Source organism: Lepidochelys olivacea (assembly GCF_965140295.1).
Source record: "Lepidochelys olivacea isolate rLepOli2 genome assembly, chromosome: 5".
NCBI lineage: Eukaryota > Metazoa > Chordata > Testudines > Cheloniidae > Lepidochelys > Lepidochelys olivacea.
In genome coordinates this window covers 99,444,439-99,588,617 of record NC_140415.1, presented here as the reverse complement: position 1 = coordinate 99,588,617, position 144,179 = coordinate 99,444,439, and positions in this window count along the sequence as shown.

Genomic DNA, 144,179 nt, shown 5'->3' with positions numbered 1-144,179 from the left:
TATTCAATGTCTGATTTAGATTGTGCACTTTTGTATCTTTTTTTTTTGTAAAGTGCTGTGTGACATTCTATAGCTACAAATAATTTCACACACAAATCTATGTCAAACACACACAAAAATGGTTACTCACCTTTTTTGTAACTGTTGTTCTTCGAGATATGTTGCTCATATCTATTCCAGTTAGGTGTGTGCGTGCACCGCGTGCACGGATGTCGGAAACTTTTCCCTAGCAGCTACCCGTCGCTCTCTATACGACCCTGCCGGCCCGACCCCGCTTCGGTTCCTTCTTGCTGGCAACTCCAACAGAGGGGAAGGTGGGGGGTGGGGAATGGAATAGATATGAGCAACACATCTCGAAGAACAACAGTTACAAAAAAGGTGAGTAACTGTTTTTTCTTCTTCGAGTGCTTGCTCATATCAATTCCAGTTAGGTAACTCCCAAGCCTTACCTTGGAGGTGGGGAAAGAGTCAAGGTATTGCAGACTGAAGAATCGCCCTGCCGAAGGCTGCATCATCGCGAGATTGATGGACGATGGCGTAGTGCAGGGGTTGGCAACCTATGGCACGCGTGCCAAAGACGGCACGCAAGCCAATTTTTTATGGCACACTGCTGTCTGCCGGGGAGCCCGGCAGACAGCAGCGTGCCATTAAAAATCCTGCCCGGCCCGGCCCGCTCTTCTCCGCCCACCGCTCTCTCCTTGCAGGGCTGGCAAGCTTCCCCCTCCCCACACCTCTTCCCCCCGTGTGCAGGGTTCCTGCCCCTCCTCCTCTCCCTCCCTGCGGCCGATCAGCTGACGGCCATTGCTACGGAGCGGTAGAGGGAAAAGCGGAACCGCAGCGCGCTCTCTGCTCCGGGGACCTTGGGGAAGGAATCGGCATATCCCCTCCAGCGCCCTGCCATGAGCCGCTCAGGGCAGAGGGCTGGGAGCACCCCCACAACCCCAGCCCACACCTCCAGCCCTCTGCCCTGACCCCTGAACCCCGCATACCCTCCAGCCCTCTGCCCTCACCCCTGCACCTCCCCCCACACACCCCAGCCCCATGCCCTGACCCCTGCATCCCCCCACAACCCCAGCCCTGACTCCGGCACGCCCCACACCCCATGTCCTGACTCTTGCACCCCCCACATCCCCACCCCCACCCTGAGCAGCAAACGGGAGCTCCTGCACACCCCCTGTCACATTCCCACCTGCACCCCTCGCACCAAATGGGAGCTGCCCAGGTAAGTGCTCCACACCCAAACCTCCTGCCCCAACCTTGAGCCCCCTCCCTCATTCTAGCTCCTAGCCAGACCCTGCACCCCAACCCCCAGCCTGCTCCTTCACCCCAGCCCTGTTCTCAGCGCACTCCCACCCTCATTTCAGTGCAGAGAGAGGAAGAGAATGGCTAGAACCAGGGAGAAGGTAGGTAGCTACTCTATGTGGACAGGGCTGGGACCCCAGACAGGCAGCGGGCTGAGCGGGGCCAGCAGCCGGGACTCTGGCTGGCAGGAGCCGGCGGATGGAACCCCAGACTGGCAGCAGGCTGAGCTGCTTAGCCCACTGCTGGTCTGGGGTCCCGGCCACCGGCCCCGCTCAGCCCACTGCCAGTCTGGAGTTCTGGCTGTCGGCCGCAGGCTCCACTCAGCCCATTGCTGGCCTAGGTGAACGGAATCCCAGGCCGGCAGCGGTCTGAATGGGCCGGTGGTGTAAGATCAGCATTTTAATTTAATTTAATTTTAAATGAAGCTTCTTAAACATTTTGAAAACCTTGTTTACATATGACAATAGTTTAGTTATATAATATATAGACTAATAGAGAAAGACCTTCTTAAAAAACGTTAAAATTTATTATTGGCATGCAAAACCTTAAATTAAAGTGAATAAATGAAGACTCGGCACACCACTTCTAAAAGGTCACCGACCCCTGGTGTAGTGCAACGTTAAGGTGTGCACCGAAGGCCAAGTGGCAGCCCTGCAGATTTCCTGAAGAGATACGTGCGCCAGGAAGGCTGCAGAGGATGCTTGAGCTCTTGTGGAATGAGCCATAACAACAGGCGGAGGGAGGTTTGCCAGGTTATAATAGGTGCAAATACACGTGGTGATCCATGAAGATATCCGCTGGGAAGAAACAGGAGAACCTTTCATTTGTTCCGCTATAGCAATGAACAACTGGGTCGTCTTGTGAAAGGTCTTTGTCCAATCTACGTAGAAGGCAAGCACCCTCCTGACATCTAGTGAATGCAGCTGCTGCTCTCAAAGATTGGCATGCAGCTTTGGATAGAAAACTGGCAGGAAAATATCCTGGCTGACATGGAAACAGGATACAACTTTCAGCAGGAAAGCTGGATGAAGCATAAGCTGAACTTTGTCTTTATGGAAGATAGTATACAGTGGCTCACACGTGAGGGCCCGTAGCTCAGAAACACATCATGCTGAGGTGATGGCCACTAGGAAGGCAACCTTCCAGGAGAGGTAAAGGAGTGAACAGGAAGCTAGCGGCTTGAAAGGGGGACCCGTGAGGCAGGATAGGACTAAGTTAAGGTCCCAGGCCGGCACAGGGGGCTTCATCGGAGGATGGATCTTTTCCAGCCCTTTTAGGAAACGTCCCACGATGGGGTGTGCAAACAGGGAATGCCCAGCAGCTCCTGGGTGGAATGCTGAGATAGCCATGAGGTGGACCTTAAGAGAACTGAAGGCCAGATTTGGTCTTTCAAGTGCACTAGGTAATCTAGGATGCATGGAATTCAGGCCTGAAGTGGAAGCACCTGCCATTGGGCACACCAAATGGAAAACCTTTTGTACTTTGCTTTGTACATCATCCTGGTAGAAGGCTTTTGGCTCTCCAGGAGCACCTGTCTCACCAAGTCTGAACAGGTGAGCTCAGCCTGGTTCAACCACGGATCCTCCAGGCAATGAGGTGGAGAGACGGTAGGTCCGGATGGAGGAAACAACCGTGATTCTGTGAGATGAGGTCGGGAGTGAGAGGTAGACGCAGCGGGGCCCGGATCAACAGATCCAAGAGAGTGGGGTGCCAGCACTGGTGAGGCCAAGCTGGGGCCACCAGTATGATGTCCGCCTTGTCCCTGCGGACCTTGAGAAGGACCTTGTGGACCAGGGGGAATGGCGGGAAGGCGTATAGTAACTGGCCGGACCAAGGGATCAGAAAGGCATCTGCGATCAATCCCGGACTTTGACCCCAAAAGGAGCAGAAAGTTGGGCACTATCTGTTGACCTGTGTGGTGAACAGATCAATTTGGGGAAACCCCCAGCTGCAGAAGACAGAGTAGATAACATCTGGGCAGATCGACCACTCATGAGTAAGGAAGCGTCTGCTCAAGCTGTCTGCCAGTATGTTCTGAACGCCCAGCAGGTATGAAGCCTGGAGAAAGATGGAATGGGCTAGACAGAATTCCCATAGTAGGAGGCTTCCTGACATAGAGGAGGTGACCGGGCTCCACCTTGTTTGTTTAAATAAAACATGGCCGTGGTGTTGTCAGTCAGCATCACTACACAATGGCCCCACAAGCGGGACAGAAACGCTTGGCATGCGAGACGGATAGCTCTGAGTTCTTTGATATTGATACGTGGGGCCAGTTCCTTTACTTGCCATAGACCTTGAGTTGTCAGGCTTCCGAGATGTGCTCTCCAGCCCAGCATGGATGCACCCGTTACCAGGGTCAGAGTGGGCTGGGGAGGGCGAAATGGGACCCCGGCGCCCACCATGAGGGGGTCCAGCCACCAATGCAGGGAATTGAGGATGTGTCCTGGGACGGTGAGCACCCGTCACGACCCGGGAGATATATGGACGCCAGCCACGCCTGTAGGGGTCTGAGCCACAATCTGACATGCTGCATCATGTAAGTGCAGGACGCCATGTGGCCCAACAACCTGAGGCACTGCCTCGCTGTGGTAGTGGGGAAGTTGCGAAGACTGGCGATTATATGTGCAATGGCTAGGCATCTAGCCTCTGGGAGAAAAGCTCTCGCTTGATTTGCATCCAGAACCACTCCGAGAAATTCTGTTGTTTGGGTCGGGGCGAGAACTGACTTGTTGACATTGAGAATGATGCCCAAGCAGTCGAAAGTGTCCCTGACCAATTGCACCTGTGATTCCACATGCTGGTGGCACCGGCCTCGTATGAGCCAGTCGTCTAGGTACGGGTAGATGTGCATGTGGTGGTGGCGAAGGAAGGCTGCAACAACCACTATGCATTTGGTGAAGACGCGGGGAGCCGTGCACAGGCCGATCAGGAGGGCTGTGAACTGATAATGCATCTTGTTCACCACGAAATGTGATGTGAAAATAAGCGTCCTTCATATCGAGGGCAGTATACCATTCTCCCAGATCCAGTGAGGGAATTATCATGCTCAAGGAGACCGTGTGGAACTTCCAGTTGAGCTCCCTGAGGTCCAAAATGGGCCGTAGACCTCCTTTTGTCTTGGGAACAAGGAAGTAACGTGAGTAAAAACCCTTGCCCCTGAGCTCCTGAGGCACCTCCTCCACAGCCCCTAGGGCAAGGAGGGATTATACCTCCTGGATAAGGAGGTGCTCGTGAGAGGGGTCCCTGAAGAGGGACCGGCAAGGGGGGTGGGAAGGTGGGAATGAGCAGAAGAGGATAGAATAGCCCACCTCTACCATGTGGAGGACCCACTGGTCCGATGTAATAAAGAACCATGCATGGTAGAAGCGGGATAGATGGTTCAGGAAGGGAGGATAACTGGCCGAGATATGGACTGGTAGTCCGTTCTCGTGCTCATCTTTAAAATGGGCACTTAGAGCCTGGGGTGGGCTTGGACTGCCCCTGGCCCTGTCCAGATGGAGGGCATGATGGTCTGTGCCTGGTGTATCTACTTCTCCTGCGGGAGAAGTCCTGCCTGGGTCTAGCGGGAAAGACCGCTGCTGGGTGGGCTGGGGCTTAAATGGCTTTCTTTGAGTCGCCGGGGTATGCATGCCTAGAGACTTAATTGTGTTCCTTGAATCTTTCAGGCTATGCAACCTAGAGTTGGTCTGTTCAGCGAAGAGCCCCTGACCATCAAACGGAAGGTCTTGGATGGTTTGCTGTACTTCTGGCGGGAGACCCGAGGGCTGAAGTCAGGCGTTACGCCGCATGGCGACACCAGATGCCAGTGTACGTGCTGCCACATCAGCAGCATACAGGGAGCCCTGAAGAGCAGTTCGGGCCACTAGTCTGCCCTCCTCAGCAATGACACCCAGCTCCTGCCAAGACTCAGATGGGAGGAGCTCCTTGAACTTTTGAATAGCAGACCAGGAGTTGTAGCTGTATCTGCTAAGGATTACGAGCTGATTAGCGATCTGCAGGGAGAGGCCACTGGTAGAATTAAACCCTTCCTCCCAAAGAGGTCCAGGCGTTTTGCATCTTTTGACTCTGGGGCGGGCCCCTACTGACCCTGTCTTTCTTTTTCATTTAACACATCCACCACCAGGGACCATGGGGGGGATGGTAAACAGGCATTCGTACCCCTTAGTGGGGACAAAGTACTTTCTTTCGGCCCCTTTGGCTGTGGAGGGAATGGAGGCCGGAGTTTCCCAGATTGTTTTGGCATTAGACTGAATAGTCTTCATAAGGGGCAGTGCCACCCTAGAGGGCCCTTTTGGTGTCAGAATGTCCACCATGGAGTCTTCTTCCTCTATGACCTCCTCCACCTGGAGATTCATGTTTACGGCCACTCTCCATAGAAGTTCCTGTAGGGCCCGATAGTCCATGGGTGTTCGGCCAGATGTGGAGGTGCCCGCCACCGCTGCATCAGGTGAAGACGAGGAGGCGGCAACCGGCAGGATTGGGTCCGAGACAGCTCCTTGGTCCATTGATTCCAGTTCTTCCTGGGCACCGGGTGTAGCCTCCACCGGGGATGGGGCTGGATCCAGGGTTTTTGCGGGGTCCGGAGGATGGTGACTGATGGTTGCCTTGGGAACATGCAACCCAGAATGTGATGCCAGATGGACACCTGTAGGGGCACCCTGGGCTTGGTGGTACACCCAGGGAGTACAGAACTGCCACTGGGTTTGCCAGTGGGGTGCTGAAACGTCCCATCCGAGACTTCCTGGACCTGATTGGGGTGCCGCTGATGCTCCCGATGCCCTGCCCAACCTGGGACAGGGTGACTGGGAGCAGGATGGCCAAGGAGGAGTGGTACGCTGCGCAAGGGGGCGGGTTCTGCATCCCCTGACGGGCAGGATGGGTACCCTGCAGAGTTTAGGGACCCAGACAGTGATCGACGGTGCCATTGTGGGGAGTGGTACCGAGAGGTCGACTGGTGCAGAGATGTTGAACTTCTCCATGGGGAGTGACCACGGGAGTGTGACCGCGACCGATGCCGTGCCGGGGAACAGTGCCATGCCGGAGAGCGGTGCAACGATGGAGAATGGTGCTATGATGGAGCGCGGTGCTGTGCCGGGGACCGGTGCCGCGATGGAGAGTGGTGGCGCAGAAAAGTGCGGTACCGCAATGGGGAGCGGTGCCACTGCGCGGAACGTGTCTCTATGAGCGGTGCCACGAGGCCTCAGACCTTGACTTAGACCTCGAGTGGGACCACAACCTGTCAGCTGATGACCACCTCGAGCTGGAGCAGGTCCGAGGATGGGGCTGCGAGACCAGAGCCGCAAGTCAGACTGGCGCAGAGTATGGCGGTGCTGGGACTCAGAGCGGCACAGTGGAGCTGGTCTGGGGGCAGGCGGCCCAAAGATTGCCGGTTTGCCCCTTGACGGTGCCAGGGCTCGAGATAATGTGGGCCTCGAGACCAGAGACTTAGGCGCCGCCATATCAATGAGGCCTCTGGTGGCCTCAGTGGTGTCGGGTGTGGAAGGCAGCGTGACCTCCTCAACCTGCAGCTGCAGGGAGTCTGGCAGTACAGGGCTTCCCAGGGAGGCAGGGGTCCATGGAGGACGAGGCCTACTGGGAGGGCTGTATGCCTTATTCCTCTGGTCCACACCATGTTCTGACGGGAGTGCGATTACAGCCTTGGGCCTTTGCGCTAACTTCTCTGTGGCCTACTTCTTGCGAGTGGCCAAGGAGTGAGAACTATGCGGTGGGGAGAAGGGGCGCTTTTGGGACCCAGGGGACCGCTGGGCCCTAGAGAGGCATGCCGAGTCCTTCTTTGGCAGTGAAGACAGCACCGCTGGAGGTGCGCTCCGCACCGAGGCACTTGGGGTCGAGCATTGAGGCAGATGGAGAGCAGACTCCATGAGGAGTTGTCTAAGTCTAATGTCCCTCTCCTTTCTAGTGCGAGGTTTAAAGGCTTTGCAAATCTTGCACTTATCCGCCTGATGGGATTCTCCCAGACACCGGAGGCAGGAGTCGTGGGGATCACCCGTGGGCATGGACTTGCAGCAGGAGCCACAAAGTTTGAAGCCCTGGGACGGCATGCCCCGGGGCTCTGAAGGGCACTCATTGAGGGGAAACCCCTCAAGTGTTAATGACAACACTTAACACTAAAGATAACAGATAACAGACATTTGACTAGCAATAAAGGTAAGTAGAGTAGCTAGGGAGTAGTGAAGCACTTGTGAACAAGAGACCACTGTTCCAACAACCATGACTGGTGGTAAGAAGGAACTGAAGGGGGGTTGGGCCGGCAGGGTCGTATATAAAGCGCCATATCGGCACCACTCCAGGGGGCTCCACAGCCAGCCCGACAGGTAGCTGCGAGGGAAAAGTGTCCAACATCCATGCACGCAGTGCCGCACACACCTAACTGGAATTGATATGAGCAAGCACTCGAATAAGAATCTATTAAAGGTACATTAAGGTTGCAAAGTCAAGCACTGAAAAGCTAGGAAATTGCAGAATCAGCATTGCTTGTGCAACCTTAATTTGTCCCTCTTGTATGTATCCATTATGATGCAAGTACATGATTACATTTTTCCCCACAGAAACCTGGCCTCATTCATCTAGCTATAATCAAAATCCAGGGTTTTGTAGGCATCATGACAAAAGTGAATCTTAGTATTTTTTTCCTTATAAAATCATTTTGTACAAAATAAATCAAATATTTTCCTCTACCGGGAGAATACATCTCATATTATATGATAAAAATAAGTATGGGCCCTACACAAACGTTTGTGTTTGCTTAACTTTATGCGTGAGAATAGTCCAAATGATGACAACTCTCAGGTGAAGGTCTCCACAGGATCAGGGCCTATCTTAAAAGAAATTTCAGTTTGCACAATTAAGCACTAAAAATTCAGGAAATGCCAGCATTACAGATATAGCAATGTATGCACTATTTGTGTTGTGTTGAATAGTTTATGTAACACTGTGGCTAGGGATTGTATACAACTCCAAGGATGGAGGCTCTGCCAACCATTAAAAAACAGTTGAGGGTGATTAAATCGAACCTCTTAGGTTATATACATCTCCAAATAGGCTTGGAAAGGCTTGCATATATTGCTTCAAACTGTTCTCCCCACCCTATAAATCATCAATCAAAGAAAGGGCTTTTGACGTAAGAAAGTTGGCTTTGAATGGACTTTGGGGCCTTCTTTTTGATCCAGCAAACAGATAGGACCTTCCCTCCAAGCAAGGCCTTAATCCTTGAGGGTTAGAAAGACTTTGGCCTGCTACAGCCCCGTAAGTAGGGCCCTACCAAATTCATGGTCCATTTTGGTTAATTACATGGTCATAGGATATTTAAAATCTCAAATTTCATGATTTCAGATATTTAAATCTGAAATTCAATGGTAGGGGTAACTGTAGGGGTCCTGACCCAAAAGGAGGTAAAGGGGGGGGGGTCTCAAGGTTATTGTAGAAGGGTTGTGGTATTCCACCCTTATTTCTGCGCTGCTGCTGCTGGCGGCAGCGCTGCCTTCAGAGCTGGGCGGCCTGACAGTGGCAGCTGCTGGAGGCAGCGCCACTGACAGCTGCAGCACAGAACTAAGGATGGCCTGGCATTGTACTGCTACCCTTACTTCTGTCCTGCTGCCTTCAGAGCTGGGCCCTCAGACAGAAGCCACCACTCTCCAGCCGACCATTGCACCATTACTTCTATGCTGCCGCTGGCAGTGCTACCTTCCTAGCTGGGCGTTTAGCCAGCAGCCACTGCTTTCCAGCCGGCTCTGAAGGCAGCGCAGGAGTAAGGGTGGCAATACCATGTCCCATCTACAATAACCTTGCAACCCCCTGTTTGAGAAATGCTGGTCTCCCCTGTGAAAACTGTACAGTCTAGGGTTAAAGTACACAAAAGACTAGATTTCACGGTGGAGACCAGATTTCATGGTCTGTGACGAGTTTTTCACGGCTGTGAATTTGGGAGGGTCCTGCCCATAAGACTGATGGGTGAATCCTGATATATTTCATGTGTATTTTAATATATTTATTGTTTTTTTTAAATGTTTTCTCTATAATGCTTTTACTTTAAGAATAAACGTGCTTACTTAGAAAGCACTGTGTGGTAACTTGTAACTTCTGGCAATACGCTGTTCAAAAGCCTCAAAGAGAAAGCAAAGCACAGGCACTGGGCTTTAGACAAACTAGTTTACTGCAGATATTCTAGTATAAGGCAGGGAGCTGTGCAGCCTTAAAACCCTCAGTCAGAAGGGAGTGGGACTGGGTCCATACCAAGAGACAGGTCACAGCACGAGACCTGACCTGGGTACTTCTGGAGTGCATTCCTGAGGGTGAAATACAATTGCAGTTACCCTGAAACTGTGACAGCCAGCATTATGGTTCTATACACACACTTAACTTTGCCTTATTTTGCATATGCATTTGATAGTCTAATTACATAATCACAAACTGTTTCTCTACTAAAACAATTCTATATTTTGGAAGGGATATAAACCCTCAAGTTTCAGGATAGAAGCCAACCAGCAGGTGATGGGGGATAGGAAAAAACTTCCTTTATGTCCAAGTTATTTTACAACTTGTCTTCTGCATGTTTCATGCACCTTCTTCTCAAGCATCTGGTGCTGATCACTGTCAAAGATAAGGTAACAGATTAGCTGGACCACTGATTTGATTTGTATGGCAATTCCAAAGTACTTTACAAACTACAGGTATCGTCACTTGTGCTGTCCTACTCAACTTTATTATTCAGTAGCAAGCAGCATGCTTTGATTCTGCCAGAGCTTGGGCAATTCAGTCATACCTCAGTGGCCATAATCTCTCTCTGGTGTATCACATGTAAGGTTCCAACCATATAGCAGTACCGATAGCTATGTAACAGAAGCAGATGTAATGGCCCTTGAAGAAGTTACGTGCTAAAAGCAGTCCCATGTTTATCTGACTAAACCCGCATATCTAGTTCCAAAGAAAACCCTGTTGAAATGAAATGTCTTGAAGCTGGAAATACACAAATAAGAACCACAATGAACACTATAGAAGAGCTAGGTATTATTTTCAACAGCTATTGTGTATGTATATCAGACTGATTTCAGATAGTTATTCCAGTAATATTGTTTGTACTGCAAACACTGTATGATTATTCCAGTAGGGATATACAGAAGAATCAGAAAGCATATAAAAAGGAGATCATAACACTAGAACAAATTAAATGAATGCATGTTAACATGTCCTACTGTATCCCTGTAGGGCCCGAACAAAGCAACTAGGCCAGGCGCTGGATAGATGCACAGAAAAAAGGGATGGAATCTTTCAGCCTTGGCAATTGAGCTGCTCTATGAAGGCCACTCCAGCCCAATGGCAGAATTAGACTTCCTAGTTCCCACCCACCTCTGCCTTCTGCAGCTGTGCAGAAAGTTTACGTGGGCCGAGGGTCTGAGCCATGCAAGGGGTATGTGCACTCCCCTTCATGAGTCCTTGGCTTCCTCCACTCCTTCTTGTTCTGCAAAGCTACCCTAATGGCCTGAACCTGCACCTCTGAATCAATGGGAGCTTTGTCATTGACTTGAATGGGTGCAGGATCAAGCCCCAGGTCTATTGTTTGGGAGTTGCTGAATTGTGGAGGATGGGGCTGGCGTTCCCTCTGCTTAAGAGTGAAAACATCTCACTTAGTGATTAGTACTAACTTAAAATGTGTAAGGTACTTTCTGATTAAATTACTAAACATGAAATACAGATCAAATTCTGCCACCAGATACTGAGACAGAGAGAGAGGGGTGAGAAGTGAACAGCTACCTACTGCTCAAGAAAAATGCTTACTTACTGCACCTATTCAAGACTTGTATCTCAGGAAAGGCCTGGCCTAACCCTAAAACTTAAGTTGAGCTGGCTACATCACTGAGGGCTATGAACAATTCTTCACCCCAGGCAACATAGTTAAGTTGACTTCACCACCACTGTAGATGCAGCTAAGTCAATGGAAGATACCACTGAACAAGCTACCAGATTACCTACATTGATAGAAAAACCCTTTCTGTCAGTGTAGGAAGCATTTTCACTACAGTGTCCCAGCTGCAGCATCATAGCTGTGCCGCTGTAGAGGTGTAGCACAGACACAAAATTAAATCTGACGTCAATGGGAATTCTGCCTGAGTTTGAAGGTTACATAGGGATATTGAAGGGCCTGATACATCTCCTGTTAAAATTAATACTAGTCTCTCATTGATTTCAATGGAAGTTGGATCAGGCCTCAAAGGAGGCTAGATATGAAGACTGGAGAACAAGAGCAGTCATTGAAGAGCACATGATAATTCTGGGGAACCAGTCAATACTAAACTAGCTGAATATTCTGCCATCTATCACACTGAACCTGTTGGGAGAACCTGTTCTAAATGGACAACAACTGTCTGGCTGAACTATGGGAATTCTAGATGATACAAAATCAAGCTATTTGGTGCCTGTGGTTGCCCTAATGCACAGCGTGATGAATAAAAAGCAGTGAGAGGGAGGAAAAAATGCCATTTAAAAATAATAAGAATAGCCTAGCAGGGTTCATTCATTCTCACAGATCTATACAATGTATAATGTCACTCACAATACATAATTTAGAATCTCTCTTTGGTTACCAGTTAAATTATCACAGTCCATAGGTAGAATACTATTGGAATGGTATTATTATCCAAATACAAGTGCTATTTATCTGAATGTATAAGCAGTTTAGCTCTCGGAGAAATGCATGTTCACAGTTGTGATGCAGTTATTTTTAGAACGTGAGCACATCATCAATGCCATGTTTTCTACCTGAATGTTTGACTCAGAATAATTTTCGTAAGTGTAGGCACTTCCCATAGGTTATATCTAGAACTGGGTGGGAAGTGGTTTTCCTGTCCAGCAAAATTTTGAGATTTCAAAATTTTTCCTGGTTTGTACAGGGATAAAACCAAGACCTTTGGAAGTTTTTCAGGGGGAAAAAAAAGACACACCCACCGCAGAATAGCCAATAGCCTGTTGTGACATGGTCCTGGGGTACACAGGGCTGTGAGACACCTTCCCTTTGTATGAGGATGCCTTGTCTATGTCTGCTGAGAGTCAACTCCCCAACTTCACCAGCCACAGGCAACGCAAGCACTCCCTTCCTGGACTACACAGACCTTGCTGTCTCTTCACAGATTAGCGATAAGCACACTGCAACCCCCGAGCCCTCCGAGTCTCCTTGGAGTGTCCAATCCCTGTTCCACTTGACACTCACCAAATTCACAGATTTTCTGCTCCCAAAGGGACAGTACCCCCCCCCAGCTCACCAGTTAAAGCTTAGATCACTGCTCCCTGTAACATACAGCACTTAGATATGTTTATAGTGAAAACAAGTATAAGTTTATTTAAGGATAACGTTTCTAATAAGAGCAAGCAGATGTATTGGAAATGAAAGGTTATATATAAAATAAAATCACAACACACATTCTAGAACCTATACTTATTTAACTAGATACTTTTATGTCTTATAGAGCAATGTTTACCCAAAGTTCTTACAGTGATTTACAGCCAGGTTGGCTGTGATCTGATCATGAGACAAGTCAAGCTGTCAACTTGCCTCCTCAGTAGGAGATGCTGCATGTTTATTTACAGTACCTGATATACCAGACTAATCCTTTGATCTTAGTCATAAATAGCACAACCCAAGTGAATGCTATAACTACTGGGCTATTGGTTATTCTACGGTCTCTCCCTCCCTCCAGAAATTCCATCCTAGACCTGAGAAACATTTCCCAATGACAGTTTCATTGAAAAGGGTACATTCCTGTAAAAAGTCTGGGTTTCAATGAATCAGCATTTTCTGACAAAAAAACCTTTTCATCAAAAGTTTTGTGACCAACTCTAGTTATACCCACACAAGCCAACAAAATATTACATTGAAGTAGCTATACTTATTTAAACAAAACCTAGATAAAGCCACTGCCATGCCGGTGAGCACTTCATTCCCAGATGAACTGGACTACAAATACTCAATTTATTAGAAAGACTGGACAATTTCATTCTGTTGCTTTCAACAGAACTAGAGCTGCAGGAACTGCTATATACTGAGAGCCTGGGGGAAAATGCACAAACAGAGCTAATTGACTGTCCCATTCATGGAACATGTAAAACACAAGATAAGTGTGATAGGGAATCAAGCAACCAGAAGGTACCATAGAGTTGCATCATATAACAAATGATCAAGTTCCTAACAATCCCAATACATTAGCCCACCTCTTTTTTCATTTTGCACTGCTGAAAAGCTTACCTAAATAAAACAAACAGAAGATGATAATGTACTACATGAGTTTCTGATGAATGCCACAATAAAATCAGTGTCCTACGTTAAGTGCCACAGTTCAGAAAGTGGATTCTTACCCCATAGAAGCTACAGTCAAGATCATTTCAACTTAACCCACAAGTAGTGAATCAGTGATATTAACTGTGAAGTTAAAATCCTAGTTATCTACTGCTCTGGGCTGTCTGTACATCCTGTCTATTCTACATGTCTTGTTAGAGTATAAACTTTTTGGGGAAAAGACTATGTTTTTAGGTCTTGTACAGCACTGAGTACATTGTCTCAGTATCTTGTACTTTTACACCGGTGTGAATCAAATATGAAACATTACCCTTGGAGAACTGAGCCCAATGTGGGAGACTTCCAACCTCACAAAGCTTATTTTCTTCCAGTCTGCACTATTGTATTAAACAGTCCACCAACTAACCCACGTAGGACTGTAATTTATGATTAAAAGTGACCTAAGATTTGTGATCACAAATTCCTTCAGCAGTAGCAATATGTGGTACAACAGTCAGGCTAAGCAGGACAGTCTGTTCACTGTTTGTTTAAAAATTAGGGGGTGGGGAGGGAAGTAAATTGTGAACTGAGCTCCCCCTTTCAATCAGGTTATTTTGGGCATTCGTCATGCATTGCTAAAGATGAGAGACTTTTTGAAACACAATTTGCAGGTCACCTTTTAAGAATTTTTTGTGAAGGGTAAGGAGAGAAGGGATGGATAAAGTGTTGTATGCAGAAGTTGCAGTACCCCAACCAATAATATTTTGCATTCTATTCTAGAATGGTTTCTACATGTATATTTCACAACCTACATTAATTATGAACTTTAATGAATTATGCCTTACAGCAATCTCTAAATGAACATATTATTCCCAAGATGACACAGAGTGGTTAAATCGTTTTCCCAAGAACACAGATGAAGTCTGAAAAGACCAGCAACAGAACCAAGAATTCATGACTTTCATTCATTTTCTGTAGCTACAAGTCCATCCATTCACCTGTCAACCTTAGCTAATGTAGATAAGGGAGGCAAAAATATTCATTTTGTCACTGCCATTTTACTTATATCCCAAGTCATTACCACAATCTATTCATTGCAATGTTTATGCTTGTTTTATTTTTATATTTAATTTAATTTATATTTATTTTTATAATTTTTGGGGGGAGAGGGATAGCTCAGTGGTTTGAGCATTGGCCTGCTAAACCCAGGGTTGTGAGTTCAATCCTTGAGGGGGCCTTTTAGGGATCTGGGGAAAAAATAAGGGACAGTACTTGGTCCTGCTGTGAAGGCAGGGGACTGGACTTGACTCAATGACCTTTCAATGTACCTTCCAGTCCTATGAGATAGGTATATCTCCATTTTGTTCTATGTTGCACTGAAATCTCATTTGTCCAGATCACTGCTAAAGGCTACTAGTCTGGTTGCAAGCTGAGTTGCAAATGTAATGAAAAAGAGGAAAAAAAAGGAGAAAGTTGGCCATAACAGCTATTATAAATTCTGTCTCTCAAGTTAGGAAAGTTCTATAACACCCACCAAAGCTGTATCAGAGGTCCAGGCTGTTTTTCCTGTTATTTCTACTTCTGTTCTTGCACTGCTACCAGCTTCACTCTAACGACCATTTGTCTCTTTATTAATGGCGTGATATGTGTCCCCGGGCCTGGAAAAATGATGAGGATCGTATGAAAAACACAAAAGAACTACCTCTTCCTTCCTTGTATTATGTGATAGAAATTGTTGCAAGACTAAAATCTAGTATTATAACTACAAGCTAAGGCACAGTATTATAATTAGTGTAATCCAGAAGGCCAAACACAACTGGAGTTGCAGCTAGCAAGGGGTGTGAAGGATAACAAGAAGGGTTTCTACAGGTATGTTAGCAACAAGAAAAAGGTCAGGGAAAGAGTGGGACCCTTACTGAATGGGGGAGGCAACTAGTGACAGATGATGTGGAAAAAGCTGAAGTACTCAATGCTTTTTTTGCCTCAGTCTTCACAGACAAGGTCAGCTCCCACACTGCTGTCCTGGGCAGCACAGCATGGGGAGGAGGTGAGCAGCTCTCAGTGGTGAAAGAACAGGTTAAGGACTATTTATAAAAGCTCGACATGCACAAGTCCATGGGTCCAGATCTAATGCACCCGAGGGTGCTGAGGAATTGGCTGATGTGATTGCAGAGCCATTGGCCATTATCTTTGAAAACTCTTGGTGATTGGGGGAGGTCCCGGACAATTGGAAAAAGGAAAATATAGTGCCCACCTTTAAAAAAGGGAAGGAGAACCCGGGGAACTACAGACTGGTCAGCCTCTCATCAGTCCCTGGAAAAACCATGGAGTAGATCCTCAGGGAAACCATTTTGAAGCACTTGGAGAAGAGGAAGTTGATCAGGAACAGTTAACATGGATTCACCAAGGGCAAGTCATGCCTGACTAACGTAATTGCCTTCTATGACAAGATAACTGGCTCTGTGGATGAGGGGAAAGCAGTGGACGTGTTATTCCTTGACTTTCGCAAAGCTTTTGATATGATCTCCCACAGTATTCCTGCCAGCAAGTTAAAGAAGTATGGGCTGGATGAATGGACTGTAACGTGGATAGAAAGCTGGCTAGATTGTCGGGCTCAATGGCATCAATGGCTTGAAGTCTAGTTAGCAGCCAGTATCAAGCGGAGTACCCCAGGGGTTGGTTCTGGGGCTGGTTTTGTTCAACATATTTATTAATGATCTGGATGATGGGATGGATTGCACCCTCGGCAAGTTCATAGATGACACTAAGCTGTGGGGAGAGGTAGATATGCTGGAGGGTAGAGTCCAGAGTGACCTAGACAAACTGGAGGATTGGGCCAAAAGAAATGTGATGAGGTTCAATAAGGACAAGTGCAGAGTCCTGCACTTAGGATGAAAGAATCCCATGCACCGCTACATGCTGGGGACTGACTGGCTAAGCAGCAGTTCTGTAGAAAAGGACCTGGGGATTACAGTGGATGAGAAGCTGGATATGAGTCAGCAGTGTGCCCTTGTTGCCAAGAAGGCTAATGGCATATTGGGCTGAATTAATAGGAGCTTTGCCAGCAGATTGAGGGAAGTGATTATTCCCCTCAATTCAGCACTGTTGAGGCCACGTCTGGAGTACTGCATCCAGTTTTGGGCCCCACACTACAGAAAGGATGTGGACAAATTGGAGAGAGTCCAGCAGAGGGCAACGAAAATGGTCAGGGAGTTGGGGCACATGACTTATTCAGAGAGGCTGAGGGAACTGGGCTTATTTAGTCTGCAGAAGGGGGGATTTGATAGCAGCCTTCAACTACCTGAAGGGGGGTTCCAAAGACGATGGAGCTAGGCTGTTCTCAATGGTGGCAGATGACAGAACAAGGAGTAATGGTCTCAAGTTGTAGTGGGGGCAGTATAGGTTGGATATTAGGAAACACTATTTCACTAGGAGAGTGGTGAAGCACTGGAATGGGTTACCTAGGGAGGTGGTGGAATCTCCATCCTTAGGGGTTTTTAAGGTTGGCTTGACAAAGCCCTGGCTGGGATGATTTAGTGGGGATTGGCCCTGCTTTGACCAGGGGGTTGGACTAGATGACCTCCTGAGGTCTCTCCAACCCTAATCTTCTATGATTCTATGATTATGAAGAGCAATGGGCCACTTCTGCACTCATATGTATTATGCAAATCCAAAGTATCTTTGTGGAAGTAAACGGAGTTATCTGTGATTGAAACAAATTTGATAGAGCACTATCTGGTCATCTTCGTATTATGTGACAGTGTCCATTTAATCATAGAAGACACTTTCTTACACCATTTCATGGGTAGGCCAATGGTACTATACATGTGAGCCAGCTAAGCTGCCATTACTGGACAGTTGTCCCTGGAAGTATTGCACAGATTGCTAGGTATTTATGTATCATTGGGAACCTACCAGTTTTAAATTACCAATACCGATTAATCAATCAGGAAGACTATGTTTTTACCAATCTCTACATGGAAGCAAAACAGCCTTTACAGATGCTGGCCCACAGAAGTGATGCAAGTTTCTTAGCTTAGGCAGCCATAGAGCCTGTTTCTGAGGGACTAGTAAAGGGGAGGCCAAACTTCCTGAGCCTCCGAGCCGTATATGACAATATTCAGAAGTTCAAGAGCTGAGACACATATCCTGGGGCTTGGGGCTTTAGCCCTGCAGGAGGAGCGTGCCCGGCTCGGGGCTTCAGCTGCTTTTGCTGCTACCTCTCCCTAAGGAGCTAAAGCAGAGGCCCCTCCCTGTAGCTCCCAGCTATTTCCACTGCCTCTCCATGCAGAACTAACACCTAGGAGCTGAAGGGAGGGGCCGCTGAGGGAAAGAGGGGGAGTGTGTCTGGGGATGTGTGACTCAAGCTCTTGGGAGAGCTGAACCTTTAAATTTTGCTCCCCCGCTCTTAGCAGGCAGCAGTCATCTCTAGCAGAAGTCCCTAGCCCCACCATCCTGTCACAGGGCAGAAGCCCTGCACTTCCCTGCCCCCCAGTCAGGTAGGCGGAAAATGGTGGGGTGTGCAGGGCACTGAGAGCCGCACTTTAATTGTAAAAGAGCTGCATGCAACTCACAAGCTGCAGTTTGGCCACCCCGGACTAGTAGATACTGCACAGAAACCAATGATTGTACAATTCCTAGGAGCACACTAAGAGACTTCAACCACCTGGGTTGCCATATATGACAATTCTACTCATGGGAATAATGATGAGGGCTGTATAAAGCAGGGCATATGGAGGAGGAGAGGAAGTGAAGGGGTTGGTTCTTTCTCAACCAAGTTATTGATAATCAGATAAAGAACATTTTTAAAGGTAAGGTTTACTTGTCAGATAATGTAGTAGCTGCAAGTGATCCATTGTGTTCAATAGTCACTTTGATCCCCTCTGCCCTCAAAGAAATTCCCATCTGTGGGGAGTCCAAACTTCTCTCAGCTGGAGGGGGATCAACCGCTATTATCATACTGGCAAAATGGGCAGAAATCCTCCCACACCAACCCCAACTCATCTGGTAGGGACCCCCGTTCCCTCCCTGCACATGCACTGCAGACTGATTAAAAGAAAATGAAAAGTCAATAAATAGCCTTAGGTTCTAGTAAATCTGTATCATCAACGCACAGAGGACTGTGCTGTTACCTCTGGGCTACATGATGCCAACGGTGGGTAGAGGAACAGGCCGAGAATACGGATTAGCTGAGCTGAGGAAATTGTGGAGCAGTATTGCATGAGTTCTCCTTCCCGGCAGAGAACTGCCACTCCCTGGAACAGCACATTCTTATGAGGGGAAGGAGTCTCCTGCAGGGGCTAGCCTCATACAGATATATTGAGAGCTACATAACTCCTTAACCACTAAATTATTTGATTATCCATGAAAAACTTGTCACTAAAAAGCTGTAGTCTTAAACAGTTACATTGTATTTACCAAGTAAACCCTATGGCCTTTGTATTCTATACACTAAGGGTTAGACTGGCTACCTTAGCACCACCACTGGGCTTTCTGAAGGGGCAGGAGCTGGCCAAGCACAAGTTCACGCCGGGCCCATTTAAACAGTGGCAGAGTGTTCCCAAGGAACCGCAGAAAAAATGCTAGCTGAATCCACTAGCCTACCACCGAGGGGTCCCATAACAGCAAAGTTCCTACCCCTTGCCCCCATACCAGACACACATTTAAGGATTGTTCCTTTAGGCAAAATTTCCTGCAGTAGCAGATGTAGCCTCCTGATTCAATGGGTGAACTATACTAAATTCTAGAGTAATCACAACATGAGACAAAACACAAAATACACTGGCCTCAGTGTAGTGTGAGAGAGAGACCCTGTCTGAGATGTTTCAGGGGAGGCAGCTCCAGTCATGAAGAGGCTCAGCTATGAGCCCTGTGTCCTGCCCCTGAAATCCTACTGCCTAGAGAATGGGACACATGGGGACATTGCTTCCCCCTGCCTCCTCCCCAGCACTCCATCTGGCAGATTTTGCCCTTCGGGCCTACACAGCAGTGCATGACTCTGACATCATCGCACAATGATGTGGCTGGGAACAGTGCCAGCATGATGTGGGGCCGAGCTGTGGTGCTGGGCATGGCTTCTTGTGCAAAGGAGCAAACATGGATCCCTGTCCCCTCTGCAGGGTGTGTTTTGCATCCTTTGTTTCATGATTTCAGCAGGTACAATCAAACCCAGGAACCCCTGCTAAAGCCACTCTTGATTTCCTGTTGGTTTTTGTTTTTAGTTCTTTTTCATCCTGTGGCAGGGTTAAGGAATGCTATCAAACCAATATCTGCTCCAACCCTAGAAGGCTGCAACCCAGGTAAAATCATTTAGGAGCCGAACACAGACTGAAATATTTGCAGCTAAATGGCAATATCTACAGCTTATATTTTGGTTTGGATAGTGAGATATTTTGATTCTGAACAATTTCTCAGATAAAATATCAGTTTCGCCCCATCCCCTGCTCCCGAGATAGGAAGCAAAACCAATTTTTGAAAGGACTATAACAGCAAAGCTGATTACAGTATTTGTATGAGTAACCTGGCTCTTCAATGTCATTGTACTCATTTCTGCTGTCAAAGAAACAAGGAATCCAATGAGACATACTATCTGCTATCTATCTGGGTCTTAAAAACTGTAGTGAAGACCAAATGAAGCAAAATTTTAAATATGTACACTGGCTTCATATGAATACACATGAGTATAAAACAAACCCATGCAGTCTCTGGTATTACTTGGTTAGCAGCAGTGGTGTATTCTTTATCTCATGCAATGATTTAAAGAAAAATAGACAATACTATATATTTGAATCCATCTGTCTAGAACAACATACTAGAATTAGAACTATAAAAATGTGATCCTGAAGTACTTAAGTTTTGTAGCCTTTTATAATGCTGTTCAGTTGCATATGTTTTGTCTTATTTTAAAAAAAACAACCTTTCAGTTATTACAAGGAAATGAAGCAAAGCAGTCTTTCCTTTCCACTTTATATTATCTGTTGCTAATTGCAATTGTTCTTGCCACTGCACGCATATTAAAAAAAGCTACAGGAGAAACCACTTCTAAAACCTTTTCAGCGCCAGTACCACTGTAGCCAATATGATGACATTAACAATCTCTGATGCGCTGTAGTGAAGTCTGTTTCCTTGAGCAGACGGGTAGAGATGTACAATGCTTACTCTGCCTATCCAGAGAGAATGAAGGCAATATAATATTGATAAGGTGAGATCTTGCAGTGAAGAAAATTCCCCTTTTATGAGGCAACCAAGTGTTACAAACTAATTCGTAGAGCTAGCTCTCCTCTGACCTGCCTCTTTAATGTAGCTTTCCCTGGCACAAAAAGTGACCGATTCAAGAGTTGTATCGCCAATAGAGCCTGTGATAATGTCCTCATGGTCTCCTTTTTATGGAGATAAACAACGACTATATGGGCAGAGGTTACTTGAGCAGTACAAGCGAACAACAATACTCATAAGATTCTACATTCACACATTACCTCTAAACAAAAAAACAACCCAATATATAGATATTAGTCCTGATTAACTCGATTGGCAGAAGCTCAGCGCTGGACCCCCAGCAGCAGAAACTCTGCTGGGGGCAGGGATGCAGCTGCACAAGGCCTCTCACAAGCCATACTTTGCTCTGCCAGGGGGCACGGAGCCAGACAGCATAGCTGCAAAAGCATTCAGACCCAGATGAGGACAGCCTAACTAGGGAATCCTCTCCTGAGCAGCCTCCACTGTGGGGCTCCTCTGGAGCTCCATGAAGAGTTAGAGCTGTTCTCCCCAGGAGGAAACTAGGGGAGTGCTGCCATAGTGACAACACAGCCCTACTTCAGGGCATGGGGTGATGGATGGGTGCTGAAATGTGCACACACCCCTTGTCCCCATGGCAGTAAATCAGCACTATTAACTAATCCTCACAATGCATCCTGTAAGACAAGCAAGGAAGAGGACATATCAGGAAACTGAGAGAGTGTCAGCACTTTGCAGGAAATTCACAAGTACCACAGAGGTTTAGACCCTTAGTGAATTGACCCCATAATCTCTGCTATAATGATCTCTGGGATGAGTTTAATCTGCAATAGGTATATTTGGTCCTGCCTCAGCAGAGAGGGCTGGACTAGATGATCTCTCATGGTCTCTTCCAACCCTACATTTGTTTGAGTCTATGACAGAAGCTAGGATTCAAAATAGCATTAAACAATTTTATGAATATGGAGAACATCTACGGTACATTAGACAGGATAAATATTTTAATATGGTATATACAGCCTCATGTTTCCATGTGTGAACTACTCCTATGGACAGATTATTCCATAAATGTCCAATACAGGGTTCTTTTAACCTTTCTCTGAAGCCTCTGGTGCTAGCCGCTGTCAAAGATTGATTATGAACTAGATGGACCACTGGTTTGATTCTATACAGCAATATCTATTGTATCTTGCTATCAAATTACATTGCTATCTTAATCTATCCAATTACATGTGCAAAACAAAGAGTGACAAATGCAGGTACTGTTATTTACATCTTCAATTCATGCTGAATTTTGGGTACAAATTTTACAGGTACAAGCTGCGACCATAAAAAAAGAAGTCATGCATTAGCTCTGCTGAAAATTTTAGACCTAACAGCACTAATGCAAGAGCTCTCAGAAGCTTGACACTGTACAAACCACTTCAGCTGAGGGCATAAATACTCTGCTATTCCTGCTACACTTCCACATCCATTTCTCCAATTGCCATGGTGTGCAGTTAACTAGATGGCACTCCCATTGGATAAAATTCTTGATGAACAGGAGTAAAAAGTCAAAACATGGAATATGTAAAACAATCCTCCTCAGAAGAAAAATTATTTGCACACTGAGGGGTCATCTTTCCCATTGATGCATTCAAGAATGTGTAATTTACCTCCTATTACCAACAATGGCAGTTACCTGTTTAAATTCCCTTCACAATACACAGAAAAGAGAGATTCCTTAAGAACTCAGTAGAAGATTTTTTTGGCCTGAGAATATTTGTTTATATGCCAATCTCCTATGTCATTGTGTTCACAGACAATTAATTATCAAGTACATTCCCCTGATTTCATTTGAGGCTGGCCCTTGTGGCTATGCAAGAGGGAGAAGACACAAACAGCCTCCTTGTCCCTTAGGATGCCTGTGCAGGGGCCAGCCACAATGTCGGTGTAGAACGTGGACCTTATATAAGGCTTGTATTGCATCTGGTGCTAGGCTCTCCAAAAGGGAAGGGTGAAAATGGGGTCAATGCCTTCCCCTCCTATGTAACTTCAAAGGAGTGATGGAGATCCTACTCCAGCATGTGCTTCCCTGGACTGACAGGAGGAGTTGTGCCTGGTTCAACCAGAAATCCTCTATGAGCTCCCTCTGCAGTATGAAATAATAGTTGTCTCACCAACAGCCCTCTTCTACATAAATACAGACACGCATTCACACACACACAATGAGCTGTGGCCACTAGTCTTTACATGTTGAGTGTTACCTCTATTTTATTGACTATTTTATTTGAAATATCAAGACTACACATTAAACAAAAGCTGCAACTGTTGCATGGCTCTCCGACTGTAGGTTGTTAGCAAGTAAGTGTGGGGAAAATTCTGTACACAAAGAGGGACACATGGCTCTGAATCCATTGCATTCACTCATACAGAAATAGAATTTGGCTGTTTGGAGTCCAAAATGATAAATGATACAAAGGGTCTTCCCCTTGTCTGGGGAAAAAAAGGGGAGGGGGGGATTTCTGGTTTTTGTTTTGCCAGAGTCCACAAAATCTTTGTGTAACAGCTTTCCAAGTGCTAGAAAAAACATGTAGATGCAGCATTTACACAAGACATTTGTTTCTTCAGCAAGAAAAGAACAATAATTGAGATCAGCAGAAATAAAGTAAATTGACTTGTGGACTTGTTTATGTAGTGTTGGTTCCTTCACCCTTTGCACGTTACAATGGATCATGGAAGACACACAGACCTACAAGGTGGTCACTTTTTGCATTATTCAGTTACTGGCAATGGATTCTTCCTTTCTAGATGGATTTTATTTTTACGTTTTTTCTGCATTTATTTTGCACTGATGGAACAAGCATGTTTAATGTACTGCCTATTTCCAAACATCTTTGAGACGCTTCACTTCTTGTGAAGGGGAACTCCTTTTGCCTGGATAAGGCTCCCAGCTGTGCTTCTCTCACTCTTTCAGCAGGCAGGCAGGCTGTTTCCCTCCTTCTCTCAGCGAAGGCTACTATTGATGCTTGCTTTCTCACTCTGTGTGCAAGAGGACTTCTGATCCCCTTCCCTACGGAGACCTGGTCCAGTGAGCTGCCATTCCTTTGGGGCAGACTACCAGAGCCTCCTGATTGGCTCTTCTCTTCTTTTCTTCCCTCCCATTCTCTACATGGGTTCTGCGTTCTCTTTTCACTAAGGGAGGGAGGGAGCTGATGGTTCTTTTGCTGTCCTTTGGCATTCTTTAACTGCAGTCCCATCATTCCTGGAGGCAAAGGACCTACAGCTGTCATGTTACTTGTAGTCTGTTCCTTGTCAGAGTGTCTTGGTGGGATAGGAACTCAGGGTGGGTACATAAGCAAAATATAAGAGCAGCTGTTTGCCAGTGTAATCAACAGATCGGGTGCAGACTGTTCCCTTTTTTCATTTTGGCACATTCTAGACTGTTCCACAAAGAACACTATGACTGCATAAAACCAAGAGACCAGGTACATGTTTCATTCTACCAGAGTATTGTGTGGTTTTTTTAATGTAACAATCCTATACTATTCCCCCAAAACGAGTAGTGACTGAGTGAAGTACAAAAACAAAGTGACAGCCATACCTTATTTTTTACTGTTTAGCTTTTAAGCACAAACTACTTTTAACTAGATGAAGTTTTCACATGTTCTGTATTCTCTAACCGGAAAAAAGCTTGAGAAAAATTTAAGCTGCACCAATTTTCTTGTTGTTGTTATGATGACGCGTTGTTATTTCTCAAAAAGCCACAAAAATGTGGGTGATATGCTACAGTTTCTGTACTGTCAGAAAGAAAGAAGAAAACAGGAAGATCCTAATGAAAATACTTAGTAGTATACATTATCTTGTCAAATGAGGACTGACACTGCAAATCCATTATACTGAACAAGCTAAAAATATGCCCTTATGTGGACATAAAATACAAAGTATTAAATACAACACCAGGCATTCATGTCCTCTGTCCTACTACATAGACTGTGCAGACACTTTATTTTCAATTTCTGAGAACTACCTTGGATTGTATGCAATTTAGGAGGTTACAAAGGATGCAATGAAAGATCCTGAAATGATAGCTCAAATTGGTGGCATAGCAGCTCAAATGGAAAAGTTTAACTTCCTCTTTTTCACTGAACAAGGTCAAAAAGTCATAAACAAGGTAAACACTCTGTCCAAAACTCTGCAAGGGTCAGATATTTTAGCAACAGAAGTCTATTCTTTTATGAAAATGGCACTTAATCCTCTTAATCTCATCCAGTCAGATGAAAAAAAACTTATTGTGGGAACAAATCCACTAGAAAAGTTTAAAGTTGGAAAATGTCTGTATGCCTAAGCTTCCAAGAAAAAGAAAAGTTGCCAAGAAAATGCAAATAGGGAAAGTGAATCCAGCTACCTAAATTCAGTAAAGGAATTTTATAAGGACATTTACTCTGAAGTAATTGATTTTACAATGTCCAATATTAAATCAAGATTTGCAGACAATACAAAATTATTCAAAAATCCTGAAACTCTCATAAGAATTTCAAACAGAAACACAAGTTGTGATGGTGATTGGTTCTGATTTCAACCATGCTCAGCTGATTAATGAGCTTCTTCTACTGCAAGCCAAATGTCAGTTTACAGTAAAATCACGGAAGTCAGTTCAGAAATCTCAGTTTGCTTAGCCAATTAAACATCAGCTGTTTTCCAAAGGGGGAAGGTTGATAAAAATTATGTTGGTGGGACTGGCAACCAGTGCCACAAGTGAGTGTAGTTTCAGTGTTCTATGTTGTATTAAACTATGGTTTTGATTCAGAATGAGACAGTCACAGTTGAGCTAGTGTATGATTTCACGTGTGTACAAGGACCAAACTGACAACTTAAAGCTTACAAATGTTGCACAATAACTCATTACAGGAAACCCAGGGTGAAGATCATGGGAACTTTTTCAGATTTGTTATCTTTTTTTTTAATCATGTTTTTAAAAGTAATGCTTCAATTAGTGGTTTTGTACTATGACTAAATTTGGACACTTAATAAAGTGTAATAAGCAATCTTTGGTTTCAAACTCAGTGTTTCCCTTATTTATTAATGCAATCTCTACAGCTCCCTCAAATCTCCAGTTGTCTAGAGCCATGTCTTGGCATTGCCAAATTTCTCCCTCTAACTTGATGTGTGTCTGCTGGATAATTAACTTGTATATTATTTGCACCGTTGAGGTTAATCTCATTGTTTCTTCCTGACCATATTTCTATTTGTTAGATCCTTTAGAAATAACAAATACAACATCATCTAGTGCTTTACAAAGGATTTTAAAAACTGTGGGTCAAATTTTGCTTCCAGTTATACCCATGCAATCTTATTCAATTCAATAAGTTTGTGCAGGTAATAAAGCAAGCACACAGTTAGGCTCATTAAGGGCCTTATCCTGAGTCCAATAGTACTGTTTCTATTGACTTAGTGGGTTTTGTATCAAGCTCTAACTAACATTAACTGATGTTCACAACATCTCCCAGTTCAGTAACATCTGTAAATTACTCTTTAGGGAAAAATATTCCTTATCTGAAGAATTGGTCTAACTAGTTCTGTGTCTTTGGGATCAAGAACCACCTCTGGCAGAAAGATATCAGTTTGGTATCAAAGTTCAGTGGTTTGATCATCAGCCCTGCAACTAACACAGTGTTTAATGAAAATCATAAATAATTAGGATTTTCTTTGAATTTTGATAAAAGGATTCAGGAAAACCTGGAAAAAAAGCATGGTATCTAAAAGTGATTTCCAACCTTTTGTTGATGTTGAAACCTCCTTATAATAAACAGGAAGATAGGGCCCTTCACTCCTCCTGTCCTTTCATGGAATTCCTTGGCACAGACTGCCACCTCTACCTTTTTCTGTACCCACACTATGCAGCGAGACATGCACACACAGTGTCACTCACTCGCCCCCCATTTTTTTCTTTCTTGTTTTTCCTTTTTTCTCTCTCTCTCAAATATTCTCTTCTATTTTTTCCCATTGTTTGATCACTTCCCCTTCTTCTGTTGGATCCCTTTCCTGATTTTATCTACTCACCAGGGGCCTAATTGTCTCCCAAGAAGCACAAGTAACTCCCACTGAAATTAGCAAGAGATGCTTGTGCCTGTGGGCTGCTGTGTGAGTCTACAGCCCTGTACAAGTGAGCTGCTACCATGGTTGGCTGCATCAGCAGATACTGTAGAAGCAAAGTGGAAGGTACTAGGCAGCATTCAAGGAGTTACTTACTCCTTAATCTTTACAAAAAGACATCACATTTGCACGACATTTATGAGGACAGATTGGATTGAGTGTCACTCCACCCACATTGGGCCTCACCTGTGCCCAAAATGCTTTCTTCCAGACTAGTCTGGCATTACCTCCCACCCTACATACACCAGTCCCAGCATAACCTCAGAAACACTGACTGATGGGAGACAAACTATTTACTGTACAATACAGGAAAGCTCTGCTCATTGTCGTCTACATCTATTTCCTGCACAAAGTTTTTGTTTCCATCAGTTGAGAAAAACTATATTCCTTTTTTTGACTTGTGTGCTGTAAGTCCACATGCATGCCATGCTGAATTACAGTCATCATTAATAACCACCATAATTCAACACTTGGTGTTATTCCACCTAATATATCAGGGAGGAAGGGTTTGCCATTTATTACAATGTATTGTAAAAATAATCACTGTTTTATCCACAATGTTTTATCCAAAGACCCTGCTGTATTCAATGACTGTTCTGCAGCATGCATGATGTGAACTCAATATGGGTGTGGTCCTGCAATATGGGTAGTGCTCCCTGCTATGAGTAGCATCACTAACTCCGCTGAGTCTAGGGGCTTAGCAGAACAAGGATCAGAGTACAACTGTTACAAACCTGAGTTGTTAAGCTTTCAGTTCCTGCTCAGTAACAGCACCTTTGGATCTTCTTATGTACATAAATTTAGAAATTTGGTCCCTGGTGTGTGAAGACATAGGCAAGGAGCAGCAAGGGTTTCTCTCTTTCACTTTAAAAGAATACCTTAGGTTGAACAGACTGAAAAGAACATCTTACAGAGCATAACTTCATCAGATTCAATTGACTACTCTACTCTCATACTTTAGAGCTGAAGCTTAGCTACTGTATGAAGCTGAACTCTAAATTCTATTATGTGACTCACATAATGAAACAAATATAAACAAAACCAGTTTATTGTATTCTGTAGGTAAGCTAATACAGAACTTATACATTCTTGAATAATGTAGCTTTTTGTGGTGCTGAGTTTTCACCGGCTAGCATATACAGAATCCAACAGAAAATAGTTAAGTAAGAAAAAAACACTTCAGAGAGTCGTGTTGGTGACTTAGTGTCGGATTCAAAGCACACTGCTGACAATGGGAGACGGTCCATTCACTTAAATGAGATTTGTATTACGCCCTTAGTAGGCAGCACTTCTTTTGTTCAAAATGAATCAATGCCCAGAGTGCTGCTGTGCTAGGGGACACTGTACTAGTGGAGATGCCATCTTGCAGAAAAGATGGAAAACCCAATGCGTTGACTATATTTGGTCATCAAAGACTCTGTAGCAGTTTCTGTAAGAATAGGGGTGTGAATCCTTGACTCCTGGCCGAAAATTCCAGTGTGGTAATTCCATTCCTCCTGCACTCTAAAATGAAAACAGTTCTTCTGTAGTACATTGTCTAAATAGTAATTAGTTCACCTTGAATCTATGACTTTTCATTTCCACAAAGAGGGAATTTGGTAGAGATGCATTTTTATAAACGGAGATCTTTCTTTCAAATCCACTTTGCTCCCTTTTTGTCAAAATAAGCCCATTGGTACTAGCAGCATACATCCCCCTCCCACTCCTGAACACTAAAATGTGCTTCCTGGTAGTTTCAGTATCAGAGTGTCACAAATACTGATATGCAGGCAATATGCCCTTTACTCACAGAAACACCCTTTGCACTCTGCTTTCATGCTAAAGAGTATGCAGAAGTATCATCTTAAAAACAACTATAAAATGTTAAGTAGCGATGGGAACCCTGTATTGCTCAAAATGAGTCTGAACAGCACAGATTACAGTAAAAAGAAAAGGAGGACTTGTGGCACCTTAGAGACTAACAAATTTATTTCAGCATAAGCTTTCGTGAGCTACAGCTAGCTCACGAAAGCTTATGCTGAAATAAATTTGTTAGTCTCTAAGGTGCCACAAGTCCTCCTTTTCTTTTTTGCGGACACAGAGTAACACAGCTGCTACTCTGAAACATAGACTACAGTATCATTCATTTGTGAAGTTGTAAGAGGATGGGTAACAAAATATCTCCTTGACTCCTAGATTAAAAGGTATCCCTGTATTTGCAGATACTGTGCCTGAAATCTTTGACATATCTGATCACAAGCACTGTCAAAGGATTAATGGGTCATCACTGATAATTGTGAAAGAAACATTGATGTGTTATTCAACAGTGCTGTATCAAAAATAGTATATTTTATTCATTCCATCAGTTTAAAGAAATAAGAGGAGATAGATATATGTACAAAATGAACCATTCTCAAAACCTTATGTCAGAAAAGCAAAACATATTTTGTACTGTATATGGATCAAGGAGGGATAGTTTCCATGGTGTTCCTTACAATGTTTTCGATCTACATCTAAGTCTCCAGAATTAGAGTCTCCAGAAGAATCTAACACCATCCTGTCTGTATTCCATATGCTAGACACAGATGTTGAACAATTAGGGCAAGATTTTGAGAAATTACTCCACTACTGAACCCAAGAAGGTTCCAGATCCTGCTTCCCCCTGGACGAACAGCAAGAGTCATTGGAGGACGAATTCACCTGGAAGCAAATGAAGAGCTGTCCCTGGAAAACCAGGATCTCTTCAGGACACAGGATTCTTATGCTGACTATGTAGGATCATGTAGGAACCAAGCTGTACTCCTGCTGTTCAGGAACCAAGCCAGTTTCCTAACCAGAAACCCAAACTAGGACTGAGGATGCATAGGCCATTGCGGGAACTTTGGCACATAAGTATCTATCTTTGCAATTTATTATTATGATATATTGCTGTGGTAGCTTCTGCTCTGGGTGCCCCAGGGCTACAGCCATTTTCATCAGATGTGAGCTAGGAGCCTTTTTGAGTCTCCAGCCTCTGCCTCCTTCTCCTTGGCCCACAGTGTCTGCTCAGCCCTGTGATACATGTTTTCAAAATGTCAGCTGCTCCAGCTGGGCAATCAGCTTCTGTCTCATGCTAAAACCCCCACTATCAACTGTTTTTAAACCCAAGCCATGGGTTTTTACTTTCTTCATCCTACATCTGTCCTGCCTGGTGAATGCCCCCAAAGCCAAAATGACAGCTGCAGCATGGTGCAACTACAACCATTGTGCCATATCCCCTCCCATGACATATTAAAATAATGAAAATATTGAATTATGCAAAATTCCACAGTTTATTGAGACAGTGGTTAGTATTCTCTATTTTCATGAGATAGACACAGGCATTGCATTCCTGTAAAGGTACAAAGACTACAGCTCCCCGCTGAGGAATAAATGCTCTAACACTCATTCTTACAGGAAAAGTGCTTTCCCTCAGGGATAGCAAAGCTCTTAATGTCTCTTCACAGGTTTACATTCAGAAAGGCTGGGAACTGTGAGTGCTTCAGACAATCAGTACAGAACCCTATCTATTTTTCTCTGCACTTTCACTATGTCTTCAGGGGAGATAAAGCAGAATCTAAAACTGAGAAATTGCTCAGTTTTTGTTTGGACATTGTGTGATAGCTGCACCGTTATTGCCTTGGTATAGCTTGCAACTCCCTTTCATTCCTGCAGCTCTTCTGGGGGCACCATCTTGGTGAAAAACATTACGATGTATCTCTGTGGTCTGTCCTTTGCCTTTTCAAATAAGGCCATTTTCTGTTTCTTAATCTTCCACCTCAATGTATTGGCACCGAGAATGAGGAAAACCTAATGGGGATGCAGAAGGGATACCTTCTAGCTCAGTCTCAGATGCCCCCGCTAACTCCTTTCAATACCATATAAGCACCTCCAAGGCGCAGCAAAACTGCAAAAGCCAAACCAGGAATGTAATTCCAATTCCCTCTTCGCATCCTGAGCCATCATATACTGCATAGTCAAAAATCCCAGTATAGCTCTCCTCATCCATACCACTTACCATCTCTGAGGTTCTGCCATGACTGGGAAGAATCTCAGGAGGGGAAATCAGAAATGCATACTTTTAAAAAATGCTATCACAGCTTCTCTGGACTATGAAGAATAACCATTTGTGGTTTTGTTTCCTTCTTCCACAGCCTCAAAACAGCAGCTGGATGCTCAAGTACAGGGGCTGGCTGAGTGTAGAGGAGGGACAAAAAATTGGGATGACATTCACAGCCCTCATTGGAATCTCTCCCCAAAACCCAAAAACAAAGGAGGGTTGGCAGTTGTACTTGTGGTTGGAGGGGGAAAAAGAAATGGGCTATCCGGAGACATCGTTGAAGTATCCACAGACAGCGTCACAGTGGCCAGAAACAGCGTTGCCATGGCAAAACACACTGAAGAAAGACAGGGAGCTGCAGGGGCAACTCCTGGAGGCAATGCAGAGCCACTTTTTAGATCTGAGGTGTCTCAGGATTTTAATTCTTTTGGAAGGTTGATTAAATCTCCTCACATTCCAGGAGTACACTAAGAAAATTCATGGCAAAATTTTAAAAGATATATTAAGAACTTAACCTTATTCTAAAGATACATATTTCCCTGTTGATATTGTAAAACCACATCTCTAGGATATGGTCTGTATTTATACATATTAGATACTGGTTAGTTCTGAAAGAATTTATGCCTTCAATAGAGGCTTTAAGGATGTCAGGTATACAAAAAGATGCATAGTTAAATGCTGTGCACCTTCAAAGTATACTTGTAACAGAAAACAAAACAAAACAAAACTAACAGATGTAAAAGCCAGCATGGGCATGATGAGATCCTTGAGGGTTTCAGTTCCATCCATTCCTCCCTGCCTGTACTATCGAATAATAGTCTAAAAAATCTCTAAATGCAAATATATTTTAAATCAGGTATTACCCTGTAAATACCATTGGGTATTACAGAATTTGTATAATATATTCCTACCTACAAAAGTCTTTATGTATACATACCCACACATATGTATATGCATATATACAGAGTATACATGTAAATTTACAAATGATTTGGTAAATCAAATATAAATTAGTACAAAATCTAAATATGAAAAATACAATATAAAAATTCATATTCACCCTGCACAAATTGAATAACTAGTACTATTTAAGGTTTATAGTCTACTCCACGTCAGGAGTATTGACTGTGCCAAGGGAATTGTGGGTACCATAACATGATCAGATGTGTACAGTGTTGTTGTAGCTCTGTCAGTCCCAGGATATTAGAGAGACAAGGCGAGTGAGGCAATATCTTTATTGGACCTACTTCTGTTGGTGAGAGAGACAAGCTTTCGAGGTACACAGAGCTGTTCTTCGTGTCTGGGAAACTTACTCAGGCTATGTCTACACTACCACTTAGGACCATATAACTTATGTCGCTCAGGGGTACGAATAAGCCACTCTCCCTAGCAACTTAAGTTACACCTACCTAAGCGCCGGTGTGGACAATGATACGTTGGTGGGAGAGCATCTCCCGCCAACATAGCTACCACCACTCATTGGGCATGGATTAATTAAATCGACAGGATAGTTCTCTCCCATTGGTTTAGAGTGGCTATGCTACATTCTCTAGTGTAGCCATAGCCTCAGAGTGTCACAGCTAAATACAAGATGGAACAGATTGTTTAGCACAGGGGTCTGAAACACGCAGCCAGCAGGCTGCATGCGGCCCGTGGGGTTCTTTCGTGAGGTCCACCAAGCTCCCCGTGCCCCTATGCCTACCCCATGGCACCGCGAGCCCCGTTCCCTGAAGCGGCTGGAACTATGTCCCTACAACCCTGGGCAGTGGGGGGGGCAGGGGAGGGGGAGTAGAGGGCTCTGTGCTCTCGCTTCTAGGCACCTCCCCCCCCCCGCAGCTCCCATTGGCCAGGAACGGGGAACTGCGGCCAATGGGAGCTTTGGGGGAGCAGCAAGAGCAGCACATGGCACCATTCCCCCCCCCCCCCCCCCGGGACTCCGGCTGCTTCCTGGAGTGGAGCGGAACAGAGCGGAGTGCTGCCACCCCGGAGATTCTCTAGATAAGCAGCGCTGGGCCGGAGCCCGCACCCCTCCTGCACCCCAACCCCTTGTCCAGAGCCCCCTGCCACATCCCGCACCCCTCCCGCATCCCAACTCCCTGCCCTGAGCCCCCTGCCACATCCTGCACCAAAACCCCCTGCTGCACCCCTCACCCCTCCTACACCCCACACCCCAACTCTCTGCCCTGAGCCCCCTGCCATACCCTGCACACCTCCTGCACTCCCTGCCCTGAGCCCCCTGCCGCACCCCTCAGCCCTCCTCCACCCCACACCACAATTCCCTGCCCTGAGCCACCTTCCGTACCCTGCACACCTCCTGCACCTCAACTCCCTTCTCTGAGCCCCTGCCACATCCTGCATCCCTCCTGCATCCCCTGGGAGCAGGGAGGGGCAGAGTTGGGGTGAGGACTTCAGGGAAGGGGTTGGAATGGGGGCAGGAAAGCGGCGGGAAGAGGCAGGGCAGGGGCAGCACCTCATGGAAGGGGTGGAGTGGGGGTGGGGCTGGGGGCAGCAAGGTGTGGATGTCAGTGATGCGGCCCTCAGGCCAATGCACTAGTTCTCATGCGGCCCTCATGGTCATTTGAGTTTGAGACCCCTGCTCTAGACCCTCAGCAATGCCCAAGGGGTGAAGGGTGTTTCTTTGAGATGTTTTCTAAGTCATCCTGTTTTTCTTCCAATTTGTCTAGTCTAAGCTTTAGGGAGGCAGTTTTTTCTTTAATTTCACTGGTTTCAATGGCACTCTTTTGTAGCTCATTTTCCAAGTGAGGCGTTTGAGATTTTACATCACATACACGTTTAGAGAGGTCATAAGTACCTTTTGAGGTTGAATCCAGTTGGTCTATGAGGAATTCTTTCAGTGCCACGATATCCTGTTGAATATGGGCTAGTTTCTCCTGTGGCCTTGTGCTCTCCCACTTCAGCTGCTTAGGTGATTCAGGCTTAAGTCTTTTGTTGCCTCTCATTTTCCCATTGGAATCCATATTCAACAGTTTGAAGTTATCCAGGGGATTAATTTGAACTTTTATGACAGAAACATATTGCCAATTTTCTAGGAAAGTAATTGTTGGAGAAGAATTGATATATGGGGAGTGAGGAAGTCCTAGGCAGCCATCGTCTTCATGAGTACCATATATCCTCCCTGCCATTTATAAATTCTAAGCCTTGATGGCGGTGAGGAAATAACTGGCACATGGGTCCCATCAGTTTGGGAACCCAAAGCATGCAAAGCCACCAATAATCTCTTGTGCATTACTGAGCTTTATGACCCAGTGCAACAGTACCTTATGCATTGCATCACATACCTGCATGACAATGACCCCAACACTCTCTTTATGCTGAATTGGGCGGCTACAGACCAGTCACATTCAGGGGTGGCCAGCTTCAAGATGGTAATGGTGACCAACTCTTCCCAAGTAAGGGGCACTGTATGTTGATGTTATGCCACTGAAGCTCCAGGGCTAGTTCAGCACATATTTAAAAAAAGGTTGCCTTCACCATCCTGAAATTCTCTCACCATTACTCGGTCACCCCAGGTCGACAGAACAATCCTTTCCTACCAATCCATGCTGGGTTCCCGACCCTAGAAATGGCTTTGCACCATGTGAAGCTGCTTCAGGAACAGCTTCTGTAGTAGCAGTTGCTCGGTGTTGCCCTCTTCTTCCTCATCCTGCTTCCTCCACCACTGCTGAAGCAGCTACTGCTACAACCACATCATTCACTCAGTGGTGCAGTGGGAGAAGTCCAAAACTGAAGCCACCTGGCTTCAAGAGCGGAAATACAGCCCAAGTAGCCTCTTCCACCACAGGGGCATGAAGCATTGTTGGGTCTTTGGTGCCTGTCAGCAATCTGAAAATGGCACTAGCCCACCCAAAAAGGAAGCCTGGAATAGAGAGGGAGGAATCATGGGATTTTTAAAATTTGAACGTGCCTGGTTCAAATACACAGTGAGAAAAATCCCAGAATGCACAATGCTCAGCAGAGAAGCAAAAAACCCTGGGATACACCCTTTGAGAATGTCACGTGCTTAGTACTAAGCAAGTCCCTGCCATGTGTATACAATGTTGTGAACTGAAAGATGGCACAGCTGTCCTGTGCCCATGCTATTACTCAGTATTCTTTTAACTCAATGCGGATTAACACCCCTGTGTAGATAATCACAAAAAAGGACATTATGTTTTATTAGTAAAATGTATTGTTCATTCTTTTCTCCTCTATATTTGGCCAGGAATGCTATATAGAGGCAAATATAGGTTTTCATTAATCATCAAACTAGAAAAGCAGAAAGGGGATGCATTGTGTAAAAGTAAGTCTAACATGATCCTTAGGGAAGGATATATGCATGTTTAATGGGGAGGAAACTGGTATGCATTATAGTTCCATAAATTTAAGTTTTGATGTTTACTATAAAATGCAGGCCAATTGGAAATCCATATTACAACTGCGGTAATGAGTAGCTGCCCATGAAATAAAAATAAAAAAGCCGGTCTGTTTAGCAACTCCCTCAGCATCCTTTGTTTCAGTTTACAAGATTTTCTATTCATATTGAAAAAACAAGGTCCTACAACAAAGACAAACTGCATAACCAAAGAGAATCAGACTCATGAAGAAGAGTTTCAGTTCCATTGTACAGAGTTTCAATAAAACACAGATTGCTATTATCAGAACAAGCAAGCAAAACACCACCACAAACAAAAAATCCACCAAGGTATAGCATATCAAGCAGTTCTGCGAGCTATTGCCTTTGTTTCATTGGCCAGAGAAGCACCAAAGAGGCAGCAAAATTTATTTAAAAAAGAAACTAGACTAAAAACATTTGAGAATAGTCAAATAATACAGTGTCCCCTAAAGTTATTATTGCCCTGTGGAGGAGGAGTTGCATTAGAGGGTCCTCAAGGTAATTGCACATAAGGGAGAGCAAGATTATGACTGTACTTCTTCACTGAACTCTTCAGAGCAGGGACTGTCCTTTAGTGTCTTGAAAGTGTCTAGACATAGTTGCAGAGCTATGTGAAGAACTGATTTTTTGGCTCAGTGGCTGAAGTGAAAAAATTAGTTTCAGGGCAAATGAACGGTTTTGTTCAACCTGAAATGAAACTGTTTATTTCATTTCAGGGTTTTTTCCCTTAAAAAAAAATTAAAGCAAAATTCAGAATCTACTGTGATTTTGAATCAGTAAACTTTTCCTTTTGAAAATGTTGAAATGAAATATTGTGACTTATGTGGAATTTTCTTTTGGAGAGTTGGCCAAAACAATTCAGCAAATTTGACATGAATCTGAAAAAATGTTTTGATCAATCCAAATATATATATATTTTTAGTGAAAAAGTTTTGCCCAAAAAATGTCACCAAGCTTTACAAAGTAGACACTACCACACATTTTTATATATACATATAAGAAGGGAATTTTCACATCAGGACAGTAATACTTGTAGGTGACATGCTATAGTAAAAGCTGCAATGACTTTTCTATTGTGAGGTTTAAAATAAAATTAAAGTCTTAACATATTAAGAGCAGTGTGAAATTTCTTCACCTTGGACCTAATCCTTAGTATAAGCACTTTAAGGGCAAGGTACATGGACACAGCTCTGCTCCTCAGCCAGGCTCTGGTGTTTGCAAGCACTAGTAGGTTGTTGAGGAAAGGAGACAAGGCACATCTCTCTTCTCAGAAGCCACACAGCCCGACCCTTTCCCTCAGTGGCAGAGTCTGTAAATGACGACTCATTAGCCAGGAGAAGCAGGTGGTGAGTTATCACCAAGTCTACTGAATGGCTACAAATTGTGCAGAGCTTACTATGTGTTACACTGATTCCCCCAACCCACTTGTCTGTCTCATCCCCCTGTTGTGTTTTGTCTTTTTAACTGTAAGCTCTCTGTAAGGGCCTCTATTTTATGTTTGTACAGTGCCTGGCATAACAGAACCCAATCTGGCTATAGCCTTCATGAGCTACTGCACTATATTTGTTAAATTATACACAAAAAAACTACATTAAAAGAACATTAAGTTTGCAAAGTCAAGCCCTTAAAAGGCAGTAAATGGCACAATTAGGATTGCCTGTGAAACCTTAATTCTGTCCCCTTGTAGATATGTATTATGATACCATACTTAATGGCATGACCTCATGCTGTATTTTCCACAGGACCTCCTTTCTTTTACAGGAAGATCTTTCCCCTGCTGGTTCCCCCACTTCTCCAGGGGAACACAAATGAAAGAGTTTCCTGTCTCCAACTCTGTTTCTTCCAGGGCAAAAGGGAGATGCCGTCATTGGCTTCCCTTCTAGCCAAAATCCAGGGGAAACAGAACTGCCTTGTCAATTCCCTCTCCCCTCTTAGTGCTTCACAGTAAGCAGTACGCGCACACACACTCATGCACGCACATTTTCCCCCCAGAAGATTTAGGTCTGCCTGGGCACATGGACTCCTTTCAGATATAATTTATTCCTTTGTCCCTATTCTCTTCCCTGTGACATATTCCAGCACACAAGATACAGTAAAAAGAAAAGGAGGACTTGTGGCACCTTAGAGACTAACAAATTTATTTGAGCATAAGCTTTCGTGAGCTACAGCTCACTTCATCGGATGCATTCAGTGGAAAATACAGTGGGGAGATTTATATACATAGAGAACATGAAACAATGGGTGTTACCACACACACTGTAATGAGAATGATCAGGTAAGATAAGCTATTAACAGCAGGAGAGAAAAAGAGAAAAAAACAAACAAAAAAACCCCCACCTTTTGTAGTGATAATCAAGGTGGGCCATTTCCAGCAGTTGACAAGAACGTCTGAGGAACGGTAGGTGGTGGTGGTGGGGAAATAAACATGGGGAAATAGTTTTACTTTGTATAATGACACATCCACTCCCAATCTTTATTCAAGCCTAAATTAATGGTGTCCAGTTTGCAAATTAATTCCAATTCAGCAGTCTCTCGTTGGAGTCTGTTTTTGAAGCTTTTTTGGTGTAATATTGCAACTTTTAGGTCTGTAATCAAGTGACCAGAGAGACTGAAGTGTTCTCTGACTGGTTTTTGAATGTTATAATTCTTGATGTCTGATTTGTGTCCATTTATTCTTTTATGTAGAGACTGTCCAGTTTTGCCAATGTACATGGCAGAGGGGCATTGCTGGCACATGATGGCATATCTCACATTGGCAGATGTGCAGGGGAATAAGCCCTTGAAGATGTGGCTGATGTGGTTGGGTCCTATGTTGGTGTCCCCTGAATAGATATGTGGACACAGTTTGCAACGGGCTTTGTTGCAAGGATAGGTTCCTGGGTTAGTGGTTTTGTTGTGCGGTGTGTGGTTGCTGGTGAGTATTTGCTTCAGGTTGGGGGGCTGTCTGTAAGCAAGGACTGGCCTGTCTCCCAAGATCTGTGAGAGTGATGGGTCGTCCTTCAGGATAGGTTGTAGATCCTTGATGATGAGTTGGAGAGGTTTTAGTTGGGGGCTGAAGGTGATGGCTAGTGGCGTTCTGTTATTTTCTTTGTTGGTCCTGTCCTGTAGTAGGTGACTTCTGGGTACTCTCCGGGCTCTGTCAATCTGTTTCTTCACTTCAGCAGGTGGGTATTGTAGTTGTAATAACGCTTGATAGAGATCTTGTAGGTGTTTGTCTCCGTCTGAGGTGTTGGAGCAAATGCGGTTGCATTGTAGAGCTTGGCTGTAGACAATGGATTGTGTGTCCATTTATTCTTTTACATAGAGACTGTCTTCACCCCATGAATATGACAACATACAACAACTGCCTGATTATCATGAGGCTTGGCCAAGCCACCCCAGGTCTTCCCTCTGTGGGAGTCTGGGCCCTCCGTGCTCCTTGGAATATGCTCTTTTGGCAACAGCACATGTAAAGAAAATTACATGTATTACTACAGACCAGTGGATAAATGCTGTCTGTATGTGTACATTTGGTACAGCATATTCACATAGATTTGAGAGAGATTTGTTATAACGGTAGTTGCTTAGTATCTTAAAGAAATACAAGGATTCCTATTAAAAAAGAAAATGTGGAACATATGGAAATAAGATCCTTATTTCAAACATGTTTTACTCTCTCTCTCTCCCCCTCTGAAATGATCACTATTAGTATTTGGGATCTTTTAAGAGTTTGATGTCTTAGTATTATCTATTTGAATGAAAACATGGCAACATCGGTCTCATGCTTACTATTTTTAATGGCACTACCATTGACTGTCCTGTATGTGACACCTTAAGATGATCTGAGAGACAGAGAAAAGCATCTGCTTTTCCATCATTCATCCAGTCTCACTGGTAATAACATTTTCAATGCTGTTAAAATATATACGGTATAAAACAGTTACGTACACATACATACACACTGTACTATACATCAATGCCAGAATTAAGGTTGCTTGTATAATTTTAGTTCAGCTGTTTTCTGCATATGAATTATGAGAGAGTCATTGATTACATGATCACACGCTTTCCTTTCCAAAGGACCCTTGCCTCATTTAGTGCGCAGAATGGACTGTGATTTTTGAATGGGTGGTATTCAACATTTATTTTTGTATTCATCATTCAATATGTGGCTCCATGCTTCATTTACTGTACACGGTTTAAACCCCTGCACTGAATACAGAAATTTCAATTTCCTTGTGAAATTTTCTATGGTGCTCTCAACATAGTATATTAGTTTTTTTATAAACCTGAATGAGTTTATCATCACAACACTCAGAAGTCAGGTTGTATTAGTTTTTCCTATTCCACAAATGGGGAACTGAGACACAAAGATTAAAGTGTCAAAAGCACTTGCTAATATTGAGTGCCCAAGATGAGAAGCTTCAGGCCTGATTTTTCAGAGTAATTTAGAATTTTATAGCACTTCATATGATCAGAGCAAAGCACCCATTGAATTCCTCAGTTGCATTTCATAGAATCATAGAATATCGGGGTTGGAAGGGACCTCAGGAAGTCATCTAGTCCAACCCCCTGCTCAAAGTAGGACCAATCCCCAACTAAATCATCCCAGCCAGGGCTTTGTCAAGCCTGACCTTAAAAACCTCTGAGGAAGGAGAATCCACCATTTCCTAGGTAACCCATTCCAGTGCTTCACCACCCTCCTAGGGGAAAAGATTTTCCTAATATCCAACCTAACCCCCCCCCTCACTGCAACTTGAGACCATTACTCCTCATTCTATCATCTGGTACCACTGAGAAAAGCCTAGATCAGGGGTGGGCAAACTTTTTGGCTAGAGGACCACATCGGGGTTGCGAAATGGTATGGAGGGCCAGGTAGGGAAGGCTGTGCTTCCCCAAACAGCCTGGCCCCCGCCCCCTATCTGCCCCCTCCCACTTCCTGCCCCCTGACTGCCCCTCTCAGAACCCCCCACTCATCCAACCCCCCTGTTCCTTGTCCCCTGACCACCCCCTCCCGGGACCCCACCCTCTATCTAAGCCCCCTGCTCCTTGTCCCCTGACCGCCCCGACCCCTATGCACACCCCTGCCTCCTAACAGACCCCCCAGGGACCCCTGACCCATCCCCCCACTTCTTGTCCCCTGACTGCCTCCTCCTGGGACCCCATCCCTAACTGCCCCCCCCAAGATCCCACCCCCTATCCAACCCCCCCTGCTGCCTGTCTCCTGCCCACCCTCCCTCCCCGAACCTCCGCCCCATCTGACCGCCCACTTTCCTCAGGACCTTCTGCCCCCGCCTTACCATGCTGCTCAGAGCACCAGGACAGGCTTGTTGGAAAGCCTGGGAGGTGGGTGGTCGCAAGCTGCGCTGCTTCTGTGGTTGTGGGGGAGGAGGGACAGCGGGGGAGGGGCTAAGGGCAAGCCTCCCCTGCTGGGAGCTCAGGAGCCAGGCAGGACGGTCCTGTGGGCCAGATGTGGTCCGTGGGCCACAGTTTGCCCACCTCTGGCCTTTGGAACCCCCTTTCAGGTAGTTGAAAGCAGCTATCAAATCCCCCCTCATTCTCCTCTTGTGCAGACTAAACAATCCCAGTTCCCTCAGCCTCTCCTCATAAATCATGTGCTCCAGCCCCCTAATCATTTTTGTTGCCCTTTGCTGGACTCTTTCCAATTTTGCCACATCCTTCTTGTAGTGTGGGGCCCAAAACTGGACACAGTACTCCAGATGAGGCCTCCCCAATGCTGAATAGAGGGGAATGATCACATCCCTTGATCTGCTGGCAATGCTTCTACTTATACAGCCCAAAATGCTGTTAGCCTTCTTAGCAACAAGGGCACACTGTTGACTCTCATCCAGCTTCTCGTCCACTGTAACCCCTAGGTCCTTTTCTGCAGAACTGCTGCTGAGCCATTCGGTCCCTAGTCTGTAGCAGTACATGGGATTCTTCCATCCTAAGTGCAGGACTCTGCACTTGTCCTTCTTGAACCTCATCAGATTTCTTTTAGCCCAATCCTCTAATTTGTCTAGGTCCCTCTGTATCCTATCCCTACCTTCCATCATATCTACCACTCCTCCCAGTTTAGTGTCATCAGCAAACTTGCTGAGAGTGCAATCCACACCATCCTCCAGATCATTAATGAAGATATTGAACAAAACCAGCCCCAGGACCAACCCTGGGGCACTCTGCTTGATACTGGCTGCCAACTTGACGTGGAGCCATTGATCACTACCCATTGAGCCTGATGATCTAGCCAGCTTTCTATCCACCTTATAGTCCATTCATCCAGCCCATACTTCTTTAACTTGCTGGCAGGAATACGGTGGGAGATCATATCAAAAGCTTTGCGAAAGTCAAGGAATAACACGTCCACTGCTTTCCCCTCATCCACAGAGCCAGTTATCTTTTCATAGAAGGCAATTAGGTTAGTCAGGCATGACTTGCCCTTGGTGAATCCATGCTGACTGTTCCTGAACACTTTCCTCTCCTCTAAGTGCTTCAGAATTGATTCCTTGAGGACCTGCTCCATGATTTTTCCAGGGACTGAGGTGAGGCTGACTGGCCTGTAGTTCTCCAGATCCTCCTCCTTCCCTTTTTTAAAGATGGGCAATTTGTGAGCATATGTGCAAATCTGGCCCCAGACACCTTAAATTTGGCATCCAGAAAATGAAAAACGTAGTGGCCACCTATGAAAAGTTTCATTTAAATGACTTGCCCAGCATCACATAAAACTTTGTGGCAGAGACAGAGATAAAAGCCAGATCTCCAGGGTAGTACTCAACAATCTTAACCATAAGACCATTCTTTCTTTTACAGCACTCTCCTGCCACATTCACCACAAAGCTTCCAACTTCTGCAATAAAGAAGCAGGGGTCCACACAGAATAGCCTCATTCCCTACACTACCTTTATTCATTACTAGGGATTCAGTGCCCATGATGGACTGTGAGGCAGAGGTTCTGTGAGGGGGGATAAAAAGACAATAGGTAGCTACAAAACAGAGAGGGAGAGCACAAAATAACAGGTTTCAGAGTAGCAGCCGTGTTATATATATTTCTATACTATTTCCCAGAGGTACTCCTAGAAAAAAAATAAATTGTGACTGTGCCACCTCGTGGTCTTGACAAGAGGTGATAAGTTAATACTGCAAGTACACTGAACATTTACTGACAACACATCAGATCAAAACATGGCATTCAGTTGTTGTAAATGTAATTTTTTTTTCCTTTCACACGCAAAAACATGAATGAAAACAGGATTTGAAAGCAAAAAATATTAACATATCACAACTAGGGATTCCTTTGATTAAACTAAAAATAATCAATAAAACAGCTGCTATTATTTTTTTTTAAATTGCTTTTAAAAAGTATAGACTTGGGAGGGAAACAAACAGAAAATGGCAAGGTTCCTGAAATGGGACTTTCAATGAAATTCAATTTCGGATCACACTGTCTTCTGTCAATTAAAATTTATATTACTTCTGTCCATGCTGTGTGTTCCAGTTTTAGGATGCAACCAACAGCAGTAAGTTAAGTGGAAGTTTATTCCACAAACAATGTGGAAATGAAGAATGCAAACAAAAAATGCTGTTTTAAAAAGCTCCAAAGAGTATTTGTTTAAAAACACTTGTGTTATTTTATTTCTAACAAACAACTGATTTCTGCTCATCTTTATGCAGATACAATTCCAATATAACAATAGCTTATAAGTATTGGGGTAGCACCTAAGGCCCCTAATCATGGATTATGGCCCCACTGTGCTAGGCACTGTACAAATACATATCAAAAAGACGGCCCCTGAACTGTAGAGCTTACGAAGTACCACAAAAATAATTGATTTGTTTGAAAAGTTACAAGACACTAAATCAGCCAGAAATAAACACTGAAAATGAGAAAAACCAGAAACCAGACATTACAATCCCCAAATGTAATTAATACCACCATTTACTCATGTGGATGCACCAAACAGATTAATCATGATGCAAATGGTACAGAAAATATGGCCAATACTTAGAAGCTACTGACACCACAAAACACATCTTGGACAGTAAAAAATCAGAGTTTGCTGATATTAAACATAGGACTATAGCGATATGAAGTATATATGATAGGAATAAGTCAAAATCAATAAATGCCAGAAGACACATATGGCACATATGCTCAATGTGGAGAAGTGCTCGCCAAGGATTTTACACCACAATGCCACTCATGATACCCAACATATGTCCACAAAGCAACACAATGCTCAATCAACAGATGAACATTAAACACCTGGGGACACTAGCCAAATATACAAATCCCCTGAACAAAAATGATGATCTGAAGCAATAAATAAATTTCCAGCACACATAAAATATGAAGACGTGCCAAGGACTGAAATCCCTTTCATGGATCTCTCTCTACATGGCGGAGGACTGGAAATGTCTCCTCTACAGGCCTATAAATAAATAAATAAATAAATAAATGAAGCTGCAAGTGTGCAACAAAGTGCACATAACTAGAAAAGACAAGTCATTCAGTCAGAAAAGACTTGCTGTAAGTTTAGTCAACCATATCCTCAGAAAAGAGAATGTCCCACAAAAAGGAAAACCTGTGGCATTTGTGGAGAGATTAATCTGCCTTGGTGTGTCAAAGTAGGAAACCATGTGACACTTCACATCATCACAAATCTTCAAAATCTATGGTTTTATATTAGACACAGTGGGAAAAAAAAAATTTTTTTCAAAAAAGGTTCACTGAACAGAGACTGACCGAGTCTGATTAAGACACATCAGTTGCTGATAAAGTAGTAGACTGAATTTCCAAAAATAAGTAAGGCTGACCTTGGTAAACTGATGACTAATACAAGAAGCCATCTAAGTATAGAATATTTATATTAATGGGAAATTAATTATTAGCAGTGCTGAACCAACTCAGAAACGCAAGAAGAATCAACTTTCTAAAAATTGTCATGTAGAATCAACAACTTTAATAACTATTTAAACTAAAGACACTCGCATAATTATTTGATATTAAAAGATTTTAAAAACTAAAACCTTTTAAATAAAGGGTAGGAGTGTTTGGACTTTTTAAAACAGAATTTAAGTTCATGTTGAACTTTATTAAAATTGAAGGAATATCTCAGAAAATGATCTGAATAAAACGAAAAATAAGAGGTAAGCTAACTTCAAAAGGTTATCAGAGACTTTTCCTGCCACAAGTAACAAAGGCAATTAGAATGGTTTCATATTAATTAAATAGCATATTCAGAAGTAGAAGGGGTTTGCTTAATTTCATAGAAATAGAAAGGAAGGGAGTATTAAAAAATCCTTAGAAGTGAATACTCCAGCACTCTACAATTTATCCTGTCCATCATCTCTACAAGCAAGCTATGATAACAGCTAAGAACAGAGAATGCACAAAAAAGAAATCAACCCAAGGAGAACCTCCCCAGAACTTCAACATGGATTGGTAAGAGAAAGTTAACCAAGACGTTGCCAAGAGATGAGGTGTAAAAATTCTTGTAATAATTTTGTTGGATTACAGAAATGCTGTTGTAATTTATATTAACAGTTCTGTTAATTACCAAATGGTTAGACCATGTATTCTTGGAGAAGAGACTGAGGCTAATCACTGGTAAACAAATAAAAAGTGGGATTTAAGATTCTTAATATTTGTAATTGACCTGTTTTAAGACACTTCCTTAAATGGCTTCTTCTAAGTAACTGATTTAAATATTTTCTTCAATTTCATAGGATTTAGTTAAGATTGATTACTTTGCCCAATTACAAACTGTCTGGTTATTATTAATTAAAAAAGAATTAGTAAGACCTGACCTAACTTTTCTTGTTTCTCTGGACTAAATATTTTTAATACTGTTTAAAATAAAATTACTTGGCATACCACAATTTACAATTACCCCTCCTGCCCCCAAAGTGAATAACAGCATTAAGAAACTACTAGCAGAATATGCTGCCATATTTACTGGTAAAATAGAGGTCTGCCAGGTTCATAGTTGAGGCATTTATATCAGTAGGCCAAGAGAACTAATAGAAAAATGCAAACTAACAGGACAAATCATCTTTGAGCAAGTCCATGGACCTGTAGCATTACTCAAAAAGCCAAATGTGTGATATGCAACTCTGTGGGCATGTTATCCAATGTAAAATAATAAATTAAAACATTTCATTCACAAACTCCAGGGAGTATACCACACCTGACTGCATACATCTCAAAAATAAAGGGGCCAAAACTTTAATATCAATTCAAAATCTGTCTTAACATAGATTAGATACAATCACTTTTTCCATTGATCCCATCCCACAATGCAGTGATTGTGATTTGGAATTTCCTCAGAGTCAGCAGTGTTTGAAGACATCAGACAAATCAGTCCTGTGAAGAATGCTCGGAACTACAGTGATGACATTCTTGTGTTTGCAACAACACCACATCAAGAACATAATGAAACATTTGATAGTTTCCTGGAATGTCTGGAAAGTGCAGAAGCTTTAAAAAAATCCTAAAGAGAGCTGCTGTAGCAAAAATCAAATAAAAATAAAACAAAAACAACCAAATATATGCACAAGGAGAGATATTATATAATATATAATTTCTTATATGCTACAATAGTCTATATAAAATTAGTGGTATGATAACTATGTTCGTAAGAGCATTGACACTTAAAAAAAATGACCCCAGTGGAAAATTTTGTTATAAAACCTTAATGAATAATATCATTCATTTTAGCTTTCCCCACACACTTTAAACTATTTATGTTTACATATATAATACACAAGCATGAACAATCGTGATAAAAAGAATTCCCCCAAACTTTAAGGAAATTTGCATCCACATCTGAACTGAACTTCACAGCTAATCGAATCTCTTATTGACTAAACCAAAATTCTAGATCTAGATGTCCCCTAATGTGAGGAAAGTTAGGCTCAAGGTCTGACCTCTGCAGCTTGGACATACCTATGATGTGCTCACAGGTATATATTATTGCTAGTTTGGTACACTGAGGACATACAGGTAAATGTGTCTGTAGGCACTTTTTCGATACTTGGATACTTATTTGGTGTCATTTGTTTGACTGCCATATAATTTGTTCTTGTCAAGTTTTAGTTAACAGTCTGTAGGACTGTCATAAATATAAAGGGAAGGGTAAACACCTTTAAAATCCCTCCTGGCCAGAGGAAAATCCCTTTTACCTGTAAAGGGTTAAGAAGCTAGGATAACCTCTCTGGCACCTGACCAAAATGACCAATGAGGAGACAAGATACTTTCAGAGCTGGAGGGGGGCAGAAAAAAAGGCTCTCTCTGGCTGTGTGATGCTTTTGCCGTGAACAGAAAAGGAATGGAGTCTTAAACTTAGTAAGTAATCTAGCTAGATATGCGTTAGATTCTGTTTTGTTTAAATGGCTGATAAAATAAGCTGTGCTGAATGGAATGGATATTCCTGTTTGTGTGTCTTTTTGTAACTTAAGGTTTTGCCTAGAGGGATTCTCTATGTTTTGAATCTGATTACCCTGTACGGTATTTACCATCCTAATTTTACAGAGGTGATTCTTTTACTTTTTTCTTCAATTAAAATTCTTCTTTTAAGAACCTGATTGCTTTTTCATTGTTCTTAAGATCCAAGGGTTTGGGTCTGTGTTCACCTATGCAAATTGGTGAGGATTTTTATTAAGTCTTCCCCAGGGAAGGGGGTTTAGGGTTTGGGGAGGATTTTGGGGGGAAAGACGTTTCCAAGCGGGCTCTTTCCCTGTTATATATTTGTTAGACCCTTGGTGGTGGCAGTAATAAAGTCCAAGGGCAAAAGGTAAACTAGTTTGTACCTTGGGGAAGTTTTAACCTAAGCTGGTAAAATAAGCTTAGGGGGTTTTCATGTAGGTCCCCACATCTGTACCCTAGAATTCAGAGTGGGGAAGGAACCTTGACATGGACAATTTCATTTTTGTCTTAGTGGTAGGTCATTGTGTCTTTTTCCATTCTTTCTTATGCAGATGATCGTTGGGTAGGTAACCATCTGTTAAAGACTGGAGCTTGCATTATCCTGATTCTGGGAGTGATTCAATATCTTATGTATTTCCTTCAGTTTGTGTACCTAGATTCATATATGAAGCATAGGAAACAAGAGATCTTTTTTCAGTCAGTTTAATTATATGTATTTTCGTGTGACTATTACAAAGATTAAAAATAAATTCTTATCCCTGCTGTTCTTACATTCTGGTGGCAATTTTAATTTAATGTAGGATGTAGAAGTGTGTGACTAATTTTCATATTTTTGTGAGATCTAATTTTGTAAGGTGACATTATTAAAAAAATTCCTCAGTTCCTTGGAGAGAATTACATTTCTTGAATCTAGTATTTATATATTAATTCTGCAAACTCATGGAAAGAACTTACATTTACTGTCTTTCATCTTGAAGGATCCCAAAGCACTTTACACACAATACCAGTATCTATGCAATAGTTATGTCATCTGTCCCTTGAAAATACTATTACCGTTGGGCTGGAATATGACAAAGGGCACTGTAATATTGGAGTACATGATTGTCTGATCACATCAAATAATGATCCAGTTGAAACTATAGGGAAAATTTATGTAAAAGTTGAGATGTACCCAGGACACCTTGCAAGGACAAAGTGTGGTTCTTTAATAATTATGACCAATCAGGACCTTAATTTTACATCTCATCTGAATGGCAGCACCTCCAACAGCACAGTACCATCTAATATTACACTTGAGTATTTGTTCAGTACACTAACTCAGAAACAACAATTGCAATTTCAGAAGCATCCTAAATTTTCCTTTCCCAGTCAACCAATAATTAGGTTCACCCTGCTTGACTTATGAAATCTGAGAAGATCACAACCTGAGATGGTATGGCTGCAGCGTCCTTTTCTATTTGCTGATGACAAACTCCAAGCAAAATGAACAACATGTTCTTAAAGTCTTCCAGACAACTGCATATTATTTTTCTTGAACTTAAGAGTGAACATTAATTTGGATCCAGTTCTGAGATAACTTACGATAGAACAGAACGTAAAATATTTGAAACATACTGACTAATATAAATAGCATCTAAAGTAAAAGTACGCAGTCACATTTTCCCCCACCTGACAGGAACTATATTAGAAATGCAGTCTATTGCAGTGTAATTGATCACGTGATTATGGCTTACCATAAACGAAAACCAAAAGCCAAACCTTTCCCTCCCCTGGTTTGCATCAAATGACTATTTGTTATTGACTTGAAAGATGGAGGAGGGAAATAACTTTCAATTAATTGCAGCATGCTCTCTCCCCACTTCCTACTGAGAAAGAATCCTAATCAAGCTTCAGTCTTGAGGAAACAAGGATCATTTCTGAGTATTTCTACTGTAATGTCGTATATAGAACTTAAGATGTCATTCCTTAGCTTTGCCTGTGCAACAGCATTGACTTCAATGAGATTGAACAGGTGTTCTCCTTTAAGATTATAATATTTGGTTAAAATATGTCATTGGTTGGGGTTATTGACAACACAAAAACAAAAGCAGAGGACATTAAACATTAAAGGCCAGATTTTCCAAAGAGTTCAGATCCCACTTGGGTACCAAAATAAGTGGCCAGATTTTCAAGAGGACCATCTAGTTCTTTGCCACACTCTGTCCCAGATGTGCCTTATGAGAGTGAGGTGGAGAAAGCAAGTGGGCTGCACAAGTCTTCCACTTATCTTTTATGTATGATGAAGAGGGAAAAAGCTCACCCAAGCCCCTATGATAATCCCTCTTGCCTCCTAAAGATCCTAAGAGAGATCCACAAGGGGATTACTTCCTTGAAGATCTGTCCTGAGAAGAGACTGTGGAGGCTCCTGGCTGTATCATTTAAGAGCAGAGTGACACATCAACCAAATTACTAAAAGGTGGGGAAGTCTGTTGTGTAGGGCAGAAATTGGAAGCTGGATAGAGATACAGGCATGAAGCCCAGGATAGCAGAGGTACTTATGAATCTTTGCCTGGATGTTATATTCCAGACTTGTGGTATGGCTGTGGCCAAATTTGTAGTCAGCAAGTTTTATCACCTCTCTACCCTTCATCCACTGCAGTTTATGAACTAAATGAGAGAGAGAGAGAATAAACTGCTAGCAGAGAAATCTAAGAGCATTCTTTCCTAGCAATTTATTATTTTTTAAATATTATGTAACAATGTGTTTTTGGGAAGGGAGATTATATTAGTGGCAGGAAAATGCCACTGGTAGCCTGCACCTGTTACCACTATCCTCGAACCCCAGGCCAAAAAAAAAAAAAAGAAAAAAAAGATATCCATCATCACCACGGTATCTGAATGCAAGTCTTTCCAATAAGCCTACTCCTCTTTCTCTTCCCTTTTATCTCTCCACAGTTCTCTTCCCCTTATTCATTCTCCTTCTCAATTCTCTTTTCTCTGTTTTCCTCCATTTTTCTTTCATGTCTCTTCCTCTGACTCTCTCCTCAATGGGTCACTTCTCTTCCCACTCCTAAACATCTCTCTCCTACCCTGCTGTACAAGGGTCATGGCAAGTCTAAATATCTGCCTCACACCAAGAGGAGAGTGAATGTTTATGCTGAGCCACCCATGTATGGTTCTTTGCCTTTTAGATGTTGAGTGGCCAGTAGCACATTCAGAGAGAGAGATTGGCTGAACATGTTCAAACAAACTAACTGAGGAAATCCGGAGTGTTTCCCTAAAGAATATTTGCTGTTGCTGCAGATATTGTTGCTTCTCTCCCCTCACACACCAAAGAGGCATAAAGAAATCTTCTGCAACGATGATGCCAGACTTGTTGCCCACCACCTGATGTATGTATTGCTGCCCAATCTTCAACCTGAAGTGAATCAGAGACCACAGATAACCCAGTGCTAGGCTGCAAGTAGCATACATAATTAGTAGCACATCTATGGACTATTACAGGGTCACAGAGAAGCAGAAGGGGAAATTGTCAGGGTGGCTGAAATTGTCATGTCCTATCCAGCCAAAAACATACAAACAAAAATCAAATGTATGTGGGAACTGAATTATAGAGCCTCTACAGCAAAACAATCTCAGAATTTAATTGCAATCTAATGTATGTCCCAGAAAACATTGTGGCCTCCATCCACAAAATGCCTCACAGGGTTTACTCATTGTATACTTTTGTCTCTTGATATTTTGGATCTTCCTGTATCTCCAGTCTTCATACAGCATTTAGATATAACATTAGGGAACTCCCCTGATGACGTTAATTCAAGGAACACCTACCATGAGTGACTTGCAGCTAGAATGCTCCTGCATGGATTAGGAAGATGCAATGTGTTGTAAAAGATGGATCACTGCCCTCAGTCAAACCAAAAGAGGCCATTGTAAAACCAAGGATGTTTACATAGAAAATTAACCCTCTTCTACTTTCTTCCACCCTCCCTTCAGGATGTTGTGGAGTCATTAGTCAACAAAGACCATACAAACCCAATTGTCCAACAGCCCCAGCTTTTTGTTGAAATACTTTCTATATAAAAATACATTTATTTTCCTCAAACAGAAGGTATGCTATAAACAGAAGCAAAATCCCAAATGGAGTTCTTTCTACCACATACTTTCCTTTCCCTATGCATCATTCTAGCCTACCTATTTTTAAATGCCAAGAAGCGTTTTTCAGACCGTTCAGCTTTCCTCTTGAATACAATAAGCAGTCTTGATACAGATCTGTAACCTCTGACATAAGCTCCATGAATGAAGATAGCCTACAGTAGTTTTTGTGAGGAAAACCTGAACTACGACTATTTTGGTCAAGGTCTGAGTCTCCTAGCTACAAGAAAAAGATTAACATTCAGAAAATAAACTGATCAATGTTAGCAATTTGACATTCTAAAACATGTCACTTTATCCTGTATATGACATTCTTTGAAACTGTACTGATTCACAGTAACAAGCTAAATCTTCAATATATTTTTGTGTGTTTTATTTTTGTATAAACCTGATTTTGTAATCCCCACTTGTCAGTATTTTCTGCCTTTAAACTCCTTATCGGAAAGTAATTCAAAAAATTGGGGAATAATAATCACTTGTGAGCATAAACATGTGATATAGCATTTATGTATTCCCAGTATAGTCAGATCACACAGCAGCTACCTGCATTAATTGTGGGTATTTCATCCCTTAATTAATGTTTCTTCATTGAGCTAAAACTAATGCATTATGTTATATTGTTTGTGGCCTCCCTGTGAGCCTGAAAATCCTTCACAGCGGGAAGCAATGTTTTTTTAATGACAGCTCACTCGAATTTTCAGATGAAACACTTAAATCTGAAATGCACTATTACCAGCAGGACAGTGGGGTGGGAGGAGGTATTGTTTCATATTCTCTGTGTATATATAAAGTCTGCTGCAGTTTCAATGGTATGCATCCGATGAAGTGAGCTGTAGCTCACGAAAGCTCATGCTCAAATAAATTGGTTAGTCTCTAAGGTGCCACAAGTACTCCTTTTCTTTTTGCGAATACAGACTAACACGGCTGTTACTCTGAAACCTGTCATATACTATTGCATCATGGAAACACTTAAGAGAAAATCATGGGAGAGCTAAAAATTCAAGGGAGCACACGTATTCTTTTTCAGCTTGAATTAAGAAACAAACCTAATTTTTCAAAAATGACTGTTGGTTCTGAGTACTTCAATTTTGGGGTGCACAACATGAGAGGCCTTAAAGGAGCCTGATTTTCAGAGAATAGGTGCTCAGAACTTTCTGAAAATTGGACTCCTTTAAAGGCTCTAAAGTTGGGCACCCCAAAGTAAAAAACACCCAAGATAGACAGAGAAACAAGGCGGGTGAGGTAATATCTTTTATTGGAAGAACTTCTGTTGGTGAGAGAGAGAACCTTTCGAGCTACATAGTGCTCTTCTTCTTCAGGTCTGTGAGAGGAGCATCACAGCAAAGTACAAGGTGAAACAGACTGTTTAGCGTAAGTAGATGGCACCAATTGTAACGGAGAATTCAAGGCCTGTTTACGCTTCTGCAGTCAAAGGACAAAAAGAGGGGGTTAGTGTAATTATTAAAATAGCACTGTTTTAATTAGCCATAAATCCAGTGTCTCTGTTCAGTCCATGATTTTTTGTGTCTAGCAGAGTAATGAATTTAAGCTCCCAGGCTTAACCAATAAAATATATTACCTCACCTACCTTGTGTGTCTAATATTCTGGGACCGACACAGCTACAACTACACTGCATACAAACCAAGATCAGTAGTCACTCAAATATTTAGGCCACAGGATTTACCATATTGGACTAGGCTGTATATGTGGTATTCAGCCTCTGGCAGTGGTTAGTACTTGATTCTTCAGAAGAGGGAACCCTTTCCTACACATCTAAGCCAAATCTGCAATGTTATATATGGTGGAGAAATCCTTCCTGACTCCTGTAATAACCAGCTTATGACGTATAGCATGACATTTGATTCAGTGTGCTAAGGTAAGAGTAATTTATAAATATTGTAAAATTTATTTAGTTTTTCTAAAAACAATTAAAAGCCATACTATTTCTTAAAAATGGACGAATGCAGAAAAATGTTTCCAGCAACTATTCACTCAAATATTTGATTTAATTCTTTTACTTCCAGCTTGCTCCCTCCCCTTTTGAATTTGATTTCTGTGAAAATGTGCATGTCCGTCCGAGTGTACTTTTTGAGGACAGTGACTTTCAAGGCTGTATGTCCAAGAGTTTGCAGAACTCTATCATTAGTCATGTGAGTGAGTACTTGCAGAAGAAGGGTCTGCTCACCTAGCCGAGAATGGAGCAAATATAGCATCATGCCACTTGTAACTATCCAGAACTATTAACAGAATCTGCAGCAAAATCTTACCTGACAAATCTGGATCATGCCCATAAGTCAATGAAAAAGTCTTTCCATTGACGTCAGTGGGCTGTGGGTGAGCCTTAAATGAATAAATTAATAAAAACTATCTGCTCAAGAACATTGTATGACCAGAAAAATGTTTTTTAATTTTAATCTGATACAAATAATTCACTCAGCTCAAGTATTTAACTTAATGATGTTCTGTGATAGACTTTCCACAGACTGCAACACATTGTGAATAAGCATTTCCTATTATTTGTTCCAACTTTACTAGACTTACATCCCATCAAATGACTTTTTAGCAATTCTAAAAAATTGCGCAAACAGCAAACTGGAAAAATGTTCCTTTGACTAGTTTTGAAACAGGAGTAAACGAAGAAGAAAAAAGAAAACCCATCTTGGGATGTTAGCTATGTGAGATTAAAACTGGCATTACACAGCTGCTTCTAAGGAAGCAACCTGCAGAATAGTTCATTACTTCTACCTCAGAATAGGTTACAACTCCCAAAGTCTCCACTGACCAGCAGCTGCACAGGAAATTTGGATGTAATAGATTAGAGACATTTATCTTTAAAACAAGTTTATTTTGAAAATGTTATTTATCCTAGAGTGAAATAAGGAGTGTGCATTCAATTCTCCACCAAAATACTTATGAAAAATGAAATTTTTGGTTTCAAATGTTACATGGGTTGTTAAAGTATACTTTATATTAGAGATACACATTCAATAAATAAATTCCTTCATTCATATTATTTTTAAGCAATTTGAGCAGCACATCTATTTAAAGTCAAATGTTTTAATAATAGCAGTTCCCCTTTTGATTATCCCCATATGTTCAGTTTTCAAACTGATTTGTCTGAGTACTGAAAGTAAATTAAAAAACATAGAATACCTTGGTCTCTGAGGGTATGTATAAACTGCAGTTAGACTCCAGGTGCTGGCTCGTGCCAGCCGACTCTGGCTCTGGCTCCAGGTGCTGTTTAATTGTGGTGTAGATGTTTGGACTCAGGCTGCAGCCCAAGATCTGGGATCTTCCCACCTTGCAGGATCCTAGACCCCTGGCTCCAGCCCGAGCGTTTGCAATGCAATTAAACAGCCCTTTAGCCTGAGCCAGAGTCATCTGGCATGGGCCTGCGACAGGTTTTTAATTGCGGAGTAGACACACATTAAGATAACTCAGTGGAGTCCCTGTGATGCCATTCGCAGTCTCCTGTTTGTCATATGAGAGAGGCAGATAGACCTATGGACTCTATGAAGATTGAGGGCATTGTACTAGTTTTGGGAACTGAGGGCATTGTAGAGCTGTGAACATTGTGCTAGTGTAAACATGTACTAGTGATTAAAGTACAGAATGGGGAGCCAGACAGTACAGTTTTTCATTCCTGCTTATACTACTTATTTGCTGTCTGAGCTTGGACAAGGCACTTAACCTCTCTGGGCCTGAGCTTCTCTATCTGTAAAATGAAGACAACAATACTTCCCTCAAAAGTGAGGTCCAATTATTTGTACAGCATATTAAAATCCTTGGACTAAAGGTGCTATAAAAGCTTAGGGCTGTCCCAGTTTTGATCTATCTGTCCAGTATTATAAAAGAATATTTAAATAGTCCAAAATAAGTAAGTCATCACATTGTGACCCTGCGGCATGAGGTTGCATTGCAACTGACAAAATAATGCCACAAAGTTATCATGCAACAATTTTGTACCCAGCTGAGAAAGACATCCCTCCAATGCAGAGTACCTAATGTGGTGCATCCTCAAGAAGGACAAAAGAATTCTTAAATGTAATGGCTTATAAATTATGTTTCCCCACTGCAGCTATGAAGCCAAGGGTCAGAGGAAGGAGGAGGATTCTGCAGAACTCTCTCAAGGTAGAGGTTATGGAATGTTTTCCGGCATCACGCTATCACTGAAGGACAAAAACCTGGTTATCATTTTAATTAAATAATCTGAAGCCTGTTTTTATTCTGTAGGTTACCTGGCCTTTCAAAAAGCCATTTGTCAGATTATTTCATGTCACCGTTGTATTTAAAGGATGAGAGATATTTTTGATTAAATTATTTTATTTCATGGTTTATTACTGGCTTTGACATAAATTTCCACAAAGCCTCAAGGGTTTCTCTTTTTGCACTGTAGCATACATAGTTTTCTTAGCAGCTCAGGTGGAATAAAACTGCACAGCTTTAGTTCATAGTCCAATGGCCTGAACTGCTCACATGGCACCCTCTCAAACAAAGAAATAACCCCACCGAACAATATTAAATCTTATGCTATTAACCAAAATCATTAACATATTAAATGGTATTGCATCTGTACCCTTCTGTTTCAAGTGTTTCTGTTAAGAGCAACATTTTACAATTCTTGCTCCAAAATATAGTCACTGTTTTATATTAGACTTTTTTTTTTGATGGAAGTAGTAACTGCTATTTTATCTTTTTTATTTTTACGTCTAAACTTCTCTTACAAAGACAAATGCAAATAAGACACTTCATGGAGAGTCAGCAAAGAGGAGAGCTGCAATTTTATTACATTTGCAATGTTTGTATATGTATCGTACAATGCTAGTGTGTTGTGCAATATACAAAGAATATTGCAAGGTGCTGTGCGTCCTCAGCTCCTATTGGCTAATAATATATTATCCTAATAAGAAGTTATCACATAGTTTTAAAGGGCTTTAATCTAGACTCTTACCTTACATTCACAATCCCACGAAAATTGAAAGCAAAATCAATTGTAAGCATCAATGATAGCATTCAGACATCAAAACTATCTGATAGTTGAGTGCAATTAGATATGTAGATGGCAAAATTCTGTCATTAAAGTTACAGCTGGTTGCATGTGCAAAAGTGCAGCTGAAAAGTTAGAGGTCGTTAAAAAAAATAGCTCCATGTATACACAATAAACTTACATCACTTGCAACTGCACCTGAAAATCTGATGCATTTTTGGTTCCCATGAATCTACTAATGTAGATATTATTCTTGAAAAAGCATCATATGTGAGTGTCTTATTATGTACCAAGAAAAGGAGTACTTGTGGCACCTTAGAGACTAACCAATTTATTTGAGCATAAGCTTTCGTGAGCTACAGCAAACTTCATCGGTTGCATCCGATGAAGTGAGCTGTAGCTCACGAAAGCTTATGCTCAGATAAATTGGTCAGTCTCTAAGGTGTCACAAGTACTCCTTTTCTTTTTGCGAATACAGACTAACACGGCTGCTACTCTGAAACCTGTTATTATGTACCGTACAGGAAACTGATCCAGACTCCCCCGGCCTTTAACTTTATTTTTCTATTTGCCAAAATAGATTTGCTTCTGCATCATTTTCAAGCAAATGGTCACTGCTGCTAAGAATTACATCTATAATGTAATAAAAGAAAAGGAGTACTTGTGGCACCTTAGAGACTAACAAATTTATTAGAGCATAAGCTTTCATGAGCTACAGCTCACTTCATCGGATGCATGTAGCTCATGAAAGCTTATGCTCTAATAAATTTGTTAGCCTCTAAGGTGCCACAAGTACTCCTTTTCTTTTTGCTGATACAGACTAACACGGCTGCTACTCTGAAATCCATAATGTAGGCTCAATTTGCTAATATATTTCTCATTGATATTTATATAGTTAAAAAATGAACACCTATACCTTTGCAGTATAATTACCCACACTTAAAATGACTTATCAATATAAAACACTGGATTTTGCTCCTTCAGGAGAACTGATTCAACTGAATCAGCTCAAAGCTCACCAAATATGAGTATCCCCAGCTGCCATATAAGGGGGATCACCTCAGTGCCTAGTAGCCCCAAGCTTAGGGAAATGCAAAGGTGGTTTACTGGGCTTTAGACCTGTCCCCTGTTAAAACAGCAAGGGAATGTCATGGCCCAAGAATATCCTGGCCATATTATCTCTCTCCTAGCTTCAACCCTATGCCTCATGTCAGATGAGGGGTGGTACAGGAGCCACTATACCTGTCTCTCTACAATGTGGTTCTTGAACAGTGGCCAGCTAAGCTGGATTTAGAGCCATTATGTGCTGGGAATGCAATGCAAAGTGCCCCCAACACAGCTGAAACTCAGAGACAAAATGTTTAAAGTCTATTGTAAACTTACTTAACTGACAATTCAGATGAGAAAACAGAACTTTATCGATTCATTATACCAGGTTGCTCTACATAGGGATCATACATACTCTTATGCAATCATCTATATTTCATAGTGTACTATGGGCACCAAGTTTGTATAATTTTTGGTGGTGCCCAGAACAGGTCCAAGTCCTGCCCCCACCCGTGCCTTGTAAGCCGATTTTATATATATATAAACTTTCACCCTAACATATCAATTTTAAAATGTTACATTCTGCTTATTGGGTCAGATCCTCAGCTGATGTAAATCAATGGTGCTCCATCAAAGTTAATGATGCTATGCCAATTTACACCTGTTTAGGATCTAGTTCATTATTCCAATCCGTTTATTGATTAATTTAGCTGAACTCTTCAAATGTCTGAATTAATGTGTCTAGATGTTTGTGTGTCTCTGGTACAGCACATTAAGCTGTTTCTTGGTTTTGTTACTTCATTGCTCCAATGTTTCCATTCTCTAACCTGCCCTGAAGAATTTTCCCCCCAAGGAACATCTGTTTCTTAAATCCCCACTAGACCATAGGGAAGAGGTCTTATCTGTTTAATATACAGGAAAGGTGGCTGTTTTAACAAACGTTTCCATTTTATTTTTTGTATGCTTCTGCTATTACGTTTGACACTCTGTTATTTCCCGTATAGCTGTCCTGTTTAGCAGTGCCTTCTAATTTCCAATGTGCAGCTGGAAATCTGTTAACTGTTGTGCAAAGTGACTTTCATCAGGTTTTAAAACACAGTTTAAATCACAGTTTGGGCTCAGTTCCTCTCCCTTTGAGCACAATGGGAAAACTCCCACTAACTACAATGGGAGCAAGGTCAGGCTCCTCAGCAAGATCTATGTCTTCAGGTTCCTATTTGTTCTGTGTCTACCTCTTAGCTTCTCTCATTTAAATCCCCAAACCCTCCCCTACCATGTTCCACACAAATTTGGTGTCCCTGGGCGCGGGGCCGGCAGCAGAGCCCCAGGTGGCAGCCAGGACCCTGGTCTCAGGGCTGACCACGGAGCCCCAAACATTGGTGAAGTCGGGCTGACGATCCTGAACATTGGTGGAGCATGGACACCACGGGCCCATACAACTCGCCACCTATGTAGTGTACACAACTGCACACAAATCCCTGAAGTGTGACCAGTTTTCTACGGATGAATTTAAAAGAGAATAATTATGCTGAAATGAGAGTGTCAAATCAGGTTACAAAAGATGGTACAGTATTAAGAAATGTTAATCTTCACACTTAGCTATCCTGGCACATCTCTAGACATTTGGCACAACTTTCCAGTCATTTTAATGAGTTCAGGATTTCACCCAATGCATATCTTTTTTGTACTTTAAAAGACACCATGCCATATTCCAACACCCTCTTTTTTTCAGCCCCTTAAGTGCTTGCCCTCTCAATTTCCTTACATACACTTTCCTGTGTAATGCAACTTTAAAAGATTTTAACTGGTTTCTATTTTGATCAGAAATTAGCATCTGATGCCTTTAAGTCACCAAAAAGCATTTGATGGACAGCACATGGCAATCACTAAGATGAATCAGATTGTCCCCGAACTGAGTAGGTTTCTTCTGTAGTTAATTGATATAGTCAAATGGACACTTCCCACTGAACCATGTGGTTAAGAAATAGCTAATTTATTTTTTCCATTGTTTCTTCTGACTTTTTCCTTTTCTTATGACTTGGGCAAACCTAGAGCTGTATGTTTATAGAAAGTAAATTCCAGACTCATTGTAAAATCATCCCAGTAGCCCTATTGTGCAGAAGTAGGTGAAGTAAAATCATTGCTTACAAGTTATGCAAAGGTTGATATACAGTATTTCCATATGAGCATGCCTCTAAATCGGTAAAACTGACCTTACTGAACATCAAACGAATTTTCCTTTGTACCCCCTTACTATCCAAGCCCTGCCCTGGATTTTCTATGCATTATTCCATCTCCTACCTCCATGGTATGTGTCATCCTCATATCTGCCTTAACCAGAGGTTTAACATCTGCAGACACTCCTAGAGGCATACGGTCTTTAAAGTGAAGCCTTGCTAGTGATGTTATTGATCAATTTTTCATCAACACACAGACCTGCTCAGAAATGTATATTTACTCTAAATCCTCCCATCTTTATTTTCTCTGCTGCTGCATTCACTCCCAAGCATCTCCTCTTCAGCCAATATCATTGAGCTAAATGGAGTTTATTTCCCCATATCTTCTCAAAATAGAACAGCTTTTAAATGCATGATACTTGGATGAATTGAGACTGTATACATATCATATGAAATTCCTTGCACAATTAATATTATGCCATTAAAATCAACTCTCCTAATTTAAAGATTCAAAGAAAAATCAATATAACAAGGTCCTGTCTCAACATGCAAACAAGCAAACAGAGCTAAAGCAGAGAAATTGAAGCTAAGCTGTCACAGATGGAAAGCCCTCTTTGGAAGATAGCTCTTCTCTTTTCGATGACCATCTGGGGGGAAAATGACAATTTTTCTCTACAACACAAAATTGCTCTGTCTGCACAAGGATTTCCAAGCTATGTTCATCTTAGTATTCTTATTTTATATTTGAAGCAGTGATACTGAGTGCTTGTGTAGCATGTAAAAAAGCCACATAGTATTTGCTGCAAGAATGCTCTATATGTTATAGGGAAAAAAGAAAAATAAAGAAACCCAATCCAATGAAGCACCAATTGTAAAAATGCCAAACAGTAATTTGGTTTAATTCATGCTTCAAATGTAATAGCTTCCTAGTTCTTTAATATTCTGTTTCTCTGTTAGAAAATGAAAAACTAAGAAAATAGGATTATAAAACCATTTCTAAACATGAGGGTATTACTAAAATAGGTTAAAACAGATATGCATGCCTGGAAGACAAGCATAAGAAATAGAGTTGGATGGTGTCCAGCCTGTCAGCATCTGTGAATGATCCTAGTTTAGCTAAATCAAATCAGGCCACTACGTCCCACACTACATCTACTGTCAATCCATGTAACAGAGAAGGCCATGCCAATTCAACACAACACTAGGATAATGAATCTGGGTTACCTGTTGAAAAGCAGAATTATGTTAGTAATTTAAAATCAGTCATTTCAAGTGCATCCCACAGGCTTATCAGCACAGAATAGTGTAAAGGGAAGCTATTAGCCAGTCCTGGCTGCTACTGTTGTATCTTAAAATTAATAGATCACTACAACTAAAATTGAACTGACAGAGTGAAGGGAGAAGACAGCTCCTTGTTAAAGAGACTAGTTTAACATACAGTATAGACAGATGAAGATGGGGGTTACATTGTTTAATACTGAGTACTACATCAGAGGTCACTATGGAAAATTATTCTAAGTCCCTAGAGTTTGTTACTACTCTTACAGTTTGAGCATATATGTCAGCTTTCAATTTTAAAATGTTTTGTTATTTTGTTCTGATTGTATAAAATAAAGTACAGAGATGAGAATGATTTAGTGTCATTGTAAATTTTTATTCTTTGAAGACTAAATAAAAGACTATACCATCAGTGGTGAGCAACCTGTGGCCCACAGCCCATCAGGGTAATGTGCTGCCGGGCTGCGAGACCGTTTGTTTACATTGACTGTCCACAGGCACAGCCCCGCAGGACGTGCAGGCTGCTGCTTCCCACAGCTCCGATTGGCCGGGATCGGTGAGCCGTGGCCACTGGGAGCTGCAGGCAGCTGTGCCTGTGGACAGTCAGTGTAAACAAACTGTCTCACGGCTTGCCAGCGGATTACCCTGATGGGCTGTGCGCAGCCCATGGGCTGCAGGTTGCCCACCAGTACAGCTGTATGAAATATATTGAAATAGAGTTTGGCAACATCAGATAAAGTACATAATGATGATAAAACGGATGCTACATGGATAGAAACATCAGTTGTAGCAAAGATAATCCTTTTACTGAGCACACTCATTGTGCAAGAAGCTAATCCCATTTAGTAATACAGTATATTAGGCAAAAGAGAAATTAAACAGAAAGGGCTGGCTGACATCATTATACAGGCAAATTCCCGTCAACTTCGATAGAAGAAACTGAGTAAGGACTTTGGGATCCAACTCTATAAATATAACAGGTGATAAGAATATACTTGTTCTGTGTCCAGCATTTTCACAAATGGTATTAACTTAAGAGAAATCAGTACAACATAACAAAAATAAAGCTATATAAGCAAATACAAGAATAAAGGAAACTATTGCGCCATTTATTTATCATGACACAGCCACTGCATTACCTTTTAAACGGATGCTATCAACTTAAAATTTAGGCAATTTTTTAAAATGAGTTCAAATTAGTTTCAGGTACTACACCTGTCCCTGAATCCCCTTGTCAAAGTTTGTGGATTTATAGTCAGATTCTTCTCTTTAGGGGAAAAAAGAAAAAAAGATTCTCTCTCCTTTATTGCTGTGAGAAAGACACAGAATAAGGAAACTGAGTACCTAGGGGGGAAAGTGAATTTGTTTATAAACAAATTACTGTCAAATGCACAGGAAAAAATGAAGGAAAATTTTCTCAATCTTCTCTCTCCTAGTTCGAGTAATCTTAGGTGTTCTAATCCAAGCATAGAACCTAATTATAACAAGTGAGTTCTTTGGGGGGCAGGCATTGTGTCTTTGTATGTGTCAGTACAGTAGCTAGCCCTCTGGGGCCCTGCTCCTGTCTGGATCCTTTGGGGGATACTGCTCTGTAAATATTCAAAACTAATGGTAAAAATCGGTGAAGGTTTTAGAAGGTGTGATTTTTGAGTTGATAGTGTCCCTTTAAGATGGTACTACATGTGCTTTCTTCCATAGCCAGCCGCCAGTGCAGAAAGACTGGGATAGTGCCAAGGCCCCACCTCCTACCCATCGTCTCTGGTATGATTAGGGTTCCTACCAGTGCAAAGCCTTCCACAATGCTTGCATACCCCTGTGCACAAGGACTGTGTTGTCCCTAGCTCCTGTATGTGAATTCTTCCAATGCTTGTTCACCTGTGTAGGGACTAGCCATCATCTAGCCCTAAAGGATTGTTGTTGTAGCAAGAAAAAGATTATTGTTAGCTTGTGCTGTTTAATAAATAATCAGTGACATTTACCCTTAAAACATGTGCAGTGATGAAAAACTACACAATGTTTATCTGTCAAAAAGATAACAAAATAATTTTCATGATAATGGGAGTGCTAATAAACCACCACATCGAGGTCTCTCCCCCCACCTCTCTGGGAAATTATAGTCTCCTAAGTGAATTTTGATAGTAATGTGTTGCTTATTCTAGCTTGTGCTCTTCATGTAATTGCTTTTCTCATTAAAATAAACACATATACCACATTTGTTGTAGGATCTACTTCTGTTGCATTTTCATTTACTCATACATATAAATTCATATTCTGTATCTACTCAACTGTACTGCTCACTGTGTTTTCTTCAGCACATACCACCTAGGCTGAGAAAAGCAATTGTTCCTAGGATAGCCCCTTTCTGTCAAATTAAGATCCATCAAATGCCTGCCATGATGCTACTGTAGTAGTTTGTTCAATGCATACACTGCAATTATTATACATACAGTACTTAACTGGAAAACTAATAAAAAGTAAGCTATTATATACTCAATAGTACATTTAAAGATTCTCTTTCTAATAAATGACTTCATTTTCACAATGCCAATTAGCCATATGAAATCAATGGGTACATCACATTTTATATTCAAAGACATTAAACTAGAATACTCATATGACAGCTGATTAAATGTTCACTTCAGGGCCAGCCTATGAAACATTAAGGTTACAGATGCACTTGATCAAAAGAGATATTACAGGTGTAAAAGCCAAAGAGAATAGTTTCAGATTCCTGATTATTATGGGGTTTAAAATGTGCACAGCACATTCAAACAAATCAAGTGATCAGCTTTCCCAAGAACAAACGACACTTTTCAGCTCAATACAAACTTTATTTTCTTCTGAAGCGTTTGACTTTTGGTTTTGATATATGTCTCTAGAAGGCTAAATTGGGATGTACTGTAGTAGTGGTACTTCAGGTACGGAAGCAAATATCTGAGTTTCATACCCATCCATCATGTACTATATAGTATAATTATTATTTAGGTAAGTATCTTTAAAACTCCTTATGAAAACAAAGCGTAACACTTGGTTTAAGAACAAAGGATTAGCAGAAAATTACAGTCAGGAAATCTGCATTATCAATTAGCCATAGGCTGACCACTGACCATTATGTACAGCTTTAAAAAGCCATGATAATATTTGTTCACTCACACAGGATCAATGTAACGGTTCGTTCTCTGTGGTACTCTACCCATAGGTGTCCCTGGGGACTAACCAACATCATATAATTAATATCTGCTTCGAAGACTTCTCACAATATACACACACATACACCCTTAAATTGATTTTTTCCTTCCCTAGAAGTTCATATAGTTATTTTTTCCTAACAAATGGTGAATTGGAGCAGAAACTGAATCAATCATCTCTTATTCCAACCTCACATTGTTAGATGTCTCTCGGACCTCTCTACTTCTGCTAAACATACCATATACGTAAAGACAGAGTTTTGCTATCTTTATGCACTAAGATAACAGGAAAAATAATTCAAAGCAAAGTTTCTGGATTCACTCCAGTAACAAAATCTGAAACATTCTGAATAAAGGATGAAAATAAGTGTTTTATATTAAAATGACCATTTTACAATACCTTAAGAAGTCTGACAGATGGGAGAAAAGCAGCATGGCATAGCTTCCGAATGGTCCAGTTTAGTGGTCGGGGAGCATCAGTTTGACTCATGACCCTCTAAAAATTCCACTTGAAAGTGAACTGCAAACCTTATAATGCCTACAAAACAAATGGTCCTCCACAGTCTTGACATCCCACGTTCATCATTTCCACACCTGCAATTCCGTAGGACAGATGCTTCCTGGAACTTGGTTGGAAGGCTGGCAAAGTGGATTTGCCTTAGCCACTGATCCTCCTTAAGAAAGCAACCTCCTGTCTTGGAGCAGTAGTGCTCATGCATACCAAATGTGGCTGAATGGAAGCAATCAGCCTGCTGCTCAGAGGAGGGCTGCACGGTTTTAAAGGAAAGGGAAAGCCTGCATGAATAAAACCCTGCAGTAAGAGCTGCTTGCTCGCTTTCTCACACTGTTCAGAGTATAGGCAGGCTAGACATTAAGGGAATCCGAGCCATTTGCTTTTCCTCAGATTTTTTTTCTTTCTTTCCTTTTTTTTTTTGTGGGAGAGAAGGCAGAATGGAATGAAAGAATATAAATAAAGCAAGCGACAGGGTACTTCCACTTTCTTTCACAAAGCATTTTGAGGAGAGATAAACCAGCATGAGGGGAGGGGCCGACATTCAGATAGAAGAGAGATGGCTCTGCCTGATAAGACAAAAACTATATCTTCCTTGATTTATCTGGCATAATGAATTGAGAGAGATTGTGAAACGGATCAATTTTATTGCTCTGTCATATTGCAGAAAATCATCAGCAAATGAGCGGGGTTATGTCCTGATATAATGCACTTTTTAAAAATTAAGGGTCTGTTGAGAGATAACTCCTCTGAGGAAAATACTTAAGGGCACAGGTAGGCAGACTACAGGCCAAATCCAGACCACCAGACATTTTTGAACAGACCCCCAAAATTGTTTTACCTATTATCATCATTTTTTATTATTTCTTCTGGAGTCTGTACTTTGAGTATACCTTGACCAATAAATTTGGATCTTGACAAAAAATAATTGATTACCCAGAAGGGTATTTTGCTTTTACTTTATAATTTACAGATACAAGAGATGTATAATGATGGAACGCTTATAGTAAGATAGAATCCCATTTGAGATAATTAATGGCTTGCCCAGTTAATAACACTTAAAATGTGCTTTAGCTTTTGCAATACAGAAGGTGAAGTACCCTTGATTTTATTTTATTTTAACAAAGGTTACACTGGTGACTAGTTAAAATGATAAAGGTTTACAGCAATTTGGGCTCTGGTAGTTGGAATTTTCCAGTGTGACAGGAATAACCAGTTACTTTTAATCAGAATACGGAAGGGGATAATCAACTCCTTTTTTAACAGCAACATCTTCACTCTCTTCTCTCCTAAGGCTCACAGTAGATCATATTTATTCAATTTGGGGACATGTGACAAACAAGGCATTTTCATGTTCCATTTTACACAGGTAGCTCTCCTTATTAAAGACACTGTTTCTCTATTCATAATTATCTAAAACTATCATTCCCATATTCCACAGTTAAGCTGACAGTCTCCAAAAGAGAGAAACAAGCAAAAGGAACACAAATATTGCAATGACCCCTTAAGGATTTGGCACAGTTCAATTAACATTGTTTTTGTGAGGCTATGCTAATAGTCACCTTTTATAGCTCTCTATTTTGTACATATCTATATGTCTATAATGGTTTACAATGGGTTCCTGAGAGTCACACTAATAAGAGCAAACCAATATTTGTGGTCGCAAATCAGTCTTAAATGGATAAGCCTTTGAGCGAGTTGAAAACTCAGGACCTGATCCAAAGCCAGTTGAAGACAATGGGACTCTTTTCACTGAGTTCCATGGTATTTGAATCAGACTCCCAATGAGCATCCTCTGAATTATCCTCTCTAAGACATGATGCAAGGATAGAGTTTACCCCACCCTCCCGCTTTTGTGGGGCATGGATGGCCCTCGTTCCTGTGTATGTCTCAAGATCCCTCAGTAAAGCCTACAAATCTGGGGACATCTGTAGAAAACTGGTGGCCTGATGCAGAAGCCAAGTACCTCTGTGCTCCTTCCTGACCCCCTCCCCAACCCTTCATATTGGTTGGGCTCCCTGAGGAACTGAACCCCGGTTGGTTTTCTAACTGTTTACCAACCAAAAACTCACATTCAGGGGGAAGTTGAGAGCAGATTCTGAAATAAGACAAGGCTTGTGGAAGAATTATTCAGCAGAACAGCTCTGCCCAAATCTCACCTGTAATCCTAAAACTGCAGAGTTCTAAACATGCAGAGATTGAGGAGTTATCAAGATAAAGGACCTGAAGCTCAAACGTCCTTCCTCCTAACTAAATTTGGCCCAAAGTATCTGACTTTTGCTTTTTTTTACCCCCTCCACAGAGGGAAAAGGAAAAGGGGTGTGATCAAGCCCCCTTTGCCCATGTTGCACAGGTTTCAATGTCACACACTTTACTTTTTCAGTTGAACTATAAACATAACATATAAAAGTAGTAAACATCTACCATTGATGAGTTACAGTGTGACTCCAATAACATTTCCTGACACTCTTATAAGGGCTTGTCATAAATATAAAGGGAAGGGTAAACACCTTTAAATCCCTCCTGGCCAGAGGAAAAACCCTTTCACCTGCAAAGGGTTAAGAAGCTAAGACAACCCTGCTGGCACCTGACCAAAATGACCAATGAGGAGACAAGATACTTTCAAAGCTGGGGGGGGGGGGGAACAAAGGGTTCTCTCTGTCTGTGTGTGTTGTTTTTGCTGGGACCAGAGCAGGAATGCAGGTCAGAACTCCTGTAAAAAGTCAGTAAGCAATCTAGTTAGATGTGCGTTAGATTCTGTTTTGTTTAAATGGCTGATAAAATAAGCTATGCTGAATGGAATGTATATTCCTGTTTGTGTGTCTTTTTGTAACTTAAGGTTTTGCCTAGAGGGATTCTCTTTGTTTTGAATCTGATTACCCTGTTAGGTATTTACCATCCTGATTTTACAGAGGTGATTCTTTTACTTTTTTCTTCAATTAAAATTCTTCTTTTAAGAATCTGATTGCTTTTTCATTGTTCTTAAGATCCAAGGATTTGGGTCTGTGTTCACCTGTGCAAATTGGTGAGGATTTTTATCAAGCCTTCCCCAGGAAAGGGGGTGTAGGGCTTGGGGGAAAGACTTTCCAAGTGGGCTCTTTCCCTGTTATTTTTGTTAGACGCTTGGTGGTGGCAGCAATAAGGTCCAGGGACAAAAGGTAAAATAGTTTGTACCTTGGGGAAGTTTTAACCTAAGCTGGTAAAAATAAGCTTAGGGGGGTTTTCATGCAGGTCCCCACATCTGTACCCTAGAGTTCAGAGTGGGGAAGGAACCTTGACAGGGCTCATTAAAAGAGGCAAAGGAGAAACCAGGCAGATAGAACATATCTAAATCTTGACATTAAATACCATAGTACTTAAAAGGAGCACAGCATGATCATTTTGGCTGGGTTAGGAAAGTAGGAGTAGATGAGTGCTGTCAAATGGTTAAACTGAGGGACGAGGAGTTTGCCATGGAAAGAAAGCAGAAAAACTGCAGCCTTGAATAAGCCACCTTTTTCTCCAAAAGGCTGCAGGAAGGCTCATTGGTAAGACACATACCCCATCACCACCGTAAACCCTCCCAACATCTGCTTATTCATTGGGCACCTGCTGAAAAAGAAAGTGGACAGATTGCACTAGAGATAGGGAAACTGGAAAATGGTAGAACTCTGCCTTTCTTGTCACTGTGTAAGAAAGTAGGATAACAAACCTCTAAAAAGGTTAGGAAGCAGAAGACACTATAAAAATATAACAGATTGTTTTAATAAACTAAAAATAGTAAGTCCAATGCATCTTAGCTTCCACTGCATTTTAAATGCTTGAGATAGAGCTCTGTAAATGCCCCTCTGCTACACACAGTGGCTTAGAAGCCATCGCTTTTATATCGTGCAGTGTTTAGTATGCATCCATTTGTTTTCATGGGCCTGCTTCTTCACTGCCTGGCCTCTTGACTAGTCATTTAGACCTGTAGAAAGAGTGTGTGTGTGTAAAAAATACTACCTACTAACTTCCAGATAGGGTAGAAAGGATGGTGTAGTGAATAGAGCATGGGAATAGAACTCAAAAGATCTAGAGTCAGCTCCTGGTTCGGTGTCACCTTGAGCAAATCACTTAAATCTGCTCTATGGCTCAGTTCCCCAACTGCAACATGGGGATAGGACTTCCCCTATCTCACACATGAAGATAAATAGATTAGTGACTGTAAGGCACCCAGATATAACAGTGATGAGGGGCATACAAATAGACCGATAGTTGCTACCAATCAGAATAGTAACTAACTCACACATTGAATAGCTGTAAGTAATCTAAGGGAGTGGCAGTGAAGATTCAAGCTCCAAAGGCATGATTTTCAGAGGTGTTGAGAAGAGCTGGTCGAAAAATGGGACACCATTTTCATGTAAGTTCTCATGAATTTTAATCCATTTTTTGGTCAAAACTGTAATGAAAAATTGTCAAATTGAAGATTTTCAACCAGCGGTACTGCTGCGCACCTGCAGCTGTCATTGAATTCTGTTGCAATGGTCGGTGATCAGCTCTTTTGAAAACCAGGCTCCTTGTCTCTACGTCAGAAGATTATGGAGGTGCAAGAATCACGTCAGACTTTATCCTCCTATTAAATGCTGTTATAACATAGCAGCACTAAATGTTAGCGTTGCCATTGTTCATATTAAAGTGTTCCCCCTTTCCGACACAGTTACTGCACTACCATTACAGTGAGACCTATTACTTTGTCAAGTGCCAAACAAAAATCATAACAATTTAAGGCAAGTTCCGTTGCTGCCAGCTGACAAGAAAGATTGCCATGGTACCTAAAGAAAGTATTTTTAAAAGCTCTTCTTGCCAATTTCCATAATCTCACATAACAATCCTGTGTTCATAAACATCTACCATAGCCCATATCCCTACGTACAATACATGAAAGCAGCACATATAAGAATACTAAAAAAATGAAAGAATGGTTGACATTCCATAAAATCCAAACTAGTTACAGTATATTGGTTGTGCCCAACCATTTTAGCCTGGGGGCAAATATATAACAACAAGATCAAAGGGCTGCTGCTAACAAATATTTAAGAGCAAACTGTCCTGTTTCTTGTTCTCTTGGCATCACTCAGTCAGCACAAAGGGAATGGAAGCCAGTAGCATGCCCCCTGCTCAAGATTCCCCTATTATTTTTTTGCACTTAGGGAGTGTCTAGTCGGTACTGTCACAGATCTGGACCCCACTGTGCTAGGCTCTGTACAAACAGAACAAAGACTGTCTCTACCCTAAAGAGTTTACAATCCAAGTACAAGATGAGAGACAACAGGTGGATGCAGACAGACAGGAGAGCAAAAGGAAACATGACAGTACTGGTCAGCATGACAGGCAGCAGTCTCTGCACACCAGCTGCCTCACTATTATCAAGTTCTCTCTAAGCATGGGAAAATTTCCAGCAGACATCAAGTTAGCATAACTGGCTCTTACGCCGTGCACCAGGAGCTGCATAGAGAGAGGTGTCTATCAGGAGTGAGAAGGATGTGCATTGTACTCTGGCTATCTATCCCCAGTTGACGTATGGTCCCTAGGGAAAGGTTTCCAGCTAGCACAAGACAGAGCACTCTGCCTGCTTAATCAAGGAAGTGTAACTGGCTGTTGTTTCTGTGCTTCACCTCTTTCCCCCTTCTCCTGGATATTCCTGCAGTATCTTTTGCTAATAGGCACTCCCGTAAGCTCAGGCAGAGCCATTCAAGCTCCTATCCTATCCTGCTCTCCCTGGGGCTCTCATAGTCCAACAGCCAAGCAGACAATCCAAGCAACTCACTTCTCCCTCCCCTGTAATGCAGCACATGGTCAGCAGGGGAGCTGCTGAGCAGCAGATACACAGAAGATACAGGTTTCAGAGTGGTAGCCGTGTTAGTCTGCATCAACAAAATCAACGAGTACTTGTGACACCTTAGAGGCTAACAAATTTTAGCCCACGAATGCTTATGCCCAAAGAGAAGAGACAGCAGCTGCTCAAAGCTTGCTGCTCGCAAGAGAGTAACTCCTGAGGCCCCCCCCCGCCCACCTCCCTTTAGTCATGGGATTGACTCAGAAGCTTGAGTTTAAAAGTCACAGGGTTTAGGTTTAGGAAACATTTTCAATTCATAATCAAATACAAGTTCTCTTATTGACAACATTGTCCTCCAGCATTACAGGGTGGTCACCCCTGCAGTATATAAGTAGTAGCTATTGTTCACAAATATGGTATAATAACCATCTTTGTTCACTACCTTTAAATTTAAATTCACAAAGTTCAGTGCTAATCATATTTTCCCACTTTGTTTTGCATGTTTTTGCATCCCCAGAAAGTTGTGTTCTAACTTTTTCTAATGTTTTTGCATCCCCAGAAAGTTGTGTTTTTGCCCTTCCCTCTCAACTAGATTTCCTTTCCATTATTGATAATAATGAGCCATAAGTCTAAGTCCTTACCCGAGTACTACAGTATTTTTCTGACTTTTGTTGCATACAGTCATGTGATATTTTTATATTTCTTGTCTGTTACATTTTGTATTCTCATGCAATTATATACTCTCATTTTTATTATTTAGTACTTTGTACTTACTTGTCCCATTTCATCTAACTATTGAAATGTTCTTTATCACTTAACTAAGTCACAAAGTTCCCCAGTGAATCATTTATGTTAGATCATCTAGTACCTAATTTCCAAGATGAGTAAATTGAAAGATAGAGAGAGCAAGAGAGTGTCAAAGTGAATTGTCTATATTGACACAGAAAATTAATAAGCAAAGCACGGAATGGAGCCTAGTAAACTTAATTTCCAGTTCCTTATTCTAACCATCAGGTTACCATGTTTCCCAGTCAAAAAAGAGTGAACTTTTTTAGTCTAGATGACTTAGGTCATAATAAAGAAAGCAAAACAAATATAAAGTTTGCATACGAGAGAGAGAGAGAGAGAAACAGTGATTTGCCCTGTGCTGTTATGCATATGAGGTGAGAAAAAAAATGGCAACAGCCTTGCACTAGGCAAGGAGCTCCTCTGCATTTAAAGGACAGTGGACAGATACAGAGTGACAACTTTCTGCAACATATACCTCACTCCTTTCAGTAATTTAAATGTATACAGTCACATTTAGTTCTAATGGAGTCCTGTGCCACATGACAATGGCAAAGAATTACAAACACTAATGTTACATTTTCTTTTAACACTAAACAAGGAACTTTAGTAGAATAAGGAAAACAGTAATATCCATCTCTAAAGCTTGTTCTGTCTCTCTACTTCCTTGTAGAGCTTCTGCCTAGAAATTTACCAAGCTCTGTGCTACCTGACTTCTTGTTTGAGATTTAAACAGTACACATATCCTCACAGTCTCCCTTTATACTATATCTAGCAGTACCTGTCCAGAAGGTCATTCGGCACCTGCTCTTTGTCCATAACTGCGCACACACCATGCTATCGACATTACAAGGCCAACATAAGGTGTCTTATACCAGAGTGGTTATCTCAGCTGACTGTTCTCCTGTTATCACTCAGCCCAGACTCATTTGGCTGGGAGGTGGGAGAACCCTGCTGCTCCCCTTGACTGTCACAATATTCATCTACCTGAGGATACACATCTCTGTTAACATCTTGCTGTCTCCAATATTCAGCAGGGCAGGCAGCTGACCCAGGAGTGCCTCTAGTTTGTTCTGCAGTTATTCAGTTAGCTGTGTAACAGAGTTTGTGTGTGCTCCATTAATTAATACTGCCAGAGAATACATATACCTAAGGGTCTGTTCCAGTAAATAAAACCATCACCAAAGAGAAGAAACAAAAAGGAACAACTCTGTGCTTAAGAGGAAATGTCTACAGTGATGGATTGCACATAATAAGCAAATGTAACTTAGGAGTAGGTGAAGAGAGTTTGTCAATATCAGTCTTTCACCCAAAGTTATATTGCTAACAACCAATATAGCAACAAGTAGTCTTCAGAAAGATGTTAATATTAATTACAAAGATGTCCTGGAATACTATGTATTTGGAAGCACCACTAAAACCCTTTTTATGGATGTTTCAGACAGATGTCAGTTTTCACAGATGTCAATGACTGAAAAATAAAATCCACTCAAGAGTTACTGTTACTAACATTCCATCATTACACTCCATGGGCATTTTGAGCACTAGTGACTGTTGTCAACTAGTACAAAGAAGCTTGGCCTGTGAAATAGTTGATCCTCCTCAGCAAGAAGTGGCCCAGCTGTAGCAGTTGATATTTTTTATTTGCAAAACATCAAAGAACTAAAAGTGAGATTCAGATCAGAAAGCTCCATAAAATAAACAAAAGGAAAATACAAAAAAAAAAAAGAGAGTTAACTAAATTATGAAATAAGACCATTGTAATTTAAAAAGATACTTTTTCTCTTTTTGAACTATTATGAAGCCTTATTGAGTCCTATGGACTTCAACTTTACATATGTAACCAATTCCATATTCAAAATTTTACAATTTGTTAGGCACATCCAACACTAATATATGTTTCCCTACATCCTCCACTTGTGCACACTTGAGAAATATATGTCTTTTCATTAAAAAAAACTATAAACACTTGGATAGTGACACAAATTCTGGATATCACAGAAAACCATAACAAGAAAGTCCCTTTTCTACCTTGGAAAATGTTTCTGCAATTACTTTTTCAATCATTATTTCTGTGTATTACAGTAGCAGCTAGGGGACCCAAATCAAGGATCAGCACCCCTTTAGGCCTAACACCATAGTAGTAAAAACACAGTCCCTGCACCAGAAAACTAATTATCTATGTTTACACCAAGACACAACAGGCACATGAAACAGAAGAACTAGGTGGATGGGAATGGGATGAAACAACAGTAAAGCAAGCATGTTTTTGCATAATAAGCAGTAGTCTCAGCTTGCCACGTGCTTAACCATTGTCAGATGACAGGGTGCTGTAGGCATGATGGGAGATGGAGGTACAAGATGAGACAAGCTGTGTGCATTGAATTACCAGAAGTCTTCCCAACCCTACACAAAACATATTAGTCACATAGAGAACTGGAAACACAGAAATCAACCACACTGCCTTACACCACAAACTATTTCTAATTCCATTTTGTATAGCGTATTGAAAACTGAGTTAAAATGATAAAATATCACTTTCCATTTCAGGGGTCAGGGAGGATTCCTAGTCTCGCTTGCAGGCAAGGGGCCCTGTATGGAAGCATGTGATCTGGGTCTTTCAGGAATCAATCTGCAAAGAGTCAGCCTAAAGCATAGTGTGGTGAGTTGTGCCTCTCTGTCTTATAGAACAGCTAGCTTACTCACTCTCTGTTTTTGGTTCATGTGGGCTGTGGTTCTGGATTTTAAGAAGTAAAAGACTGTGACCTTGCAATTTATCTGTTTGTGTGCTGTTTACATAACAGTTGGTACAACACACAACAAGATCCTTGAAAGATCCATGCTTGCTTGTGTCTGTGTAATTCCCACTGAGACAGTAACACCCTATTTGGAATTGAACAGTGGATCAATAGCATGTCTAATTTTCCAGTAACAGCAGCATTTCCTATTAGTAAAGGCAAAAGAGGCCCCATTAATGGTGGTTTTCTATGAGAAATTTGCTTTTTAAGGATTTGAACAATTTTTCTTCTAAAAATCTATCTGTAGCTAGTATAGTTTAGTTGTTTGCAGGAGCCAAGCCATGGAAGTCAAGGGATCAGCAATTAAACTCAGAAATGATCTTTTATACTATAACATGTAAATTTCATATTTTAAAACTTTAATAAAACTAGTCTGTTTTAAGAGCTATTAGTCATATTCCCAAAGCCTTCTTTTGAAATGTATTACTTATGGGGCCTATTTACTAAGTGCTTCTGCATGTGATCCTCTGCAATGTGTGGAGGGTAGTAATAATTCCATGTTAATAAGGTTTTAATTTTTTAAATCAGAAATCAAACAAAATGTGGTGTAACATTTCTTTGCAAAATAAACTCTCAAATTACCTTTCTAATTTAGCTTATGGAACAACAATAGTGCTATAATGCTGTTTCTCATTGACTAAATAAATTCACTGATTTAAAACAGACATGCCACCAACCTTGATGCATATTAGTCCACACAGTGCTTGTTTGCTTCTCTAATGAGAGGACAGACTGTTTAGCTGTAGCAACCAAACTGAAAAAAAAAAATAAAGGAAAGAAAACAGGGCAAAAGAAAAGGAAATTGGTGTAGATCAGTTGGGGGGAAAAATGTAATTTCACTTACTCTATTGCTTTTTGCAAACATCCTAAAAATATGATTTCTACTATATCACTATGCCTAAGTCTTACCGCTGTTATAAAACCTCTCTCTGACTCTCTCCAATACATTTCTTAAATGATCTATTTTATAATTAATATTAACTACTAAACTAATACATAATTTACTTGAAAAGTTTCGGAAAATTCATTCTACACTCTAAGATTAAGTGCTCTAATTTTGAGATGAAGAGTCTATTTTTCCATACGTAAGATGCTGAATCCCTGCTTTAAGTGCAAAACTCAATTAAATCTTAACTTTGGATCCACAACAGATGCCTCCATAATTAGAGTATTAAAAACTACTAATGCTTTCTATCTCATGGAGAAAAATGAGAACATTTGTTGCAGGTTTTGAAGGTTTCATGCCGTGACAATCCTATGGGCTTGACCTTGAAACTCCTATTCATGAGAGTAGTCCTTATTGAGTATTTACAGTGTAGTCATTGGGGCTGCTCTCTGAGCAAAGAATCCTCTTCTAACTAGCCTGTAAATTCAAACCCTTCCTCTATTATCACCATGACTCTGAATTTTTAGGGACAAATGAATTCTTATTTCTGTGAATCCCATTTTATATTCTGTTAACAAACGGCTATATAAAGTAAACAGTGCATTATGCCTACCAGGACAGATTCCCCCATGAGTGTGAGGTTTGGTTCCCTACTTAAATGCTTTTAGCGCTACTTAATACCCTAGGACAGAATCTCTCTCCTTTGTGATTTATGTGCCCACTTCCAGGAAAATGAACTGATTCTGCTGGTTTTGTTGACACCATGCTTTACACCCCCTATCCTGTTATGCTTAAAGTTCCTGTTATCAATAGAACACATACTTTACTTTTTAGAATTAGAGAAAATAGCTCTAGTGATTTTTTAATGGAACAGAGGGTCATTCTTCTGTGTGCGCCATTATGCCATAGCATGTAAGTTAATTATCAATTTTTATTTTATTTGTTTTTGAGAATGACTTAGAATACTGGGGTAGGAAAGGGCAGGAGGAAAGAGGGGAAAATCAGGAAAATGACAGTGAATAAATCCTGATGCAATGTAGTTGCATAAAAACATTTAATATTTGTTTTAAAAATTACTTCTGTATTTAAAACGAAACCCAAATAACCAGTCTGATTTTTGGGTGTGTATTTGTCTTTCTGCTACTTGTGTAGCTGCTCACTGATTTCTAAACAATGTTGCTCAATTCCTTCCTTTCTTTTTTAAGAATTTTGTTTTATTCTGACACTTAAATACCCACAAAAGAGGCCACTTACTAAGTAAGCTGTAATTCCATTTTGTGTTTTGAAAGAGGTAAATTTTAAAGAAGTCATGTTTTTGCTTAATTTACTTTTCTTTTTATTATCATGAATTATCCTTATTGAATTCCTCTTTTTATTCTCCCATTTTCTCTCTGATATAATAATCCCTCCTCAAGATTCCTGTTATTTGATTAACCAATATTTTTCAGAAATAAAAGAACAGCATATTGAACAAAGTGCATGTTGTACTTCATTGAATATGCAAAGTAGACACTATAACCAAGTACAACACACAGCACGAGAAGTTATTTACTAACAGGAGAAAGTTCCATAAATCATTTAGCTCATGCAGCTTTATGTTGTATACCTCATCTAATTTAATTACTAAGGCAGCAAACAGCAGTTGGAACATTTGCAAATCCAAAAGCGAGCCTTTTCCTGTTTGATTATTTTACAGTAGCAGTTTAACCTGTAACTGTTTGTAAACAATATACAATTTACACTTTAAGCATCTTTGGCTTATTGGCACACAAGGAGTCAAGTGAGTGAAAGAAAACCCTTGAGCCCTGATCAGCCATTTTGACATCAAACAATACAGTGCGCCTGTAGGTTATAAAATATCTTTGGATTGTGAGCAGAAAAAAGAAAAGGGCAACGTAATTAGCTTTAATAAGAGTAACAATAATGAAACTCGTTACATCATCTCTCTCTTTGGGAGAAACTACTGTTATGTACTAAAAATAAATTGTCAGACTCATAATAAATTTATAAAAAAAGCCTCCTCATGTGTGTATCCATGACAACCCAAATTTATATTTTGAGCTCCATATAGTAGTTTCACTACATTTTACATAAATTACTGTAAAGGAAGTAACAAAATAAGATGGTTTGCTATCCCAGGTGTTTTATTTGGCATAATATGTAATATTTCTACAATATTCAAAATACAGGGAAAAAGTGTGTGTAATGGTTTGAAACTAATCCTATCAGAAGGAAAACATTTTCTTCAATAAGATAATGTACAGGATTTTAACTCTGTTAAAGTACAGTGGGGACTGAACTCCGATGAAGGGGGCTGTAGCCCACGAAAGCTTATGCTCAAATAAATTGGTTAGTCTCCAAGGTGCCACAAGTCCTCCTTTTATTTTTCCAAATGATTCAGTCATTCAGTATCAGTAAGTCACAGTTGTGACTGTAACAAAAGCACTGATAGAAATTAGAAACATCCATTGCATGAAATAAATAAGGTTCCTATCATTTATGCTACTGTTTTTCCTAATGGGATTCCATCTGGAGTGCTTTGTGCACAGCCAACTCATCTTTAAATCCCTTAGAGAGAGGGGCCTGGTTTCACCAGGCTGGGTACCACTAAAATTCCAGTCTCTGTTATGCATAACTGCTCTCTACAATGAAATTAAAAAAGCACAATGTGTTGTCAATAACATACTGAACCATGGAATATAAACTATAAACTATATAAACTACTGGAACTATAAAACTGAGCAAATGAGCATACCTCATGCAAGTTTCAAACTGAAATGTCAAAATAAAGCTTTCCCTTGACCTTTATTATGGAATAAAGTTATCTCCTTTCTTAGAAAGAGAGAGGGACAACACCATAGAAATGATAGGACAGAAGCACAGTTCTCCCATCATTGTCTATTCCTGGAACAGCCTGCCATCTATTTTTATTTATTTATTGAGTGCAGGGAGGAGGGAGCATCCTCAAGCTAGTAACACATAGGTTGCTAACAACTACGGAAACTGTTCTGAACTGCATTGACTGTTTTAGGCCCCAGTCCAGATCCTTAACTCCTATGTGGAGTCTCACAAGGAAATAGCATAATGGCCTACCTGAAATATAACTGAAGGCCCCTGAGTGAATGGATGACTGCAACTCTCATATGAGGATAAAATGTAACCCTAATTAAAATAACTGGTCTGAATATTATTAAATATTTCTACTGCAGTAACACAGAGGCCCTAACCCACATTGGGCTTGGCACTATACGCATATAACAGAAGGACAGTACCTCCTCCAACATCTTACAATAAAAGAATATGGTAACAGTGCTGAAAAATAAGTGTAATAAGGAATCACACCATGCCAGCTGCCTCGCCATTATCAAGTGCTTTATAGGCATCATGGTAGAGGGGAGATTCACAATCAATAACTAACTTTTTATTTTAAGAGTATAGAATATTTTGCTCACTATTCTAGATGATAGGGTTAATTTAGCAGTCTGAACAAATGATTCCACGGATGTGCATTTGTACCATGTACTTTCAAGCAGAAATTGATGCGTCACCTCATTATGCAATTCCCAATATGGTTCAGACCCACATGACAACATGACATTACTTACATACTTTAGGTATAGATAATAACTGTTTGATATTCAGCCAGTCACCATGAGTTAGTATTTGTTGAGTTAATATGAGTTGATATTTAAACCAGATGCTATATCTCAGCAGTGTGATGCTGAGTAATATTTGGTATAAAATGTAAATTTAAGAACTTAAACACTTAAAGCTTGCTTGTTTGAGTATTTCTGTGATGTGGATTAAATAAAAGAGGTGGTGTGGGAAAAACAATACTAGTGGATGAATTGGGGGGAGGGGAGACCCTGTGTTTTGCATCAACATTAAGATACTGATAAAGTTTGTTTTTGTTTTTTGTGCCAGCATGAGGTGTCTGGGTTTACCAGATGAAAAACTAGAAACCGCTTTCTGCTAATATTTTCTCAAAAGAAGAAAAACCATCCAATTTCTTTTGAAAATTATAGTCTCCAAAAATGCACCATAAATTATTACTAATCTCTATTAATCCTTATCAAGCAGGAGTAGATAACATCACATGATCTGCCACGAAGGCTGAGGAAATCTACAAAGCAAATGAGTTTCACTAGTACGTGTGTACACTTGTCGGACCCAATTTCGCCTAGATGATGCTTCTGGGGACATGTCAGATAAACTATGAGTTGAGGAGGAGAGTTGGGTGCTGTTTTTCTGCTCTACCAACTCCACTCCGAACTTTTGGAGAGCCCTTTCTGCAAGCTTTTTATGATCAGAGCAGGAGAGCTCTTCAAGCATTTTAGTGTATATGCTGAATCACGTATGTATTTTCCCAGATTTATATTCCAATCTTGAAATGAAGAAGGGTGAGGAAAAAAAAATATATGGACTGGCAAACACCCATGACCAGAGAACTAAAGACACTGATGAATTCAAAGTAATTAAAGATGAAAGTGGAAGCATGTTAATCATGAGAACCAGATTACGAAACAGTGGAGAAGTTACTCTGAAAGTGTGTATGGGGGTGGGGGGGTGAGAAAACCTGGATTTGTGCTGGAAATGGCCCACCTTGATTATCATGCACATTGTAGGGAGAGTGGTCGCTTTGGATAAGCTATTACCAGCAGGAGAGTGAGTTTTTGTGTGTGTGTTTTTTTGGGGAAAAAAAAAAGGGGTGGGGGTGGGGGGGTGAGAAAACCTGGATTTGTGCTGGAAATGGCCCACCTTGATTATCATACACATTTTAAAGAGAGTGGTCACTTTGGATGGGCTATTACCAGCAGGAGAGTGAGTTTGTGGGGGGTGGGGTGGGCGGAGGGTGAGAAAACCTGGATTTGTGCTGGAAATGGCCCAACTTGATGATCACTTTAGATAAGCTATTACCAGCAGGAGAGTGGGGTGGGAGGAGGTATTGTTTCATGGTCTCTGTATATATAATATCTTCTGCAGTTTCCACAGTATGCATCCGATGAAGTGAGCTGTAGCAAACGAAAGCTCATGCTCAAATAAATTGGTTAGTCTCTAAGGTGCCACAAGTACTCCTTTTCTTTTTGCGAATACAGATTAACACGGCTGTTACTCTGAAACCTGTCATTATGAATGAAAAGAATCCCAGGAAACCATGATGTATGATAAAAACCAAACACGGGTCTGGTGGTACCAGTCCTAGAAGTTAGAGAAGCCTTGAGCAACATGAAAAGAAAGAAAGCTCTTGGTCCCAATGGCATACCAGCAGAAATATGGAAAACCTGGGGCAAACAAACATGTACATATTGAAATAATTGTTTACTTTCATCAGGAGGACTGAAGATGATGCCTAGAAAAAGAACATATTAGTACCAATATTTAAGAGAAAAAGACATACAAGACTGTGGAGTAGCCACATGATGAGCACCAGCATGTGGTGATCTGGACAAGCAGTGCACTGGACCAACAACAGACCTGGCTGCACAGACTCCAGCAAGTTAACTGGGGAAGAGACAGTCTGGCTTTACCCCCCTCTCCTTTTCTTTGGGTAAGTTTGGAAGCTGAGAGAGCAAGCATGGCTCAGAGTCTCTGCTGAATTCTCCTTTCCCGCAAAGGGAGATTTTTGCATTGTTCTGAGATTTTGAGGGGCTCAGGTGGCACGACATGCCAGGGAGGGTGGAGCAGTTGGAGGAGTTTGAGAGTTTTAGGAGTCAGGGAACTGGTTTATTTACTGATGTTTGTTAATTACTGGTTAACCTTTACCCTTTCCTTCCCTGTGCCCAATCAAGTCTGTCCTCTGTTGTGCTGTTATTATTGTTGTGCCATGCATTTGATGATGTTTGTTTTGTTTACCTTATTGTCATGTGTGTACAGGGTTTACACTCCTTGCCAGCTAGTAGTATTGTAAGTGATTTCTCAAGGGACAGCTCCCCTGTGTATCATGCACAATGAGGAGTCACTTTGAGTGGAGGCATGTAGGTGCTAAGAAAAAGAACTCAGGACCAGACCCACACATGGACGGGGAGAAGCTGCTCCAGATTCTAATGGTAGTAAGCACCAGAGAGAGAAATGGGAGGAGGATTAAGCCACAACTTGGGAAAGTGGCTACATATATGTGAAAATCCCACTTTCACCACCAGTCTGAGACAGTCAGAAATGAGACTGTGTGATAAATGTAAAACTCAATCTGGAGTCAATAGCCCATTTAAAATCTAAGTAATTTTCTCATTACAAAGCATTATGGATAATATCCATCTAGTCTGAAATGTAGAACTGATCATACAGAATAGCAACAATGAGATTGATGTTAATGGGGCTCCAAGCAACTAGAGAGTTGTGTTAGTACATACTGATAAGGATCAAGGCCTAAAACTGGGGCCTGCTGATCATGTCAGTTGTGTGTATGCACCTCCCACATAAATTATTGAGGGTTGCACAAATGCAAATGAAAGGATAGCAGCCTTTAATCTACAGACTATAAAAGGATCACTTAACCCAAAACTGAAATGCAGCGACGTCTTGGTGCAAAACAACGTAGCTAACAGTGCACAACAATACAGAAAAACAGTTTCTGCCAGGAAGAGAACAATAGGGGAGACAAGAAATTACCAATCAACTGAAATAAGCTGAATGTGATTGCCAAATTCATAAGAATGTGTGTAGGAGACCAGAGCTAACACCTGCAACTTTTGTGAAAATTCAACAGGCTCGGTAATAAAGAATTTAATCTTTATTTTGCCTTCTGCTTATCTCCAGAGGATGTAGTGTTGTAGCTTTCAAAACACATCTCAAAATTCAGTGCACTGATAATAAGCTCTACTTCTACACATACTTGCATGTATAACATTTGTTTCCCCCTTTCTGTGATAACACATTGTATTGTTGTCTAATAAAGGCAAAGAGTCCAGTTAATTAATTTTGTAAAGTTACTGACAGAGACCATCAGAAGATAAATTGTCAAAATAATGTGAAACGGTGAAGTACACAAAACTTAATATGCAGAATAAATGGCATCCATCTATATAAGACTAGGCATTATTTTCTTCCTATGCTATATTTTGAAAATGTATCTGTAATTAATGGTAATAAGAATGTTCAGTCCACAAACTTCAAAACATTTTTGGGATCATTGTGACATAGAATACATTAACCTTAAAGAAATTTATTTTCTGGTCAATAGAAAGGATGAATCTTTTCATTAGCCCTGAATTGTGAATTATCATTTAAGTATCACTTATCAAATCACACAGATGTTACAATATATTTATATATCTATGCAGATCTCCAAGGATATCTCAATATTATAGGGGCTGTTTATGTAGCTGCCTATGCACTCTAGCTGTGTAGTTTAGTCACCTTCGAATGACACAAACTTTGTATCACAAAAACTGAATACCTTTGAAGAAAAAACAAAACAAAACAAGCATAAGCAGTTTTGGAAGATATATCTTAATACTAAGTGGCACACAATGCAAATGGTGTTTTTTGAATTTTCAGCACAGAATCAGGGTTACTGATGAGTAACTCTAACCAATAGTGGTATCTAAAAAGACACATGAAGTGCACAAAACATTTGCAGCAACTAATGAGAGACATAGTGAACTGGAAGCTCTGCAAAGGGACTATTTTCTTTCAAAAAATGCAATAAGTGAAAATTTATAGTAGCTCATCCTACATCCCACCACTGCATATATGCTTTCAAAATACAATAGAAAAGAAGATAACCACAGGCCAAATCCAAAACTAATTGAAATCAGTGGGAGTACTTCCACCAATTTAAATGGGAATTAAATCTGAGTTCAAAGGAGTAGCACAATCCAGAAAGTACTTGGTTATATTTTCATAACCATTTACATACGGAAAGGAGAGCACATTTTGAATTTGTTCTATTCCAGCTAAGCACCTCATATTTCATTCTCATTGTGTAATTTATTTATGTTTTTATACCACACCCATCAGCATGGCATCTAAGCCACTAATATTTCAGTGAGTATTGTTTTTAGTCCGCTGGGGCATTAGAGTTTATGGAGATTATTACATCAACAATGCAATTGTCATTGCACAAACACAACACTGCATACTTTTTCATATCTCACTCCTGAAGTCCTTTTTCAGGTTAAACTCCCAGACAACTGTCATAGTATTGCATTATTAAAATGAACGTGATCACTTTAAAAAACTCAGATTATTTAGTGAAAATGTACCGCAGATAAAATAAAATGTGTTGTATGTCAGGGTCCATGAATGCTTTTTTTTATAACCATCAGTCCCTAGCCAGAACATTGTGACTGATTCTTCCAGATGCTGTTCTTAGTACCATGATCCATGCCTTTGCCACCTTGAGACTGGATTACTGCAGAGTGCTCTACATGGGGCAATAAATTAAATCTACTGATGCTTTGCTTGATGCAGAATATGGCAGCCCTTGTGCTAAATGGTGACTCTCAATGACAGCACATATTATCTCTGCTCTGTGATCTTCACTGGCTGCCCACTGGTTTCTAGAGTTTAAAAGGGCTTTTTTTGACCTATAAGGCCTTGGATAGTTTGAGATTTAAGAGACTGCTTCTCTCTCTCCATGACATTCTGTCATAGTCATATCAGTCCTTGTGTATGATTCCCCATCATTATAAAGGAAACTGCTAGCTGAGTGGTCTCTGTGAAGGGTTCCTTCTTTTGAAATACTCTGCTTCCCTAGGATCCAAAATAACCTGAATTTGTTGACCTTTGGGGCACATGGCAAAGTGTAACACTGTGAGTGGATGTTGGCTGAAGCAACTGGGTGTAGGAATTTTTTCAGGGAGTTTTAAGCTGTGTTAGTCACATGCCTAATGAAAATGATGTGGTAGGAAGAAGTGCTGCTCCTTTAGTTCATTTTTACTTTTATCACGTATGTTCTCTTGTTTTTAAATATTCATGAACTGCTCCTATAGGTTTGGAGGGTAGCCTTTGGTGTGCAGTTTCTATAAGACTGAAATCCAAACAAAAAATTCCTCGCTGAGTAAGGACTGCAGGGTCAGGCCCAAAGGCATCTTATAAAATCATAGAAATGCAGGCCTGGAAGGGAATCAAGTCCAGCCCACTGTGCTAAGGCAGGACCAAGTAAACCTAGACACTTCCTGACAGATGTTTGTCCAATCTGTTCTTAAAAACCTCAGATGATAGGGATTCCACAACCTCCCTAGAAACCTGTTCCAAATCTTAACTGCCATTATAGTTAGAAAGTTATTCCAAACTTTCCAAATCTCCTATGCTGCAGATTAAAAGCCCATTATATGTTTTTCCTACCTTCAATGGACATGGAGAGCAACTCATCACAATCCTCTTTAGAACAGCTGTTTCCAGATTTGAAGACTGTTATCAGGTCCCCCCGGGTCGTCTTTTCTCAAGAATAATAACATGCCCAATTTTATTTTTTTAACATTTCTTCATAGGTCACGCTTTCCAAAACTTTTATCATTTTTGTTCCTCTCCTGTGGACTCTCCAATTTGCCCACACATTTCCTAAAGCATGGCACCCAAAACTGGACACACTACTCCAGTTGAGGTCTCTTAAGTGCCAAGTATAGCAGGATAATTACCTCCCATGTCGGACATATAACACTCAGGTTAATACTTCCCAGAATGATATTAGCCTGTTTTGCAACTGCATCATCTTGTTGACTCATATTCAATTTGTCAAATACAAACTATATTTGCTTTATAAATTACAAGTTTACTACTGTAGGATTGATTCTTCATTGTGTTAGACTACTGCAACTCTCTCCAATGATTTTACTGAAGTTGCACGGACATAAAATTAGTCCTGAATCTATAAATATAGTATCTGACAATGGAGTAAATTCATTCCGCACATGCTTACACAATCAAGTGCATAAGGGGAACTTCAATTCAGAACTGTTCCAGGCAGATCCCTCAATATGTTCTGTAAAACTATTCAGAATTCCTTCTGGAGTGAAAAAGGTTATTTGACTTTCTGATAGATATGTTTGCGCCAAACAGGCTTCAGCAGAAAAATAATTTTATTGGGCTTATGCTAATTAACATTCTGGACAAGGCCAGAAACTGATGCAGTTAAATCTGCTTTCAACATTTCAATAACTGATAAATAATACTTCCAACAGTGTAGATAGTTCTTAATATTCACAGGAGATTGAGACAGCCATGTAATTACAACACCAGCAGAGTGTTCAGAGAAAGGTCCAATTTTCTATCTAGCCAGTGTTACAACTGTGTACGTCAATAAGGTTAATGAAAAATGGAAAACTGTACAGCATATACTAACAGGTTCTTGAAAAATGATCAAAACAATATTCCCATTGGCTGGGATTTTCAAAGGAGACTATGGAAGCTAGGCACCCAAATCCCACTGTATGATTGGGTGCTTAACTCTCTTGGGCTCCTTTGTAAATCCCAGACTATGTGAGTTCACTAATTCTAATTTAACTTTTAAATAAAAAATTTTGGCAGAAATCTCCCAAAGTAAAAAGTGACAACTTTTTCCTAACCACTGAAGCTGTCAACATTGAAGTTTATCACATATCCATTTGTAATATTTATTAGCAACTACATATTGCGACTGAATGCACCCCTGTAATACCTCATTGGTCAATAATATCATGGTATACTTTATGTAGCAACATTATATGTAAAGTTATGAATTCCCTCTGAATGATGTTGGTAGTATATGTTCAAACCCACAGAGCGCCAATTAGGCAGGAGTGGTTAAGCAGGTCTATCAAACAAAGGAACATGTGCTTACTTCAATTTACATGTAAGTAGTAAACAAGGTCTTTCAGACAGCAAAGGGGCTGGAACAGACTGATCTGCATTTTAGCAAACAACAGCACGAAAGACTCCTTGTCTCCATCCTCACAGCGGGAATGAACTTTGTCTAAGGGTAACCCTCAGGAAAGTGCATTTGAAAGGGAACACCCCAAGGTCTCTCTCCCTATCCATCTCTCTCTTTCATCAAAGAAGAGAGAAGAAACAAGCCCTTTGGACTTTGAGGGCAGATCCTGACTTGAAAATTTGGGCCGCAATGTTACTGGGAACCTGTGATGAGAATTTTACCTTTGAGCCAAGTCTAGTTTGTTAAGTTTAGTTACTAGAAATCATTTTATCTTCATTTCTCTTATAATCATTTCTGACTTTACTGCCTTATACTTGTACTTGCTTAAAACCTATCCCCTTGTAGTTAAGTAAACTAATTCAGTGTTGTCTTTAAACTGAACTGTGGGGGTAACTCCATTTAAAGTAGCAAACTGTTGTACATTGACCCTTTACATGGGCAATGGACCTCCAATATATGGACTGTCCAGGAGAGAGCTGGACAGTGCAGAACACACCTTTTTGGAGGAAAATCTGGGACTGGGAGTATGTTGGGGTCACTCTGCAAATAACAACCCAGGCTGGTGGAAGCTGGCATGTAACTGGCAGGCTGCAGCTATACACAGACACTTAGGGTGTGACCTGCCTGCTGTTTGAGAGGGGCCTAGGTTTGGACTTGCAGCAGCGAACCATTGTAAGATACCCAGGACAGGTGATGACACAGTCTCTCACTCATCTGGATTGTAGTCTGGAATGTCATGCATATGCAAGATGGAGAGTGGAATACTGGATCAACCAGTTTTCCCCATTAGCTGAATCATATTTAGACATGTAATAAATTAATGGCTAAAACATGTTTGTATAGTATACAACCAATATAATGAAAACTTGCATAACAGATTATGTCAAAGAAATTGTATTAATTGAGAGCTGCATTATCAAGCATTCACATTATTTTGTCTTTAATCCTGTTAACTTTCTATCCGCTTCACATTTCAATTCAAACTGGATGACTAACATCTCCTTTGTGTCCTCCTACACGTGCCTTCTTGTTTGCTACTAAGAAACCCTCTGCACTTATCACCCGTTCCCAGATGCAGTCTCTATGATTCTACTCCGGACTCCTCCATTAAAACACATTTCTTTCACAGGCCTACAATCCTCAGATTTCCCTCCAGAAAGAGTTGTCAAAATAAGTGGATAGAAGAAAATTAAATAAAAGTGGAAGTATCAAGGCCTATCTAAATAGCACCTCTCAATTACTTGCTTTTCCTGGACCCTCCCTCTTCCTTTGTCTTGAAGATAAAATACAGACTGTCACTCCTTCCTTGCTTCCTAAATCCCTAGCCCACTTTTGGCAACATACACATAAATTAAGAACAAATGAATGATAAGTTCACCTCTTGTTCTGGTTTCTTCTGTGCTTTGTAACAGAAAATGAATCCATTTCCAATCAAATTTCATTGCAATAACTACTTGAACTAGCATGACAGAAAGTGAGTTTAGCATGCTCTGAATCATTCTCCTTCTAAAATAACTATTCTTTTCAATTTAAAACACTAACAAAATTTATCTGAAATATTACTGTATCCCTTGTCCCTCTTTCTTCTGACCTCTGCATATTGTGCCCCAGGACTTGGCCCACATGGACAACAGCTAATTATAACAAAGGAGAACTGCCCTAATTTTGAGGAAATCAAAACAAAGGGGAGATTCTCTGTAGATAATTTTATAACTTTGACTTTCTGAAAATTTTCATACATAGGGGTAAGAGGAATTTAAGAAATGTCTGGCTTGATCGCGTATTCCCTTTAAGAAATGATTGCTTATGGGAAGGTCTTCATTTCAATAAATCTACAGATCATTTGGGTGCTCCTTTCATGGGCCCATAACCAATAGATGCCAACTATTATAAACAGCACAACTGTTCTGGACTGGTTCTGAGAAATGGGGTGTGCATAAACATGACTTATTTTCTTTAACATGACACAAATATCCATGAGCGAAAATTTCTTTAAATTCAGTTTGCATTTTGGGTGAAAGTTCATGTTGGTTTTTATTTTACTCAATCTTTTAATTTTTTATGAAATGTACATCTGAAAGTATTTAATAATTCATATGTTTAACCTCCCTTTCTTTGGAAAAACTGCAATATCATATTTGGAAGGACTCTATAAAACACGGCACTTTTGTGGCTCACAGAGTACATGGGATTACATTAAATGACAGGTTTCAGAGTAACAGCCGTGTTAGTCTGTATTTGCAAAAAGAAAAGGAGTACTTGTGGCACCTTAGAGACTAACCAATTTATCTGAATATAAGCTTTCATGAGCTACAGCTCACTTCCTCAAATAAATTGGTTAGTCTCTAAGGTGCCACAATTAAATAATGGACATTTAATTGAAAACTATTTAGAACTGCCCATCAGTAAGAGCATCTTTTGGATTTCAGCATATGGCAGTATATTATATTTAATAAGGCTTTTCAAATACTGAGCCTTTGCAACTTTGATTTCATTTCCCTGATTATACAAGTTGTTCATATGATTGATGGGAAACAAAAAGGATGGATGGAACACAGTGGATCCATGGCATGAAATCTATTCAAAGCTGAACTTTTTGAATAACATCTGTAAGAAATAAAATCTCTAAAGAAATAATGAACTTTAGGCAGTTCTTCATGGAGAATGCAGAATCTGATAGCAGAAGTAAAATTCTATTTGTGCTGTTCAGAATATATGACAGATTGTTGGGATAAAATTAAAGGCAGAGCTCTGGGCCATCTCCAAATCCTTCACTAATGTTGGAGAGAAACAGAATCTCCCGCATAATCGGGATTCAGGGTATGACTGCAGTAATCATGGCCCATTGTTCTTATCTTCCCTTAATCTGCTGGCAATGCTCCTACTAATGCAGTCCAATACGCCATCAAGCTCCTACTAATGCAGCCCTATAACTATAACAATGGTGAACTAATTAATCATCAATATTACCAGCAGTACAATTTCACCCTACCAAAGACTTTATCAAATTACTTTTATGCACCTTGTTCCTGGGTTTAATGACTCTCAGTCTATAGCTAGACAACATTTTTCAGCTGAAACTTTTTTGCTGAAAAATGCACATTTAGTTCAACTGAAATGTTTGGTGAATTGTGTCAGTCAAAATAAATTCTGAAAATATTGAAACATTTTTATTGACATTTTGAAATACAAGATTTACTTTTTTCTATTTGAAACTACTTATTTTTAGAAATTTACTTCATTTAAAACAGTTCAGAAAATCCCAAACATTTCATTTCAGATCAAATGAAACATTTTGTTTGATCATAAACAAAAATTATTTTACTTTTTGGTTCAGCTACCAAACCAAAAAATTAGTTATTTGTGCAGCTATACTCCATCATCAACTCTACTTAGCAGATATAATCATACAGCAGAATGAATGGCAACTTTACTATACAGATCGTTAGGAAAACTACACATCCTTGTTTCAGATAGTGGGTCTAGTACTGCCATCATTGTCCAATGGCCCAGATGGAGGATATGTTAGTGTGGTGTGGGATGTGGGCATTACTCCACCCCTTGCACTTCAAACAACAATTGGCTGTGCTGGGGTAGAAAGCACAGGATTTTTCCAAGCAGTAGCAAAGCCTGCACAGGAATGCACTCCCTTCAGTGCACCTGAAGCATTACACTCCCATGCCACAAAGGTATAATGCCCACCTACACAGACACCACAGCTGTTACACCACATCCCATCCATCCCAGCATGCCTCTACATCTAGCCACCTTAATTTGGCCTTTTGGATGGATGTCCATTTATTCATTTTGGTATTATCAAAGAGTGATACCAAATGAAAACATGAAAGCCAAAAATCGTAGCTAGATAACAACGTAGATTGGGAAGGTGGATTAATTTTTTAACAGAGGGGAAAAAGATACTTCATAAATTCTTTTATTTTTTGAGAATATAAATCTTAGTTCTTAATTTTTTTCATTATGTGATATGATTACTTATGTAATAAGCAGCTTGTACTTGAATATTTCATTCACATAAAACTTGACAATCTTGTTATCCTCTCTACAATAGACATTATAGTGGTAATTAGATTTTTAAGGTATCTTCTTTACCTTTTTAATGGTACACTGAATACAGTCAGAATTGCCAGAATAGTTAGAGTATAAGCAGAGACAGTGGTGCTTTGATACTAGGCAACGGAGTGAAACATAGGCATCCATTATTTCCTCATGAAGACCTAAATGGCAGTTTAACCATACGTGTTCTGTGCACTCCAGTGATACAGCAAAATGTTACAATAATATTTTTCAAGGCATTAAAATTAAGTCTTAAATAAAATCTCCAACTGTTCAACAGAAACACCTTGCAGGGACATTCATTTAGTGAGTTCCATATCTTGCTCCATGGCTATCAGATGAACTGCAGATGCAATTCGAGCAGCTCCATTCATTCACTGAGCATTCAGGGCCTCTCTGTGGGAGAAAGTTGTACCAGCATAACTTAAAATAGTTTTCAATTGTTATAGTGAAACCTGTGCAAAAGGCTGGGAGATTATTCATATGCGTAATAGTGGTTTACTTCAGTTTAGTTAAATCTTTTCCTAATTGGCTTAACCTAAACAAAATTAAGTCACTCATACCAAAATAAAAAATGTCCACACAAAATTTTGCATGAATTCAACTATTTTTAGTTTAAATTCACACCTTAAGTTATATCGTTACAACTTTCCCATGCCAACAAGGCTTCAGTAACTACTCACTAACTGAACAACACTTGCAGCAGCCTGAGTGGATCAAGGTTACACAAAGAAGGAAGATGAATGAGCCACGCAGAATTAAAAAATGCAGCCTCAAAATGAAGAGGTTTATTGTACAACAGTGTGCGTGGGGAAAGAGGATCAATATAGAACAGTGTGCGACTGTTGGGTATTCTTACATTAAAGAGTGAACAGCCTTGTACTGTTCTGGTAATCTAATCCATAACTCAGAGGAAGGCTTCTTCCCTGCTATACCCAAACTGTACTAGCAGCAGACACTGAAGCAAGTACTACTTTGCATGGCTAGCAAGTCATTTCTGAGCTATAAACACTATGGTTACAGGTCAGACATGAATTAGATTCTGCAGGAATTTCTCAAGTGTATGAATTATTTTTAGCTTCACGACTATTTCTGTCTGTGTACGTGTCAAGGTTCCTTCCCCACTCTGAACTCTAGGGTACAGATGTGGGGACCTGCATGAAAAACCCCTTAAACTTATTTTTACCAGCTTAGGTTAAAACTTCCCCAAGGTATAAACTATTTTACCTTTTGTCCCTGGACTTTTTTGCTGCCACCACCAAGCGTCTAACAAATATAACAGGGAAAGAGCCCACTTGGAAACATCTTTATCCCCCAAATCCCCCCAAGCCCTACACCCCCTTTCCTGGGGAAGGCTTGATAAAAATCCTCACCAATTTGCACAGGTGAACACAGACCCAAACCCTTGGATCTTAAGAACAATGAAAAAGCAATCAGGTTCTTAAAAGAAGAATTTTAATTAAAGAAAAAGTGTAAGAATCACCTCTGTAAAATCAGGGTGGTAAATACCTTACAGGGTAATCAGATTCAAAACATAGAAAATCCTCTAGGCAAAACCTTAAGTTACAAAAAGACACAAAAACAGGAATATACATTCCATTCAGCACATTTAAACAAAACAGAATCTAACACATATCTAACTAGATTGCTTACTGACTTTTTACAGGAGTTCTGACCTGATTTCCTGCTCTGGTCCAGGCAAAAACAACACACAGACAGAGAGAACCCTTTGTTTTCCCCCCTTTCCCCTTTGAAAGTATCTTGTCTCCTCATTGGTCATTTTGGTCAGGTGCCAGCAAGGTTGTCTTAGCTTCTTAACCCTTTACAGGTGAAAGGGTTTTTCCTCTGGCCAGGAGGGATTTAAAGGTGTTTACCTTTCTCTTTATATTTATGACAGTACGGCTTATAGGACATGTAGCAATTCCTCCTACTATCAGAAGAAAGAAATTTGAATAGTGTGGATTTCAAAGATTTAAATTATTGTGCCGGAATTGACGTTGCATGTACAAACATTTTGGAAGACTATTTGTGCATCAGAGTTAGAGCTTGTCACTTCCCACCCCTTTTTACAATGTCTGGAAGTAGACAGGTCATAACATTAAAATTAGCACTTTTTTTTTTTTTTTTTTTTGCTAATGCACTGTATGTCTTCTGCATGCCACCTTAAAAATAAGCTTAGGAATTAGGGTGAACATTTAGTCATTTTTTCTCTCCATATTCTGAAAAACAGTTGAAGCAACCACTTGAAGCATGGCACAATGAGTTTTAGTTTTCAAGCAGGTTTTTGTAGCCAAGTTACCAACTCTGAAAACAGGACTAATAAGAATAATTCTGACAGACTTATCAATGCAGCATTATAAACAAGTATCAGGGGGTAGCTGTGTTAGTCTGTACCCAGAAAAACAACAAGGAGTCTGTTGGCACCTTAAAGACTAACATTTATTTGGGCATAAGCTTTTGTGGGTAAAAAAAACATTTCTTGGATCTGAGGAAGTAGGGTTTTTACCCACAAAAGTTTATGACCAAATAAATCTGTTAGTCTTAAAGGTGCCACTGGACTACTTGTTGGCATTATAAACAGAGTGATACATTCATTTTGAAAAGATAAAATCCAATAAGATACTAGTTTCTTCTCTGAGGGGGGAAGAAGCTATACAAAATGAAATGTTAAAGATAAATACATATACTGTAACAGGGAGGGCAACATCATGATGAGAAATGTAATGCCAACTGTCTGCAGAGATTTCTTTTGCTGGAGCTGAAAATAAATGCACGTTCACATTTTAATTTATTTATTTAGGACTGTTATTGTCAGTCTCAGATGAGAAGAAAATTTTTTACAACAGACATCCAAAATTAAGCCTGAAAACTATCACATGGCCTTTTCAGGGATGGTTTCATGTTTGCTACTTAAACAAACATTTGCTCTAGGTAGTGCCTCTGTACAACTTATTTCTTGGAAGCACTTGTATTAGAAAGCTGTTAATTCCATTCCTCACTCCCATTGCAGGACTTACTAAAGAGCAATGCAAGCATTCGTTTCTGTGTACTGCAGCTAATCAGTTTGATTAGGTTTTAGGTTTCAGTTTGAAGAGCTAAAATAGTTTTTGACATTGTGTATACTCAAAAAAAGAAAAAAATCATCTTCAGTGAATTTTTCTCAATTTAGATCCTCATCTTAGTATCACTGAAGTAAATGGAAAAATCAAGAAGGTAGGATTGGGTCCTCACGCAGGAAAATATTTCCAAGTCTAACGTAAGAAATAAGAAGCTTTGTATATTATTGGAGGACTAAGTCATAACCCATATGCTTTTTAACATTTCCCAAATTCCTTCAATTTAACTTCTGTGGTGAATGCAATTTTGATTTGAATTCTGTGCTGAAATCTCATTATGAACAGCAGTAAATATTGGATTTAGGAATTTAAACATTATCTCTTACCCTTTATTTTAGCGATTACACCACACTTCTTGTAATGTCAAATATAAATGTGTCAGGTATTTTAATTTGCAACTGCATAATTAGATACAATTTTATTATTCTCCAGAGTTGCTAACAGGTCTAATATACTGATATTTTCCCTCTGAACACTGAAAGTAAGGCAGATTACAGTTAATGCAATGACTGCATGATCTAGTCTGCTAGTAAATTCCCATGACTAATACTACACCAGTGGCACGGACTGCTTAGTAAAAAACTGGCTATAGAGAAGTGAAAGTAAACATTCGTTAGATACACTATATTGTTCAATCAATTGATCAGAATAAAATAGATATGCCTAATCTCAGTTAAGGTAATTAAGGGTCCTCCAAAGAATTGTTACTTGAAAAATGGTGACAATAAGAGCAAACAGATGATTTCCCCAAGGATTATTATTTATATACAATATGAGCTATAATTAGTTTTTCCCCCTTTCATTTCCTTTATATTGGCTTTCGCAATAATGCATACGGTATATTACTTCCTTTCTCCTTAATTTGAAACTTCCCCTCCCCTTCATTCTTCCATAGTTTTCTTCTGGCTGCTGATGGAATGGACTGAGATGCACTTTCCCTATGGAAACCAAAAGAACTGGGTCAAATTCAGCCCTTGTTTGAGGAGACGCATGTCCATTAAAATGAACTGAATTGCATCTGCTTACTCTAACATTGAGTTTGGCCCATTTGGGGAAAATTGTGCAGTCCCTGATAAACAGGATTACCCACAAACTCATCTTTGGTAGCCTGCCTGCTAGAATATAAACTATTGCTACTGTACCATCAGGTCAGCAAGAGCCCTGCTTATCTGGAGTACAATTAGTAGTGAAGCCCTTAATGTCAGTTAACTTTTCAAGGTGGTTTTATTTTGCAAGAACAGCTACTAACAATATACAAATCTTTAAAATACTTTGTTTCTATGCAACAGAAAAAAATATGTTCAGAGGCTATATATCTGGCAAAGACCATGAGACCTGAACAGTTCAGGCTTTTTAAAATATTAATTAGAATACCCTTTTGATATTGCTGAAAATTTCATTCTCTCTGGAATAGATTTCTTAAAAAAAAAACTTGTTTTCTTCCTGTTGGCTAAATCTGATTTAATTTTGTTTTAATACGTCTTAGAGTATTGAGCCAATTTAACTAAATAGCAAAATAAATTCTGAAAATGGGATTTTATTTGAAGGGGGGAAATCCTTCAGTGACTTGAAAGTAAACCTTCAACTGGCATCCAGTCAATGGTACAAATCTTCAGAGGAAATCTCAATAATGCACCTTCCGTGGAGACTTCTACCCTGCCCCCCTGCTCAAATACTAACTGGTTGTTGGAAGCAGATGTCCCCTTAACACTACAAGGTTCTTTAGAGAATTTTGAAAGCATTAACTCCTCAGCGGCCAATCAGAGCTCTGCATTTCCGAACCTCCTGGAAAATTCTAATTATCAACATTCTCTCAAGCCAGACCCTTAAGGTTCAGCAAGAGAGAGAGAGACACACACAGAGAATGAATGTTGGCTAAATGTGCCCTCTGGGAAATAAATTTTGCTCAAACACAACACAAGAGGAAAACCCAACAAGATGACAAAAATACTTCACTTCAAGGTATAATAATATTCAGATGCCCTTCCACAAAGACAAATTCAACGTTACCCCCCTAGAAACTTAGAAGTACTCTCCCTTTCCATGCCCTGCCACATCTGCCATCCACCCACCCAGTATGTCCATCCCAAACCACACATTATTTCTCCTTACTCTGGGTCTTCCATTCTCTTTACTTCTTTCAAGTTTCTGGATGTTCTGCCTCTTTCTTCCTTCCTTCCAAATTTCTGATGACTAACCACATCCACTTGCAGTTGGAAAGAGTGCCTAGTATTACCTGCTATTCTCCCATGTGGGCAGGTGGCTATCTCCCTACACGGTATTGTTCCCATCATCGGTTGGCGAATGAGTGGGTGGAAGGGAGAGGAATGAGCAACAAGCAGACAAATGGATAGGTGCGCAGTAGCTGGTGAAGGGTAATCTCCACAAGTCCTTTTAGGTTTTCTCTGTGCAGCAACAGATCCTCCTGATATACTCTAAACCTTTCTATACCAAACATCTTCTGTGAGCAAGCCAGGTGAGATATCATACCAGTTAAACAGACCTTTAAATTCTCTCCTTCCTCACTTTGTAGTACAACAGGGCTTTCAAACAACAAAGTTTCCCTGCAAAAAATGTTTTTAAATGAAAAAATTTCATTTTCAAGAATTATATTTCAGAAACATTTCAAATTTGGTTTCAAAATGAAATTTTCATTTAAAACTTTTTTTCCCCACTTTAAATTATTTTTACATTATTGCATGATGTCAGGTATTATAGTGCATAACATGTAGAGCTGCGCTGGGTTGGAAAAAATAATATTTTAAAGAGTTCAATATTTTTCCTATCCTGACTTGGGATGAAAAATTGAAATTTATAGATATAATTAGTAAAACTCCTATTTGAAAATTTGTTGACTGACATGCAAAGATGACTTCAGCTATCCCTGCCAGACAGAAGTGGCATGTAAAAAAATGTCCACATATTTTTAACAACTTTGTAGTATTGCTAATTTTTTTTACATTTCAAAGACCAATTTTCAACATTGATATAGATAATGAATACTACTAGAATGAATGAATACTAAAATACCCAAATGATCACACAATATATTCATACTAACTGAAACTGCTGTTAAAAATTCCTCTCTTTCCCCGAGAAATTCTACTTACAATCAGACTGTTCAGTTACTTCAGAGGATTTCCTGCTGTAAAGTCAAGGTAATTCATCTATTTTATTCCCCCAATGAGTTGCCTGAAGCAGTTATGTGTGGGTAGCAGAAATGAGTTTTTATCTTCAAACTTCTCTCTTTTAACCATTTAAAGGGAAGCATAAGCTTTCATTAAACTGAAATAATAGCTGTTTGAATGATTGTTTACGTCAAGGAGCATATGTAGGCCCCCATCTTGCAAACACTTTATGTATCTGAGTAGTTTTAGTCATATAAATAGTCCCAATAAATTCAGTGGGATTCCTTACATATGTTAGAAACTTAAGGTGGATGAGGGAATATCTTTTATTGCACCAACTTCTGTTGGTGAGACAGACAAGCTATGGAGTTTACACAGGACTCCTCTTCAGGTCTGGGAAAAACACTCAGTGTCACAGTCTGTTGCTGTGACAGAGTGCATTTCACTCAGTAACAATAACACTGCATATATAAAGTCACTCTTGTGTGTTTGCTGGACTGGGGCCATAGTGGATAGAATCTGGGGGTAATTCTGCAGTTGTATGATTTGGGGATCAATTTAATTTCAATTCAATGTCCCCAAATCTTGTTTTTCGTGGGGACGGAAAGACGTCAATAACATAAAAATATTTCAAATGTGTATAAATACCAAGAAGAAAAACAATTATTTTGGGTGGTTCACGCTAGTAATGGGATGAAGTTAAGAAAAAGAAAATAATCAGCCTAATTTTATTATTATTACTTGTATATCCAAGATACCGAAGGGCCCTACTCAGAGACCAGAACTCCACTACGCTAGGCACTGTATACACTGAATAAAAAGAAAGTCCCTGCCCCAATGGGGTTCATAGAAAACTTCCTGACAGTGATTTGTACCAGTGATTTGTTGGATTACTACTTCCTAAGTAAGTGGCAGGAGCAACATCATTTGGAACATTTAAACTCAACTGGGTGGGAGGAGAGTTAGGAAGTGTTTTACGGGAAACAATCTTATACTTTCATGGGATGCTAGCCTGGACAACTTAGGACTAGTCTACACTAGAAGTGCTACATTGGCGTGGCTGTACCAAGGCAGCTGCGCATCTGGTGAAGACGCTCTACATCGATGAGAGAGTTCTCTCTGGTTGGCATAATAAATCCACCTCTGCGAGAGGTGGTATCTATGTCGGTGGGAGAAGCTCCCCTGCTGACATAGTGCTGTACACACCAGTGCTTAGGTCGATGTAACTTATGTCCGCTTGGGGAGTGGCTTATTCACACCCCTAAGCAACATAAATTATACTGAAGTAAGTGGTAGTTTAGACCTGGCCTTAATATTGAAAGTATATACAAATCCAAACAGTATTTTTTTTAATGACCCAACTACCTCCCTGAAGTGTTATTTGATTGAACCACAATACTGACACAGATGATTCTAAAAATGAATCCTGAACTGCTCTTAAAAAATCTCTGGACATTGCCTCCACACCCAAATAATTGCTACTACAGAATGGCAGTTTTTGCATGTGAAATATCAGCAAGTGAATATGGATACAACTTCTCTCTTTATATATATTAGAAATAAGTTCTGGTTTGGGGGTTTCTGTAGTCAACAAGTTCCTCTTTATTAATTACCATTGCTGCAACAATAACTTTGCATTCCTTGATTCTACAGAATTTCAGAGATTACAACATTAAAAATTATTGGCACATGACAGAGAAAGAATGAAAATTTAGCTAAAAATTCCCTGTTTGAACTTGCTTTAGTGCTTTCATGTCTGTGGTATTCAGACAGTCTTGCCCAATACAGGTTTTAGAGTAACAGCCGTATTAGTCTGTATTCACAAAAAGAAAAGGAGTACTTGTGGCACCTTAGAGACTAACCAATTTATTTGAGCATAAGCTTTCGTGAGCTACAGCTCACTTCATTGGATGCATACTGTGGAAAGTACAGAAGATCTTTTTATACACACAAACCATGAAAAAATGGGTGTTTACCACTACAAAAGGTTTTCTCTCCCCCCACCCCACTTTCCTGCTGGTAACAGCAGTGATCACTCTCCTTACAGTGTGTCTGATAATCAAGGTGGGCCATTTCCAGCACAAATCCAGGGTTTAACAAGAACGTCTGGCGGGGGGGGGGGGGAGGGAAAAACAAGGGGAAATAGGTTACCTTGCATAATGACTTAGCCACTCCCAGTCTCTATTCAAGCCTAAGTTAATTGTATCCAATTTGCAAACGAATTCCAATTCAACAGTCTCTCGCTGGAGTCTGGATTGGAAGTTTTTCTGTTGTAATATCGCAACTTTCATGTCTGTAATCGCGTGACCAGAGAGATTGAAGTGTTCTCCGACTGGTTTATGAATGTTGTTATTCTTGACATCTGATTTGTGTCCATTTATTCTTTTACTTAGAGACTGTCCAGTTTGACCAATGTACATGGCATAGGGGCATTGCTGGCACATGATGGCATATATCACATTGGTAGATGTGCAGGTGAACGAGCCTCTGATAGTGTGGCTGATGTTATTAGGCCCTGTGCTGGTGTCCCCTGAATAGATATGTGGGCACAGTTGGCAACGGGCTTTGTTGCAAGGATAGGTTCCTGGGTTAGTGGTTCTGTTGTGTGGTATGTGGTTGCTGGTGAGTATTTGCTTCAGGTTGGGGGGCTGTCTGTAGGCTGTCTGTAGGCAAGGACTGGCCTGTCTCCCAAGATTTGTGAGAGTGTTGGGTCATCCTTCAGGATAGGTTGACTACTACTACTGACTGCTATTCCTACCTACGTGCCTCTAGCTTTCACCCTGACCACACCACACGATCCATTGTCTACAGCCAAGCTCTGTGATACAACCGCATTTGCTCCAACCCCTCAGACAGAGACAAACACCTACAAGATCTCTATCAAGCATTCTTACAACTACAATACCCACCTGCAGAAGTGAAGAAACAGATTGATAGAGCCAGAAGAGTTCCCAGAAGTCACCTACTACAGGACAGGCCTAACAAAGAAAATAACAGAACGCCACTAGCCGTCACCTTCAGCCCCCAACTAAAACCCCTCCAACGCATTATTAAGGATCTACAACCTATCCTGAAGGATGACCCAATACTCTCTCAAATCTTGGGAGACAGGCCAGTCCTTGCCTATAGATAGCCCCCCAACCTGAAGCAAATATTCACCAGCAACCACATACCACACAACAGAACCACTAACCCAGGAACCTATCCTTGCAACAAAGCCCGTTGCCAACTGTGCCCAAGTATCTATTGAGGGGATACCAGCACAGGGCCTAATAACATCAGCCACACTATCAGAGGCTCGTTCACCTGCACATCTACCAATATGATATATGCCATCATGTGCCAGCAATGCCCCTATGCCATGTACATTGGTCAAACTGGACAGTCTCTAAGTAAAAGAATAAATGGACACAAATCAGATGTCAAGAATAACAACATTCATAAACCAGTCGGAAAACACTTCAATCTCTCTGGTCACGCGATTACAGACATGAAAGTTGCGATATTACAACAGAAAAACTTCCAATCCAGACTCCAGCGAGAGACTGTTTAATTGGAATTCATTTGCAAATTGGATACAGTTAACTTAGGCTTGAATAGAGACTGGGAGTGGCTAAGTCATTATGCAAGGTAACCTATTTCCCCTTGTTTTTTCCTACCCACCCCTCCCCCCGACCTTCTTGTTAAACCCTGGATTTGTGCTGGAAATGGCCCACCTTGATTATCAGACACACTGTAAGGAGAGTGATCACTGCTATTACCAGCAGGAGAGTGGGGTGGGGGGAGAAAAAACCTTTTGTAGTGGTAAACACCCATTTTTTCATAGTTTGTGTGTATAAAAAGATCTTCTGTACTTTCCACAGTGTGCATCCGATGAAGTGAGCTGTAGCTCATGAAAGCTTATGCTAAAATCAATTGGTTAGTCTCTAAGGTGCCACAGGTACTCCTTTTCTTTTTGCCCAATACAATAATCTAGCAGTAATCCACACTACCCCAGAGTATTGGGGCTTCCCTAGCCTCTTCTATTAATGCTTGATATTTATAGATTTTTTCCAAATGTTAATTTATCTGTACATTGCTACTATATTCAAAGTCTAATGTCTCTTCAGGGCGGGGGGGGGGAGGTAATAGAGTAGGAAGTTCTTCATCACATCATGCAAACAGTCTAAAATGGTTAAATAGTACATGGTTTGCTTCCCCTCAGGAATTCTCTCAATGGCACAGTTGCAGTGCTTTTCAAAATGCTGTTATAGTATGAGAAGCTATTGTAAGAAATGTATGGTCTCTCAACAACTCCCATATCTAATTTGCTCATTTTGTGAGTAAAAAGATTATTTTTCTGACAGCCAGAGCAGTAACAAATTCAGGCTTCCCCACCCCTCACATGCACTAGTAATGAGAATTCCTCAGTCAGAATTAACTGACAAATTTTGTTGAGGATGCATGAGGCAGACTAAATCCGGGCCATTTTCCCGTCATGATATTGGCTCTGCAGTGCTCACAGTAGCAAAACACTTAGGTGTGTTGTCTAAGGGCGTGTCTACACTTGCCAGTAGATCGGCACTGCTGCAATCGATGCCGTGAGAGTCAATTTAGCAGGTCTGGTGAAGACAAACTAAATTGATGGGAGAGCACTCTCCCATCGATTTGTGTACTCCACCTCCCCCAAAAGCATAAGGGAAGTTGACGGGAAGCGCTCTCCCATCGACACAGCGCAGCGTAGCCACGGTGGTAGGTGGCTCTAACTACGTCGACTTCAGTTACATTATTCACATAATTGAAGTTGAATAAGTTAGATCAATTTACCATTTGATCACCATTAGATCAATTTACAATTTGGTAGACCATCCCTAAGAATGTATCATTTTTGCAGTCATATATTGGCTACAGCCACAATTCAGGTTAGTCACCGAAGCCCAAGATTACAATGCTACTCCAAGAGGGACTGTAGAGAGGGCCACATTTTCAGTCACTGAAAATAATACCCTATTACATTGGAATTGGAAAAGGTTCAGAAAAGGGCAGCAAAAATGATTAGGGGTATGGAATGGCTGCCATATGAGGAGAGATTAATAAGACTGGGACTTTCCAGCTTGGAAAACAGATGGCTAAGGGGAGATATGATTGAGGTCTATAAGATCATGACTGGTGTAGAGAAAGTAGATAAGGAAGTGTTGTTTATTACTTCTCATAACACAAGAACTAGGGGTCACCAAACAAAATTAATAGGCAGCAGGGTTGAAACAAATAAAAGGAAGTATTTCTTCACACAACACACAGTCAACCTGTGGAACTCCTTGCCAGAGGATGCTGTGAAGGCCAAGAGTATAACAGGATTAAAAAAAACCTAGATAAATTCATGGAGGATAGGTCCATCAATGGCTATTAGCAGGGATGGATAGGAATGGTGTCCCTAGCTTCTATTTGCCAGAAGCTGGGAATGAGCGACAGGGGATGGATCATTTGATGATTACCTGTTCTGTTCATTCCCTCTGGGGCACCTGGCTCTGGCCACTGTCAGAAGACAGGATACTGGGCTAGATGGACCTTTGGTCTGAGCCAGTAGGGCCATTCTTATGTTCTTATAATCAGTCCCTATGAAATCAAGAAGAGTAACATGAGATTTCCAGCTATGTCACTGAAGATGCAAAATACTGAAAACCTAGAAGTCCCAAAATTGTTCAGCACTACAACAACACTGCATGCAGCATCTCCTTATAACTTCCTTAACAGCTAACAAGCATTCCCCTTTTGAGCATGTCTTGAATCCCCCTTGTAATTTAGCAGTGAAATTAAATCAATCAATTTAATCTAATAAATGGATTTTCAATCTGTTAAGAATCTGCTGCTATTGTAATATGATGCAAAACTGCTTTTATCTAGAACATACTAGTTCTACCACTATAACTGCAGAAGAAAAATCACTGGCTATCTGCAATGGTATCACATTAGTAGGCCCCTAATGTAAGACACAAAAATTATTGCAGTCAGCTGCCAAGCAACTTGTCAAGTTTGAGTCACACAGATGTCAGATTTTCCTTTTCAGCACTACTTTGGATTAAATAAATCCCAGTAGCACTCTATCAATTCCATGACATTTTCATGCAGCATGTCAGCAGCACTATGCAAGCTTCATTACACTGCACATATATTTATGAAGGTCCCATGACTGCTTTAGCAACACTTTTGCAAGCACAAATTAACCTGGCATTATTACAAAGTCATCTGTTTTCAGCAGTCCCTTTATGGCATGAAATTCCATTGCATCAAGGACTTCTCTGTCATGGGCTAGCTCACAATACTGTTCCATTCATGCTCTCTCTTTCTCTCTCTCCCCCTCCCATCTCCTTAAATATAAATGTGTTCATTTTAAAGATGTTCCTCCATTTTGAAATCATTATAATATACTCCTAATGCCTCATCATTTGTACTCTCAGAGAAACCCAGGCAAAGATTCCCAAAGCTAAAAATTCTGTACTCATTCTCAGGTTTCTTCTTTAGGAGATACTACCTGGATTAACACAAGGAGCTAGATCAGCAGGCAAAATGGTAGACCATTTACCTTACGTCTGTCCATATCTTCAAATAGTTTTTCATTTTCTGAATGTTTCAGGGGGTTAACACTTCCTCGTGGTTCTTTATGTCAAAGAGAAGATGCAATCCATATAAAAGTAAGGGAATGCTCTATTTATCTTTCATACGGTTATTGTCAGCCATTGCCTTTGTTGAAAGCACCCATTAATTAAACAAGAGTTGCCTCTGTGTGGTGTGATTCCATTAACAAAGATATTTTGAAAATATTTGCATTTGATGTGTGCTATTGTAGATGCTGAAAAATATTTATAAGATGAATATTGTTAGACAAATAATTATTTTAATTTTAAAAAGTCTATGTTCATTCGCATACATTCCCAACACCTGCTGTTCCTGAAATGTCATTTACAAACACAAAGCTTCCAGCTTAGTTCATGTAATATTAACACATACAAAAAGCACATCTTTCTTCACTGCCCTGGATTACCAGTGAGCTAGTGCCATTCACCGAATTTAGACCATTTAATAGAAACATCTATCACACATCCCTAACACTTATACTAAAGTTTTTTTTCAGCTTTCAAAAGACATTTGCTACTCTCACATAGTGACAGGTTTCAGAGTAGCAGCCGTGTTAGTCTATATTCGCAAAAAGAAAAGGAGGACTTGTGGCACCTTAGAGACTAACCAATTTATTAGAGCATAAGCTTTCGTGAGCTACAGTTCACTTCATCGGATCACATAGTAGCTTTTTCAACTTCTGATTGAGAAAAAACCATTATTTTCTGCCTTTATGTAAATGTAATAAAAATACATATTTGAACAGGAGGCCTTAGGAAATGATGCTAATAAAAGCCGTAGGCGTTAAAATATTAGTGGCACAATATAAACGTCCACTAACACCAACAAACCTTGCTTATGAACATTATTCCCCCTTTGGTTTCTGCAGTTCATTTATAGTCTGTTTTCCCGCTATGCTGTACACCCACATCTACAACTTAAATCATTGGAGGAACTGCAGGTGCTCGCTCCTCTGAAAATAAGGACATCAGTGGCTGGCGCTCTCATTCTCTCTCTGGGTTATGGGATCTGAAATCCAGGACTACTGTTGGTCTTGTTTGTCTTCCATAAGTGCAGTTTAGTGCCAAACTCCAAGAACTATTTTTCATTCACATCTTTGTTTCCTGCAAATCAGTAATTCAGGATATTATCTGAAATTTTGTACGGAGTTCAATTTTTTCTTTGTTTTAACAGGGGTCACGGGGTCCACTCACTGCTAGTGGTGCCTCCTCCTGGCCAGGATTAGCTCTGCCAGGTGCTGCCCTCCTATGGTCCCTACCCATTGTCCTTTCACTTGCAGACCCTTCTTGCTCCAGGAACCGCAGCCTCGTGACTTTGTGACTCGGCCCTCTAGTCACTATATGGTTTCCCCTTCCAAGGGCTATTCAAAGTCCTTCCACACAAATAGTCTCAGGCATTCTTCTCTGGCCCTGCTCTGATAGTGCTACTTCCCCAGTGGCTGGTAGGCAAACTGCGGCCAATGGGAGCTGCAGGGGTGGCACCTGCGGATGGGGCAGCACGCAGAGCCGCCTGGCCACGCCTCCATGTAGGAGCTGGAGGGGGGACATGCTACTGCTTCCTGGAGCTGCTTGAGGTAAGCGCCTCCCCAGGCCTGCACCCCTGACCCCCTCCAGCACCTCAACCCCCTGCCCCAGACCTGATCCCCCTCCTGCCTTCTAATCCCTCAGTCCTTCCCTCCTCCAGCTGAGAGCCCGCACCGCCAGCCGGAGCCCTCGCCCCCACCAACACCCCATCCCCCTGTCCCAGCCTGGAGCCCCATCCCGCACCCTGAACTCCTAATTTCTGGCCCCACCCCAGAGCCCGCACCCCCAGCCAGAGCCTTCACCCCCTCACACACCCCAATTTTGTGAGCATTCATGGCCTGTCACACAATTTCCACACCCAGATGTGGCCCTCGGGCCAAAAAGTTTGCCCGCCCCTGCCCTGAAGGGTTCTCTCAAAGGTCTAAAGAGCTTGCTTCTTTCTCTGGACTCCTCAGACTTTTAATTTGGTTGGGAATAATATCAGAACAAACATTTTAAATGTACATTATTAAATATTTTACATGTTCAAACTTCTCCCTAAAAGCTCTTCAGGGTGGAGATGAACCAGAAATGTCATATATCTGAACTTCTGATCTTTCACAGTTCAAATAAAATAAGACTGGATCTGAACCACCCTTGGTTGTGGTTTTAAAAAGCAAAACTCTGATCAACTAGGTTTCACAGACACAGAATACACACCTCTTTAGTCCCATCTCTATCTGAAGGAGAAATGAGGGAAAAAATGGACATATTTAGCTGCACAATCTGTTCCCAAACTTTGGCTAAGGGAAGAATTATGGTGAAATGGGAAATTTAAAACTAAAACCTAAGTTTTTGCAAAACCAACCCTGATTTTGCCCATCTGTTCATATATTAAACAAAATCACATCTTATTTTTGGAAGGGTGAAGAAAATGGGCACACTCCGTGGAAGAAATTCTTGCTGTCAGATACAATTGCATGTATATAGTATTGTAATTTTATCTACACTTTTTGTAATTTAAAATTTACAACTGGGTTTTGGGGCAGTACATTGGCTAATGCTTACTTCTAAGCCTTCTCTCTCAAGAGATTACCGAGACCAAAATTAAGCAAATGTGTGGAACTGTCTCTTGAAGAGCCGTTTGCTATTGCTGCTCTTTTAAAGGAGTCAAGGATTAACATGTACTATCAGCACATAATACTTTGTATTTGCATAGCACACTACAGCTTCTGCAGACTGTACCACGGGGCCACTGCAAATCACTGGGGGACAAAAAAAAATTTTAATGAATTGATGTAGGAGCAATAATTATGGGGTTTATATTTTGCATATATTAATCCACATTGTGAAAACTCAGCATTATAAATCCTCTAATTGTAATTATTTTAAATTATAAATCCACTAATGCTATATTTCAGTGCCTAGGGACCATGATCAGTGGTGCTATATGAATACCACTAACATATAGATAAGTATTGAAATACTATTGATAACTAGCTAGCAGTTCTAAGGCTTCCACTCTAACAGTAATAAGTATCTGATTAGATCACAAGGATCAGCATAAATCCCAGATGTTAAATTGCAATTTGAATGTGCAACACAACTGTCTGCTATAACTCTTTCATAAGTTATATATAAAATGCAGTTACTCAGACACTACTTTTTTTGTGAACATTCAAGAAAGAGCACTCTAATGCCATCTCAAGAGAAGAGTAAATGTGAAGCAAAGTTTTGCTATCATGTAAAGAAAATTACTCAGGGATCAGAAAAGGAGGAGAGACTAAAGATTGCATAAAGAGAGGTTTCATCAGTAAAAAAAAGAAGCTTTAGATATGTAAATACTTTGCAAGACAGTAACAATGTTGGGGTACCTTCCCACATTATCTGTTTCCTACAAAAAGGAGAACTGATTGACCTGAAGCTGTATCAGACAGTTCTTCCACAAAATGCCTTCCTTAGCGCCTGAACGCTGACTTGATTAGCTATTGAGAACTCTGAATAAGTGGTTCACTGCTAAAAGCAATGGAATAAGCAGCTGAATTAAAAAGATGAGCACATATGCCTATATGCCTCAGTACTTTGGTCATAAAGGAGTTTACTTCACAGTAATGTGGAAAGAACAATTAATTTCTTTTACAGTTTTTGCTTTCCCCATTTTTAATCAAGGACATGATTTCAAAAAGCGAAAGAGAAACCACCACCACCACACAAAAAATAGGTACCCTAAAAATACACAGCATTTAGTTGTCTGCAGAGAATTTGACACCTCATATTAGTGGACAGTAGGCACCCTCATAATTATTGCCAACTACAATGTTATTACTGTAGGAGTGTTTTGAATCAGATTCATTCCAGAATAAAGAAAAACCTCAAAATGTCTTCAAAATTTTGAATAACCAGGCAAAAATGAGGTTGCTTTTACACTTTCCAGCAGAATTCCTTGTCATTTTCTTCTGCCCTCTTTTTTTTTTTTTTTTGGTTTAAATTCTGGTAATTTTAAAGTGTCATTTGCAAGACTTTTATGTAGAGTTACCATACGTCCGTATTTTCCCTGACATGTCCATCTTTTTCTTAAATCACCGTGAGGGAGGAATTTTTAAATATCTAAAAACGTCCGGGATTTTGCCATTATTATTTTTCCCCAAAGAAGAACTGATCATTCAATAAAGAGAGTGAATGCTGATCATTCGAGAAAGAAAGTGAATGCTGATCACTTGAGAGAGTGCCCGCTTTTTCCCCCCTAGCTCCCAGTGCTTGTGCCGCAAAACAGCTGTTTCGTTAGGCTGGGAGGGAGAGGGGAGGAGGGGGAATGCAGCGCTCTCAGGGGAGGAGGTGGGGCCAGGGCGGGGATTTGGGGAAGGGGTCCAATGGGGTGGGGAGAGGGCAGAATTGGGGGGGGAACTTTAGGGAAGGGGTTGGAATGGGGGTTGGGAAGGGGTGGAGTTGGGGTGGGGCTGGGGGATGCAATCAAATACCCCCCTCCCCTGTGGAGTGTTCTCTTTTTTGAATGTTCAAATATGGTAACCCTACTTTTATTAATTCTGCTAGAAAATGGTTTGGATCTTAGGCCCAAATCTTGCAAAGGGATTCACTACTGTGTGACACTGAACTCCTCTTGAAACCAATGCTCTTTGCAGCACCTGAGGTTTAATCCTGAGCCTCTTTATTGTTGTAAACTGAATCCAGACTTCAGACCATATTTTAAGTTCAATGTTTGTATTTTATTTCTTTTGCTTTGTAGTTAGAGGGCTATATCATGCATAAGAATCACCTCTCTGGTTAGATTGCTGTGGTAATCTCACAAGATTTATTTGATTACATTTGTAAAGCACCTAAGTGTTGTACAATGAAATAATACAAGACAATACATTTAAAAAATAAGTATCAGATAGCTTGAATAGATCACCAACTAGAACCAGGGCCAGAACAAAGGGAAATCCAGTAATTGGGATACTCTCCAATATCTTTCTACATAAATTAACCACATTTATGCAACTCTACAGGGTATGTTTCTCTCTCATATCAATGATTTTACAGTACAAGCTAATACAGATGGTCTCATTGTGCAAATCCTAAATTATCCATTTTAAGGGAGAACTCAAATTTTCCATGGTTGTGGAGGGTAGTTGATGGCAACAAAGGGAAGGAAGCTACAAAGGATACCGAAAACATCCACAAGAACAGCAACCTAGGTTATATGACAAGGTGGTCGGTTTGGGAAAGTGATTTTTGTATGGCTTGTTAATTGGTCACACAATCTGTCCATTTTAACAGATTATGTTGTATTTCTACTACATGGGCATTTTCATACGTCTACTGCTGCTGTTTCAGATACCTGCTCCTTTTTTTCCCCCAAACAGAAAAGGCTTTTTCCTACAATAAAAATTGACTATAGTTTTGATCTAAATTGAAATTTCACTCACTATCGGGTGACACTTGAAGAAATGTGTTCTACTTGCCTCCCAACTAATTAAAATGGGCTTTTGGGAATAACAATAAATATGAACCTTTTTTCTTTCTGAAATCTACACAGAAACTTTCAGCTCAATAGGAAATGATGAAAAACCTTGCAATCAGGTTTTGTACCACAGCTGCCCAATAAACAATGTTTGCTGCTAGTATGTCGAACTATACTTTCAAAAGTAAAGGAACTCTCAGTGCTAACAAAAACAGTAAAATAACCCAGCACGACTTTTATGGGTGCAGAGAGGAAGGAGAAAGGGAGAGTTATTTTTCCAAGGTGTAAAGTACATCTAGAATATCTCCTCCACATCAAACACAAAGTAGTTGCCATCGCTTTTAAGGCCTTTATGGCCTACTGTTTCCCAAGTTACCTCTCACAAATTATTGAAATCTCAGCCCTTGCCTCAGCCAATTACACCAGCCTTCATTGCCCATTTGTTAAATTTTCAAACAAGGATCTGCCTGCTTTCTCCGATGCTGCCCGTCAGGCATGGGAGAAGCTACCTAATAACATTCACAAAAAACACCTCATTGTCCTCCATCAAATCCCCCCTTTAAAATACACCTCTGCCATGATGTCTGCTATGACCAGTGTTCTTGTTATGCCGACCATTGTTACTTTAAACTTCCCTTTGTCTGTTTGTTGTGCCATCTGTTGTCTCTTATTCCATATAAGCTGTTTTTATTATTTGTTTAGTATAGTGCCTAGCTGAGGCCTTGAAATACATGACTGAGGCCTCTAGACACTACCTCAATACCAATTTCAGTGAGAGAGGAACAGAAGAGCTGATTGAAAATGCCAAGCAAAAAGAAGGAAAAGCATCATGGAAATAGAGGGAAAAGATGAAACCAAGAAATGGATGAGAAAGAGAGAAGGTAATGAAGAAATAGGAAAGGAGAGGACAAAAGCAAGGAAAAGCATATGCAACTTTACTTTTCTGTATTTCTACATTTGATTTAAAATCTCTGGCAGAAAAAAGGAGTTGAAAGCAAGGGAAGAGTCTAAATATGTTCCAGGGGGATAGGGAGTGTTAATTTTTATGCTGCATGACTCTGTGGGGAAAGGAGGCACACACCGGCCATTTTATTTTTCTAATCTGAGCACTGCATAAATCACAAGTTTCTTGCTTTATAACGTTCTTCACTGGAACTAAGGAGAGAAGCAATTCAGCAGAGATGGATAGGGCCAATTAAGAAGGCATCTGCAATCCAAATAACTCTTAGATCATTGGCAAAACCAATTCATAATTAGATAGTACACAATCCCAGAGCTATGAAAAGCACATCCGCAGAGAAATTAGACTGGGGAAAGGAGACTTGAGTCTCAGTGATAAGATAGAGATAGCTGTGGCCTTTAAATCTAAGGGTCAAGAATGGATCATTTCTATCACTTCATTCCAGACTGCAGAATGAGTAAAGGGAGCTCTAACTGAAAAGCCATATATGTGTTTCTACATAGCATGTTCCACATTAACAGAGAGAGATTGTGAGCATTCCTGGCAAAGGCACACTGGCGTGATAGTGGGGGTCAGAAGTGGGTGCATACACGATGCCTCTGAGCCTTCAAAAGGGCCAATCACTGTAGAAGAGACTGTGACTTGGGTCTGTCTGATGCCTCCTGACTCCTGCCTGCTAAGCATATCGCCCAAAACGAGGCAGAGAAGGGCAAAGAGGAATTGGGCAACAGCTCCTCCCATCTCCGCACTGGAACTACTCCACGTACATCATTAAGCATTCCCAGGAGCGGCTCTGCACTACCCCTCATAGTCTATTAGTCTATAAGGTGCCACAGGACTCTCTGCCGCTTTTACAGATCCAGACTAACACAGCTACCCCTCTGATGCTTGACCTTATAGGATAGTGTGTGAAATGCATCATCTAGGTCAGAGAGCGTAGGCTGTCAATCTTGAAATATCAAGCTCTCTATCCACTTAAACAATTAGAAAAACAAGATTATTATAGGCTACAAACACCACATCAATCTGCTTACTGTTTACAACTAAGCATGACATATTACACTTATGTGAGTCAGAATCTAAATCCTCATCTATTATACTTTCTTGGTCAGCTCTAAGAAATCCTCAGTTGCCTGCATATATGTCCAAACCCAAGATCAGAGTCACTCTACTCTCTAGCCACGTAACTTAGCTAGTTCAAAACTCATTTACTGGAAAGTTTGTTTGAACAAAAGCATAGTCCAGTTCTGACTTCAGGTACCAGAATTGAGGTTTGGAGGTGATGGTGGTGGTGGTGGAAGGGAGAAAGCCCTGTAAATTATGGAACATCTTTTCCTTCTTCCAAGACTCTGCCAATCTATGGGGTTTTGTGTTTGTTTTTTTCATTCAGGTTTAAACTCAAACACTTTGGGTACTTCACATTTCACTGTCAGTAGCAGATTCTTCTCTTGTTATTCTACCACTAGCTCCTATTGCTAATAAAAGAGCATAATTAAATATCTTTGCATATAAATCTTCAGGGATCTATTTCTGTTAAAAATATTTGTTCTGTTGTCCTATGTACTTTCCATTAGGCCTAATATTCTTGGAAAGAATGAATAATGTGGATTAGGACCACAAACTCATGCCACAGACTACCATAGAGTCAAGCAAATGACCTTCTGCTACTACCAACCTAGGCTGGATTTGTACTAGTGACCTAGAAGTTAAAAAAAATATCCATATCATATTAACCATTCCTGCCATCCATTCCCACACCTATTTCACTTGGTAATAAACTCAGAAAATTGAAAATTTGCAACAAAATCATGGCAGCAACTTAAAGGTGATGTGGTTTTGGCTAAGTGACAAATATTAGAAAACAAAATCTTGGGTTTCCAAGCAGTTTACACTAACAGTATCCTAGCTGTCAACCCTCCCTATTGCTACAGGTTGCCCTTTATTATGTGAGAGAGATACAACAATGATCAATATGGCAAGAGCACACTGATAATAAATATTTCAACACATTATTTCCCTTTTAGTCCTCCTGTACAGGCCCTGGAACAGAGGCTCCTCAACACCATCCCTCTAGAGGTGTTTGCTTCAGTGCACTGGGTTACTGTGTAACACTGGCTTAGCATTATCTTGGAGTGTGGAAGGGTGTTCCACATGATTTGAAAGGGAGAAATGTTGTGGAGAGTGTCCTTTCTTGACCCATCTGGCCAAGCCTGGTGGACCCTTGGAAAGGTTCTCCCAAAAACCAAGAAAAAGGGCGAGCATGCCACAAACCTGCTACTACTACACATCTTATGCCCATACTTATTGAGAGATGAAACAATGGTAGAAATCCCTCCCCCCACCACGCTAATAAAAAAGTTACCAAGACATTTCATAGTCTCACTCTTCCCTATTTTTAATGTTCCACTAACAATAAAAGTGCTAAACATATAATAGAAGTGGCATTCATCTACTAAAGTTTATTTGAATAAAAGACGACACCTTAGTTTTTGGAATTGTACTCTATTTGTATTTTATTTAAATTTGAACTATTTGCAACAAAAATCTCTGGATATAAGACATATATTCACAAGGTAAAATCAGGTATTACTTATTATTAAAAATGTCAAGATCAGTAAGCACCAAGTCACATAAAAACCATAGAAAACAATTTTAGCTTTTTTTAAAAGAGAACTTGTACTTTGCATGACTTATAGTGTCTCAATTTCTCACTAAAAATATTTTTAATTTTGCCTCGATGGTATAATCATATACAGCTAAGCATTCACTCTCAACTGTTTAGCAGACTGAGTAAGATTCATCTGATTTGTACACATTATGGAGAATTGTTCTGCAGTTTTATAACCAATTCCTTATTTATAACATCCATGGGTTCATCCGTCACATTGTTCATAAAACTATGACAGTTGAGGGATCTTAAGACTTTTTATACTCAGCATCATCTAACTCTTGTGCTGGATGCAAGCAGCCATCAAATATGCTGTTCAAAAAGGAAAATCAAAAAGACAAATCAGCATCCACTATTAGACATAGCTATGAAGAACCTTTAACATCATAAGATATCTTCCCTACTCAAACAACCCCCAGTAATGTGTGTCCATTTCTCAAGGAAAATGATTTGATTAAAATTGTATGCCTGTTCCTTAACAATGTGCTTTATAGCAGCTAGAAACTAATATTGCAAATCATCTTGCCAGGCTGTAAGAGTTGCTAGAAATTATACTGATTTTAAAACATTTGCATTCTGTATTTTACACAAGAACCATTGCCACAGACCAGCTTCTAAAATATTTCATTCTCCATATTAATACGAAATCTGAATGCTTGAAATCTGCATGCTTTTCAGAATTTCAAAGACACCAACCTCAAATCCTAGGTCAGAAATGCAGTATTTCAAATTGAAAATAGGTTTAGGTCTATAATGCATGTACCTAAGCAGTTAGCTGACATTTTATCATTGAAGTATTTTGTGTGAATGTGTAAAATTGCACAATTTATGATGTGACAAATTTTTGGAGCAGAAATGTGTTTTCATTCTGAAAATAAAAAATGAATGGCAGCTGGGATGGCCATAACCAATTTCTATAGCTGTACAGTGGTAAAAACCAGTGAATCTGACATACCAGGGTACTGAAGTGGTAAATAGAGTTTATTTGCTCATGAAACTTTAGTAGTCATTTCTTCTTTGATTTTGTTTTAAATTAGCCTCAGACCTAGACAATATCTAGTACGGGACCAGTTCACGTTCAAAATGCTTTTTGAGACTACAAGGCATGTATACATGATCTCGTTTTCCAATTTTTATTTGAAAAAGATACAGTATAGTTTACAGATAACTCAGTCGCCATGCACGACAGAGCATGATCCTCTAGATCACAGAGCAATTACACTGGGCCATTGTACTGGTGAATGAAACTTATAATTACCCAATACATTTGGTAGGCAGTACACTAGAAAATGGTTTCATTTCCTTCCTAGAGCATGTAGTCCTAACAAGAACTAGGCAAACATCCAGTGGGGTGGGGTCGGGGGGAGGGCACACTGCAGTAAAACACTATGTCAGCAGTAGGTACAGTGTTCTTTAAAAATTATTTTCAGTGTTAGGTGCAAGAGAGTCCTCTAAAATTACATGTTTATTGGGCTTTCAACATGTTGCATCATTATCAACATATAGGAGAAACTAGTAATAACAAATCTTATGCTAGAGCTCATACATCTGCTCATGGAATCAGGGAGAATGAAAGACCTTGTCCATACTGGGAGGCTTGCTAGACAAACAAATTTAAGCCTGGTTGTCACGAGCAGAGTTTGATCATAGTTTGTGCACAGCTTTCCCCCCCTGAAAACTGTAATATATGACTTTGTTCTATATATTATATATATCTATAGCACAGTTTGGGTAACATGGTTCAGGAGAGGGGGGACGTTCTACACTTGTCAGGGACACTGAAATACCCTTCTTGCTATCGCTATAACTATGTTTAAATGTGGTTACTGCTAAAATGAGTTTGATTCCAATGAAGATATGCAAGGAATGGGGCCAGATCCTTGGATTCACTGTTACCATTTTGCAGCAATCAGCAGTGCAAAGCAGCTGGAAAACCAACTTAGTAGCCTCTGAGGACTGATTTTGTGACAGGGGAGTCCCCCTCGGATCCCAGAATCAGGGATGGCCTAGCTCAACCTCTGAACAAGCCCCTTACTAGTGAGAGTATTCAGGATCAAACTGAAGATGTATCAGGTATCAACAAGCACCTGACCAGAGGGAAAATAAATATTCTTGATTCTCTCACTAGTTTCTTGTGTTATTAAAGACTATTTTCAGACGTGCTGACTAATCAGAAGCTCCTACTGCATTCAGCTGGACTTCAAGGTACTGAACACTTCTGAAAAATCAGACTTTGAGAAGAAAGGGCCAAATTGTGGTTCAACTTGAAGTCAGTGGGAGTTTTGCCACTGACTTCTTAAAGGCCAAATCTTGGTCTCATAGCAGTACTATAGAGCAAAGGGTTGGAACTTGACAGACTTGAGTAATGCCAACCCACCTTTGCAGCCAGCGTTAGTTGGTTAGTTAGTTGGTGGTCTTGCACAGAGTCCCCATCTGAGATGTCCCCTGAACACCGGATTTGGATGAGCGGTGTTGCAATAAGACAAACCTGAGTGGTACTATGATCTAGGACACCAGGTTGCCATGCCACTCACTCAAATTTGACTCATGCCGCTGAGCATGGGGTGGCTGATGGGAGTGAGTCGAGCCACTGTGTGGCTGGGACAGGAAGAAGTCATTTTAGCCTGGTGGAACAGTGGGCAGAATACAGGAAGTGCACCAGAGACTGGGAAGGTCTTGGAGCAGTGGGTGAGGGGCTGGGAGTAAGTTGTTGGTGGCTATGGGGTGAAAAGAGAGTGGTGGGGAGGAATGGGGTGAGTTGTGTGGGCTGTGGTCTTGGGGGCTGTGGCCAGTGGGATGTAGGTTAGGGCTGCTGGGTGTGAGGGGATTGCCAGGATAAGTGGGAGCTGGTAGGTGGTTGTGCGGTTGGAGGAGAATTTGGGGGGGTGTGTGTGTGGGTTGGGGACATAGTTCTGAGTGGCCTGTTCATATCATGCAGGCAGCAGCTGGAAGAGCTAGAACAGGGTTACAACACCACTCAGATGTGGCCCAGGTGCCCCTCTGTCATGACACGAGGCAACTGGGACAAATTTGAGTATGTGTGGGGATCCCCAATTTTCATAGTGCACAGAGCACCAAAATTCTTTAATACAGCACTGTTTGTAGCAGTCCAGTAAGGGTAAGTTATGAAGCTGGATGGGTTTGTGGCCTAGTGACCAAACTCTGTGGGATGCTTTATGGTTGCCAACCCTTCAGGATAGTCCTGGAGTCTCCAGTAATTAAAGATTAGTCTTTAATTAAAGATTGTCATATGATGAAACCTCCAGGAATATGTCCAACCAAAACTGGCAACACTAGGGTAGACAGAATTGCATTCCTATAACATGACTTTCATCTGCATTCCATAGCTGAAAGGCTTATTTCTCCCTTGTCAGGACTAATGGCCTTAGTTGTTATCGCGCCAAAACAGAGCAAATGCTCACAAAACAAGGTAATGAGGCAAAACAGGTACCGTTAATTCCATGAAATAACCACATTCCTCAAGCATTTGAGACTTCAGGCACAAATATCAGATTATTTCACATAAATGCTTTCGTGGAGTTCCTTATCGCTAATAGGACAATTCTGTCAGTTTTGTGTATAAATAAATAATTTCAGTAAATTACTTTAAATCACTGGAAACTGCCAGTAAAAACTGTTTGTTTTCTTAGTTGTGAGACTCACAGAGACCAATCTACAATGCTGAACAGGTAGTAATATACATTTGTAAGTATCTGTGCCAACCTTTTTAAGAAAATCCTTTGTACACTCTGATCAGCTTTGATTCTCTCTCCTGGGCCTTGATAAAGTTTCCTTACCCCTCAAAAAACAAAAACCTAAACTGAAAATCTGCTTCTTGCCTTAGTTCAACAGGAGAAGGTCAAATTCAAAGACTGTTCAGCGCAGAAGTCCACTTCTTTCATTATCTTCTTACAGCATTTGACCTCCTGACAGTCAGCATAAATGAGTCAGAACAGAAACATTTGTATTATTGGATCAATGTTCCAAGCTTTTACCAACAGCCTTTATGACAACAGTCTGAAAATGGAGCTATGCAAACAATAAAGTGGATGTATTCTATATGCAAAATATATACTGTATCTTGTATGGCAAACCTTATTATAGAGATTCCCTGTAATTAATGGTGTATATTTTTGAGAGGGGTAATTCAATATATGAAGAAACTCTTGCCTTACATTTTCATTTGCGTGAAAAAAATTGTATTTCAGATGCTTAAGGACTCTATTCTGCCCTCAGAAAAAGTGCAGCTGAAATCAATGGGAATTCATAGCCAAATGCATCCCGTTTTCAAATATGTGTACCTAAATTGCACCTGCAAAAGAGCAGCGTGCTCTTGTGGCATTGACATTTTTGCACGTATGCAAATAGGGTATTTGTACATGCAAAGTGGGTAATTGTGCATATAAGTGCAATTGTCTGTCTTGCACATGAAAATGTGCCTATGCCCACAGGGCCTTAGCTAGCACTGTGCTGAGTACAGCTTACCTAGTGCTGAATTTGACTTGAATTGTAATGGAGAATGCTCAGCACCGCTCGCTAAGAGCTGGAACTGGTTTAATTGTGCAGTGGGCCTCCTGAAGATACCTCTGATTTCCCTCTATATGATTAGTCAAATCCCGTTCTCCACACCCACACACAGAGAAGAGAGGAGATGACACAACCCAAGGTTTTGGGGAATAAGCAGCAACAGTGGCAAGGCTGTAACCTCAGCTACAGAGGGGGAAGCAAGTAGTGACATAGTGAGTTTAAATGTAGCCAGGCTACAGAGACTGGCATTGCAGAACTACCTTAGGACTCATAGGTTTTAAGGCCAGAATGAATCATCATGATCATCTAATATGACCTCTGCATAACACAGGTCATAGGCCTTCACTTAATTAATTCCTATTTGAACTAGAGCATCTCTCTTTAGAAAAACAGCCAGTCATAATTTAAAAGTTTCTAGTGAAGGAGAATCCAACACAACCTGTAATCAGTTGCTCCAATTAATGAACTCACTGTTAAATTGTGTGCCTTAATTCTAGTCTGAATTTCTCTAAACTTCAACTTCCAGCCATTGGATCTTGTCATACCATTGTCTGCTAGTTTGAAGAGCCTTTTATCATCACATTTCTGTTCCCCATCTATTAATCATGTCACCCCTTAACCTCTTTTTTTCATAGAATAAGCTCTTTGAGGCACGTTTTCCAATCTTTTAATCATCCTTGCGGCTCTTCTCTGAACGCTCTCCAATTTTTCAACATCCTTCTTGAAATGTGGACACCAGAACTGGATACAATATTCCAGAAGGAGTTGCACTAATGCCAAATACAGTGGTGATATAACCTCTCTACTCCTACTTGATATTCCCACATTGATATATCCAAGGATCACAGCAGGCCGTCATGTTCATTTGATTATCCATCAAAAGCCCTAAGTCTCTTTCATTTTCACTGTTTCCCAAGGATAAATCCGCCATCCTGTAAATACAGCCTGCAATCTTTGTTGCTAGGTGTATGACTTCACATTTAGCTGTATTGTTTTGCCTGCACCCATCTTACCAATCAATCCAGATCTCTGTTCTCAGTGACCTGTCCTCCCCACTATTTACCACACCACCAATGCTTGTGTCATCTATAAATTTATCAGTAATATTTTTGATTCCTTCCTTTAATAAAAAATATTAAATAGTGTAAGGTCAAGAACCTGCCTCTGCAGGACTTCACTAGAAACACACCTGTCCAATTATTATACTTTGAGACCTCCAATTTAACCTGTTTTTAAACCATTTAATGTGTGCCATGATGATTTTGTATCATTCCAGTTTCAGAATCAACATGTCAGATTTAAGTTTAAGTTTATTACATGCACACTGCTCTCTATCAATCATATTTATGGAATGGAAAGTATATCATCATACGGTATAACTACATCAGCTGGCTTTTTCCCCAAATACAGAACAGAAATATTTATCTAACTATTTTATCTCTTCTATTATTATTGACAATTCTACCATTTCTGCATCCCGGCGTCCCCCAATACTAGTTAAGTCCACAGCATAGGGCTTCTGTGAGCCCTATGCCTGTGCGTGAATTTCACCATATGTGCCCACACTGTCTTGTTATTGCATTGCTCATGATAGCTAGTCTATGGGCACAGATATTTTTATTTTGACATTTTTAAAAAGAGCACTTGTAGCATTTGTTTTAGGTGGAAATGCATTATTTCTAACGTCAGTATATTTTTATAAATAGATAAGACAGGATAATGTATTTTGACAGTATACCTTTAGTTTCAATTCATTCTTTTGCTTTAATTTCAAAATCTGAGATTTTTCTAGTGGTATTTAAAAAACAAAAAACAAAACAAAAAAACAACCAACCCTCTATCAACAATATCTATTTCTGACATTCTATAGTTGAGATGTGTTTGTATGTATGTATGTATATATCATCCTTAAAACATTACTCTTCGTGCCTCTATTTTTAACTACATTATAAATGCATAAAACCTGCACTGCAGTTAAATTAAGGAATCAGCAAGCTAAATGCTCAATTGAAACAGACGTTTACCCAGTCTCATGAGAGCTACTATTCAAAACAGCGTATGTGAAATAATCCCGACATTGGCTTTGAAAGCTTTTACTGACAGTTACCAATACTGAAATGAAAACTTCAATGCATATCCTAGAAGCATCAAACTCCACCTTTCCAATACTGTACCACAATGCATAATACAGTGATTACTTTAGATATAGTAGAAATATATGCGATTGATAATGTCATTACTAAAAAAAAAAAAAGAGAAAAAACTATAAAGGATAATATATTAAGAGTCAATATAGATTCCATAATTTTCTAAAAATCAGCTGTTCAAGGCATCTGTGGTTTTGCATAGACTGTACAGTTCACTACAACAAGGTCTCCAAAGTTAGAGTATAAATTCTTCTGGACAGGGATTATGTCTTTCTATGTAATTGTACAGAGCCTAGCATATTGAGGCCCTAATTCTGACTTTGGAACTTCGGGCACTACTACACAAATACAATTAATAAAGCATCATCATCAAATAGTAACACCAATCATTTCATCTGTTGAGGACATTCACAGTTTTAGATCCTTATCTTGCAAATACTTCCGCATGTGAATGTCCTGCTTCTGGTATGTACAATCTAGTTCACCAAAGAATGTCATATGAGGTCCTAAATGAAAAACTTGAGTCACGCTGGTCCTTAATATTGTTGGGCAATGTATGTTCAGATACTATGTAAGGAGTTATATACACATACTGAAAATGTTTTAAATTCTATATAAAGGCAGAGGTGATAATCAAGTTTTGTCGAACATGGGAAGTTTATTCACTGGTCTCTCTTTTGAAATGTAAATTAAGCATTGTCACAGTCACAATGGGTCTCCCATCGGCCATCTAAGCTGAGGCAGATGAAGGACTGTAAGAATTTCAGAAAGGAACTAACAGGTATAGAACCTTATTTGGATATAAACTTCAAAGGTTTGCTGGACTATATCTGGAAAACAAAGAAGATACATTCATCATCCTGGACCTAAGAAGTAAATAGGCAGTTTGTTTACATTCATGAAAAAACAGGATCACAACCAGCCTTGGCTGAAAATGATGCAGAAGACTTTGGGTGAGATAAAACTTCTTTAGACAGAATGTTAACCAGTTAAAGTATAATTTCTAGAAAAGTGATGATTTTGTTTTATATGTAACCTTTTGTTTCCATTATCCTTACTCACTCTTTCTCGATTTTTTTGGTAACTTATCTTTGATTTCACTATAAATATAGCTAAGTGATATTAAGCTAGGTGCTGATCCTGAGTTCAATCATGCAAGTTGGTATGTACACTGTTCCCTTGGGGACAGCAGACTTGGTATTTCTGTGAGCATTCGGCGGATAAGGGGCTGTATGCTACAGGGAAACACAAAGGGACTTACAGGCTAGGGTACAACTATTGTTGACCTACAAGGCAAAAATAAGGGCTGCCATAGCCCAGAGGAGATTGTTTGTGCGACTTATAGGTTGATGGTGTCAGGGAGCTGACACTCAGTTAAGCACAAACAAGTCTCCATCTTGCTAGGGGAAGGAAGGTAACAAGGGTGACACGCCCAGGGTACCCTGAGAACTGCCAGTCTTAGGCCCTAATCCTGCAAATACTTATGCATGTGAATAACTTTATGAATCTGCATAATCCCTTTGACTTCAATAGGACTATTCACATGCATAAGCACATGTACATGTTAGATGGATCAGTGACTAGTATATTTAAGTCTTCCATAGATCTTCGCTTAAAAATTGATTTCATTGTATTTATAACTGAGTAACTGACATTAGCTGGGGACACCTTGCAGATTTAGTCATAATACCCACTACATAGAAGTTTCAAGAGTCATTCATTTGAAAGGTGTTGTTCTGTTGTCTGGTATTTATTGAAAAGGTGTACACAAACACATAACATGCCATGCGTGAATAAATAGTGGAAACAAACTATCTTTAAACTTTTTTTTTTAACTCCATTGGGTATTCATTTATAAGTTTGATTGTATCCTAAAACAGGAGCGGAAATTAAAAAAAAGTATCCTCCCATGCAAATTTTTTAAAAACCCTTTGATTCTATCATTGGATAGGGCTTAGCAAATATGAAATTTCATTTTTGAATATACCACAATATACCAGGCCACAAACACCTTGATATGGTCTCATATAAGAACCATTTTTACATTATGAATCTGTTGGACTCCGGCCTAGATTCCACCAGAACCAAATTGTTTCCACAAAATGTTTTCATTTCGACTAATCAGCAAATTCCAATGAAAAAGTGTTTCTAAGAATTTTTTTAAAAATATAAATACCGTCACCAAACACTAACTGCCAATACATCTGCATTCTGATCTGTGTGCATGCCAAAAAACCCCTTTTGGGTGACAGTGAGAAGGCAGCAACCCTGTCGCTTACAACCCGGAAGTAGGTTTTATAGCTGACAGGAGGAAAGTTTAATGCTTTCAGGGCTAAAAAACTTAAATACTATCAGATCAGATCAAATGTGACATATTCTGAGTGCTTTGTTAAGCATTAGTGCACAAGAATATGGCAGAACAGTAAATGTGACTTGAAAGCTCCTTATCTCTGCAGTATGCAGCAGTTTACTGCAGTAGGGCAATACAGTATGTTCAGCGTGATGTTGGTTTGGTGCAGTCATATGGGAGACTTGCCAAACATCACTGTAATAATTGACAATACTAGTTACAGAAAACAACCCTGCTAGAATAAAGTGATTTCTTGAACAAAAGGTTGATATATGTGTGTAAAACAAAATGTAATTATTGACCTAGATTTCCTTTAAAAAATGTAAATTCACTGGTCTAAATCAAAGTTAAATGTTCAGTTTTTTTCTTTATACATTTCTTATTATTCATCCTTTCACTAGTCAGATTGCGTTAATGTTTCTTATGCTTACTGGCCCTGCATTGCAGTGGAACCAGATTCAATTTACCTAGAGTTTTTTGATGCAATACAAATAAGGGTGTGTTTTTAATATACAAGTTTGCTATATAGAGATTTAGGGTCTGAAAAAAAAATCCATTTTTAAAAATGCTGCTTTTCTTTTATTAAGAGTTTTGTATATATTTTTTATTATTTTGTAACTTTGAATTACTCTCCAGACCAGACCAGAAACTAGTTGCAAAGAAATTTTGGACAGCAAAGAATCTTGTTCATTGACAAATGGGAAGTAACCGAGTGTAAGGGGACTGTTGCTCCCTTACGAACATTCAATGTGGGTGTTTTGGTTGGCTAGCTCCCAGTACTAAAAGGGGAAGGGTCTATGGGAGACCAGGACCCTGAGACTGATAGTCCCCAGGAACAATGGGGAGAGGCCAATACTCCAGGTCAGCCACGCTAATCAGGGAGTCAGGAGGCCAGGGAGGTACCGTCCTTTGTGTGAGCTGCATTTGCCTGGGTCAGACAGAGTGGGGCCGAGCTGGGGAGCAGAGTTGTGCCAGATCCAGAGGGAATAGAAAAGCAGCCCAGAGAGAGCAGACCCTGTCCTGGGAGCAGAGCTGCAACCCCAAAGCCAGAGGCACAGCCCAGAGAGAGTAGATTTGCCCTGGGAGGAGAGTTGCAGCAACCAGAGCCAGAGGGGCCAGAAAAGCAGCCCTGGAAGCAGGTCAGTACTGGGAGCAGAGTCACAGAAGCAGCCTGCAGAGCAGACCTGTCCTGAGAACAAAGCTGTAGCAACCAGAGGCAGAGAGGCCAAAGAAGCAGCCCAGACAGCTGGAGGCAGAGCAGCAGCAGCGCAGAGACAGAGTGGTGCAGCTAGGGCTGGAGCAGAGAGCTGGGTGCAGTGAGCAGCTGACGAGAGCGAGGGGGACCCTGGGCAGCAGGCCCAGCACAGGGAGACGCCTCAGCCAGGAGGCTCTGCAGGCCAGGCTTGGATCATAACCCCGACAGGGCAGGGGCGACACTGGGAAGACGAGTCCTACCACTTAGAGCGTGAGAGTGTGTGGCCACCACCAGAGCAAGTGTCCAACCCACAGCATCCCTGCAGCACAGCCAGGGCCTGAGAAGAAGGCCTGGGACTTACAAGGAACAGACTGTGAACTGCCCTGACATTCCAGAGACACTGTTTGTGATGTTCCCTGCCACAGAGCCGGTTGATGTGTTTCCTTTAACCTTTCCCATTTTTCCTTATTCTTTTTAAAATTGATTGTTGATTAAACAACTTGCATTTGCTTCAAATTTATGTAATGATCAGTGAGTCAGAGAAGTGCCCAGTGCAGAGAGAGTATCTCGGAGTGGGGACACCGTAGCCCCTGTCTTGGTGACCACAGCAGGGTTGGGGGGGTCGAGCCCCCCAGGAATCCTGGGCCCAGCCTTGTTGGGGTTACGAGGACTCTGCCAGACAAGAGAGTGGAAGGGGAGTCGTCAAGGGCAGGGAGGCCACTGAGTAAAGGAAGTGGGAGCGAGGACTTAGATCCTTTCGCTAGCCCACTTCACCGGGGTAGTGCAGAAGCCAGGAAAGTTCCCCACAATAGTGGGACTATTCCCCCGCTTACACGAGGGCCAAATCCAGAGTAGGTTTGAGGCCCAAACTCATGGTTTTCTACTGTGCTGAACAGTTTATTCACTATCTGGTAGATATAAAATATCAAGGGTGAAATTTTGGCCCATTGAAGTCAATTAGAATGTTGCCATTGAATTCAGTGGGGCCAGTATTTTACCCTGAATGTCTGAGTTGCTATTACTGCTGTACTTTGTTCAAAAAACAAAAACAAAAAAACAACATTCAAGCTGGTTGGAGAAACTCATTCTGTTTCATGGAGGATTTTGATATTTTGAAATTAATTTTGAATCAGAACAAAATTAAAAAGCAAATATTTTGAAATGCTCCGCAAAAGGGAATGGGGCCGCAGCTTTGAGACAGTCTGCCTGGAGGATTGTACCAAAACTGTGGATTCTGGATGCTCTGGTGTTCCCAGCAGTCTGCCAGGTAAGCTGCCAAAGAGCTGAGCATGTGAGATGTCAGGAAACCTAGCAGGTTTCCAATGGAATCCTTTATGGAGGCAATGACCTGTTTCACTCTGGCCTGGGTTCCATCAGAACTTCATCAGAATCAAACTGTCTCCACAAAATGTTTTCATTTCAACTAATCAGCAAATTCTGATGAAAAAGTGTTTCATAGGAATTTTTTTAAAATGACGAGATCTATTCAACATATTGTTAGTGTGGATTAGCCTATTTGTACCCAATTAACCCTTTTGGTCTTGATATTTTTAATTTTTGAATAAAAATTAGGGGTTTGGAATTATTGGTACTTAAGAGGAATCAGTGTGGTAGGAAACAAGAAGGTTGTGGCAGCTATTGGAAAATGTACCTGAACTGTGAGATCTTGCAACTGCAACCATTCGTGGAGGTTGAGTGAAGCATATTTTAGTTGAGGTTGAGTGAAGCATATTTTGTAAGCTCTTTGGGGCAATGATTGTCTTTTTGTTCATGTGTTTGCAGAGCACCTAGCATAGTGGGGCTAGGATCTCTACATGCTTCTACAATACAGATAATAAAGAGGTGATGGTCAAACAAGGAAGAAGTAATGGGGAGAACAAAAGCACTGTGATTCAACAGCCAGGGGCATCCAACTTGGCCTCTGCATATATCTGTCCAGTTACAACCCCCGCCTGCCCCCCAAAAGCTGCAGCTGCATGGGGTTCCTGGTGGGCATGTGGAGAAAGCCTCCTCCCACCCCACAGGAGAAACCTAAGAGGACTCAGCATGAAACACTGCATAATAAAAACCAGTCAAGCTTCAAATAAAAAAAAAAAACCCAACCCCAAATCCCCAAGTAGCTGCAATATTAGATTAGACTGATTACTGTTTGTCCAGCTATTTGAAGATCTAAAGCACTGGGTGTGTTAAGCATTATTACAATTATTAAAATGGATCAACTTGGTACAGTCCAAACCTGACATTGTCACCATAAGGATGAATGACTTCTTACCCTGTTGGTTTAATCTGCTATAGTAGTTGATCTGTTAATTAATACAGAGTAAACCTATTGAAACACTTTCTTCAGAAACATATTCAATTAAAACTTAATGTTATTCCTCAGAGTACAAGATATTTAAACTATCCAAACACATCCAAAGATGTGCTTCTTTCGTACCCCTCATATTAAGTGTAGGGATACATTTCATTTGTATTTTATAGGTAGTGAACTGTGATTTTTTTCGGGGCCTGGGTGGGGGGCAGGAAATCACCCAGAGCAGACAGGGGCTCTCACCGCCTTCCTTATAATGTCGGGCGCCTTAATGCTATGCTGGTATGGTTTAGAACATTTACACCAGTAGCCAGCACAGAAGGGATCCAGTGTTTCACAGACAGCTTATAGCTGCCACTCAGTTTCTGGATGTCCTTCACTTCAAACCCACCTCTCTTTTAAGGGTTTGAAGTTATTTTTTTTTCTTTCGCTCAGCTTATATTGATTCATGAGTAAGGCCCTACCAAATTCACGGTTCACTTTGGTCAATTTGAAGGCCACAGGGTCTTAAAATTGGTCAATTTCATGATTTCAGATATTTACTTCTAAAATTTTGTGGTGTTGTAATTGTGGGGGTCCTGATCCAAAAGGGGATCGTTGGGCAGGGGAGGGGGTGTCCCAAAGCTGTTGTAGGGGGTGGCAGGATTGTCATACTCATTTCTGTGCTGCCTTCAGAGCTGCGTTCTGAAGGCAGCAGCTGCGGAATTTCGTGCAGCTGGAGGAGTGTCCCAGAGGTAGAGGTAGGTCCTAGCTCTTCAGTGCTGCTGGGAGCTTCCCACCCTCACTTCTGCACTGCCTGTGGAGGTGGATCTGAACTTCCCACATAACAGCCGTGCAGGGGAAAGACAAATCCTGTCCCTCCCCAGCCCAGCTGATTTCGAGGAGATCAGATTTCACAGGGAAGGGCTTATTTCATGGTCTGTGACATGTTTTTCACGGCCATGAAATTGGTAGAGCCCTATTCATGAATAAATAGAGCAGGATGATTTTAATGTGCATAATAAAAGAAATACATATGTGAATCCCACCACTGAATCAGATTTTATATTTTACTTCTAAAGCATACTGAACTAAATGACATAACATGAAGAACCCTCATGTATAACTGTGATCCCAGGACTTCTTGGTGCCAACTATCAGAGGGCATAAGGGTTATAGGGATCCCCTGGGTCTGGGCTCTCCACAATACTTCAACGGATGTCATGTAAGGTCTCTTCTGAAAGCTTGTGTCACACTGATCATCATCATTGTGAAACATATGTATGGATAATATGTAAAGAGTTATGTACATATACTGAAAATTATGTTCTTAAAGTCTGTGATTTGGGGCTGGTTACCAAAGGTGACAGTTTGTTTCAGGCAGGAGACGCTTATCTACTTGTCTGACTAAATGTAACCTATTATATGTTGCACAATTGGCACCCATGTACAGTCTGAGCAAAACGCTTATTAAGTGATTGCAAAGTCTCCTGGGGAGAAACCGTATAAGAAAAAAAAATAAAAAAACAAGAAGCAAGGGATAACCTGCTTACAAATTAAGACAATTAATGGTTGTAACTACATATGGGGGTTTAGAGGTAAACCAAGGTATCCTTCACCTAGGGGGAAATCTTCCAACTGGCTTGTTTTATGAAGAGAGGATCACAGACTGCCTAGCTATTTAATGCTGGGAAAGAAATTTTGGGTGAGCTACCCGTTACGAGACAGGAGAATGTTGTGTTAATTGTGTTTAGGCTCTAGAAATCATTTTATAATCGTTTTTGTGTAACCATTTGTTTCCATTAATTCTACTTCTACGTGTTTTCACTCAACAAATCTAACTGCTGTGAGTTGAGTGGAGCGACGATATGGAGGTGAAACTGGTAAGCTGGTGTATAGTGTTCCTTTGGGAATAGCAGATGGGCGAATTCTGTAAGAGCCCAGTGGATCAGGGGCTGGAGACTCTAAGGGCTCGGGGGTGTAGGGTACTTACTGCTTGCCTGCAGAGGGAGAGCAGAGCGCTTCTGGTGCCTGGGGCTGGCGCAGTCAGTGAGCCCAGGCACAGTCAAGGCTTCCTCATAGTAAGAACAAGTGATCTCACAAGTGGCTCACAGCCCTGGGTACCCCCCAAAAAGCATAACAATAACCACAGATAAATTGAAGCCTCTAAACAGAAAGTACTGCATTTTTTGGAGTTGCATGGAATTCTGCACCTCTGCAATGTGTAGGAGGTTTTGTTATTTATAAAAACAGATATGCACATAGACCAAGACATAAAAGGTTTTTTGTCCCTCCAGGGGCTTCCGGAGTGGCTATGATTTATCATGCAGTAATTAATGTTTAATACATGTACCTGGATAAAAGGAGTCTATAATGCTCACTGGTTTCATTTGCACTTTGGATAATTGAACAACGGATCAAATACAGTAGAAATTGGCTCATTGACATTTCTGTAAATCACACACCTGTAAATCAATATTAAGGAATTGATCCTGCTAGCAATCCCCTCAGGAGGAATGGAGGGCACAGTGTGAAGCAGAACAAGTGAAGATTCAATGAAAGAGCCAAGTCTGGAGATACCCATGTAGAGGATACAACCCCTCTTGTACACCATGAAATACAGATGGATGGGGACTTGCTGTGCACCGTACAATAGGAGATGGGATTGAGCTGGATACACTGTCCAATTCCCTCCTCTGTAGGGGACAGAAAGGAAATGCTGCTGATCAACAGCACAGCCAGGAGAAGGAAAGGATCCCTTCTGCAAGGGTCCTAGCACACCTCCCTTCCACCCAGCTTGGCTGCTTGGGCCATGAACAGCAGTAAGGATTTGGCTCTAAGAACATAAAAATCTGCAGCTGAACACAGAACAGCTTAGTGAGGTGTGGAATCACAGCACACGAATGTAACATGTTCCTCATTGTGGAGTAATGAGGAAATGTGATTAAACCCCAACCCTCCTCCCCCCCTCCCACCCCAGCACAGATGGGCTTTGCTTGTGACTGTCAGGGCTGCCAACTGCCATTCATCTCACCTGACACACAGTTGGCAGCGCTGTCATGCCTGCCCACAGCCCAGCTGAGATTTCATGCGTTCAGCTGGGCTTCAGGCAGGAAGAGACAGCCCATCCCTAGACTGTCGGGGCCAGTATGGGGCAGGTTACAGGCAGTCAATCAACCTCTTTACCTCACCCCTGTGTTCCCTTTGCTGGTGCCAAGCTAGAGTGAAAACTCCCAGGCAGGAGGCTGAGCTGGCATGGACAGCAGCTGATAAAATGAAGTGAGCAACTGGCAGAGACAGAATGCAGACAGAGAAGTTTGTGGGGCAGAGGACAGAAGAGGACAAGACAAGTGGACAGTTCTGCGAAGGTTATAGGGAAAGGAGGAGAAGAAAGGCTATCCTAGGTTCCCCCACACCAAGCACCCCAGGCCCTCAATGCTTCCAACAACCATGTCTGCCAGGATCTCTCCCCACCTCCCTCCTGACAATCCTTCCAGATTCATTCCCCCAAATGAGGAATGCAAGGAATAGACTCCTGCCTCCCCTACACCAGAGTAGCTGTGAGTGGTAGGATGAAGGGTTAATACAGGACTCCACCAATGGCTTGTGAGGAGTATGACAGGGTACTAGCAACACTTGATCTCCCCCTCTTGGCACCCACACCAGTTTACCTCTAGCAGAAAATTCTAACAATATAATCATACATTCAAATAAATCCTTTTACTGAAGATTTGGGTAACAATCTGAAAGCAGATTATAAAAAGAGGGGGACCATTCAAATTCAAAACATCTGAATTTGTTTTTTTAAACAAGCACATATGATGCCTGTTTCTGATGTGATGACACTCCAAATCCTTAATGTTATATTATGTATTGTGAGGTGATACCGTCTCTGAAAATAATCTATACACGTTTAATTATATAGGTACTGGGATATTCAAAGGGATTTTATTCTACTAAACATGTTGGGTAAATACACAGCTACCGTGTACGCAGCTGCTTTTTAATGTCATACTGAGCACAAATATCACCACAATAAACCATGCAAACATTTCCTTTTATAACCTTAAAAATGACATTTTCTTCTTTGATGTTTCTCTGATCTACCACAGATTTAAAGGATCCTGTAGGTTACATTTCCTCTAACCTTCTATCACATTGAAAGAAGCCTCAATTTAAATAAGGCAGTTATGTAACTGAAGTGTTTGTCCTCTATAAGTCATCTTAGTTTTCAGCCTTCATTAAAAAACTAACACAGAGCCATCCATGTAACACATTAGTATTTGCCTGCATTTAGAAAAAAGGCTTTTAGCAGAAGATACACTGAAGGCAATGAAGCATTAAAGGAATATGTTGTGTAGGTCAGCTTCTTTTTAGAAAAACCTCCTCTTGAAAACAATAGAAAGATGCCATCAAGTGGCTGAAGATAGTAGAGAGCTGAATCATCTCCCCAATTTTATATTAACTACAATACCATCTAGTGGTGAAAATCAGCAAACCTTTAGAAAAAGCTTGTAAAACTAGTCCAAGAGGGTGTTCCAAATAATATTTATGTTATAATTGGACATTATGAATTTTAATTTTTAGACTCCTGTCGAAATTAATCCCCTGTATTCTTTCATAGATACATTTAAATAATTCAGTTCCCTCTTATACCATGTTTTTAAATTAAGAGGCAGAGAAGACATCAGTCATAATTCAAAAGAACTCCAATATTATTCACAAATTACCACTGTTGTCTTAACTGTGCATATCTGATATATTATCGGTTTTAAAATGAAACTTTACTATATTATACTTTAAACAAAATAGCAATTTTAAAATACTGTGCTGATTTTGTTACCGCATAGTACCAATATTCTGATTAACATCACATTTCTTACACATCCTATACATATGTAATTTAAAGCTAATTACAAGATTAATGAAGTTCTATAGACTTCAGTAGAAAAAACTGAATTCTTGCCATAGAGGGCTTCAAAAATCTTTAAAGAAAAGATACCATTCTCTATTAAAATATTTAGATTTCAGAGGTATTTCTATAGAAACCCATTACATTTTTATTTAACTCTATTGGTTTACTTCCTATTGAACTCTGCAGGATATTTTTTGTTAAGGCAGGCCCAAAGAGTACAATTCAACGGAAGGGAAAAAAATTATTTCCCCAGGATTTTGGCATCAGACTTTCTGTAGTGTGCTAATAATATAAAATAAAAATAAAATATGAAAGAGATATCTACTACATGCTACTTGCAATGGACTGTATTCAGATGCCATGAACTCAGATCACATGCAATTTTGACTGTAGCACTTTCTTATTATTGCTTGGGACTACTCTTTATGGATTACACTTTAAACAGTGGGTGCTTTTCACTGACATATCCTTTGTCCTCTGAAAAAAAGCCTTTACTTGAAAGTAAATTAAAAAAGGCTCAATACAACGTAGCTACTGCAGGTTTCAGGCAAATCATATTCAGAAATCTCTTTGAGAAGAAAAATACAGAAAGAAGAAATGATCTGAAAAAAAAACAACAGGGAGAGTTGTGGGGAGACTAAATGATAGAGAAAAATTATCTAGCAAACAGATCTAGGATAATCTATATTACTTCGTATTAAATGCCACCAACATTAAGCAAACTGTACAAGATTCTAAAATAAAATCAAGTACCGTGATAGATAAAGAATGATAAGGCTTGTGAGTCAGGAAATATTATTTGAGTAACAATTAGGAGAGAGGTTTAAAAATTATTAAATCCAGTGAAGAGGAAAATAATTTCTGAGTTTCATCTTGGGCACTCAGTATTATTAGCAAAAGCTGATAAACCTTTTCTGAGCTGAACACTTACATTGATTGTCTTTTAATGTATCTGCAGATGACTATTTTGGATTAATAAATCATACTTTTTTATGTATGTTACTAAAGAAAAAAAACCTTTTGATGACAAAATATAGTCTCTATCACTTTGTGGGGCGGAGGGCTTTGAGTAGCCCATTCAGAACTGACTGAACAACATCCAAAAGAGAGCAGAATATCAGAGCTGAAAACTGGTAGCAGAATTTTTCCTTAACTCTTGATAAAGCTAAGGGCATTTCAATATTACACCAATTGGTACGTCTTGCTGCTTAATTAGCTCAAAGGAGGATGATTTAAAATGTATTATATACCCATGTTGCTTAATGGAAAAAAACCACAATATGGTTTATTAATCTGAAGTAGGCAACTGGAGATACAAAAGGCAATCAAACGTAATTGTTCACATTAGCAAAGGATTATTAATACCACTCAATGCACCTGCTGAAATTTAGAAGTTATTTTCCTATTCCTCACTAAATTGATCATTTAGTAACTAGTTGCACCATTTTGACTCAAGGAAAAATTGGCGATTCATGATCCCTATTTTTATCTCTTCTAACCTCAGTGAGAGCAATAGTATGGGAGTGCAATACAAATGGAGCTAAAACATCACTGAAAAAGAGCAGACAAGTAGAAGGAGTCGTATTGAGAAAGCTTCCATATCCCTGTGTACAACTGAGGAGTCTTGGCACCAGTAAACCAGTTGCTAGCAGGCCAAGATGGAGTGTTTAGGTAGATCCAGTTGCTAAAATTCCAGTATGAAGGGTATGGAGGGATATTATCTGCTCTTAAATTTACTCCTGAAACTGTGTTTTGGTGAGTTCTTTTACAATTCTGTAATCCTATCACAGGGTACCTCAGAGAATGTGTAGCACGCAGAATGTAATCTAGAAAAGAATAATGGAAAGGCTAACGCAAAAATCTTTTTAAATATAAAGTATATATTGTGAAATATATACTGGTATAATCAGTCGCTGTAACACTAAATCAGAAAAGATTTTAAACATTTTTATACTGAACAGGTCAGTGGACAAAGACACATGTTTTCTGCCTTGGGGTCTGTGCATCCAGATGCCCCAGTTCCTCTTCAAGCTTATTGACAATCAAGAGTAGATGGCTCTTCCCCCATCAGAGTTCCCCAATATTCTTCTGCCAGTTGCTCTCATGTATAATGATGAGGGGAGGGCTGAAGTTGCCAACACACTCTGCGTTTCCCTGTGGGGCAATGTCTGAGTTCCCACCATACACCATTCAGTCTCAAATTCAAGGTTCTGTTATGTGACACACAACTCAGCCTGGGATGCATCCAACTCCTGTTCCCACAAGCATTTTGCCATATGAGTCTGAGGGCTGCTAGGTTGGGCAAAAACCTCCACCCTATTCTCATCAGCCACACAAACCTTCTCCTGCAGCTCTCTCTTATTCACTCCTGGAGCAGTCTGTGGGGTAGCTGTAGCAGCTGCTGCTACTACTGCAATATCTGCCCTGCACTCCACCTCTGTGGGTATATTGCTCAAGGGGTCAAACCCTTCCTCAATATCCCTGAGCTGGGACTGATTCCCTTTCCCCTCCTGCTGCACTTCAGGTGCCTGGGACTCACACACTAGTGTTAATGGAGTATACATGCTTCTTCTCCACTTTGATTCTATCCTGGAGACCATTCCTATTCATTCACAGCGCCACTCACTTACTTCCAAGGTCCCAGTCATCAAAAGGGTTTGCCTTTAATATACGTCTCACCATCCCACATCTGCAGCACCCCTCTGAAGTGTCTTTCTGTCACAGGCTGACATGCCTTACATGCAGTTTTTAAGCGGATAGTCTCTTAGGAGGGGACCCCAGCCTCCCCATTTGACTAAAATAGAATGCCACGTAGTTGCATTCCATTAATGGGCACTCTCTCAGTGTGCCCAGGTTTGATGCATTGGAAACGTACCACCATGATTTCCTGGCAATGCCCAGGGAAACATCCCTAGGTTGCAGGAGTGATTGGGGGTAACTCTTATGAAACCCTATGTCTGGGGCTACCCAGGACTGACTCTTCTTGACAGCCTCCCCACAGTCTCCGCAGACAGGGCTTTTCTTCTTTTTCTTGCCTTTTGCAGTAATACAGTCTTGGTCTGGCACACTGCTTAGCTTCCTCAGCTTCCAAGTAGGCCTCCACGCTCTCACCAACAGATGGCCAAAAAATGCCTTTCCTAGGTTTTGGGCTCCCACATGTAGGACCAGCAAGAATTGTTCCAGAACTACCACTCTCTCCACAGAGCTGGGCATAACGAATGCATAGTGAGATCCTGCTGGGCTACTAGATATTGGTATGCTCGCCATGGAAATGGTTCTACCCAGAACTGGTGGTGATGTGCCTCTGGAATCAGTCCCAGTTGTGTCTAAAATGACAGCTTTTACCTCAGCATAGAGCCACACTGCTTGCTGCTCAAGGATCGGTGTGCTGCCTGAGCCACTCCCATCAAAAATAGTTCCACCCAAGTCAAGCTGGCAGCACTGGTCACTCACTCAAAGAGGTGGAGAAAGACCTCAGCATCATCTTCTGGTCCCAAATTTGACAACCCTGGACTAGGCCTGAGCTACCCTCTCCAGGTTCACTAAGACTCCCAAGAGCCCACTTCACCATTAGGTTTTTCAGAAAACTCTCCTGTTGCTGGTGTTGGGCCTTGTGTCACTGCTATTGATTAGCACACTCTGCCTCCTGCTGCTCCTGTTGACTCTGTAGGAGAAGCACCCATGTCTGCTGCTGCAGTTTGACCAGCAGATGGAAGTGACCTCCATCCCTTCCCTTTGTCTTTTCCCTAAAAAGTAAGAGAGAAGAAACCCAACCAGTAAGCACTTTTGTCTGGTCTTTTCTGTTGTTGCTTCAATTTCTCCTCAGTTTCAGAGATCAATCACCTGTCTACATTATCCACCATATGTAGGCTTCTGGCCTGTCTCCCCAGCCCAGGAAAGACTAACACCATATCCAAAAGTCTGTTCAAGTCTTTCCTTCAGGAAACAGTTTTATGCTTCAAATATAAAATTCATAAAACAACAAAGTTACTCCCCTGACCAAATCAGGCTGTAGGCGCCTAGAAACCTTTCCTCTGGATCTCTTCCCCCATACCAACCTTTTCTTTCTATAACTCTCCTCTTCAATTGAGCTCTCTCTGCACTTTATAGGAATCGCCTGTCCCTTCACAGCTGAGTCTTATAATTGAACAGTGATGGCTCTTAAAAGGGCAAACCACCCTGGTACAAAGACCCAGTCCTCCTTGAGTGTTGCTAAGTAGGACTGAATGGAGGACAGACACTCCATTTCACAAGGGATTTAGAGACTTCAAAATGTGTCAATTCCAGTTTAGAATAAAGTCAGAAAATTGCTAAATCCTTTACAAAAGAAAATTCAGAAAAATATTCATTTCAGACCAACTGAAATGTTTTGCTTTGATATTTCTTAGAAATTTATATTATAATCCAAAACAAAGTTTCAAAATGAAATGTCTTTTCAAATGAAAAAAATTATTCAGAAAATGTTGAAATGGGATGTTTCAACATTGTCAATTTTTTTCTGACTTTTCTCTAAAACAAAATTTTCTTGAAGATTTCACAAAGTGTTTTGATTTCAACCATATTTTCAACCTCTTTCCTATGGAAAATAGTGCCAAAGTTTTTCTGATCAGCTTTATTTACTTGTGTGGTTCAACTCCTGAAACCAAAGAGAGTTGAGGATACCGAACACTTCACAGGATCAGACACAGTAGGTCCAGTTCAGCTGGGAGTCAGACTACATTAGATCTGAAATAATGTTCCATCTGATAAATACAATAAGCTTATAGTGTAGCAGCAGTTATGGTGTTGTGCCCAGGATACCCAGAACTGTGAGCTATTGAGTTACTACTCTGCCTTAAAAAGAGCAAGAGCTTTGCTTCTGCTAAATTTTGTGTCAGTTTTCTGACACACCAGCATATCTGCCTGGCCAGCAAACTCTTCAAGACTCTGCCAGTCTAAACCTTGCTTTGCAAGTAACAAATTAGTAAACCCCAGTTCCTGAGTTCCCCAGAATCATCTCCCTGCAGTATCTAGTCCCTCTCACTGGACATACACAGAAATTATGTTCTTTGCGTCCAAAGAGACAGAGCACACATCCATGTGTTAAGTTAGCTGAAGACCCACGCTTCACTTCAATACACAGCACTGGGATGGCTTTGTTATAAAGCAAGAAGAAGAAGAAGAAGAAGAGAGATTCAGGTGAAACTAAGCAAGAGCAGACATAAGGATGGTTACAAACAAAACAAAACACTTTCTAGCGACAAACTTAATTTTAGCACGTTACAATCTTAGCCTACTTACTTTTCATACTTGCATCAAATTACCAGCATCCCTCGCCCTCCAGACTAGGGGATCTAACTTTCACAGCTTCGAAGGGTGCTTTATCCTATGTCCCCTCAGTGATAAACAACTAAAAGGTCTTTTTTACTCTCATATTATCCAGTCTATTATCTCTGCCTCAAGAGCCAGGGAGGGGTGCAGATTCTGTCCTCTGGTGTGACTGTTAAATTATCTCCCCAGTTTGTTTAGCTTGATGGCTATGTTTCCCTTATATGTAATTGCACTTGAATTGTCCTCCATCCCTAGCCAAGCCAGTCAGACAGGGAAATGCACATTCCTTTTTCTAAGGCAGGCTGGGTTCACACACTACATCTGAAAACACATTTTAAGAACATATTTCCAGAGCACATGTATAACTTTGTACACAACCTGTTCACACATCACACAATGACTTTTGGGACTAGCATGTCAGCAGTTTACATACGATAGCTTATACAACCCCTTTGAAACACATTAGGACAACAATATGTTGGGGCAATGAGTATCAAGTCTGGTGTGAGTTATGGGGGGGGGGGCAGGGGTTTCTCCCAATTGGCAATGAGGGACTCCCAGAGAGTCACAGCAGTGTATTTTGCAGGTAAAAAAAATAATTTTAAAAGTACAGTAATGCTCCCACACCATTTAGACCTATTAATAAACTATCCCTCAGTCATAATACTTATATAATTTTCTGTAATTAAATATTAGGTGCACCTTAAAATCCTCTAGTCTTCAGTGTGTTACTAACTAACTACCTGGATTTCATTACCAAACAAAGATATTTTTGTCTCACGGTGTAACACAGAATAACCTTTAGGTTAAAAAAAAAGATTAAATATCATAAAATTCTCTCAAGAATTTTAGCAGAGTGTGGGTGTCACTTTTCTTACCCATGCCTAGAATAGACAGATAAAATCTGGTTGTGAAGCATTTTGATGAAGAGCAAAATTCAATCTGCCTGATAACAAACAAGTTGTTCCCTCTGGCTAATGTGAAACACCCACTTAAATCTCTCAGATGAAAATGTAAAGCTGATATTACTGCAGTATGAATTAGGGAAAAGGTGACTTTGAATTTTCTTCATATAGAAAATAGAAAAGATTATATCTCTAATTTCAATAATTTTTTGTTTCTATATTACTGTAACTTTTAAAATAAAATGTCATATACATTAATTTTTCTACCGTGTGATTTTTTTGAACACTCTTTCCTGCATACTAAAAGGAATCAGTAAAAATGTTTCCAAAATGTAGGGTGACCACACGTCCCATTTTGGCCAGGACAGTCTCTTTTTTAAGCTCTGTCCCAACCATTCTGACCATTATTTTTTTTGGTGCGCAAAAATGGGCACTTGTCCCATTTACTCTTTCCAACTTGCTCAGTTGGCAAAGAGCAAATGGGACAAATGCCCACTTTTATCAAAAAGTGGGGTGCAGAGGAATGTGCAGGGGGCGGAGGACAGCAAGTGGAGACGACAGCCTCGCACGGGGGGAGGCAGGGTTCCAGCGACAGCCATAGGCAGAAGGGGGTCTGGGGATTTCCCATTTTCCCTTTGGGAAATATGGTCACCCTACCAAGATGTTGTGGTAAAGTAGTAAGAGTAAAAGACGGTAAACTAAAAACTAAAATCCCATTAGTATGTACTCTGGGAAAATAATCATTGCCCTATGTTACCTTTTAATTAAAAACTGCAGTTTTAATAATAAGCTGAAATACATACCATCAAATAGTGCTTAACTCTTAGGTGCAGGCTCCGAATGAAACAGCAATTATTTGCATGGAATAATACCTTCAGGAAGATTAATATTATTGTAGCACTGTATTATCAGAGAGTGATTCAAAGCAAACACTAAGTTAAAACTATCTTAACATAAAAAAAAACAAAACAAAAAAACCCCCTGATTTAAGTTGTTTCATGTGTAAATAGTTCTCAGGATACAATGAAATTTTCAGTTTAGGGAACGTTCAACGTACAATTATAGTATTTAGACATAGACTGCTCAGGATAATATTGACACAGACAAGAACATTCAAATCTTACACTTGACTGGTTTTGCCTTATGACAGCTACACTGATTCCATTTCCAGTGGACTCACCTAACTCATTCTTTGTGAAAGCAGAATGGCCTCACATTTAATATAATACAGAAAGGCCTGATCTTCAGCATAATCAATTAGCTGCACTTTTTATAAGAGTAAGAATTATCTAAGGAAATGCATTCTGACTAGCCAGTTATGTGTTAAAAAAATCTATTTCTTAAACTATTGTACAGTGATGCTAAATAGCCACTGCTTTCCACTGAACAGGTGGTAGCATTGCAGTGGTGGATCATAGAATATCAGGGTTGGAAGGGACCTCAGGAGGTCATTTAGCCCAACCCCCTGCTCAAAGCAGAACCAATCCCCAATTTTTGCCCCAGATCCCTAAATGGCCCCCTCAAGATTGAACTTGCAACCCTGGCTTTAGCAGGCCAGTGCTCAAACCACTGAGCTATCCCTCCCCCGCAAATGATCCCTATATAATCTTTACCTATCTCACAGGGAATATGAGACCTGTACACTTGGAAGATATTTAAGTACTTTGAGATCCTCAGATGAAAGGTGCTATGGAAGTTCAAATTATTATTATTAAAAATTTTATAAGACCACATTCAAACATGCAATCAGAGGCGACATTCCCCCCTCCCCCCGCACACACATGGAATTATTTACCGTAGTTAGTTCAAGAATAATTTCCTGTCATTTACAAGAATCCCCTAGTGCATGTTGGATACTAAGTCAAAATTATCACGTTGTTTTGAATGAACACTTCTGGGTCCTACTACTGGTTTTGACATGTGCCAATCAGCTTGATTGGCATCACTAAGTCAGCGAGGTCAAAAATTGAACACACTAATATTATTGACTTTTCTTCACTTTTCTTTTCCCAGGGAACCCATTTCTCTGGGCATTATATCTTCCATCCAGTAAGGACCAATAGTCTCAATTTGTCTCAAACCAGCAGCAAGGGAGGAAGAGGCATGACACAAAGTATAAAAAGGAATTAGCATTCACAAACAACACTAGGGCACCTTATGAGATCTGGGTCAGTTAGGGGCCACTTCACTGTTCCCCCAACCCCATCTTCAACCTCTTTCAAGAAGTGTTTGAAAGAGTTAGTACAACAGAAGACAGTTTCATTCTTGAGCAATACACAAAGACACTGACTATTGGAGTTGCTCAAACACTGCCAAAAATACTTTCCACAAATATTTGAGTTTTTTTCAATTAATTTGCCATGGCCATGTTCACAAACTTAATACGAACGTATTGATTAAAAAGTTTTACTGGCACAAATGTCAATGGAAGGACATTTCAGTGACATACAGAAAGGGTTTTCTTTTCCATGGAAACTAACTTTTACATTTGAATCGGAAGTGCTTATATGATCATCCATGTAGGGAACGGAACCCATACAACGTTTACCTGACCAAACACAAACTAAACTAACACAGTTCAAATACTCACATTATAGATTATTAATCACAAAGTTAAAATAAAAGACAAAAGTTGTTCAATACCTTTGAAAGATGAATAACAGAGGAAATAATAGAGAATAAATAGAGGAACTGGAATTTATTCATTCAGTTTTGAGAGGTATAGAATTGATTGATGCCCACCCAAGTAAGTTAATTTTAAATGCTAATCAGTTCTCTTCTGTGCTGTTGAGATGCTGCACCTGAGTTATGAAAAAATCAGCATGTCATATCTTCCAGTTATATTATGTCATTTCAAGATGCTTTCATTATTTTCTCCCTGTTCTTTGAATTAGTCAGTGAACTTCACCGTGCCCTCAGAAATTTCAGAGGTTGGACTTTTCTTGTGCAAACTGATAGCAACTTTCATGATAAACTGGATCTTGCTTCAAGTCAAGAACTATCTATGTGTGGATATGGTTTTAAATTAGAGTTACCTGTTGTAATATTTTTCTAATCAGAGCTCTAAAAATTTTGATGTTTTTGTCTGTGGCCCAATATTCAAATATTTCCAGAATATCTGTTTACCCAAATCCACAGTATGATTATTTTGCCCACCATCATCACCACAATGAAAAAACTACCTAAATAATTTAAAGTACTGTGTGACACTATTATGAATAGACAGAAAAAAATGAATATGATTGTAAAGTTAAAATAATGTACTTGCAAAATAATTTTATAATTTAGTTTCTTTCATACATGTCAGAAATGAGAAACAGTCTGTAGCAAAAAAAATTAAATGCCAAGTTGCTCAAAATAGTTACCAACAACTAAACACATGTCCTAGACAGAACACTTCTGTTAATATGGCATCTTTTTTATTGCTAATGAAAAAGTGTTTGTTTTTATTCTGGGAGAAAAAAATCATTCCTGCCAACTGGCTTATTTTTAATCTGGCCATATTTTACTGTAGGTTTGCATCACGTGTATTCATCTGAACAGGTCAGTGAGGCTTGCGTGCCTTTTTCTGCTCACCTTTGTCTTACTCAAAGTGCTTATGCAGAAGCATGATTCAAATCAAGAAAATAAGAATCCATAACAGTGGTCTTATTGAATTTTTTTACTGGATACTGCATAGTAATGCCCTTTTTCTTCTGTGCATGGCTAATGCTATGCAAGGCTGCATTTCAAGTTCCTTCACTTCTGGTAGTAGAAAGTTTCCCACTGCAGCAAGGAAACAAATGGAGTTAGGAGGAAATATTATTCTCCAAGGCTCTTACATTTAATGTTTATCTATCCATAAAAAATATTACCTGCCTCAGACCTAGTTTTTAGGTATTTGTTTCTTTGTTGTTGCCAGGACTATTACTGTCATTTTAACCGGAGGAAAACAATCCTTCCTTTTACAATCTGTGATTACCTCATAAGAATTACTACAGAGGTTGGGAAGGCAGGATTATCCAAGCATGTTTAGGGCAAGTATATGAAATTTTATATTTGAATGTCAAGTTGCACAGGGCTACATATTTTGTACATAGTTTTATTTATTGGTTCATGTATTTTAATGGCTTAACTTGCTACTGCACTATATAAATTATGTACATTATGTACACAACTTCAATGGGATGACAGTTTTTTAAACACATGCTTACATCTTTGCAGGATTGGGACCTATATACACACTGAGGACAATCATTGAATACATCAAGGTCCAGGTTCTGCTGCCTATTTTTTTTGTAATAGGCCAAATACTTATAATCAAATACATAATTAAATAATTTTGCAATATTCCATGGAAAATGTATTTTATATTCATATCATGCTGAATACTATTTATCAAATTAACATAATTATTGATTATTGTATTGTAGCATACAATCAAGTTTATTCTTTACTACATTTGATGAATATTAGAAAAATTGGTTCTTGACCCACATTGCATTAGTATTGCTTATTGATGTTCACATGAAGTTTAATCCAACTGTGATCCCAATGTAAACCCCATAAGTACCTTGCTTCAGCAGGGAAAACCAAAGATGGAACTAGCAGGCCAAATCCTTCGGATCCTGGCCAGCACAGACTTTCAAGCAATCTCAGTGATCTTAACTATGGTCAAGAAACCTTGTATATTTGTCCAACCCTTTCAATCTTTCAGCTAAATGCTGAAGGTGTCTCAGCTACCAAATGCTCCAACCTCTTGCCTCTAAACCTGACAAAGAGGGATAGCTCAGTGGTTTGAGCATTGGCCTGCTAAACCCAGGGTTGTGAGTTCAATCCTTGAGGGGGCCATTTAGGGATCTGGGGCAAAAATTGGGGATTGGCCCTGCTTTGAGTAGGGGATTGGACAAGATGACCTCCTGAGGTCCCTTCCAAACCTGATATTCTAAGATGTAATCTGCCTTCATGAGACATATGTTAATTCCATTTCTGTCAGCTGCCTTAACATCAAAAGTTATGACCCTGTGAGTTACACTGCACAGTAACTATGGCCATACTACCTGTGTTAGAACAGATCTTACTGGCACAGAACCACTCCCCTCTAATTCAGGCCTGAATAATTATAATTCAGGCCTGTATAATATTGTAAGAGTAGGTCATTTCTGAGTAGTATACTGATGTATTAATAATGATACTGTGAGGTATGACCCTGCCCAGATCAGAAGCATCTATAGCGCTCTCACAGTGTAGGTGATGCAGTTGAGGGCAGGTAGTGTTCTCATCAATCCCTCCAGTCAAGGGTAGAGGCCTGGGCAGAGACAGGCACATCCTGGAGGAGAATGGATGGCTGAGGTGATGGTGTCATCAGGACAGCTTTGGCATCTTTATCAATGGAATGCTGTGCCAAGAAGGACTGCTGAGCAGAGATAGGGTCCACCTATCAAGGAAGGAGAAGACTATCTTTTGATACAGATTGGCTAACCAAGTGAGGTTGGTTTTAAAACTAAGTTCAATGGGAGCAGGAGACAAAAACCCACAGGTAAGTCTAAAACATGGAGACCTAGGTGATCGGTCAGAATCTGGGCAATCATAACAGGAACAAAGGAGAGACAAGAGGGAATATAGAGGGGAAACCTAATGAACATCTTAGAGGTCTGTATATTAATGCAAGATATATGGGGAATAAATAGGAAGACCTAGAAATACTAATGAATAATAATGACAACATAATTGCATCACAGACATTTGGGGGATAATTCATGAGTGGAATACCGGTATAGAAAGGAACAACTTGATCAGGAAGGGCAGACAGGTGTTGCCTTGTATATCAAAGATGTACACACTTGCACTGAGGTTGAGATAGAAGAGGGAGGCAGACTTGTTGAAAGTCTCTGGATAAGGATAAAAAGTAAAAACCATGGGGTCTAATATATATCACAAAACAGGAAGAAAAAGTGGAGGCGGCTTTTTTTTAAAAAAAGCAACTACAAAATCATCCAAAACACAAGAATCTATGATTATGGGGGACTTCAACTACCCAGACAACTGTTGAGAGAACAATCATTTGTCAAGAACAAATCATTCTTTGTTTTGTCAAACTAATCTAATATCCTCTTGACAGGGTAACAAGCCTTGTGGATGGGGAAGGTGGAGTGAGCAGTAGATGTTATAGGTTTCAGAGGGGGTAGCCATGTTAGTTGGTATCAGCAAAAACAACGAGGAGTCCTTGTGTCACCTTAGAGACTAACAAATTTATTTGGGCATAAGCTTTCATGGACTATAACCCACTTCATCAGATGCATGGAGTGAAAAATACAGTAGACAAGTATAAATATACAGCACATGAAAAGACGGGAGTTGTCTTACCAAGTCAGTGCTAACAAAGCCAATTCAATTATGGTGGATGTGGCCCATTCCCAACAGTTGGGAAGAAGGGGTGAATATCATCAACTCCCATCTTTTCATGTGCTGTTTACTAATACCTGCCTATTGTATTTTTCACTCCATGCATCTGATGAAGTGGGTTAAAACCCTCAAAAGCTTAGAGACTAACAAATTTATTTGGGCATAAGCTTTTGAGGGTTATAACCCACTTCATCAGATGCATGGAGTGAAAAATACAATAGGCAGGTATTAGTAAACAGCACATGAAAAGATGGGAGTTGATGATATTCACCCCTTCTTCCCAACTGTTGGGAATGGGCCACATCCACCATAATTGAATTGGCTTTGTTAGCACTGACTTGGTAAGACAACTCCCGTCTTTTCATGTGCTGTATATTTATACTTGTCTACTGTATTTTTCACTCCATGCATCTGATGAAGTGGGTTATAGTCCATGAAAGCTTATGCCCAAATAAATTTGTTAGTCTCTAAGGTGACACAAGGACTCCTTGGCTTTTTTAGTAGATGTGATCTATCTCAACATTAGTAAGGCTTTTGATACCATCTCACATGACCTTCTCATAAACTAGAAAGATATAGCCTAGACAAACCTACTATAAGGTTGGAGCACAACTGATTGGAAAATCACACTCAGAGAATAGTTATCAATTATTCACAATCAAGCTGGAAGGGTATATTAAGTGGGGTCCCACAGGGATCTGTCCTGGATCTGGTTCAATTCAATGTCTTTATAAATGATTTGGATAATGGCATAGAGAGTACACTTATAAAATTTGCCCATACCAAGCCGGGAGGGGTTACAACCGCTTTGGAGGACAGAATCAGAATTCAAAATGATCTTCGCAAACTGGAGAAATGGGCTGAAATAAATAAGATGAAATTCAATAAGGATAAATGCAAACTACCATGTTAGGGAAGAAATAATCAACTGCACAAATACAAAATGGGAAATGACTGCCTAGGAAGGAGTACCACAAAAAAGGATCTGGGTTATATGGATCACAAACTAAATATGGCCCAACAATATAATACTGTTGCAAAAAAATTAAATATCATTCTGGGACATAGCAGCAACGTTGTAAGAAAGACAAGAAGTATTTCTGCCACTCTACTCAGCACTGATAACGGCTCAACTGAAGTACTGTGTCCACTTCAGAGCACCACACTTTGGGGAAAATGTAGACAAATTGGAGAAAGTCCAGAGGACAGCAACAAAAATTATAAAATGTCTAGAAAACATGATATCCTACCAAAAACGTGACAACAGTTCTACAGCTGGTAGGCAGTGATTTCCACACATTATGATGACCAGTATTGTTTAATTGTTTCTTTACACTCCCTCAACTGTCTGCATCCACCTGTTGTCTCTTATCTTACACTTAGAGTTGTGACTGCAGTACATGTCGGCATTCCTGAACTAGCTTTGATCTAGCTATCTCAAATAAAAATAGCAGTGAACACATGGAAGTATGGCCTCTCCAAGCCCATCTGTGAACCTGGGTTTATACTCAAGCTGCTAGCCTGTACTTCTGTGGGTTCACGGCTACTGTTATTCAAGCTAGCTAGATCTAAGCTAGCTTGAGTGTGTCTACATGTGCTGCAGTCACACCTCTGAATGCAGTGTTGACACATCCTCAGACTGTAAATACTTCGAGGGCATGGATTGTCTTTTTGTTTTATGTTCATACAGTGCCTAGAACAATGGAGTCTTGGTTTATGACTGAGGCTACTAAGAGGTATTGCAACAAAAAAAATTAAATTAGCTAATGAGGATTAGTCAGTTAAGGTCCTGATCCTGAAAAGAGTTATGCAGGTGCTTAACTTTAAGCATTTCAGTAGTCTCATGAAGCATCAGATTAAAATATATTTGGAGTTTCTAGACTAATCTGATCAAGAGATTTTCTAAGGAAAAATATACTGTATTAAGGAAACTTTCCCAAAAGTGAAAGTGTTATGAGAAATTGCTATCCAATAGGGGAATACTGTATACAGTATGCACTACTGTATGATTATGTATAGGAACATACATAACTGTACTTTCAGAAGTGCTTGATGAGCGAGAACAGCATATATGGAAGTAGGAATGCAGCTTGAATGTTGCACTGTCTTGTCTCGCTTTCTTTTTATGCTTGAACACTAGACAAAAAGCCACCATTTTCCCCTCTAGTCTCACCTCTCACAAATATTTTGTCTGACTTGCCTTGAAACTTCCCTGAAAAATTCTGCCCTGGCATTGAACAATTCAAGTGAAATTTCAGACAGATTGACTGAATTTTTGACAAATTAGATGTGAGGTGCAAAGGAATGGCAAAATTAGATTTACCATGAAAAAGTAACTTCCATCTTTACTGTACAGATCAGTGTCTCTCCCCAATACAAGTTGCTCCAAATAATTACAAAGCTATTTGCTGATTTATATACATATGTACAAAACTTCAAAGTGGAGTTAGGATTGTAGAAGTTTGTTGGCAAGAGACATCTGTTGCACCATCTGTGCTGGAATTAAATATTACAAATAAATCCATATTTTGGGGGTTGCTGTTGCAGTATCACCAGCATCTTAAATACCACTACATTACTATAATAATAGGAAAAAATATGGTTTAAACTCCATTGTCAACAGCAAGCTTTAATGCAAAGGTCAAGAGGTGACTTGATGATCACAGTGTATATAGATACATGGGAGAAACATTCTGACAGTAGAAGGGCTCTTTAATTTAGCAAAGATATGAGATCCAATGGCTGGAAGCAAAAGCAAAACAAATTCAGACTAGGAATAAAGCATAAAAGTTTTTAAAGTTAGGGTAATGAACCACTAGAACAATTTATCAAGGGACACAATAGATTCTCCATCACTTGAACCAGACGTTAAGGATTCCATA